Source organism: Pongo pygmaeus, chromosome 2 (assembly GCF_028885625.2).
Source record: "Pongo pygmaeus isolate AG05252 chromosome 2, NHGRI_mPonPyg2-v2.0_pri, whole genome shotgun sequence".
NCBI lineage: Eukaryota > Metazoa > Chordata > Mammalia > Primates > Hominidae > Pongo > Pongo pygmaeus.
Window position 1 is genome coordinate 205,830,318 of NC_085930.1, and position 118,422 is coordinate 205,948,739.

Consider the following 118,422-nt stretch of genomic DNA (forward strand, 5'->3'; position numbering starts at 1 on the left):
CAGAATATTAGCATTTTTGGTGTTCTTTTTATTTTACTCATACTATTTTTCTTTGGACTCAATCACAATAACAGAATTAAAGATCAAAGCGTAAAAGTTAAAGAGCAGTACAGATTCAATAATTATTCTTTTCTACATACTGTGTTTAAATGATATCCCTTTTTCTTTTTGTTCTTATAGCTCGAGCTGTAAAAGCCAAAGATCCGGTGATGATCCCATACCCTTTTTTCCAGTCTCACGTTGAAGATTTTTATGTAGAAGGCCTTCCCAAAGGAATTTTTTTTTTTTTTTTTTTTTTTTTTTTTTTTTGTTTGAGATGGAGTTTTCACTCTTAACGCCCAGGCTGGGGTGCAATGGCGCAACCTTGCTGGTCACTGCAACCTCTGCCTCCTGGGTTCAAGAAATTCTCCTGCCTTAGCCTCCCAAGTCGCTGGGATTACAGGTGCCCACCACCACACCAGGCTAATTTTTGTATTTTTAGTGGAGATGGAGTTTCACCATGTTGGCCAGGCCAGTCTCAAACTCCTGACATCAAGTGATCTTCCCGCCTCGGCCTCCCAGAGTGCTGAGATGACAGATGTGAACCCATGCCTGGCCAGGAATTTTGTTTTTTAGAAAGGCTTTCTACTAATGGAATTCCTGGCCTTGAGAGGATATTACTTTCGAAGGAAAGGATTTTTCTGTTATTTAAAGGTCAGATTCTTAGATTCTTATTGGACTATTATCTCTGTTATGAGTAATCCATCTTTAGTCATTCACCACTAGGGTTGTATTTAATTAAGTCTGAGTTATTTTATGGTGGTTTTGTTTTGTTTGTTTTGTTTTTACCGAATTTTGTTCTCATTGCCCTGGCTTGAGGGCAATGGCGTGATCTCAGGTCACCACATTCTCTGCCTTCCCGGTTCAAGCAATTCTCCTGCCTCAGCCTCCTGAGTAGCTGGATTTACAGGCATGCGCCACCATGCCTGGCTAAGTTTTTGTATTTTTAGTAGAGATGGTGTTTCACCATGTTGACCAGGCTGGTCTAGAACTCCTGACCTTGGGTGATCCACCCGCCTCGGCCTCCCAAAGTGCTGGGATTACAGGCATGAGCCACCACGCCCGGCCTGGGCCTGCTTCTTTCTCTTTTTCTTTTTTTTCATTAGCAGCTTAAAATTGGTGCCTTATTCAGACACAAGCAAAAGGACATTAGCCCAGCTTTGGAAATAGATGTGAGCCCATATATGATTTTCCTAGTTTCTCCTCCCCCTTTGCTTTTTGCTCTCTTGTTAGTATGTTAATTGTTTTCACTCTCTGAATCTTTTTTCCCCATTTCTTTGGCAGACATTTTTACTTGTCTTGGAAGAGTAGGTGAAGAGCTGTTTTTAGGACTCTTTGAAAGGGTACAGTATGGGTGACAGTCTTGGCTAATGGTAACATCCAGGGAGCTGGGGTCAGCGTGAGCTGGAATCAGTTCAAATTAGCAAAGCACTGGCACTCGGTGGCAGGAATACAAGTGACTGCAAAGTGTTAAACACATCTGGAAAGGGATACTGACATCATCCTCAGAATCTGTGGGGAGTTCACATAGCCAGTTAAGACCCATTCCTCTTTGGCCCTATAAAGATTCTTTAAAGAATAATACCCTTAGTGGTTTTCTAGCCAGCTTGCCTGCTCATTTATCTTTGAGGACGACATGCCTTGTGGAGCTCCACAGGCCCCAGAGGGGTATGGATTCTGCATTTGAAAGTGCTGGAGCTGAGAGACTGGGTCTTGGTGGACCACAAGAGGTCTGTTTCTCCTCTACTTATTGTTCCTTTTTTTCCCAGCAGCTGGCATTGCTGTTTAAATGGGTTGTTCTTTGCTGTTTTAAGTTGTTTCATAGTGTTGTGTCAGGATTTGGGTTTTCTGAATACTTTCCAAGCTGGTGACTTGAGTGGTGGTTAGGGAGGAGCTGTTTTAGGGCTGTTCCGGAGCTATAGAGGTCAGGTGTCTAGATACTCCCAGCTTGTCTGTTGAGGAAAATGCTGTTCTCATTGTGCTGTCTTTGGTGGTGCTGTGTGTGGCTCTTTAGATGTGGTTGGAGGTGAGCTGGGGGAGTTAATGAGATCTTTTTTAGGTGCTTTTGATAAAGTAGCCTGCACTACAGGATTCATTGTGCCTTTTTCCCTTAACCTGTGCATTTCTGTCTGCTAGCTTTCTCTGTCTTTCTCATGCCTTTGATTTTCCCAGCTCCTCTTGGTTGAATTAAGTGCTCTGCTATGGTTTAAATGTGTCCCCCAAAGTTTATGTGCTGGAAACTCAATCCTCAATGCAGCAGTTGGGGTGTGGGGCCTAATAAAATAGCCTTTATGAATGAGTTAATGTTGTTAATGTGGTAATAGATTAGTAATCACAGAGTGGGTGCATTATAAAACAGAATTCAGCCCCTTTTACCCTCTTGCTTTCTTGCACTCTCTTTTCCTTCTGCCTTCTGTAGTGGGATGGTGCAGCAAGAAGACCCTTACCAGATGCAGGCCCCTCAACCTTGGACTTCCTAACATCCAGAACTGTTAAGAAATAAAATTTATTCCTTTCCTTTCCTTTCCTTTTCTTCCTCCTTTCCCTTCTCCTCCCTTTTTTTCCCTTCCCCTCCCTCCCTCTCTCTCTCCCTCCCTCCTTCCCTCCCTTCCTCCTTCCCTCTTTCCCTCTTTCCCTTCCTTCCTTTCCTTCCTTCTCTTCCTTCCTTTCCTTCCCTCCTTCCCTCCTTCCTTCCTTTTTTCCTTTTTATAAATTATGCAGTCTGTGGTATTCTTTTATAGAAGCATGAAATGGACAAAGACAGACTCCATTTTCAAGAGCAAGCACTTTTGTAGTTTCTGAGCGAATTATGACTGCAAAGGAAGTTCTATAGATAGCCTCAGATCCACTACCTAGGAAGCATGCTACCAAGGAGACCTAGGATCTAGGATTTGATCAAGTGCTGGGCAACATGATACGGCTGCAATTTAGCACCTCTGTATATACCTCCAGTTGGCTCAGCCCATCAGGGCTAAAACTACCCCTCATATCCTAGTGTCTCTTGTAGGCAGAAGCCTTGCCTAAACCCTAAGCTGCTTGGCTCACATTCTATCATGTGCTTTTTTTGTAGGGGGTTCAAATACACACAAAAGAAATATGTTGAACCTCCATGCACCCAACCCGCAGATTAAGCAGTTACCTCCATTTTTCCAGATTTGTTTCATCTGCTTCAATCTCCCTAAAAATTTATGTTTGTACAGGAAAAACTGAATAAATGGCTAATTCTCCACCCTACCTCTCATCTTAAGTCACTTTTCAGAGTAGTGAGTTAGTGACCTAGTAACCTTCCCTCTAATGACCAGTAGTTTTTTTTCTGAATACCATTATAAACTCATAGATTATTGTTTGCATTTGATGTATTTCAGGCCATTGCAGTCTTTATTGTTTTGGATGCTTACATTGTCTCATCTAGGTTAATAATTATCTCTTCAAGTTGACTTTCATGTCTTTTTGATGTGATCCTGTTGGACTTTGATGGCTTCCTTGCTTTCTGGCAAAAAAGATGTTCCAGGATCAATATACTGCACCATACATGGAGTCAGCCATTTCTCTAGGGAACCTTGATTCCTTTTAGTAGAGAACACAGTTTGAGGTCTTGGACTGAATGACTTTTGTGAACCTCCTCTCCTGAGACTACAGCCTGCATCCCTGCATATAGCCCGTTTGGAGCTCTTGCTGGGCACCAACAGGTCTCCTAAAACTGCTATATAGTTCTGCCTCACTCTTACAAAGATTCATCTCTTGAGAGTTTTATGCTCTACCCCCAGATGTGGTCTTTCTGGTTCTGAAGCTTTTGCTTCAGTCACCCTGAATTTTGCCAGCCCTATGCATGCTATACCTTGGATTGCCAACTTGCCCTCACTGAAGCCAGTTTCTCTGGTTAGAATCGTTGCCCCAACCCATGCCTAATACTCTAGTAAACAAGGTTCTACCTGGGCTTAGGTTAACTTTTGCTCCTTTGGGCCCTGTGTTCTACCAGCATTCCATTTATCTGAAACTCTCCCTCACCTTAAGAACTTATCTGTTCTTTAATGATTTACTGCTGCTTCCTGGGTTCGAAAGAACCCAGTTCAGGAGTTTCTGTTTTAGTTTGAGATCTTATAGGCCTGTCTCATCAGGTTGGTGTCAGCCCAGCTAGGATTAGGCAGAATTGGGTGGGGGCTGTAGTGCATTTTTGGCACAGCATGTACCTATCTGACTAATTCTCCGTCTTTTCTTTCTTGTTGCAATTCATGGGTCTTAGCATCTTCTGAATGGTATTTAGTAGGTCATCCTGTTGATTTCCTGCTAGGGAGTAGCATACTCTGGCTCTGTACCATTGGCCAAGGGAGTTAAGGATAGATGAAGGGCTGCAGTTTTGTTAAATGGAACAACATGAAGTGATGGCATTGTAAAAAAAAAAAAAAAAAAAAAAAAAAGGCTTGGCAGCAGGGCCCATTTGAATGGTTGGTCCTTGGCTCCTGTGTTGATATAGGCAGATCCTTGATGGGAATTTGGAATGATCCCAAATATGGTATTGGTACATCAAGTCATCCTCAAGGTTGTGTGTGTAACAGTCTTGAATGATGTTTTGTCAGTCTTTGGAGATTCTCTGTATAGGGTTTAATCATTTAGTTATTTCAGTTGAGCCTGTTTAGTTTCTTTGCAAGGAGATAAGAAATGTGAAAGAGATGCAGACATTAAGGAAAAAAGTCAGGAGCCTTGTTTCCCCACCCTCTGCTTGGGTTCTGGAACTGGACTCATAGGTGAGTAGTGAAGAGCTGGGCCCAAGCACATTAATCCTAGATCTAGCTCTGCTTTGCGCTCGCTCCAGTTCTTGTATCAAATTCACTTCAAGCCACCCAGAGTAGTATGTAGAGGAGTCATTCAGGACCGTGCTTATACTTCATTGTATCAAATGGGAGATCCAGTAATTTATAGCCTATTATTTCTGGAGCCTGGAGATGGCTCTGCATAAGGTTTGCTGAAGCAAATTTTATTACATTAGAAGAGAACCTAGCTGGCTGCGTCCTACACTGGAAGCTTTTAGATGCTAATAAGGAGGTCATGTAAAGGTCACAGAATGACTCTGGAATCCATTCCCCGCCAAGAAAGAATAATGACAATTCTATGTTGGCCTCTTTTCATTTCCCTTTGATTTTGAGTAATAAATTCTCTCCTCACTTCCCAGCTGAACGGTTTGGGAGTCTGTATTCCCTTGAAAGACTTTGGTCACATACCCATCAGATTAAATCAGGTGAAAACTCTTTGGCCTTCATGAATGTTGAAGGATTTCAAAGGGCTAATGGAAATTCTTCTAGAAGTAACTGCAACCTCCGCCTTCCAGGGTCAAGCGATTTTCCTGCCTCAGCCTCCCGAGTAGCTGGGATTACAGGCGTCCACCACTATGCTCAACTAATTTTTGTATTTTTAGTAGAGATGGGGTTTCACCATGTCGGCCAGGCTGGTCTAGAACTTTTGACCTCAGGTGATCCGCCTGCCTCAGCCTCCCAAAGTGTTGGGATTACAGGTGTGATCCACCGTGCCCAGTTAAACTTCAGTTTTTCATGTTCCATGCATAGGGCAGGGTCTTAGGGAGTGATTCATTCTAGCAGAACTCCCTGGATTTTAAGGCAGGTGTTCCATTTATTAATTGACAAAGGAGGCATATTTCTCCCCTGGTAACCCAAAGATTTAGGTCGTTTTCCCAGAGACTCCATTTCCACTGTGAGGGTTCTTGGAAAACTAAGCAGAGGATGAGGAAAAGTCTGTGAACAAGCTTGCTGGTTTCTCCCTGTCCTACAAAAGAGCATACGTCTTCTGTAACCCAGAAGGCCCTTTTGATTAGTCAAGGCTGGGCAGACTGAGATTAGGGGGGTGTGTGTGTGTGTGTGTGTGTTTGTGTGTCTGTCTTGAGACAGGGTCTCACTCTGTCACCCAGGCTGGAGTGCAGTGGTGAGATCAGAGCTCACTGCAGCTTCCACTTCCTGGGCTCAAGCGATCCTCCTATTTCAGCCTCCAGAGTAGCTGGGACTATACGAATGTTTTACCGCACCCAGTTCATTTTCTAATTTTTTGTAGAGATGAGGTTTCACCGTGTTGCTCAGGCTGGTCTTGAACTCCTGGCCTCACGGGATCCTCCTGCCTTAGTCTCCCAGTGGGCTGGGATTATAGGTATGAGCCACCTCACCTGACCTGCAACGATTTTTCAACAATGTAATTTCTCTTTTACAGAACCACCTAAGCTGAAGATTCCCTTGAGAACAAGTACTGTCCTGTGGTTTCATGACCTTTCTTCCATTTGTGGTTCTTGTGAAGTGGAATTTAAATGACATCTTATCAAGATGGATAAACCCTAGTTTCCCAGTGCTGGAATATAGAAAATGATGGACAAGTAAATCCCACTCAGCACCCATAGTCCAGGCATGGGGACCTCAACACACCTGAGCCCCAGACATCACCTTTCATTGTGAGTAGCTCTGAAATGACACTTCTGCTGTTCCCAATTCCAGCATTAATTGAATTAGATAGTTATTTTATGAAGAATTTTCATATGCCACAATCCTGACCATATCTTCAAGTGAACAGAAAAATTCTATTAAAAAGTCAACCTTCTGTCTCACTCTGTTGCCCAGACTGGAGTGCGGTGGTGCAATTACGGCTCACTGCAGCCTCAACCTCCTGGGCTCAAGCAATCCTCCTGCCTCAGCCTCACAAGTAGCTGGGACTACAGGTGCTTGTCACCACACCTCACTAATTTTCCCATTTGTGTTATATGTGGATTCCACAGGACTGACTTCGAAAACTTGAGTATGCGTGGATTTTGGTATACACAGAAATGGGAGAGCTGGAACTAATCCCCCCATATACCAAGGGACTAATTGTATCTGTTTTTACAATTATACTGTAGGAGACATTATGTTCCATGACAATGGTAATTTTTAATGACAATTTTTAATTGAGTGAAATTACCATAAAAATAATAATAGCAGCTAATATTTACTGAGCTGTTACTAGGTGCCTATAAATAGCATAGATTTTTAAATTCTCCATAATTCTTCCTTATTTCACTTAACCACTCTATCTTAAATTACTCATGCTTGCCTCAGTAGCACACATACTTAAGTTGGAACAATAGAGAGATTGGCATGGCCTCTGTGAAAGAATGACATGCAAATTTGTGAAGCATTCCATATTTTTTAAAAAAAGAAAAAAATTACTCCCAGATTTTCACTGTGTTTGTGCATACGACCTTCTGTTTAAGTTGAATTATATCCAAAGATGAAATTTCCAGAAGTGAGATTAGTGTGAGTCACAGGGCATGAGCATTCTTATTACCCTTGATGTAAATTGCAAAGCTTTCAGGCATGGTGGCTGTCAGCCTGTAATTCCAGCACTTTGGGAGGCTGAGGTGGGAGGATTGCTTGAGGCCAGGAGTTGGAGGAGGCAGTATAATGAGTCACTGTCTGTATGATTTAAAAAAAATTTCCAAGCTTTATCCTGGAAGGCTTATATACATTTTAAACACCACTAATACTGCAAGAAAATGGCCATTTCACTGCACCTTCGCCCACACAGGTATTATAATTTAACAAGTTATTTTCTGTGTGATAAATGAAAGACCTCATATTATTACTTTTACTTTGTCACCCATTTTTTTTTTTTTTTTGAGACGCAGTCTCGCTCTGTCAACCAGGCTGGAGTGCAGTGGTGTGATCTCGGCTCACTGCAACCTCTGCCTCCCAGGTTCAAGTGATTCTCCTGCCTCAGCCTCCTGAGTAGCTGGGATTACAGGCACATGCCACCATGCCCAGCTAATTTTTGTATTTTTAGTAGAAACGGGGTTTCACCATGTTGATCAGGCTGGTCTCGAACTCCTGACCTCGTGATCTACCTGCCTCGGCCTCCCAAAGTGCTTGATTACAGCTGTGAGCCATGCGCCCAGCCTATTTGTCACATATTTTATCTTTCCTTATGTTAGCTTATTAGCTTTATTTCTTTATTGTCCTTTTTTTTTTGAGATGAAGTCTCGCTCTGTCTCCTAGGCCTGAGTGTAGTGGCACAGTCTCAACTCACTGCAGCCTTGACCTCCTAGGCTCAGGTGATCCTTCCACCTCAGTAGTTGGGACTATAGGTACATGCCACTATGCCTGGCCAATTATTTTTATTTTTTTATTTTTACTAGAGACGAGGTCTTGCTTTGTTTCTTAGGCTGGTCTGGAACTCCTGGCCTCAAGCAATCCCCCCACCACCCCCTCCCAAAGTACTGGTATTATAAGCATGAGCCACCATGCCTGGGGTATCTGTGTCTTTTCCATTTATTTATAGAGTTACTTTGTCTTTTACTAATTCAATGATCTGTTTAATCTTTTATTAAATTAGAAAAATAGTAAATACTTTTAAATAAGTGAAAAATTTCCTTCACTCTTTAGACCCATAATCTTATCTCAGGAAATAATTGCTATTGAGAAAATGGGCCATATCCTTCAAGATACGTACATGGTGATTGAACATCACTTCACATTTTCATATTTCGTGGACAGTTGTGCCAATAGCTATTGATCTATCTTAATCCTTTTCATGGTTGCATAATATTTTATTATATGGGTGTATCACAATTTACCAGTACCAGTCAACTGCTGGAGGCATTTAGGCTCCTTCTAATATTTGCTTTGAGCTCTTTATATAATTAAAAATTAACCCCCTCAGCCGGGTGTGGCAGCTCATACCTGTAATCCAAGCACTTTGGAAGGCTGAGGTGAGAGAACTGCCTGAGTGTGGGAGATCACCACCAACCTGGTCAACATAGCGACACTTTGTCTCTACTAAAAATTAAAAAAAAAAAAATGAGCTACACGTTGCAGTGCACACCTGTAGTCCCAGCTACTGGGGAGGCTAAGACTGGAGGATCACTTGAGTCTAGAAGGTTGAGGCTGCAGTAAGCTATGATCACACCATTGCACTTTAGCTTTGCTAAGAGCAAGACTGCATTTCTTAAACAAAATAAAAATTAGATGGGAATATTGCTCAAGCCCTGGAGGTTGAGGCTGCAGTTAACTGTGATTTCACCACTGCAGTCCAGCCTAGGTGATAGAGCAAGACCCTTTCTCTAAAAATAAAATAAAATAAAAATTAATCTTCTATCATATTTCCCAGTAACACCTTCCCTCCTACGTTTCTCCTAGAAGCCCTTAAATTTTGTTTTCCACATACCATTTAAAACTTCTAAGTGCTGATGTCTGTCTGTGTCATCCCTCTTTTTTTTTTTTTTTTTTAGAATGTCTTTTTGTCACTTCTAGCTGGACCTACCATGAAAGACTTCTGAATCCAGGAAGAGAGACTGACTGGGCAACATGTTATTCAGGTACAAAAAGACTTGGACTGTAACTCAAAAATGATCAAATAATAGTGCATGCATCAAGTGCAATGGGAAGCTCTTCTGGAGAGGGAGAGAAGCTTCCAGTTAAGGTGACATTGAAGCCAAGTCCTGTAAGATGAGGAAGAGTTGTATGAGAGTAGGGAGGGGAGGGAAGGGGGAGGTGGAGGGATGGGGATTGGGCTGGGATGGGATGGAGTGAGCTGCCCAGGCAGGGAAACCAGCACTATACAGACCTGAACAATGAAGATGGCACATTTTGTTCAGGGAATGGTGAATTAAGTGTGGCAGGAATGCTTTGGAGAGACGGTCATTTGCTTGTATGGAATTTTGCCCAAGAGACCTCATTACAGTTTCTAATTTTTTGATGTTATCATGCATCACTGCCCTTGTCAGATAGTATCATGATCACAATAACATCAAGCATAATATTTCATTGATTCTCACAAAAACAGGTGGGTGCCACAGTTATCCCCATTATGTGCACAAAATGATGAAGACTTGGGGTTAATGAGCGATTTGCCCAAGCTCACCTGAATATTAAGACTGAGTCAAATGTTAGTCTGGTCTGACTTTAATGCTTGCCTTGTTCATGAGCACCATCCATTGCCTCTCCTATGCAGTTAAGCAGGTAGACAGGTGAGAGAAGAGCCTGTGTGATATCGGGGGAAATTCACCCCTGATATTTCATGTAGGTTCTTTTCTATTTTCCCTGAGTGTCAGCCGGTCTGAGAAATAAAGGGAAAGAGTACAAAAGAGAGAAATTTTAAAGCTGGGTGTCCAGGGGAGACATCACATGTCGGCAGGTTCCGTCATGCCCCCCAAGCCGCAAAACCAACAAGTTTTTATTAGTGATTTTCAAAAGGGGAGGGAGTGTACGAATAGGGTTTGGGTCACAGAGATCACATGCTTCACAAGGTAATAAAATATCACAAGGCAAATGGAGGCAGGGCAAGATCACAGGACCACAGGACTGGGGCAAAATTAAAATTGCTAATCAAGTTTCGGGCACGCATTGTCATTGATAACATCTTATCAGGAGAAAGGGTTTGAGAGCAGACAACCCATCTGACCAAAATTTATTAGGTGGGAATTTCCTCGTCTTGATAAGTCTGGGAGCGCCACACGAGCCCGGGGCTTATTTCATCCCTTATCTATGACTGTAAAAGACAGCCGTCCCCAAAGCGGCCATTTCGGAGGCCTCCCCTTAGGGATGCATTCTCTTTCTCAGGGATGTTCTTTCCTGAGAAAAAGAATTCAGCAATATTTCTCCTATTTGCTTTTGAAAGAAGAGAAATATGGCTCTGTTCCACCCGGCCCACAGGCAGCCAGAGTTTAAGGTTATCTCCCTTGTTCCCTGAAATTGCTGTTATCCTGTTCTTTTTTCAAGGTGCCCAGGTTTCATATTGTTTAAACAACTTGTGCAGTTTATGCAATTATCACAGGGTCCTGCGGGGACATTCATCCTCAGCTTACGAAGATGACCGGATTAAGAGATTAAAGTAAAGACAGGCATAGGAAATCACAAGGGTATTGATTGGGGAAGTGATAAGTGTCCATGAAATCTTCACAATTTATCTTCAGAGATTGCAGTAAAGACAGGCGTAAGAAATTATAGAATTATTAATTTGGGGAACTAATAAATGTCCATGAAATCTTCACAATTTATGTTCTTCATCCGTGGCTTCAGCAGGTCCCTCCATTCGGGGTCCCTGACTTCCCACAACACGTTTCTCTCTACTCACAGACTTCTGACCAAATGTATGTGCAGAGTTTCTACACCGATTCTCCAACTCTCTGGATACCAACCGCATATCCCGCAATTGCATTCTGACACTACCTAGAGTTAGCGCAGAACCCACAGGTTAGGGGCTCAGTCCCACAAGACCACCCTCACTTCAGATGCCAGTTGCAAGTCCTAGGTTGTCACCTGTATTTTGACCAACCAGTTAGAAATCAGGGTTTCCCATGACCTTCTTCTTGAGTTTAATTATTTACTAGGACAACTCACAGAACTTAGAAAAACAGGTTTTTTTCTTTTCTTTTTAAGAGACAGGGCCTCGCTCTGTTGTCCAGGCTGGTGTGCAGTGGTGCAATCATAGCTCATTGAAGCCTCAACCTCCAGGGCTCAAGTGATTCTCCTGCTTCAGCCTCTCACATAGCTGGAATTATAGGGTTCCCACCACCACATCTGGCTAATTTCTTTTATTTTTTGTATAGATGGGGTCTTCTTATGTTGCCCAGGCTGGTCTCAAATGCCTAGGCTCAGGTGATTCCACCCACCTCTGCCTCCCAAAGTGCTGGGATTACAGGCATGAGCCAGCGCATCTGGCCACCTTATTTTCTATTACTGGCCCAATGTAATGGCTCCATCTCAGGAACAGCCAATGAAAGAGATGCACAGGACAAGGTAAGTGGGGAGGGGCACAGAGCTTCCATGCTCTCTGTTGGGCACACTACCCTCCCAGGACCTCCTTGTGTTTAGCAACACAGAAGCTCTCCAAACCCTGCTGTTTGGGTTTTTATGGAGGCATGTTTGATAAAATCGTTGGCCATTGGTAGTTAAGTCAATTTCCAGTTCCTTTTGCCTCCTGGAGTTCAGCAGGTGAGGCTGAAAGTTCCAAGCCTCAAAAAATGTGGTTGGGGTCAGGTGCGGTGGCTCACTCCTGTAATGCTAGCAGTTTGGAAGGCTGAGGCACATGGACCACTTGAGGTCAGGAGTTTGAGACCAGCCTGACCAACATGGTGAAACCCCGTTTCTACTAAAAATAACAACAATTAGCTAGAAGTTGTGGCACATCCCTATAATTCCAGCTACTCGGGAGGCCGAGGCAGGAGAATTGCTTGAACCCGGGAGGTGGAGGTTGCAGTGAGCTGAGATTGTGCCATTGCACTCCAGCTTGGGCTACAAGAGCCAAACTCCATTTAAAAAAAAATGCGGTTGCTTTCTCTGGCAGCTAGCCCTCCTCCTGAAGCAGTCTAGGAGCTTGCAGCCACCGTGTTAGCTCAACAGCATCCCACATGCATTCTTACCATGCTGCAGATCTGAAAGACCTTAGAGGCCCTTGTGTCAGGAACCTGGGACTAAGACTAAATATCAAAACAGAAAATGCTGCTATTACCTCTGTCACAAAGGGCTTTTTAAGAGCTTTGGAAGCTCTGTGCCAGGAACCAGGGGCAGAGACCAAATGTATATTTCTTTTCTTATATTTGAGACAGAGTCTCACTCTGCCACTGAGGCTGGAGTGCAGTGATGTGATCATAGCTCACTGCAGCCTTGACCTCCTAGGCTAAAGCAATCCTCCCACGTTAGCCTCTCCAGTAACTGGAACTACAGGCATGCATCACCATGTCCAGCTGATTTTAATTTTAATTTTGTAAAGACAGGGTCTTCCTATTTTCCCCAGGCTGATCTCTAACTTGGCCTCAAGCAATCCTTCCTCTTTGGCCTCCCAAAATGTTGGGATTACAGATGGGAGCCCCCATACCTACCAATCACAAGGATCTTTATAAGAGAAGGAGGTAGGAGAGTCAGAATTAGAGAAAGTGATGTGGTAATGGAAGAAGAGGTCAGAGAGGGAGATTTGAAGATGCTGTACTTCTGGCCTTGAATATGGAGTCACGAGGTAAGTCAAGGAATGGGGGTGGCTTCTAGAAGCTGGAAAAGGCAAAGGAGCACATTCTGTCTAGAGCCTCCCCCAGAAGGAATGCAGCCCCTCTGACACCTTGACTTTAGCCTTAATAGACCTAGTTGGACTTCTGGCCCCCAGAACTGTAAGATGGTAGATTTGTGGTGTTTGAAGCCACTAAATGTAGGGTACTTTGTTGTAGCAACAACCAAAAATGAACGTGAAGCTGGGACCTCATGTTACAGTTGCTGACGCCTGTAATCCCAGAATTTTAGGAGGCTGAGGTAGGAGGATCGCTTAAGCCCAGGAGCTTAAGACCAGCCTGGGCAACATAATGAGACCTCATGTCTAAAAAAAATTTTTTTAAAAGGCCAGGCTCAGTGGCTCACATTTGTAATCCCAGCACTTTGGGAGGCCGAGGAGGGTGGATCACAAGGTCAGAAGTTCAAGACCAGCCTAGCCAAGATGGTGAAACCCCATCTCTACTAAAAATACAAACATTAGCCAGGTGTGGTGGTGGGTGCCTGTAATCCCAGCTACTCAGGAAGCTGAGGCAGAGAATCACTTGAACCCAAAAGGCAGACATTGCAGTGAGCTGACATCGCACCCTTACACTTCAGCCTGGGCGACCAAAACTCCATCTCAAAAAAAAAAAAAAAAAAAGCCAGGTGTTGTGGCATGCAGCTGTAGTCTCAGTTCCTAGGGAGGCTGAGGCGGGAGGATTGTTTAAGCCTGGGAGGTTGAAGTTGCTGTGAGCTGTGATTGCACCAGTGTACTCCAGCCTGGGCAATAAAGCAAGACCTTGTTTCAAAAAGAAAGAAAGCAATGAGCATGGTGGGAATGGGGACAGATGACAATGTTAAGTAGAGTGGTCAGGGTCGGCCTCATAAGTGAATATTGAGCAAAAGTTTGAAGCAGGTGATGGAGCTGGCCAAGGTGCTGAGGGAAGAGCATTGTAGGCTGAGTCAACAGGATCTTTATCCTGTTGGATAAAGGAGGAAACTCTCTGGTGTGTCTGAGGCTCTGGAAGGAGGCCAGTGGAGCAAAGAGATAGAGGGAGCAAAGTCAGCAAGGAGGCCAGGGAGTTACTGGGCTGGGATTGGTTCAGATCGTGTAAGCCCTGGGATGCTATTGCTGGGGCTTTGGCTTTTACTCTGACTAAAATGGGAACCACCGAGGGCTTCTGAGCAGAGAGGCGACATGGTCTGTCTCCTGATTTAAAAGCACGACCTGGCTGCCAAGTTGAGAAAGACTATGGGAAGATTTGGGTAGAAGCGTGGGGGCCAAGCTGTGGCAGCATCCCGGTGGGAGATGATAGTGATCCTGACCGGGTTCACGGTGGTGGTGAGAGATGGTCAGAGCATGGATACATGTTGAAGTCAGTCAGTAGGATTTCCTGACAGACTGGATGTGAGCTGTGAGAGAAGGCAGTGGCCAAGGTTGAGTTTGATTCTAATTGAATTATTAAGTAATTTTAAAAAACACTACTGCCTTTCCCAATCCTACCAAGTAAAGGATGCTAGATAAAAGAAATCTCAAGTCAGGCCAGGTGCAGTGGCTCACACCTATAGTTCCAACAGTTTGAGAGGCAGAGATGGGAGTATGTTTGAAGGCCATGAGTTTGAGAGCAGCCTGGGCAACATAGCAAGACCTCCTCTCTAAAAAAACAACAAAAAAATAAATTTAAAAAAATAAATATAGCCAGACATGATGGTATGTACCTATGGCCCCAGTTACTCATGTGGCTGAGATGGGCAGATCTCTTGATTCTAGGAGTTTGAGGCCAGCTTGGGCAACATAGCAAGACTTCTCTCTCTACAAAAATGAAAAAAAATGCCTGACATGGTGGTACTTTCCTGTATTCCCAGGTATGGGGGCAGCTGAGGCAGGAGCATCTCTTGAGCCCAGTTGGTCAAGGTTGCAGTGAGCTATGATTATACAACTGCACTCCATCCTGGGTGACAGAGTGGGACCCTGTCTCAAAATACAAATACACATGAAATCTCAAGTCAGACCAGTCCCTTCTAGGCTATGTAGGCCTTGTAACCACATAGCTGTATGATCAGGTTTGTGTGGCTGTGGATGAGGAGACCCCTGTCCAATTGTCGGCTTTGTAATCAGTTTATTTTTCAATATAGTAATCAAATATATTTCATCATACTTGATGGTCTCAGATATGTGTGGATTTTGGAGTTCCCCTTGGAACAGGTTGTAACATCTTATTGGCTCCATAATTCCGTAATTTTTAAAATCTGATCAGTTTTTAATAAGATCAGAGTTGATATTAGACTACCTAATCAGTTTCGTTAATGAGAAAATGAAATTGTGTTGTTTGCATTTTATCCAAGTTGGCTGTCATATTGGCTACATCTCATCAATACTTGAACAAATGCAAAATTAGAGCTTATCATGAAACACAATGTAATTCTTGAAGAAGATGCCATTTCTTTTTTTTTTTTTTTTTTTTTTAAGATAGAGTCTTTCTCTTGTCACCCAGGCTGGAGTGCAATGGTACGATTTTGGCTCACTGCAACCTTCACCTTCTGGGTTCAAGCAATTCTCCTGCCTCAGCCTCCCGAGTAGCTGGGATTACAGGCGCCCGCCACCACACCCAGCTAATTTTTGTATTTTTAGTAGAGATGGGGTTTCACCATGTTGGCCAGGCTCGTCTGGAGCTCCTGACCTCAGGCAATCTGCCTGCCTCAGCCTCCCAAAATGCAAGGTGTACAGATGTGAGCAACCACGCCTGGCCTCCATTTCTTTTTTGTAGTCTTTAATAAACAGCTGCTATCATTGCAGACTTGCTATTTAGGCACTTAGGAATTTTTCACTAGAAGGCATGTAAAGAAGGACCATGGGCATTTGTAATGAATTTAGCATTTATTCTTTGACTACATGACTGTCCCCAGAGCCGTAACTTTATTAATGAATTTTTTAGAAGCCATTTAGCTAGCAACTGAGCCTAACCAGCCACTCACCCTCGTTATTCAGTGCTCTTTTACTATTGTCTATTTCTCCTCCAACTTGGCTACATTCACAAAGTGATAAAAACCTGCATTTGTTTTCTTTCCTTTTCAGAGACAGGGTCTTGCTCTGTTGCTCAGGCTACAGTACAGTGACATGATCATGGTTCACTGTAGCCTCAAACTCCTGGGCTCAAGCAGTTTTCTCACTTCAGTCTCCCAAGTAGCTGGGACTACAGACATGTGCCACCATGTCCAGCTAATGTTTTCATTTTTTATCATAGAGACGGGATCTTGCCAGGTTGCTCAGACTGGGCTCAAAACTCCTGACCTCAAGTGATCCTCCTGCCTCAGCCTCCCAAAGTGCTGGGATTACAGGCAGGCATGACCACCTGTGCCAAGCCCCCTATTATCATTATTTTAAATAATAGCTTTATTAAAATATGATTCACATACCATTCACTTTATTTATTGAAATCTGCAATTCAATAGGTTTTAGAATATTCACAGAGCTGTGCATCGATCACCACAGTCACTTTTAGAAGCTTTCATTACCCTGTAGAGAAATCCATACCCCTTAGCCACTACCTCCTACTCTCCCCACCTACCTTCGCCCCCAGCCTTAGGCAACCATTGATTAATTTTTTTGTCGCTATAGATTTGCCTAATCTGGACAAATGGAATTGTACAATGTGTGATCTTTTGTGGCTTTTTTTCCCTCTTAGCACAGTGTTTTCAAAGTTCCTTTATGTCATAGTGTGTATCAATATTTCATTCCTTCTATGGCAGTATTCCATGGTAGAGACACACTGCATTTTGTTTATCTGTTCATCAGTTGGTGGATATTTGGCTTGTTTCCATGTATTCCATGTATTGGTCATTATGAATAATGCTGCTATGAAGATTGTTGTACAAGTTTTTGTGTGGACGTATATTTTTATTTTTCTGGGATATATGCCTAAGAGTGAAATTGTTGCATTATAGGATGACTGTACATTTAGCCTTTTGAGAAACTGCCAGACTGTTTTCTAAAGTGGCTACACCAGTTGGGTGCAATGGCTCACACCTGTAATCCCAGCTACTCAGGAGGCTCAGCTAGGAGGATGGCTTGAGCCCATGAATTCAAGACCAGCCTGGGCAAGATAGTGAAACCCGGTCTTGATTTTTAAAAAATCCAATTAAAATGACAAGAAAAGAAATACCCAAACAAAATGGTTACACGATTTTATGTTCCCACCAGTAATATATGTGGGTTCCAATTCCTCCACATCTTCACTGACTTTTTTTTTTTTTTTCTAGATAGGGGCTTGCTCTGTCTCTCAGGCTGCAGTGCAATGATGCCATCACAGTTCACTGCAGCCTTGACCTCCCAGGCACAAGTGATTCTCTCATCTCAGCCTCCTGAGTAGCTGAAAATTGCAGGTGTACGCCACCATGCCTGGCTAATTTTTATATTTTTTTCTGTAGTGATGGGATTTTACCATGTTGCCCAGGCTGATCTCATACTCCTGGTCTCAAGTGATCTGCCCACCTCAGCCTCCCTAAGTTCTGGAATTACAGGCTGCCACCATGCCCGGCCTTCACCAACATTTGCCATTATCTGTGTTTTTTTTTTTTCCTTTATACCTTAAAGCAGTATGAGAACAAGTGTCTTCAATTATAGGAAACAGTATAATCCCAGGGCATTGGGAGGCTGACAGGAAGATGTCTTGATGCCAGGAGTTTTTGTTGTTGTTGTTGTTTTTGACAGAGTCTCGCTCTGTCACCCAGGGTGGAGTGCAGTGATGGGGTCCACTGCAACCTCCGCCTCCCAGGTTCAAGTGATTCTCCTGCCTCAGCCTCCCGAGTAGCTGAGACTACAGGTACACGCCACTACTGCCCAGCTAATTTTTGTATTTTTGATAGAGTCAGAGTTTCACCATGTTGGCCAGGCTGGTCTTGAACTCCAGACTTCAGGTGATTTGCCTGCCTCAGCCTCCCAAAGTGCTGGGATTACAAGCATGAGCCACCATGCCCAACCTGACGCCAGGAGTTTTAGACTAGCCTGGGCAACCTAGCAAGACCTTGTCTCTACAGAATATTTAAAAATTAGCCAAATGTGGTGGTGCCTGTGTATAGTCTCTCTCCCTCTCTCTTTTTTTTTTCTTTCTAACTTTTTGTGACATGGTCTGGCTCTGTCACCCAGGCTGAAGTGCAGTAGTGTGATCATGGCTCACTGCAGCCTGAAACTCCTGGGATCAAGTGATTGATCCTCCCTCCTCATCCTACCAAGTAGTAGGGACCACAGGTGTATGCCACCCAGGTCTTGCTATGTTGCCCAGACTGGTCTTGAGCTCCTGGCCTCAAGCAATCCTCTCACCTTGGCCCCCCACAGGGCAAAGATTACAGGTATGAGCCACCATGCCTGGCCCCTACCCTGCCTATTGAGAACCAAAAGAAGGATCCAAATTCTCCTTAGCTCAACTCGAGCCATTTCCTGATTGCTTCATCAGCAAGGAGCTTGTTATTGGGCTGTCCAGGCCTCCCAAGCAGCACAGAAATGAGGTGAAGGAGTTTTCCTGCTGCTCCACTCTGTAAGGAGTTGGAGGGTGATGTTTACTCGTTTGCAGAGAGAGATGCCTTGTAGGCACCTCAGGATGGAGAGGACCCTGATTCCAATGTCCTTTTTTTCTTTCGAAACAGGACCTTGCCCTGTCACTCAGGATGGAGTTCAGTGGTCCAATCATGGCTCATTTTAGCCTCAAACTCCCAGGCTCAAGCAGTCCTACCATGTCAGCCTTCCCAGTAGCTGGGACTACAGGCAAGCATCGTGACACTCAGTGAATTTCGTTTTTATTTTTTTGTAGAGATGGGGCCTCAGTATGTTGCCACGGCTGACCTTGAACTCCTACACTCAAGGGATTTTCCTGACCTGGCCTCCCAAAGTATTGGTATTACAGGCATGAGCCATTGTGCCCACCGTCTCTGGTTCTTAACCTTCTGCCTCCCTCGTCCAGTTTTAAAGAATGTGTGTAATTACATGGGCTCTCCTAGATACTCCAGGATAATCTTGTTTTAAGGTCAGCTGACGAGCAACATTAATTTTATCTGCACTCTTAATTCCACCTTTCTATGTAATTGTGCTGTGTAACATAGGACATGAGCAATTGGTGGGGGTGGGGGTTATTACTTTGGCCACCACAGTAACTATTTTATGCCAGGTACTCAGCTAAGCACTGGTGAATTAAGCATGAATAACACACACTCCCTAATCTCCATCCATTCTTGGGAGGAGCACCTCACCTGCCATGCTCCTGAGAATCTGGGGAGTCAAAGAAGTCTTCCATGAGGAGGTGATGCCAAAGCGGACAAGTGACAGAGGAGTCAAAGCTAGCTAGGAAGAGAGTAGAGGTTTAAGGGGAAACATATTATAAGCAGAGGATATCACCCACTTCAGAGACTCCCAGAGGAGAAAGAGTTTGCATTGAAGGGGCAGATGAGGCTCAGTTGGACTCCACAGCAGATGAAATGGAGAGGGGCAAGCAGTGAGGCTGCCTTGCAAGGCAGGGCAGAGCAGGGGCTGTTAAGGAGTTTGGACTTAATCCCTGAGGCAAGGAGAAGTGATGTAAATGGGGGAGTAACATGATGAGATTCATGGATTAGAGACATGGCTCAGGCTGCTGTAGAGAAGGCACCAGGGAGAGCGGATGGCTCAATGGGTGTGCAGGAGACCTCTCACTGAGTTTAGGGAGAGGTTTTTTAAACAGAAGAAGTTTGAGTAATTTAAATGATGATGGGAAGGAGCTAAAAGTGGGGGATAGGTTAAAGATACAGGAAAGTGGGAGGAAGAACTGACAAGTGAGGTTCCAGAGAGGGCAGGAGAAGAGGAGATTCTCACAGGGGGATTAACACTTTCTTTTCTTTTTTCTTTCTGAGACAGAGTCTCACTCTGTCACCCAGGCTGGAGTGCAGTGGCACAATCTTGGCTCATTGTAGTGCAGACTTCCCAGGCTTAAGGGGTTCTCCCACCCCAGACTCCCAAGTAGCTGGAACTACGGGTGTGCACCACCACCACACCTGGCTAATGTTTCTTTTTTTGGTAGACACAGAGTCTCACTATTTTGTGCTGATTGGTCTCCAACTCCTGGCCTCAAGTGATCCTCCTGCCTAGGCTTCCCAAATTGCTGGGATTACAGGCATGAGCCACAATGCCTGGCCTCTGATAGTTCTGTATTCTCTAGAGTTGTCTTTACTTTGTGCTAGTGTGTCCCTCATTGTGCTAATCCTCTGTAAAAATTAATACCTTTTCTTTTTTTCAAGATGGAGTTTCACTCTTGTTGCCCAGGCTGGAGTGCAATGGCGCTATCTTGGCTCAGCGCAACCTCCACCTGCCTGGTTCAAGCGATTCTCCTGCCTCGGCCTCCCGAGTAGTTGGGATTACAGGCATGTGCCACCATGCCCAGCTAATTTTGTATTTTTAGTAGAGATGGGGTTGCTCCATGCTGGTCAGGCTGGTCTCGAACTCCTGACCTCAGGTGATCTGTCTGCCTTGGCCTCCCACAGTGCTGGGATTACAGGCATGAACCATTGTGCCTGGCCAAAATTAATACTTTTTATATTAAATTTACATATATATACATTTTTTCTTTTTGATACCGGGTCTCGCACTGTCACCCAGGCTGGAGTACAGTGGCACAACCTCTGCTCACTGCAGCCTCCACCTGCCAGGCTCAAGCAATTCTCCTGCCTCAGCCTCCCGAGTAGCTGGGATTACAGGTAAGTGCCACCACACCCAGCTGATGTTTGTGTTTTTTGTAGAGACGAGGTTTCGCCATGTTTCCCAGACTGTTCTCAAACTCCTGAGCTCAAAGCAGTCCACCCATCTTGGCCTCCTAAAGTGCTGGGATTACAGGTGTGAGCCACCTTGCTCATTCTAGTTTAAACTTTTGAATGGTTTGTGTCTCCCGATTGGACTCCCTACAAGTACAGAGTCGATGCTAGGAAGGGTACCAGGAGATAGACACACACAGATGGGATTTGGGAGTAGGTTTGGTTATCCAAGGAGCAGTGCTGAGCTCCTTGCTTAATGGGATATGGGATGCTGGTGATTTCCAGGAAGTGACTTCACAATGACTCAAGCTACCATATACTGTTGATTGTGAAATGCCAGTTGAAGCATATGTCCTGTGAGCTTAGGGCTGCTACAGGTTGACCACTGCAGCAGTAAAGATGACTCTGAAGAATGGCATGGGATGGATCCTTTCGAATGCACTTGAGCAGCGGTCTCCAACCACAGGGCCACAGAGCTGGAGGTGAGCAGCAGGTGAGTGAAGGGAAACTTCATCTGTATTTCTAGCCCCTCCCATCGCTTGCATGACCACCTGAGCTCCATGTCCTGTCAGATCAGCAGCAGCATTAGATTCTCATAGGAACACAAACTCTGTTGTGAAGTGTGCATGCGAGGGATCTAGGTTGTGTACGCCTTAAGAGACTCTAATGCCTGATATTCTGTTACTGTCTCCCATCACCCCAGATGGACAGTCTAGTTGCAGGAAAACAAGCTCAGAGATCCCACTGAGTCTACGTTATAGTGAGTTGTAGAATCATTTCATTATATATTACTATGTAGTAATAATAGAAATAAAGTGCACAATATATGTAATGCACTTGAATCATCCTGAAATTATTCCCTCACTCCCAGTCTGTGGAAAAATTGTCTTCCACACATTCACTCTGTTTTATGGTAGAGGCAGGGTCTTAATATATTGCCCAGGCTGATCTCAAACTCCTGGCCTCAAGTAATAGACCTCTCTCAGCCTCCCAAAGTGCTGAGATTACAGGCATAAGCCACCACCCTCAACCAAGACTTTCTTAAACCAAATAAAAATTAAGTGAGATTACTTGAGCCCAGGTGGTCAAGGCTGCAGTGAGCCTGATTGCACCACTGCACTCCAGCCTAGGTGACGGAGTGAGACTGTCTCAAAAAATAAAATAAAATACAAATTAACCCTTTATGACGTTCCCAGTAACTTTCCCTCCTAAGTGTTCCCCACAAATCTTTGAATTCTGTTTAATTTTCACATAACATTTAAGACATTTAAGAACTTATGTCTGTCTGTGTCATCCCTTTATGTCAAAAGATGTCTTTTTGTCACTTCCAGCTGGATCTACCATGAACGACTTCTGAATCCAGGAAGAGAGACTGACTGGGCAACATGTTATTCAGGTACAAAAAGATTTGGACTGTAACTCAAAAATGATCAAATGATAGTGCATGCATCAAGTGCAATGGGAAGCTCTTCTGGAGAGTGAGAAAAGCTTCCAGTTAAGGTGACATTGAAGCCAAGTCCTGAAAGATGAGGAAGAGTTGTATGAGAGTGGGGAGGGAAGGGGGAGGTGGCAGGATGGGGAATGGGCTGGGATGGGATGGAGCAAACTGCCCAGGAAGGGAAACCAGCACTGTACAGACCTGAACAACGAAGATGGCATATTTTGTTCAGGGAATGGTGAATTAAGTGTGGCAGGAATGCTTTGTAGAGACAGTAATTTGCTTGTATGGAATTTTGCCTGAGAGACCTCATTGCAGTTTCTGATTTTTTGATGTCGTCATCCATCACTGTCCTTGTCAAATAGTTTGGAATGGGTATAATGATGACAATAACCCCAAGCGTAATATTTCTTTAATTCTCACAGAATCACAGGTAGGTGCCACAGTTATCCCTATTTGATGAATGGAGTGATGAAGCCTTGGGAATAATGAATGATTTGCCCAAGCTCACCTGGATATTAAGACTGAGTCAAATGTTGGGTCTGGTGTGACTTTAATGTTTGCTTTGTTCATGAGCACCACGTATTGCCTCTCCTATGCAGTTAAGCGGTAGACAGGTGACAGAAAAGCCCATGTTTGTCTCTACTCACACACTTGTGACTGAATGTATGTATGGAGTTTCTACACCAAATTCTTCAGTGCTCTGGATATTAACTGGGTGTCCCATGACTTTATTCTGACACTACCTGGAGTTAGCACAGACCCTACAAGTTAGGGCCTCAGTCCCACGAGACCATCCTGACTTCAGATGCCAATGGCAAGTCCTAAGTTGTCACCTGTACTTTTGACCAACCTGTTACAAATCGGGGGTTCCCATAACTGTTTTCTTGGGTTTAATAATTTGCTAGAACAGTTTATGGAACTCAGAAAAACAGTTTATTTTCTTTTTTTCTGAGAGAGAGGGTCTTATTTTGTTGCCCAGGCTGGTGTGCAATGGTGCAGTCATAGCTCATTGCAGCCTTGATTGTCTGGGCCCCAGTGGTTCTCCCATCTCAGCCTCCCTAGTAGCTGAGACTACATGCCTGCAACACCACATCTGGCTAGTTTCTTTTATTTTTTGTATAGATGGGGTCTTGTTGTGTTGGCCAGGCTGGCCACAAATTCCTGGTCTCAAGTGATCCTCCCACCTCAGCCTCTGAAAGTGCTGGGATTACAGATGTGAGCCACCACATCTGGCCAGTTCATTTCCTATTACTGGTTCATTGTGAAGGATACATCTCAGAAACAGTCAATGAAAGAGACGTGCATGCTGGATGCAGTGGTTCATGCCTGTAATCTCAGCACTTTGGGAGGACAAGGTGGGAGGATCGCTTAAACTCAGGAGTTTGAGACCAGCCTGGGCAACATGGTGAAAACCTGTCTCTATAAAAAATTTAAAAAAAAAAAAAAAAATAACCGGTGTGGTGTTGTGCACCTAGAGTTCCAACTTCTAGGGAAGCTGAGATGAGAGGATGCCTTGAGCTGCGGACTGGGGAGGCTTAGGTTACAGTAAGCTGAGATTGTGCCACTGCACTCTAGCTTGGACAAAAGAGCCTGATCCTGTCTCAAAAAAAAAGAAAGATACCCAGGGCAAGTTAAGTTCGGAGGAGCACAGAGCTCCCATGCCCTCTGTTGAACATGCGACCCTCCCAGCATCTCCTGTGTCCAGCAACCCTGAAAGCTCTGCAAACCCCATTCAGGGTGTTTATGGAGGCTTTATTATGCAAGCATGATTGATAAAATCTTTGGCTGTTGGTGATTAAGTCAGTCTCCAGCCCCTCTTCCTCCTGGAGTTCAGTGCATGAGGCTGAAAGTTCCAAGCCTCTTACCATGTGGTTGCATGGTAATCAGCCCTCCTCTTGAAGAAATGTAGGAGCTTGCAGTCACCCAGTCATCTCAACAACATCCCCAAATGCATTCTTACCATGCTGGAGATCCCAAAGTTCTTAGAGGCTCTTGTGTTAGAAACCTGGGACCAAGACCAAATATTAAAACAAAAGATGTTCTTGTCACATCTATCACTGAGGTCTTTCTAAGAGCTTTAGAAGCTCTGTGCCAGGAACCAGGGACAGAGATGAAATATATATTTCTTTTCTTTTTTTTTTTTGAGACAGAATCTCCCTGTGTCATCCAGGCTGGAGTGCAGTGATGTGATCATAGCTCACTATAGCTTTGGCCTTCTGAGATCAAGCGATCCTCCCATCTCAACCTCCCAAGTAGGTAGGACTACACATGCATGTCACCCATGCCCAGCTCATTTTTGTAGAGTCGGAGTTTCACCATGGTGGCCAGGTTGGCCGTGTTGGCCAGATGGGGTCTTCTTTTGTTGCCCAGGCTGGCCGCAAATTCCTGGGCTCAAGTGATCCTCCCACCTCTTCCTTGTAGAGATGCGATTTAGTTATGTCGTCCAGGCTGATCTCAAACTCCTGGGCTAAATCGATTGTCTCACTTCAGCCTCTCAAGTAGCTAGGACTACAGGCGCATACCACCATGTCGGGCTAATATTTGTTTTTATTTTTTTTCTAGAGGTGGGGGTCTCACTATGTTGTTCATGCTAGTTTCAAACTTCGGGCCTCAAGTGTTCCTCCTGCCTTGACCTCCCAAAATGTTGGGATTCTGGGTGGGAGCCATCATGCCCAGCAATCACAAGGGTCTTTATAAAAGAAAGAGAGTAGGAGATTCAGAATTGGAGCAGGAGATGTGGTGACGAAAGCAGAGGTGAGAGAGGGAGATTTGAAGATGCTTCACTTCTGGCTTTGAAGATGGAGTCAGGGGCCATGATCCAAGGAATGGGGGTGGCTTCTAGAAGCTGGAAAAGCCAAGGGAACACTTTAGAGTCTCCAGAAGGAATGCAGCCCTGCTGACACCTTGACTTTAGCCTTAATAGACCTAGTTTGGGTTTCTGGCCCCTAGAACCGTAAGATGGTAGTTTTGTGGTGTTTTAAGCCACTAAATGTAGGAAACTGCAAACTATGTTGCAGCGGCAAGAAGAAATGAACATGAAGCCAGGCATGATGGCTCATGCCGGTAATCCCAGCACTTTAGGAATTTAGGCAGGAGGATCACTGGAGGCCAGGAGTTCAAGACCAGTCTGGGCAACATAGTAAGACCTTGTCTCTACAAAAAATGAAAAAATTGGCCAGGCGTGGTGGCTCACGCCTGTAACTCCAGCACTTTGGGAGGCCGAAGCGGGCAGATTACCTGAGGTCAGGAGTTCGCGACCAGCCTGGCCAACATTGCGAAACCCCGGCTCTACTAAAAATACAAAAAGTAGCTGGGTGTGGTGGCACGCACCTGTAATCCCAGCTACTTGGAAGGCTGAGGCAGGAGAATCACTTGAATCTGGGAGGTGGAGGTTGTAGTGAGCCGGTATCAGACCATTACACTACAGCCTGGGCAAGAAGAGTGAAGCTCTGTCTCAAAATAAAATAAAATAAAATACTAAAAAATTTAGCCAGGCATGATGGCATGAACCTGGAGTCCCAGCTACTGGGGAGGCTGAGGTGGGAGGATCGCTTGAGCCTGGAAATTTGAGGTTGCAGTGAGCTGTGATTGTGCCACTGCACTCCAGCCTTGGTGACAGTGAGATCTTGAAAAAAAGAAGAAAGTAAAGATAGAAGAAATGAGCACAGTGGGCATGGGGACAGATGGCAATGTTAAATAGAATGGTCAGGGGTGGCCTCCTAAGTGAAAATTGAGTAAAGACTTGAAGGAGGGGAAGGAGCTGGCCAAGGTGCTGAGGGAAGAGAACTGTAGGCAGAAACAATAGAATAAAGTGTCTGAGGTGTGTCTGAGGCTCTGGAAGGAGGCCCATGGAGCAGACGGAGAGAGGGAGAGAATTAGGGGAGGGGGCCAGGGAGTTGCTGGGTGGGGATCAGTACAAATCACTTAAGCCCCGGGAGGTTATTGCTGGGGCTTTGGCTTTTACTCTGACTCAGATGGGAACTGCGGGAGGGTTCTGAGCAGAGCGACGACGTGGTCTGTCTCCTGATTTAAAAGCATTCTCTGGCTGCTGAGTTGAGAAAGACTATGGGAAGATGTGGGTAGAAGCATGGGGGCCAAGCTTTGGCAACATCCAGGCGGGAGATGATGGTGGTCCTGACCAGGGTCATGTGGTGTTGAGAGATGGTCAGAGGGGAGAGGTAGGGGAGGAGGCCAGGGAGTTGCTGGGTGGGGATCTTTAGTACATGTCGAAGACAGTCAACAGGATTTCCTGACAGACTGGATATGGGGTGTGAGAGAAGGCAGGGGTCAAGGTTGAGTTTGATTGTTACTGAAATTATGAAGTAATTTTAAAAAACACTACTGCCTTTCCCAATCCTACCAAGTATGGGATGCTAGATTAAAGACATCTCTTCAGGCTCATTGCGGTGGCTCATGCCTGTAGTCCCAGCTGTTTGGTAAGCAGAGGTGGGAGTATCTTTTAAGGGCAGGTGTTCAAGACCAGCCTGGACAACACAGCAAGATCTGCTCTTTACAAAAATATTTTTCAAAATTAAATTAATGTAGCTAGGCGTGGTGATGTGTACTTGTAGTTTCAGCTACTCAGGAGGCTGAAGTGGGCAGATCTCTTGAGGTCAGGAGTTTGAGGCCAGCTTGGGCAACATAGCAAGACCCCTCACTCTACAAAAAAATTAAAAAACTAACCAGGCATGGTGGCACTCAACTGTACTACCAGCTACTGGGGAGCTGAGGCAGGAAGATGGCTTGAGCCCAGGAGGTCGAGGCTGCAGTGAGCTGTAAGTGCACAGCTGCACTCCAGTCTGGGTGACAGAGCAGGACCTGTCTCACAATACAAATAAAAATACAAGTAAAATAATGAAATCTCAAGTCAGAGCCTTTTGGCTCTGCAGCCCTTGCAACCCCTCAGCCGTGCAGTGGGGTTTGCGTCACTGGGAATGAGGAGACCCCTGCCCGGTGTTGTTGCCTGACTAATCAGTGTTTTAAAACATATATTAATCGGGGTGGGCGCGGTGGCTCACACCTGTAATCCCAGCACTTAGGGAGACCCAGGCGGGTGGATCACCTGAGGTCAAGAGTTCAAGACCAGCCTTGCCAACATGGCGAAACTCCTTCTCTACTAAGAAAATACAATAATTAGCTGGACATGGTAGTGGGCCCCTGTAATCCCAGCTACTTGGGAGGCTGAGGTAGGAGAATCGCTTGAACCTGCGGGGCGGAGGTTGCAATGAGCTGAGACTGCACCACTTCACTCCAGCCTGGGCAAAAGAACAAGACTTTGTCTGAAAGAAAAAAAGAAAGTATTATATCAACATGTAATGGTTTTATTATTAATATGTAATGAATATTAAATATTTTTAAAATCTTGTATTATATTAACGTGTAATGGCTTTAATATGTGATGAATAATATTTAAGAACTTGTGTCTTATTTTCTAGTTTTAATATAATTATCTACAGAAAGAAATAGTCTTAGAGATCTTCAATAAAGTTAAAAAATGTAAAGGGATGTTAGATCCCAAAAGATTGAGAATTTCTAGTTTAGAAATATTCAGAGTAAGCCACATACTACTTGCTACTTGAACTATTTTTTTTCTTTGATTTTTATTTTAGGAGATGGGGTCTCACCCTGTCACCCAGGCTTGAGTACAGTAGTGCTATCAGCTCGCTGCAGCCTTGAACTCCTGGGCTAAGGATCCTCCTACCTGAGCCTCCTGAGTAGCTGGGACTGTAGGTATACATGACGATACTTGGCTAATTTTTAAATTGTTTTGTAGACGTGGGGTCTCACTTTGTTGGCCAGGCTGGTGTCAAACTCATGGCCTCAAGTGACCCTTCCACCCCTGCCTCCCATCCTAGAGGTGTGTGCCACCACAAGGAGCACTTGTTCAATGTTCTAAAAAACAAATTTCTAAAGTAAGGCTGTGGGATGATGGCAGGAAGATCAAAGAAAAACAGAAGAATAAGTTAAAATGACTTATTCACACATATTCTTTTGACAGCAAGAAGAACTTTTAGTATATACATTCCTTACAAACAAACAAAAGGCAGATAAACAATGTTGTATACGAACTTCAACACACACCGTACAATATTCCCATTTTGCTGACATAAGTTATGGAAATTTCGTTGTTTACTTGAGTGTCGCTACCAGTATTTTGCTTCTCTGATGATTTTTATCAACTTCCTCATCTGTTAACTTCTCTCCAAGGTATGTCATATCATGACATACTGCTGCTGCACGAACATGGCCAGTGTCTTCCTGTTAAACATGTAGAATGCTTTCCTAATTTCTCTTTTTACCCTCTGTCTTTGTGTTTTGCATTTTTCTTACTCTTATTGTCAGAAACTCCAGAAAGTCAGTCGTACTAATTTATCACCATTTGCTTTATTAATTTATACTTTGCTTATATGGAATTTTGCCCAACAGACCTCATTACAATTTCTAACCTGTTTTATTTTGTTTTTCTTCTGAGACAGAGTCTCCCTCTGTTGTCCAAGGCTGGAGTGTAGTAGTGCTATCCCAGCTGACTGCAGCCTCAACCTTCCAGGCTGAAGCGATCCTCCCATCTCAACCTCCCACGTGGCTGAGACTATAGGTGCTTGCCACTATGCCCAACTAATATTCGGAATTTTCCTATACGTGGATTCCAGAGGGGTGACAGTGAAACGTGAGTAAGCATGGATTTTGGTATATGCAGAGATGGGGGGCTGGAACTAATTCTGTATACTGAGGGACGACTGTATATGTTTTTACAATTATGCTGTAGGATACATACTGTTGCATAGCCTTGAAAATAATAATTTTTAATCGAGTGGAATAATAATAATATTGATAAAAGTAGCAGCTGGCCAGGTGTGGTGGCTCCCACTGGTAATCGCAACACTTTGGGAGGCTGAGGCAGGAGGATGGCTTGAGGCCAAGAGTTTGCGATAGGCCTTGGAAACAAAGGGAGTCACCATCCCTACAGAAAAATACATGAATTAGCCTAGTGTGGTGGCATGTTCCTGTAGTCCCAGCTCCTTGGTAGGCTGAGGTGGGAGGATCACTTGAGCCCAGGGAGGCTGAGACTGCAGTGAGTCATGATCAGGCCTCTGCACTCCAGCCTGGGTGACAGAGTGAGACCCTGTCTCAAAACGACAAAAAAGTAGCAGCTAACATCAACTGACCTTTTACCAGGTACCTATTAATACCATAGTTTAATTTCTTATAACTGTTTCTTATTTCACTTACCAACTCTGTCTTCAGTTACTCCCAGATTTTTACTGTGTTTGTACAGATGACCTTTTGTTTAGATTGAATTGTCTCCCCAGAAGTAAGATTACTGTGAGTCACGGTGAATGGACGTTCTCATTACCCTTGATGTAAATTGACAAGGTTTTGGGTGCCTCCCAGCTATAATCTTAGCACTTTGGGAGGCTAAGACAGGAGGATTGCTTGAGGCCAAGAGTTGGAGGAGGCAGTATGGCAGTATGGTGAGACCCTGTCTCTATTATTTTAAAAAATTGACAAGCTTTACCCTGGAAGGCTTATACACAATTTAAACACCCCTTATAGTATAAGAAAGTGCCCATTTCACTGCACCTTTGCCAGCACAGGGTATTATAATTTAGTAAGTCATTTTTTGTTTGATTATTTTAAATAGATAAAAGATCTCATATTACTTTACTTGTCACATTTCAACATCTTTCCTTAGCTTATTAGCTCTGTTTCTTTTCTGTCTGTAAATGGTTGTTGTTGTTTTGTTCTTTGAGACAGGGTCTTGCTCTGTCACCAGGCTGGACTGTAGTGGCATAATCATGCCTCACTGCAGCCTTGACCTGCCAGGCTGAAACTTCAGCATTCTGAGTAGCTGGGACTACAAGTGTGCACCACCACTCCCAGCTAATTTTTTTCTTTTTTTGGATAGAGACAGGGTCTCACTGTGTTGTCCAGACCAGTCTCTAGCTCCTGGCCTTAAGCAATCCTCCTGCATTAGCTTCTGAAATTGCTGGAATTTCAGGCATGAGCCACCATGCCTGGCCTGGGCTAGTTTTCTATTTTTAGTAGAGATGGGGTTGCTCCATGCTGGTCAGGCTGGTCTCGAACTCCTGACCTCAGGTGATCTGTGTGCCTTGGCCTCCCAAAGTGCTGGGATTACAGGCATGAGCCATTGTGCCTGGCCAAAATTAATACTTTTTATATTAAATTTACATATATATACATTTTTTCTTTTTGATACCGGGTCTCGCACTGTCACCCAGGCTGGAGTACAGTGGCACAACCTCTGCTCACTGCAGCCTCCACCTGCCAGGCTCAAGCAATTCTCCTGCCTCAGCCTCCCGAGTAGCTGGGATTACAGGTAAGTGCCACCACACCCAGCTGATGTTTGTGTTTTTTGTAGAGACGAGGTTTCGCCATGTTTCCCAGACTGTTCTCAAACTCCTGAGCTCAAAGCAGTCCACCCATCTTGGCCTCCTAAAGTGCTGGGATTACAGGTGTGAGCCACCTTGCTCATTCTAGTTTAAACTTTTGAATGGTTTGTGTCTCCCGATTGGACTCCTACAAGTACAGAGTCGATGCTAGGAAGGGTACCAGGAGATAGACACACACAGATGGGATTTGGGAGTAGGTTTGGTTATCCAAGGAGCAGTGCTGAGCTCCTTGCTAATGGGATATGGGATGCTGGTGATTTCCAGGAAGTGACTTCACAATGACTCAAGCTACCATATACTGTTGATTGTGAAATGCCAGTTGAAGCATATGTCCTGTGAGCTTAGGGCTGCTACAGGTTGACCACTGCAGCAGTAAAGATGACTCTGAAGAATGGCATGGGATGGATCCTTTCGAATGCACTTGAGCAGCGGTCTCCAACCACAGGGCCACAGAGCTGGAGGTGAGCAGCAGGTGAGTGAAGGGAAACTTCATCTGTATTTCTAGCCCCTCCCATCGCTTGCATGACCACCTGAGCTCCATGTCCTGTCAGATCAGCAGCAGCATTAGATTCTCATAGGAACACAAACTCTGTTGTGAAGTGTGCATGCGAGGGATCTAGGTTGTGTACGCCTTAAGAGACTCTAATGCCTGATATTCTGTTACTGTCTCCCATCACCCCAGATGGACAGTCTAGTTGCAGGAAAACAAGCTCAGAGATCCCACTGAGTCTACGTTATAGTGAGTTGTAGAATCATTTCATTATATATTACTATGTAGTAATAATAGAAATAAAGTGCACAATATATGTAATGCACTTGAATCATCCTGAAATTATTCCCTCACTCCCAGTCTGTGGAAAAATTGTCTTCCACACATTCACTCTGTTTTATGGTAGAGGCAGGGTCTTAATATATTGCCCAGGCTGATCTCAAACTCCTGGCCTCAAGTAATAGACCTCTCTCAGCCTCCCAAAGTGCTGAGATTACAGGCATAAGCCACCACCCTCAACCAAGACTTTCTTAAACCAAATAAAAATTAAGTGAGATTACTTGAGCCCAGGTGGTCAAGGCTGCAGTGAGCCTGATTGCACCACTGCACTCCAGCCTAGGTGACGGAGTGAGACTGTCTCAAAAAATAAAATAAAATACAAATTAACCCTTTATGACGTTCCCAGTAACTTTCCCTCCTAAGTGTTCCCCACAAATCTTTGAATTCTGTTTAATTTTCACATAACATTTAAGACATTTAAGAACTTATGTCTGTCTGTGTCATCCCTTTATGTCAAAAGATGTCTTTTTGTCACTTCCAGCTGGATCTACCATGAACGACTTCTGAATCCAGGAAGAGAGACTGACTGGGCAACATGTTATTCAGGTACAAAAAGATTTGGACTGTAACTCAAAAATGATCAAATGATAGTGCATGCATCAAGTGCAATGGGAAGCTCTTCTGGAGAGTGAGAAAAGCTTCCAGTTAAGGTGACATTGAAGCCAAGTCCTGAAAGATGAGGAAGAGTTGTATGAGAGTGGGGAGGAAAGGGGGAGGTGGCAGGATGGGGAATGGGCTGGGATGGGATGGAGCAAACTGCCCAGGAAGGGAAACCAGCACTGTACAGACCTGAACAACGAGGATGGCATATTTTGTTCAGGGAATGGTGAATTAAGTGTGGCAGGAATGCTTTGTAGAGACAGTAATTTGCTTGTATGGAATTTTGCCTGAGAGACCTCATTGCAGTTTCTGATTTTTTGATGTCATCATCCATCACTGTCCTTGTCAAATAGTTTGGAATGGGTATAATGATGACAATAACCCCAAGTATAATATTTCGTTAATTCTCACAGAATCACAGGTAGGTGCCACAGTTATCCCTATTTGATGAATGGAGTGATGAAGCCTTGGGAATAATGAATGATTTGCCCAAGCTCACCTGGATATTAAGACTGAGTCAAATGTTGGGTCTGGTGTGACTTTAATGTTTGCTTTGTTCATGAGCACCACGTATTGCCTCTCCTATGCAGTTAAGCGGTAGACAGGTGACAGAAAAGCCCATGTTTGTCTCTACTCACACACTTGTGACTGAATGTATGTATGGAGTTTCTACACCAAATTCTTCAGTGCTCTGGATATTAACTGGGTGTCCCATGACTTTATTCTGACACTACCTGGAGTTAGCACAGACCCTATAAGTTAGGGCCTCAGTCCCACGAGACCATCCTGACTTCAGATGCCAATGGCAAGTCCTAAGTTGTCACCTGTACTTTTGACCAACCTGTTACAAATTGGGGGTTCCCATAACTGTTTTCTTGGGTTTAATAATTTGCTAGAACAGTTTATGGAACTCAGAAAAACAGTTTATTTTCTTTTTTTCTGAGAGAGAGGGTCTTATTTTGTTGCCCAGGCTGGTGTGCAATGGTGCAGTCATAGCTCATTGCAGCCTTGATTGTCTGGGCCCCAGTGGTTCTCCCATCTCAGCCTCCCTAGTAGCTGAGACTACATGCCTGCAACACCACATCTGGCTAGTTCCTTTTATTTTTTGTATAGATGGGGTCTTGTTGTGTTGGCCAGGCTGGCCACAAATTCCTGGTCTCAAGTGATCCTCCCACCTCAGCCTCTGAAAGTGCTGGGATTACAGATGTGAGCCACCACATCTGGCCAGTTCATTTCCTATTACTGGTTCATTGTGAAGGATACATCTCAGAAACAGTCAATGAAAGAGACGTGCATGCTGGATGCAGTGGTTCATGCCTGTAATCTCAGCACTTTGGGAGGACAAGGTGGGAGGATCGCTTAAACTCAGGAGTTTGAGACCAGCCTGGGCAACATGGTGAAAACCTGTCTCTATAAAAAATTAAAAAAAAAAAAAAAAATAACCGGTGTGGTGTTGTGCACCTAGAGTTCCAACTTCTAGGGAAGCTGAGATGAGAGGATGCCTTGAGCTGGGGACTGGGGAGGCTTAGGTTACAGTAAGCTGAGATTGTGCCACTGCACTCTAGCTTGGACAAAAGAGCCTGATCCTGTCTCAAAAAAAAAGAAAGATACCCAGGGCAAGTTAAGTTCGGAGGAGCACAGAGCTCCCATGCCCTCTGTTGAACATGCGACCCTCCCAGCATCTCCTGTGTCCAGCAACCCTGAAAGCTCTGCAAACCCCATTCAGGGTGTTTATGGAGGCTTTATTATGCAAGCATGATTGATAAAATCTTTGGCTGTTGGTGATTAAGTCAGTCTCCAGCCCCTCTTCCTCCTGGAGTTCAGTGCATGAGGCTGAAAGTTCCAAGCCTCTTACCATGTGGTTGCATGGTAATCAGCCCTCCTCTTGAAGAAATGTAGGAGCTTGCAGTCACCCAATCATCTCAACAACATCCCTAAATGCATTCTTACCATGCTGGAGATCCCAAAGTTCTTAGAGGCTCTTGTGTTAGAAACCTGGGACCAAGACCAAATATTAAAACAAAAGATGTTCTTGTCACATCTATCACTGAGGTCTTTCTAAGAGCTTTAGAAGCTCTGTGCCAGGAACCAGGGACAGAGATGAAATATATATTTCTTTTCTTTTTTTTTTTTGAGACAGAATCTCCCTGTGTCATCCAGGCTGGAGTGCAGTGATGTGATCATAGCTCACTATAGCTTTGGCCTTCTGAGATCAAGCGATCCTCCCATCTCAACCTCCCAAGTAGGTAGGACTACACATGCATGTCACCCATGCCCAGCTCATTTTTGTAGAGTCGGAGTTTCACCATGGTGGCCAGGTTGGCCGTGTTGGCCAGATGGGGTCTTCTTTTGTTGCCCAGGCTGGCCGCAAATTCCTGGGCTCAAGTGATCCTCCCACCTCTTCCTTGTAGAGATGCGATTTAGTTATGTCGTCCAGGCTGATCTCAAACTCCTGGGCTAAATCGATTGTCTCACTTCAGCCTCTCAAGTAGCTAGGACTACAGGCGCATACCACCATGTCGGGCTAATATTTGTTTTTATTTTTTTTCTAGAGGTGGGGGTCTCACTATGTTGTTCATGCTAGTTTCAAACTTCGGGCCTCAAGTGTTCCTCCTGCCTTGACCTCCCAAAATGTTGGGATTCTGGGTGGGAGCCATCATGCCCAGCAATCACAAGGGTCTTTATAAAAGAAAGAGAGTAGGAGATTCAGAATTGGAGCAGGAGATGTGGTGACGAAAGCAGAGGTGAGAGAGGGAGATTTGAAGATGCTTCACTTCTGGCTTTGAAGATGGAATCAGGGGCCATGATCCAAGGAATGGGGGTGGCTTCTAGAAGCTGGAAAAGCCAAGGGAACACTTTAGAGTCTCCAGAAGGAATGCAGCCCTGCTGACACCTTGACTTTAGCCTTAATAGACCTAGTTTGGGTTTCTGGCCCCTAGAACCGTAAGATAGTAGTTTTGTGGTGTTTTAAGCCACTAAATGTAGGAAACTGCAAACTATGTTGCAGCGGCAAGAAGAAATGAACATGAAGCCAGGCATGATGGCTCATGCCGGTAATCCCAGCACTTTAGGAATTTAGGCAGGAGGATCACTTGAGGCCAGGAGTTCAAGACCAGTCTGGGCAACATAGTAAGACCTTGTCTCTACAAAAAATGAAAAAATTGGCCAGGCGTGGTGGCTCACGCCTGTAACTCCAGCACTTTGGGAGGCCGAAGCGGGCAGATTACCTGAGGTCAGGAGTTCGCGACCAGCCTGGCCAACATTGCGAAACCCCGGCTCTACTAAAAATACAAAAATTAGCTGGGTGTGGTGGCACGCCCCTGTAATCCCAGCTACTTGGAAGGCTGAGGCAGGAGAATCACTTGAATCTGGGAGGTGGAGGTTGTAGTGAGCCGGTATCAGACCATTACACTACAGCCTGGGCAAGAAGAGTGAAGCTCTGTCTCAAAATAAAATAAAATAAAATACTAAAAAATTTAGCCAGGCATGATGGCATGAACCTGGAGTCCCAGCTACTGGGGAGGCTGAGGTGGGAGGATCGCTTGAGCCTGGAAATTTGAGGTTGCAGTGAGCTGTGATTGTGCCACTGCACTCCAGCCTTGGTGACAGTGAGATCTTGAAAAAAAGAAGAAAGTAAAGATAGAAGAAATGAGCACGGTGGGCATGGGGACAGATGGCAATGTTAAATAGAATGGTCAGGGGTGGCCTCCTAAGTGAAAATTGAGTAAAGACTTGAAGGAGGGGAAGGAGCTGGCCAAGGTGCTGAGGGAAGAGAACTGTAGGCAGAAACAATAGAATAAAGTGTCTGAGGTGTGTCTGAGGCTCTGGAAGGAGGCCCATGGAGCAGACGGAGAGAGGGAGAGAATTAGGGGAGGGGGCCAGGGAGTTGCTGGGTGGGGATCAGTACAAATCACTTAAGCCCCGGGAGGTTATTGCTGGGGCTTTGGCTTTTACTCTGACTCAGATGGGAACTGCGGGAGGGTTCTGAGCAGAGCGACGACGTGGTCTGTCTCCTGATTTAAAAGCATTCTCTGGCTGCTGAGTTGAGAAAGACTATGGGAAGATGTGGGTAGAAGCATGGGGGCCAAGCTTTGGCAACATCCAGGCGGGAGATGATGGTGGTCCTGACCAGGGTCATGTGGTGTTGAGAGATGGTCAGAGGGGAGAGGTAGGGGAGGAGGCCAGGGAGTTGCTGGGTGGGGATCTTTAGTACATGCCGAAGACAGTCAACAGGATTTCCTGACAGACTGGATATGGGGTGTGAGAGAAGGCAGGGGTCAAGGTTGAGTTTGATTGTTACTGAAATTATGAAGTAATTTTAAAAAACACTACTGCCTTTCCCAATCCTACCAAGTATGGGATGCTAGATTAAAGACATCTCTTCAGGCTCATTGCGGTGGCTCATGCCTGTAGTCCCAGCTGTTTGGTAAGCAGAGGTGGGAGTATCTTTTAAGGGCAGGTGTTCAAGACCAGCCTGGACAACACAGCAAGATCTGCTCTTTACAAAAATATTTTTCAAAATTAAATTAATGTAGCTAGGCGTGGTGATGTGTACTTGTAGTTTCAGCTACTCAGGAGGCTGAAGTGGGCAGATCTCTTGAGGTCAGGAGTTTGAGGCCAGCTTGGGCAACATAGCAAGACCCCTCACTCTACAAAAAAATTAAAAAACTAACCAGGCATGGTGGCACTCAACTGTACTACCAGCTACTGGGGAGCTGAGGCAGGAAGATGGCTTGAGCCCAGGAGGTCGAGGCTGCAGTGAGCTGTAAGTGCACAGCTGCACTCCAGTCTGGGTGACAGAGCAGGACCTGTCTCACAATACAAATAAAAATACAAGTAAAATAATGAAATCTCAAGTCAGAGCCTTTTGGCTCTGCAGCCCTTGCAACCCCTCAGCCGTGCAGTGGGGTTTGCGTCACTGGGAATGAGGAGACCCCTGCCCGGTGTTGTTGCCTGACTAATCAGTGTTTTAAAACATATATTAATCGGGGTGGGCGCGGTGGCTCACACCTGTAATCCCAGCACTTAGGGAGACCCAGGCGGGTGGATCACCTGAGGTCAAGAGTTCAAGACCAGCCTTGCCAACATGGCAAAACTCCTTCTCTACTAAGAAAATACAATAATTAGCTGGACATGGTAGTGGGCCCCTGTAATCCCAGCTACTTGGGAGGCTGAGGTAGGAGAATCGCTTGAACCTGCGGGGCGGAGGTTGCAATGAGCTGAGACTGCACCACTTCACTCCAGCCTGGGCAAAAGAACAAGACTTTGTCTCAAAGAAAAAAAGAAAGTATTATGTAATGGTTTTATTTTTAATATGTAATGAATATTAAATATTTTTAAAATCTTGTATTATATTAACATGTAATGGCTTTAATATGTGATGAATAATATTTAAGAACTTGTGTCTTATTTTCTAGTTTTAATATAATTATCTACAGAAAGAAATAGTCTTAGAGATCTTCAATAAAGTTAAAAAATGTAAAGGGATGTTAGATCCCAAAAGATTGAGAATTTCTAGTTTAGAAATATTCAGAGTAAGCCACATACTACTTGCTACTTGAACTATTTTTTTTCTTTGATTTTTATTTTAGGAGATGGGGTCTCACCCTGTCACCCAGGCTTGAGTACAGTAGTGCTATCAGCTCGCTGCAGCCTTGAACTCCTGGGCTAAGGATCCTCCTACCTGAGCCTCCTGAGTAGCTGGGACTGTAGGTATACATGACGATACTTGGCTAATTTTTAAATTGTTTTGTAGACGTGGGGTCTCACTTTGTTGGCCAGGCTGGTGTCAAACTCATGGCCTCAAGTGACCCTTCCACCCCTGCCTCCCATCCTAGAGGTGTGTGCCACCACAAGGAGCACTTGTTCAATGTTCTAAAAAACAAATTTCTAAAGTAAGGCTGTGGGATGATGGCAGGAAGATCAAAGAAAAACAGAAGAATAAGTTAAAATGACTTATTCACACATATTCTTTTGACAGCAAGAAGAACTTTTAGTATATACATTCCTTACAAACAAACAAAAGGCAGATAAACAATGTTGTATACGAACTTCAACACACACCGTACAATATTCCCATTTTGCTGACATAAGTTATGGAAATTTCGTTGTTTACTTGAGTGTCGCTACCAGTATTTTGCTTCTCTGATGATTTTTATCAACTTCCTCATCTGTTAACTTCTCTCCAAGGTATGTCATATCATGACATACTGCTGCTGCACGAACATGGCCAGTGTCTTCCTGTTAAACATGTAGAATGCTTTCCTAATTTCTCTTTTTACCCTCTGTCTTTGTGTTTTGCATTTTTCTTACTCTTATTGTCAGAAACTCCAGAAAGTCAGTCGTACTAATTTATCACCATTTGCTTTATTAATTTATACTTTGCTTATATGGAATTTTGCCCAACAGACCTCATTACAATTTCTAACCTGTTTTATTTTGTTTTTCTTCTGAGACAGAGTCTCCCTCTGTTGTCCAAGGCTGGAGTGTAGTAGTGCTATCCCAGCTGACTGCAGCCTCAACCTTCCAGGCTGAAGCGATCCTCCCATCTCAACCTCCCACGTGGCTGAGACTATAGGTGCTTGCCACTATGCCCAACTAATATTCGGAATTTTCCTATACGTGGATTCCAGAGGGGTGACAGTGAAACGTGAGTAAGCATGGATTTTGGTATATGCAGAGATGGGGGGCTGGAACTAATTCTGTATACTGAGGGACGACTGTATATGTTTTTACAATTATGCTGTAGGATACATACTGTTGCATAGCCTTGAAAATAATAATTTTTAATCGAGTGGAATAATAATAATATTGATAAAAGTAGCAGCTGGCCAGGTGTGGTGGCTCCCACTGGTAATCGCAACACTTTGGGAGGCTGAGGCAGGAGGATGGCTTGAGGCCAAGAGTTTGCGATAGGCCTTGGAAACAAAGGGAGTCACCATCCCTACAGAAAAATACATGAATTAGCCTAGTGTGGTGGCATGTTCCTGTAGTCCCAGCTCCTTGGTAGGCTGAGGTGGGAGGATCACTTGAGCCCAGGGAGGCTGAGACTGCAGTGAGTCATGATCAGGCCTCTGCACTCCAGCCTGGGTGACAGAGTGAGACCCTGTCTCAAAACGACAAAAAAGTAGCAGCTAACATCAACTGACCTTTTACCAGGTACCTATTAATACCATAGTTTAATTTCTTATAACTGTTTCTTATTTCACTTACCAACTCTGTCTTCAGTTACTCCCAGATTTTTACTGTGTTTGTACAGATGACCTTTTGTTTAGATTGAATTGTCTCCCCAGAAGTAAGATTACTGTGAGTCACGGTGAATGGACGTTCTCATTACCCTTGATGTAAATTGACAAGGTTTTGGGTGCCTCCCAGCTATAATCTTAGCACTTTGGGAGGCTAAGACAGGAGGATTGCTTGAGGCCAAGAGTTGGAGGAGGCAGTATGGCAGTATGGTGAGACCCTGTCTCTATTATTTTAAAAAATTGACAAGCTTTACCCTGGAAGGCTTATACACAATTTAAACACCCCTTATAGTATAAGAAAGTGCCCATTTCACTGCACCTTTGCCAGCACAGGGTATTATAATTTAGTAAGTCATTTTTTGTTTGATTATTTTAAATAGATAAAAGATCTCATATTACTTTACTTGTCACATTTCAACATCTTTCCTTAGCTTATTAGCTCTGTTTCTTTTCTGTCTGTAAATGGTTGTTGTTGTTTTGTTCTTTGAGACAGGGTCTTGCTCTGTCACCAGGCTGGACTGTAGTGGCATAATCATGCCTCACTGCAGCCTTGACCTGCCAGGCTGAAACTTCAGCATTCTGAGTAGCTGGGACTACAAGTGTGCACCACCACTCCCAGCTAATTTTTTTCTTTTTTTGGATAGAGACAGGGTCTCACTGTGTTGTCCAGACCAGTCTCTAGCTCCTGGCCTTAAGCAATCCTCCTGCATTAGCTTCTGAAATTGCTGGAATTTCAGGCATGAGCCACCATGCCTGGCCTGGGCTAGTTTTCTATTTTTAGTAGAGATGGGGTTGCTCCATGCTGGTCAGGCTGGTCTCGAACTCCTGACCTCAGGTGATCTGTGTGCCTTGGCCTCCCAAAGTGCTGGGATTACAGGCATGAGCCATTGTGCCTGGCCAAAATTAATACTTTTTATATTAAATTTACATATATATACATTTTTTCTTTTTGATACCGGGTCTCGCACTGTCACCCAGGCTGGAGTACAGTGGCACAACCTCTGCTCACTGCAGCCTCCACCTGCCAGGCTCAAGCAATTCTCCTGCCTCAGCCTCCCGAGTAGCTGGGATTACAGGTAAGTGCCACCACACCCAGCTGATGTTTGTGTTTTTTGTAGAGACGAGGTTTCGCCATGTTTCCCAGACTGTTCTCAAACTCCTGAGCTCAAAGCAGTCCACCCATCTTGGCCTCCTAAAGTGCTGGGATTACAGGTGTGAGCCACCTTGCTCATTCTAGTTTAAACTTTTGAATGGTTTGTGTCTCCCGATTGGACTCCTACAAGTACAGAGTCGATGCTAGGAAGGGTACCAGGAGATAGACACACACAGATGGGATTTGGGAGTAGGTTTGGTTATCCAAGGAGCAGTGCTGAGCTCCTTGCTAATGGGATATGGGATGCTGGTGATTTCCAGGAAGTGACTTCACAATGACTCAAGCTACCATATACTGTTGATTGTGAAATGCCAGTTGAAGCATATGTCCTGTGAGCTTAGGGCTGCTACAGGTTGACCACTGCAGCAGTAAAGATGACTCTGAAGAATGGCATGGGATGGATCCTTTCGAATGCACTTGAGCAGCGGTCTCCAACCACAGGGCCACAGAGCTGGAGGTGAGCAGCAGGTGAGTGAAGGGAAACTTCATCTGTATTTCTAGCCCCTCCCATCGCTTGCATGACCACCTGAGCTCCATGTCCTGTCAGATCAGCAGCAGCATTAGATTCTCATAGGAACACAAACTCTGTTGTGAAGTGTGCATGCGAGGGATCTAGGTTGTGTACGCCTTAAGAGACTCTAATGCCTGATATTCTGTTACTGTCTCCCATCACCCCAGATGGACAGTCTAGTTGCAGGAAAACAAGCTCAGAGATCCCACTGAGTCTACGTTATAGTGAGTTGTAGAATCATTTCATTATATATTACTATGTAGTAATAATAGAAATAAAGTGCACAATATATGTAATGCACTTGAATCATCCTGAAATTATTCCCTCACTCCCAGTCTGTGGAAAAATTGTCTTCCACACATTCACTCTGTTTTATGGTAGAGGCAGGGTCTTAATATATTGCCCAGGCTGATCTCAAACTCCTGGCCTCAAGTAATAGACCTCTCTCAGCCTCCCAAAGTGCTGAGATTACAGGCATAAGCCACCACCCTCAACCAAGACTTTCTTAAACCAAATAAAAATTAAGTGAGATTACTTGAGCCCAGGTGGTCAAGGCTGCAGTGAGCCTGATTGCACCACTGCACTCCAGCCTAGGTGACGGAGTGAGACTGTCTCAAAAAATAAAATAAAATACAAATTAACCCTTTATGACGTTCCCAGTAACTTTCCCTCCTAAGTGTTCCCCACAAATCTTTGAATTCTGTTTAATTTTCACATAACATTTAAGACATTTAAGAACTTATGTCTGTCTGTGTCATCCCTTTATGTCAAAAGATGTCTTTTTGTCACTTCCAGCTGGATCTACCATGAACGACTTCTGAATCCAGGAAGAGAGACTGACTGGGCAACATGTTATTCAGGTACAAAAAGATTTGGACTGTAACTCAAAAATGATCAAATGATAGTGCATGCATCAAGTGCAATGGGAAGCTCTTCTGGAGAGTGAGAAAAGCTTCCAGTTAAGGTGACATTGAAGCCAAGTCCTGAAAGATGAGGAAGAGTTGTATGAGAGTGGGGAGGAAAGGGGGAGGTGGCAGGATGGGGAATGGGCTGGGATGGGATGGAGCAAACTGCCCAGGAAGGGAAACCAGCACTGTACAGACCTGAACAACGAGGATGGCATATTTTGTTCAGGGAATGGTGAATTAAGTGTGGCAGGAATGCTTTGTAGAGACAGTAATTTGCTTGTATGGAATTTTGCCTGAGAGACCTCATTGCAGTTTCTGATTTTTTGATGTCATCATCCATCACTGTCCTTGTCAAATAGTTTGGAATGGGTATAATGATGACAATAACCCCAAGTATAATATTTCGTTAATTCTCACAGAATCACAGGTAGGTGCCACAGTTATCCCTATTTGATGAATGGAGTGATGAAGCCTTGGGAATAATGAATGATTTGCCCAAGCTCACCTGGATATTAAGACTGAGTCAAATGTTGGGTCTGGTGTGACTTTAATGTTTGCTTTGTTCATGAGCACCACGTATTGCCTCTCCTATGCAGTTAAGCGGTAGACAGGTGACAGAAAAGCCCATGTTTGTCTCTACTCACACACTTGTGACTGAATGTATGTATGGAGTTTCTACACCAAATTCTTCAGTGCTCTGGATATTAACTGGGTGTCCCATGACTTTATTCTGACACTACCTGGAGTTAGCACAGACCCTATAAGTTAGGGCCTCAGTCCCACGAGACCATCCTGACTTCAGATGCCAATGGCAAGTCCTAAGTTGTCACCTGTACTTTTGACCAACCTGTTACAAATCGGGGGTTCCCATAACTGTTTTCTTGGGTTTAATAATTTGCTAGAACAGTTTATGGAACTCAGAAAAACAGTTTATTTTCTTTTTTTCTGAGAGAGAGGGTCTTATTTTGTTGCCCAGGCTGGTGTGCAATGGTGCAGTCATAGCTCATTGCAGCCTTGATTGTCTGGGCCCCAGTGGTTCTCCCATCTCAGCCTCCCTAGTAGCTGAGACTACATGCCTGCAACACCACATCTGGCTAGTTCCTTTTATTTTTTGTATAGATGGGGTCTTGTTGTGTTGGCCAGGCTGGCCACAAATTCCTGGTCTCAAGTGATCCTCCCACCTCAGCCTCTGAAAGTGCTGGGATTACAGATGTGAGCCACCACATCTGGCCAGTTCATTTCCTATTACTGGTTCATTGTGAAGGATACATCTCAGAAACAGTCAATGAAAGAGACGTGCATGCTGGATGCAGTGGTTCATGCCTGTAATCTCAGCACTTTGGGAGGACAAGGTGGGAGGATCGCTTAAACTCAGGAGTTTGAGACCAGCCTGGGCAACATGGTGAAAACCTGTCTCTATAAAAAATTAAAAAAAAAAAAATAAATAACCGGTGTGGTGTTGTGCACCTAGAGTTCCAACTTCTAGGGAAGCTGAGATGAGAGGATGCCTTGAGCTGGGGACTGGGGAGGCTTAGGTTACAGTAAGCTGAGATTGTGCCACTGCACTCTAGCTTGGACAAAAGAGCCTGATCCTGTCTCAAAAAAAAAGAAAGATACCCAGGGCAAGTTAAGTTCGGAGGAGCACAGAGCTCCCATGCCCTCTGTTGAACATGCGACCCTCCCAGCATCTCCTGTGTCCAGCAACCCTGAAAGCTCTGCAAACCCCATTCAGGGTGTTTATGGAGGCTTTATTATGCAAGCATGATTGATAAAATCTTTGGCTGTTGGTGATTAAGTCAGTCTCCAGCCCCTCTTCCTCCTGGAGTTCAGTGCATGAGGCTGAAAGTTCCAAGCCTCTTACCATGTGGTTGCATGGTAATCAGCCCTCCTCTTGAAGAAATGTAGGAGCTTGCAGTCACCCAATCATCTCAACAACATCCCTAAATGCATTCTTACCATGCTGGAGATCCCAAAGTTCTTAGAGGCTCTTGTGTTAGAAACCTGGGACCAAGACCAAATATTAAAACAAAAGATGTTCTTGTCACATCTATCACTGAGGTCTTTCTAAGAGCTTTAGAAGCTCTGTGCCAGGAACCAGGGACAGAGATGAAATATATATTTCTTTTCTTTTTTTTTTTTGAGACAGAATCTCCCTGTGTCATCCAGGCTGGAGTGCAGTGATGTGATCATAGCTCACTATAGCTTTGGCCTTCTGAGATCAAGCGATCCTCCCATCTCAACCTCCCAAGTAGGTAGGACTACACATGCATGTCACCCATGCCCAGCTCATTTTTGTAGAGTCGGAGTTTCACCATGGTGGCCAGGTTGGCCGTGTTGGCCAGATGGGGTCTTCTTTTGTTGCCCAGGCTGGCCGCAAATTCCTGGGCTCAAGTGATCCTCCCACCTCTTCCTTGTAGAGATGCGATTTAGTTATGTCGTCCAGGCTGATCTCAAACTCCTGGGCTAAATCGATTGTCTCACTTCAGCCTCTCAAGTAGCTAGGACTACAGGCGCATACCACCATGTCGGGCTAATATTTGTTTTTATTTTTTTTCTAGAGGTGGGGGTCTCACTATGTTGTTCATGCTAGTTTCAAACTTCGGGCCTCAAGTGTTCCTCCTGCCTTGACCTCCCAAAATGTTGGGATTCTGGGTGGGAGCCATCATGCCCAGCAATCACAAGGGTCTTTATAAAAGAAAGAGAGTAGGAGATTCAGAATTGGAGCAGGAGATGTGGTGACGAAAGCAGAGGTGAGAGAGGGAGATTTGAAGATGCTTCACTTCTGGCTTTGAAGATGGAATCAGGGGCCATGATCCAAGGAATGGGGGTGGCTTCTAGAAGCTGGAAAAGCCAAGGGAACACTTTAGAGTCTCCAGAAGGAATGCAGCCCTGCTGACACCTTGACTTTAGCCTTAATAGACCTAGTTTGGGTTTCTGGCCCCTAGAACCGTAAGATAGTAGTTTTGTGGTGTTTTAAGCCACTAAATGTAGGAAACTGCAAACTATGTTGCAGCGGCAAGAAGAAATGAACATGAAGCCAGGCATGATGGCTCATGCCGGTAATCCCAGCACTTTAGGAATTTAGGCAGGAGGATCACTTGAGGCCAGGAGTTCAAGACCAGTCTGGGCAACATAGTAAGACCTTGTCTCTACAAAAAATGAAAAAATTGGCCAGGCGTGGTGGCTCACGCCTGTAACTCCAGCACTTTGGGAGGCCGAAGCGGGCAGATTACCTGAGGTCAGGAGTTCGCGACCAGCCTGGCCAACATTGCGAAACCCCGGCTCTACTAAAAATACAAAAATTAGCTGGGTGTGGTGGCACGCCCCTGTAATCCCAGCTACTTGGAAGGCTGAGGCAGGAGAATCACTTGAATCTGGGAGGTGGAGGTTGTAGTGAGCCGGTATCAGACCATTACACTACAGCCTGGGCAAGAAGAGTGAAGCTCTGTCTCAAAATAAAATAAAATAAAATACTAAAAAATTTAGCCAGGCATGATGGCATGAACCTGGAGTCCCAGCTACTGGGGAGGCTGAGGTGGGAGGATCGCTTGAGCCTGGAAATTTGAGGTTGCAGTGAGCTGTGATTGTGCCACTGCACTCCAGCCTTGGTGACAGTGAGATCTTGAAAAAAAGAAGAAAGTAAAGATAGAAGAAATGAGCACGGTGGGCATGGGGACAGATGGCAATGTTAAATAGAATGGTCAGGGGTGGCCTCCTAAGTGAAAATTGAGTAAAGACTTGAAGGAGGGGAAGGAGCTGGCCAAGGTGCTGAGGGAAGAGAACTGTAGGCAGAAACAATAGAATAAAGTGTCTGAGGTGTGTCTGAGGCTCTGGAAGGAGGCCCATGGAGCAGACGGAGAGAGGGAGAGAATTAGGGGAGGGGGCCAGGGAGTTGCTGGGTGGGGATCAGTACAAATCACTTAAGCCCCGGGAGGTTATTGCTGGGGCTTTGGCTTTTACTCTGACTCAGATGGGAACTGCGGGAGGGTTCTGAGCAGAGCGACGACGTGGTCTGTCTCCTGATTTAAAAGCATTCTCTGGCTGCTGAGTTGAGAAAGACTATGGGAAGATGTGGGTAGAAGCATGGGGGCCAAGCTTTGGCAACATCCAGGCGGGAGATGATGGTGGTCCTGACCAGGGTCATGTGGTGTTGAGAGATGGTCAGAGGGGAGAGGTAGGGGAGGAGGCCAGGGAGTTGCTGGGTGGGGATCTTTAGTACATGCCGAAGACAGTCAACAGGATTTCCTGACAGACTGGATATGGGGTGTGAGAGAAGGCAGGGGTCAAGGTTGAGTTTGATTGTTACTGAAATTATGAAGTAATTTTAAAAAACACTACTGCCTTTCCCAATCCTACCAAGTATGGGATGCTAGATTAAAGACATCTCTTCAGGCTCATTGCGGTGGCTCATGCCTGTAGTCCCAGCTGTTTGGTAAGCAGAGGTGGGAGTATCTTTTAAGGGCAGGTGTTCAAGACCAGCCTGGACAACACAGCAAGATCTGCTCTTTACAAAAATATTTTTCAAAATTAAATTAATGTAGCTAGGCGTGGTGATGTGTACTTGTAGTTTCAGCTACTCAGGAGGCTGAAGTGGGCAGATCTCTTGAGGTCAGGAGTTTGAGGCCAGCTTGGGCAACATAGCAAGACCCCTCACTCTACAAAAAAATTAAAAAACTAACCAGGCATGGTGGCACTCAACTGTACTACCAGCTACTGGGGAGCTGAGGCAGGAAGATGGCTTGAGCCCAGGAGGTCGAGGCTGCAGTGAGCTGTAAGTGCACAGCTGCACTCCAGTCTGGGTGACAGAGCAGGACCTGTCTCACAATACAAATAAAAATACAAGTAAAATAATGAAATCTCAAGTCAGAGCCTTTTGGCTCTGCAGCCCTTGCAACCCCTCAGCCGTGCAGTGGGGTTTGCGTCACTGGGAATGAGGAGACCCCTGCCCGGTGTTGTTGCCTGACTAATCAGTGTTTTAAAACATATATTAATCGGGGTGGGCGCGGTGGCTCACACCTGTAATCCCAGCACTTAGGGAGACCCAGGCGGGTGGATCACCTGAGGTCAAGAGTTCAAGACCAGCCTTGCCAACATGGCAAAACTCCTTCTCTACTAAGAAAATACAATAATTAGCTGGACATGGTAGTGGGCCCCTGTAATCCCAGCTACTTGGGAGGCTGAGGTAGGAGAATCGCTTGAACCTGTGGGGCGGAGGTTGCAATGAGCTGAGACTGCACCACTTCACTCCAGCCTGGGCAAAAGAACAAGACTTTGTCTCAAAGAAAAAAAGAAAGTATTATGTAATGGTTTTATTTTTAATATGTAATGAATATTAAATATTTTTAAAATCTTGTATTATATTAACATGTAATGGCTTTAATATGTGATGAATAATATTTAAGAACTTGTGTCTTATTTTCTAGTTTTAATATAATTATCTACAGAAAGAAATAGTCTTAGAGATCTTCAATAAAGTTAAAAAATGTAAAGGGATGTTAGATCCCAAAAGATTGAGAATTTCTAGTTTAGAAATATTCAGAGTAAGCCACATACTACTTGCTACTTGAACTATTTTTTTTCTTTGATTTTTATTTTAGGAGATGGGGTCTCACCCTGTCACCCAGGCTTGAGTACAGTAGTGCTATCAGCTCGCTGCAGCCTTGAACTCCTGGGCTAAGGATCCTCCTACCTGAGCCTCCTGAGTAGCTGGGACTGTAGGTATACATGACGATACTTGGCTAATTTTTAAATTGTTTTGTAGACGTGGGGTCTCACTTTGTTGGCCAGGCTGGTGTCAAACTCATGGCCTCAAGTGACCCTTCCACCCCTGCCTCCCATCCTAGAGGTGTGTGCCACCACAAGGAGCACTTGTTCAATGTTCTAAAAAACAAATTTCTAAAGTAAGGCTGTGGGATGATGGCAGGAAGATCAAAGAAAAACAGAAGAATAAGTTAAAATGACTTATTCACACATATTCTTTTGACAGCAAGAAGAACTTTTAGTATATACATTCCTTACAAACAAACAAAAGGCAGATAAACAATGTTGTATACGAACTTCAACACACACCGTACAATATTCCCATTTTGCTGACATAAGTTATGGAAATTTCGTTGTTTACTTGAGTGTCGCTACCAGTATTTTGCTTCTCTGATGATTTTTATCAACTTCCTCATCTGTTAACTTCTCTCCAAGGTATGTCATATCATGACATACTGCTGCTGCACGAACATGGCCAGTGTCTTCCTGTTAAACATGTAGAATGCTTTCCTAATTTCTCTTTTTACCCTCTGTCTTTGTGTTTTGCATTTTTCTTACTCTTATTGTCAGAAACTCCAGAAAGTCAGTCGTACTAATTTATCACCATTTGCTTTATTAATTTATACTTTGCTTATATGGAATTTTGCCCAACAGACCTCATTACAATTTCTAACCTGTTTTATTTTGTTTTTCTTCTGAGACAGAGTCTCCCTCTGTTGTCCAAGGCTGGAGTGTAGTAGTGCTATCCCAGCTGACTGCAGCCTCAACCTTCCAGGCTGAAGCGATCCTCCCATCTCAACCTCCCACGTGGCTGAGACTATAGGTGCTTGCCACTATGCCCAACTAATATTCGGAATTTTCCTATACGTGGATTCCAGAGGGGTGACAGTGAAACGTGAGTAAGCATGGATTTTGGTATATGCAGAGATGGGGGGCTGGAACTAATTCTGTATACTGAGGGACGACTGTATATGTTTTTACAATTATGCTGTAGGATACATACTGTTGCATAGCCTTGAAAATAATAATTTTTAATCGAGTGGAATAATAATAATATTGATAAAAGTAGCAGCTGGCCAGGTGTGGTGGCTCCCACTGGTAATCGCAACACTTTGGGAGGCTGAGGCAGGAGGATGGCTTGAGGCCAAGAGTTTGCGATAGGCCTTGGAAACAAAGGGAGTCACCATCCCTACAGAAAAATACATGAATTAGCCTAGTGTGGTGGCATGTTCCTGTAGTCCCAGCTCCTTGGTAGGCTGAGGTGGGAGGATCACTTGAGCCCAGGGAGGCTGAGACTGCAGTGAGTCATGATCAGGCCTCTGCACTCCAGCCTGGGTGACAGAGTGAGACCCTGTCTCAAAACGACAAAAAAGTAGCAGCTAACATCAACTGACCTTTTACCAGGTACCTATTAATACCATAGTTTAATTTCTTATAACTGTTTCTTATTTCACTTACCAACTCTGTCTTCAGTTACTCCCAGATTTTTACTGTGTTTGTACAGATGACCTTTTGTTTAGATTGAATTGTCTCCCCAGAAGTAAGATTACTGTGAGTCACGGTGAATGGACGTTCTCATTACCCTTGATGTAAATTGACAAGGTTTTGGGTGCCTCCCAGCTATAATCTTAGCACTTTGGGAGGCTAAGACAGGAGGATTGCTTGAGGCCAAGAGTTGGAGGAGGCAGTATGGCAGTATGGTGAGACCCTGTCTCTATTATTTTAAAAAATTGACAAGCTTTACCCTGGAAGGCTTATACACAATTTAAACACCCCTTATAGTATAAGAAAGTGCCCATTTCACTGCACCTTTGCCAGCACAGGGTATTATAATTTAGTAAGTCATTTTTTGTTTGATTATTTTAAATAGATAAAAGATCTCATATTACTTTACTTGTCACATTTCAACATCTTTCCTTAGCTTATTAGCTCTGTTTCTTTTCTGTCTGTAAATGGTTGTTGTTGTTTTGTTCTTTGAGACAGGGTCTTGCTCTGTCACCAGGCTGGACTGTAGTGGCATAATCATGCCTCACTGCAGCCTTGACCTGCCAGGCTGAAACTTCAGCATTCTGAGTAGCTGGGACTACAAGTGTGCACCACCACTCCCAGCTAATTTTTTTCTTTTTTTGGATAGAGACAGGGTCTCACTGTGTTGTCCAGACCAGTCTCTAGCTCCTGGCCTTAAGCAATCCTCCTGCATTAGCTTCTGAAATTGCTGGAATTTCAGGCATGAGCCACCATGCCTGGCCTGGGCTAGTTTTCTATTTTTAGTAGAGATGGGGTTGCTCCATGCTGGTCAGGCTGGTCTCGAACTCCTGACCTCAGGTGATCTGTGTGCCTTGGCCTCCCAAAGTGCTGGGATTACAGGCATGAGCCATTGTGCCTGGCCAAAATTAATACTTTTTATATTAAATTTACATATATATACATTTTTTCTTTTTGATACCGGGTCTCGCACTGTCACCCAGGCTGGAGTACAGTGGCACAACCTCTGCTCACTGCAGCCTCCACCTGCCAGGCTCAAGCAATTCTCCTGCCTCAGCCTCCCGAGTAGCTGGGATTACAGGTAAGTGCCACCACACCCAGCTGATGTTTGTGTTTTTTGTAGAGACGAGGTTTCGCCATGTTTCCCAGACTGTTCTCAAACTCCTGAGCTCAAAGCAGTCCACCCATCTTGGCCTCCTAAAGTGCTGGGATTACAGGTGTGAGCCACCTTGCTCATTCTAGTTTAAACTTTTGAATGGTTTGTGTCTCCCGATTGGACTCCTACAAGTACAGAGTCGATGCTAGGAAGGGTACCAGGAGATAGACACACACAGATGGGATTTGGGAGTAGGTTTGGTTATCCAAGGAGCAGTGCTGAGCTCCTTGCTAATGGGATATGGGATGCTGGTGATTTCCAGGAAGTGACTTCACAATGACTCAAGCTACCATATACTGTTGATTGTGAAATGCCAGTTGAAGCATATGTCCTGTGAGCTTAGGGCTGCTACAGGTTGACCACTGCAGCAGTAAAGATGACTCTGAAGAATGGCATGGGATGGATCCTTTCGAATGCACTTGAGCAGCGGTCTCCAACCACAGGGCCACAGAGCTGGAGGTGAGCAGCAGGTGAGTGAAGGGAAACTTCATCTGTATTTCTAGCCCCTCCCATCGCTTGCATGACCACCTGAGCTCCATGTCCTGTCAGATCAGCAGCAGCATTAGATTCTCATAGGAACACAAACTCTGTTGTGAAGTGTGCATGCGAGGGATCTAGGTTGTGTACGCCTTAAGAGACTCTAATGCCTGATATTCTGTTACTGTCTCCCATCACCCCAGATGGACAGTCTAGTTGCAGGAAAACAAGCTCAGAGATCCCACTGAGTCTACGTTATAGTGAGTTGTAGAATCATTTCATTATATATTACTATGTAGTAATAATAGAAATAAAGTGCACAATATATGTAATGCACTTGAATCATCCTGAAATTATTCCCTCACTCCCAGTCTGTGGAAAAATTGTCTTCCACACATTCACTCTGTTTTATGGTAGAGGCAGGGTCTTAATATATTGCCCAGGCTGATCTCAAACTCCTGGCCTCAAGTAATAGACCTCTCTCAGCCTCCCAAAGTGCTGAGATTACAGGCATAAGCCACCACCCTCAACCAAGACTTTCTTAAACCAAATAAAAATTAAGTGAGATTACTTGAGCCCAGGTGGTCAAGGCTGCAGTGAGCCTGATTGCACCACTGCACTCCAGCCTAGGTGACGGAGTGAGACTGTCTCAAAAAATAAAATAAAATACAAATTAACCCTTTATGACGTTCCCAGTAACTTTCCCTCCTAAGTGTTCCCCACAAATCTTTGAATTCTGTTTAATTTTCACATAACATTTAAGACATTTAAGAACTTATGTCTGTCTGTGTCATCCCTTTATGTCAAAAGATGTCTTTTTGTCACTTCCAGCTGGATCTACCATGAACGACTTCTGAATCCAGGAAGAGAGACTGACTGGGCAACATGTTATTCAGGTACAAAAAGATTTGGACTGTAACTCAAAAATGATCAAATGATAGTGCATGCATCAAGTGCAATGGGAAGCTCTTCTGGAGAGTGAGAAAAGCTTCCAGTTAAGGTGACATTGAAGCCAAGTCCTGAAAGATGAGGAAGAGTTGTATGAGAGTGGGGAGGAAAGGGGGAGGTGGCAGGATGGGGAATGGGCTGGGATGGGATGGAGCAAACTGCCCAGGAAGGGAAACCAGCACTGTACAGACCTGAACAACGAGGATGGCATATTTTGTTCAGGGAATGGTGAATTAAGTGTGGCAGGAATGCTTTGTAGAGACAGTAATTTGCTTGTATGGAATTTTGCCTGAGAGACCTCATTGCAGTTTCTGATTTTTTGATGTCATCATCCATCACTGTCCTTGTCAAATAGTTTGGAATGGGTATAATGATGACAATAACCCCAAGTATAATATTTCGTTAATTCTCACAGAATCACAGGTAGGTGCCACAGTTATCCCTATTTGATGAATGGAGTGATGAAGCCTTGGGAATAATGAATGATTTGCCCAAGCTCACCTGGATATTAAGACTGAGTCAAATGTTGGGTCTGGTGTGACTTTAATGTTTGCTTTGTTCATGAGCACCACGTATTGCCTCTCCTATGCAGTTAAGCGGTAGACAGGTGACAGAAAAGCCCATGTTTGTCTCTACTCACACACTTGTGACTGAATGTATGTATGGAGTTTCTACACCAAATTCTTCAGTGCTCTGGATATTAACTGGGTGTCCCATGACTTTATTCTGACACTACCTGGAGTTAGCACAGACCCTATAAGTTAGGGCCTCAGTCCCACGAGACCATCCTGACTTCAGATGCCAATGGCAAGTCCTAAGTTGTCACCTGTACTTTTGACCAACCTGTTACAAATCGGGGGTTCCCATAACTGTTTTCTTGGGTTTAATAATTTGCTAGAACAGTTTATGGAACTCAGAAAAACAGTTTATTTTCTTTTTTTCTGAGAGAGAGGGTCTTATTTTGTTGCCCAGGCTGGTGTGCAATGGTGCAGTCATAGCTCATTGCAGCCTTGATTGTCTGGGCCCCAGTGGTTCTCCCATCTCAGCCTCCCTAGTAGCTGAGACTACATGCCTGCAACACCACATCTGGCTAGTTCCTTTTATTTTTTGTATAGATGGGGTCTTGTTGTGTTGGCCAGGCTGGCCACAAATTCCTGGTCTCAAGTGATCCTCCCACCTCAGCCTCTGAAAGTGCTGGGATTACAGATGTGAGCCACCACATCTGGCCAGTTCATTTCCTATTACTGGTTCATTGTGAAGGATACATCTCAGAAACAGTCAATGAAAGAGACGTGCATGCTGGATGCAGTGGTTCATGCCTGTAATCTCAGCACTTTGGGAGGACAAGGTGGGAGGATCGCTTAAACTCAGGAGTTTGAGACCAGCCTGGGCAACATGGTGAAAACCTGTCTCTATAAAAAATTAAAAAAAAAAAAAAAAAATAACCGGTGTGGTGTTGTGCACCTAGAGTTCCAACTTCTAGGGAAGCTGAGATGAGAGGATGCCTTGAGCTGGGGACTGGGGAGGCTTAGGTTACAGTAAGCTGAGATTGTGCCACTGCACTCTAGCTTGGACAAAAGAGCCTGATCCTGTCTCAAAAAAAAAGAAAGATACCCAGGGCAAGTTAAGTTCGGAGGAGCACAGAGCTCCCATGCCCTCTGTTGAACATGCGACCCTCCCAGCATCTCCTGTGTCCAGCAACCCTGAAAGCTCTGCAAACCCCATTCAGGGTGTTTATGGAGGCTTTATTATGCAAGCATGATTGATAAAATCTTTGGCTGTTGGTGATTAAGTCAGTCTCCAGCCCCTCTTCCTCCTGGAGTTCAGTGCATGAGGCTGAAAGTTCCAAGCCTCTTACCATGTGGTTGCATGGTAATCAGCCCTCCTCTTGAAGAAATGTAGGAGCTTGCAGTCACCCAATCATCTCAACAACATCCCTAAATGCATTCTTACCATGCTGGAGATCCCAAAGTTCTTAGAGGCTCTTGTGTTAGAAACCTGGGACCAAGACCAAATATTAAAACAAAAGATGTTCTTGTCACATCTATCACTGAGGTCTTTCTAAGAGCTTTAGAAGCTCTGTGCCAGGAACCAGGGACAGAGATGAAATATATATTTCTTTTCTTTTTTTTTTTTGAGACAGAATCTCCCTGTGTCATCCAGGCTGGAGTGCAGTGATGTGATCATAGCTCACTATAGCTTTGGCCTTCTGAGATCAAGCGATCCTCCCATCTCAACCTCCCAAGTAGGTAGGACTACACATGCATGTCACCCATGCCCAGCTCATTTTTGTAGAGTCGGAGTTTCACCATGGTGGCCAGGTTGGCCGTGTTGGCCAGATGGGGTCTTCTTTTGTTGCCCAGGCTGGCCGCAAATTCCTGGGCTCAAGTGATCCTCCCACCTCTTCCTTGTAGAGATGCGATTTAGTTATGTCGTCCAGGCTGATCTCAAACTCCTGGGCTAAATCGATTGTCTCACTTCAGCCTCTCAAGTAGCTAGGACTACAGGCGCATACCACCATGTCGGGCTAATATTTGTTTTTATTTTTTTTCTAGAGGTGGGGGTCTCACTATGTTGTTCATGCTAGTTTCAAACTTCGGGCCTCAAGTGTTCCTCCTGCCTTGACCTCCCAAAATGTTGGGATTCTGGGTGGGAGCCATCATGCCCAGCAATCACAAGGGTCTTTATAAAAGAAAGAGAGTAGGAGATTCAGAATTGGAGCAGGAGATGTGGTGACGAAAGCAGAGGTGAGAGAGGGAGATTTGAAGATGCTTCACTTCTGGCTTTGAAGATGGAATCAGGGGCCATGATCCAAGGAATGGGGGTGGCTTCTAGAAGCTGGAAAAGCCAAGGGAACACTTTAGAGTCTCCAGAAGGAATGCAGCCCTGCTGACACCTTGACTTTAGCCTTAATAGACCTAGTTTGGGTTTCTGGCCCCTAGAACCGTAAGATAGTAGTTTTGTGGTGTTTTAAGCCACTAAATGTAGGAAACTGCAAACTATGTTGCAGCGGCAAGAAGAAATGAACATGAAGCCAGGCATGATGGCTCATGCCGGTAATCCCAGCACTTTAGGAATTTAGGCAGGAGGATCACTTGAGGCCAGGAGTTCAAGACCAGTCTGGGCAACATAGTAAGACCTTGTCTCTACAAAAAATGAAAAAATTGGCCAGGCGTGGTGGCTCACGCCTGTAACTCCAGCACTTTGGGAGGCCGAAGCGGGCAGATTACCTGAGGTCAGGAGTTCGCGACCAGCCTGGCCAACATTGCGAAACCCCGGCTCTACTAAAAATACAAAAATTAGCTGGGTGTGGTGGCACGCCCCTGTAATCCCAGCTACTTGGAAGGCTGAGGCAGGAGAATCACTTGAATCTGGGAGGTGGAGGTTGTAGTGAGCCGGTATCAGACCATTACACTACAGCCTGGGCAAGAAGAGTGAAGCTCTGTCTCAAAATAAAATAAAATAAAATACTAAAAAATTTAGCCAGGCATGATGGCATGAACCTGGAGTCCCAGCTACTGGGGAGGCTGAGGTGGGAGGATCGCTTGAGCCTGGAAATTTGAGGTTGCAGTGAGCTGTGATTGTGCCACTGCACTCCAGCCTTGGTGACAGTGAGATCTTGAAAAAAAGAAGAAAGTAAAGATAGAAGAAATGAGCACGGTGGGCATGGGGACAGATGGCAATGTTAAATAGAATGGTCAGGGGTGGCCTCCTAAGTGAAAATTGAGTAAAGACTTGAAGGAGGGGAAGGAGCTGGCCAAGGTGCTGAGGGAAGAGAACTGTAGGCAGAAACAATAGAATAAAGTGTCTGAGGTGTGTCTGAGGCTCTGGAAGGAGGCCCATGGAGCAGACGGAGAGAGGGAGAGAATTAGGGGAGGGGGCCAGGGAGTTGCTGGGTGGGGATCAGTACAAATCACTTAAGCCCCGGGAGGTTATTGCTGGGGCTTTGGCTTTTACTCTGACTCAGATGGGAACTGCGGGAGGGTTCTGAGCAGAGCGACGACGTGGTCTGTCTCCTGATTTAAAAGCATTCTCTGGCTGCTGAGTTGAGAAAGACTATGGGAAGATGTGGGTAGAAGCATGGGGGCCAAGCTTTGGCAACATCCAGGCGGGAGATGATGGTGGTCCTGACCAGGGTCATGTGGTGTTGAGAGATGGTCAGAGGGGAGAGGTAGGGGAGGAGGCCAGGGAGTTGCTGGGTGGGGATCTTTAGTACATGCCGAAGACAGTCAACAGGATTTCCTGACAGACTGGATATGGGGTGTGAGAGAAGGCAGGGGTCAAGGTTGAGTTTGATTGTTACTGAAATTATGAAGTAATTTTAAAAAACACTACTGCCTTTCCCAATCCTACCAAGTATGGGATGCTAGATTAAAGACATCTCTTCAGGCTCATTGCGGTGGCTCATGCCTGTAGTCCCAGCTGTTTGGTAAGCAGAGGTGGGAGTATCTTTTAAGGGCAGGTGTTCAAGACCAGCCTGGACAACACAGCAAGATCTGCTCTTTACAAAAATATTTTTCAAAATTAAATTAATGTAGCTAGGCGTGGTGATGTGTACTTGTAGTTTCAGCTACTCAGGAGGCTGAAGTGGGCAGATCTCTTGAGGTCAGGAGTTTGAGGCCAGCTTGGGCAACATAGCAAGACCCCTCACTCTACAAAAAAATTAAAAAACTAACCAGGCATGGTGGCACTCAACTGTACTACCAGCTACTGGGGAGCTGAGGCAGGAAGATGGCTTGAGCCCAGGAGGTCGAGGCTGCAGTGAGCTGTAAGTGCACAGCTGCACTCCAGTCTGAGTGACAGAGCAGGACCTGTCTCACAATACAAATAAAAATACAAGTAAAATAATGAAATCTCAAGTCAGAGCCTTTTGGCTCTGCAGCCCTTGCAACCCCTCAGCCGTGCAGTGGGGTTTGCGTCACTGGGAATGAGGAGACCCCTGCCCGGTGTTGTTGCCTGACTAATCAGTGTTTTAAAACATATATTAATCGGGGTGGGCGCGGTGGCTCACACCTGTAATCCCAGCACTTAGGGAGACCCAGGCGGGTGGATCACCTGAGGTCAAGAGTTCAAGACCAGCCTTGCCAACATGGCAAAACTCCTTCTCTACTAAGAAAATACAATAATTAGCTGGACATGGTAGTGGGCCCCTGTAATCCCAGCTACTTGGGAGGCTGAGGTAGGAGAATCGCTTGAACCTGTGGGGCGGAGGTTGCAATGAGCTGAGACTGCACCACTTCACTCCAGCCTGGGCAAAAGAACAAGACTTTGTCTCAAAGAAAAAAAGAAAGTATTATGTAATGGTTTTATTTTTAATATGTAATGAATATTAAATATTTTTAAAATCTTGTATTATATTAACATGTAATGGCTTTAATATGTGATGAATAATATTTAAGAACTTGTGTCTTATTTTCTAGTTTTAATATAATTATCTACAGAAAGAAATAGTCTTAGAGATCTTCAATAAAGTTAAAAAATGTAAAGGGATGTTAGATCCCAAAAGATTGAGAATTTCTAGTTTAGAAATATTCAGAGTAAGCCACATACTACTTGCTACTTGAACTATTTTTTTTCTTTGATTTTTATTTTAGGAGATGGGGTCTCACCCTGTCACCCAGGCTTGAGTACAGTAGTGCTATCAGCTCGCTGCAGCCTTGAACTCCTGGGCTAAGGATCCTCCTACCTGAGCCTCCTGAGTAGCTGGGACTGTAGGTATACATGACGATACTTGGCTAATTTTTAAATTGTTTTGTAGACGTGGGGTCTCACTTTGTTGGCCAGGCTGGTGTCAAACTCATGGCCTCAAGTGACCCTTCCACCCCTGCCTCCCATCCTAGAGGTGTGTGCCACCACAAGGAGCACTTGTTCAATGTTCTAAAAAACAAATTTCTAAAGTAAGGCTGTGGGATGATGGCAGGAAGATCAAAGAAAAACAGAAGAATAAGTTAAAATGACTTATTCACACATATTCTTTTGACAGCAAGAAGAACTTTTAGTATATACATTCCTTACAAACAAACAAAAGGCAGATAAACAATGTTGTATACGAACTTCAACACACACCGTACAATATTCCCATTTTGCTGACATAAGTTATGGAAATTTCGTTGTTTACTTGAGTGTCGTTACCAGTATTTTGCTTCTCTGATGATTTTTATCAACTTCCTCATCTGTTAACTTCTCTCCAAGGTATGTCATATCATGACATACTGCTGCTGCACGAACATGGCCAGTGTCTTCCTGTTAAACATGTAGAATGCTTTCCTAATTTCTCTTTTTACCCTCTGTCTTTGTGTTTTGCATTTTTCTTACTTTTATTGTCAGAAACTCCAGAAAGTCAGTCGTACTAATTTATCACCATTTGCTTTATTAATTTGTACTTTGCTTATGTGGAATTTTGCCCAACAGACCTCATTACAATTTCTAACCTGTTTTATTTTGTTTTTCTTCTGAGACAGAGTCTCCCTCTGTTGTCCAAGGCTGGAGTGTAGTAGTGCTATCCCAGCTGACTGCAGCCTCAACCTTCCAGGCTGAAGCGATCCTCCCATCTCAACCTCCCACGTGGCTGAGACTATAGGTGCTTGCCACTATGCCCAACTAATATTCGGAATTTTCCTATACGTGGATTCCAGAGGGGTGACAGTGAAACGTGAGTAAGCATGGATTTTGGTATATGCAGAGATGGGGGGCTGGAACTAATTCTGTATACTGAGGGACGACTGTATATGTTTTTACAATTATGCTGTAGGATACATACTGTTGCATAGCCTTGAAAATAATAATTTTTAATCGAGTGGAATAATAATAATATTGATAAAAGTAGCAGCTGGCCAGGTGTGGTGGCTCCCACTGGTAATCGCAACACTTTGGGAGGCTGAGGCAGGAGGATGGCTTGAGGCCAAGAGTTTGCGATAGGCCTTGGAAACAAAGGGAGTCACCATCCCTACAGAAAAATACATGAATTAGCCTAGTGTGGTGGCATGTTCCTGTAGTCCCAGCTCCTTGGTAGGCTGAGGTGGGAGGATCACTTGAGCCCAGGGAGGCTGAGACTGCAGTGAGTCATGATCAGGCCTCTGCACTCCAGCCTGGGTGACAGAGTGAGACCCTGTCTCAAAACGACAAAAAAGTAGCAGCTAACATCAACTGACCTTTTACCAGGTACCTATTAATACCATAGTTTAATTTCTTATAACTGTTTCTTATTTCACTTACCAACTCTGTCTTCAGTTACTCCCAGATTTTTACTGTGTTTGTACAGATGACCTTTTGTTTAGATTGAATTGTCTCCCCAGAAGTAAGATTACTGTGAGTCACGGTGAATGGACGTTCTCATTACCCTTGATGTAAATTGACAAGGTTTTGGGTGCCTCCCAGCTATAATCTTAGCACTTTGGGAGGCTAAGACAGGAGGATTGCTTGAGGCCAAGAGTTGGAGGAGGCAGTATGGCAGTATGGTGAGACCCTGTCTCTATTATTTTAAAAAATTGACAAGCTTTACCCTGGAAGGCTTATACACAATTTAAACACCCCTTATAGTATAAGAAAGTGCCCATTTCACTGCACCTTTGCCAGCACAGGGTATTATAATTTAGTAAGTCATTTTTTGTTTGATTATTTTAAATAGATAAAAGATCTCATATTACTTTACTTGTCACATTTTAACATCTTTCCTTAGCTTATTAGCTCTATTTCTTTTCTGTCTGTAAATGGTTGTTGTTGTTTTGTTCTTTGAGACAGGGTCTTGCTCTGTCACCAGGCTGGACTGTAGTGGCATAATCATGCCTCACTGCAGCCTTGACCTGCCAGGCTCAAACTTCAGCATTCTGAGTAGCTGGGACTACAAGTGTGTACCACCACTCCCAGCTAATTTTTTTCTTTTTTTGGATAGAGACAGGGTCTCACTGTGTTGTCCAGACCAGTCTCTAGCTCCTGGCCTTAAGCAATCCTCCTGCATTAGCTTCTGAAATTGCTGGAATTTCAGGCATGAGCCACCATGCCTGGCCTGGGCTAGTCCTATATTCTCTAGAGTTCTCTTTACTTTGTGCTAGCCAATCTCTCATTATGCTGTTCACCTGTTATAATGAATAATTCTCTGTATTAAATTTTACCACTTTAAACTTTTGAGTGGTTTGTGCTTCCTGATTGGACTCTGACTAATATGCTAGGAAGGGTCCCAGGAGATAAACCCACACAGATGGGATTTGGACATAGGTTTGGTTTCCCAGGGGGCAGTGCTGAGCTCTTTGCCAGTGGGAAATGGGATGCTGGTGATTTCCAGGAAGTGACCTCACAATGACTCAAGCTACCACTTACTGTTGATTGTGACAAAATGGCAGCTGAGGCACATGCCTTGGGAGCTAAGTGGTTGCTGCACTTGACCACTATGAAGACTGGTGTGGGAAGGGTCGTTTTGGATGCACTTGAGCAGGGGTCCCCAACCCCTGAGCCGTGGAGCCGTAAGGAGCCACACAGCAGGAGGTGAGTGGTGCCAAGTGAGGGAGTGAGGGAAGCTTGGTCTGTATTTACAGCCACTCCCCTTTGCTCACATTCCTGCCTGAGCTCCACCTTCTCAGATCAGCAGCAGCATTAGATTCTCATAGGAGAACGCACCCTGTTGTGAGCCGTGCATGTGAGGGATCTAGGTTGCGCTGTCCTTATGAGAATCTAATACCTATTGATCTGTCACTTTCTCCCATCACGCTCAGGTGGGACCATCTAGTTGCAGGAAAACAAGCTTAACACGCCCACTGATTCTACATTATGGTGAGTTCTATAATTACTTTATTATATATTACAGTGTAATAATGGAAATAAAGTGCCTAATACATGTAATGTGCTTAAATCTCTTGGCCCAGCTCCTACCTCCCGGCAGCCTCTCCAGGCCCAGAACTTTCTCCAGTCAGCCTCTACAGACCAAGCTCATGACTCACAATGGCCTATTTAGGCCCATACCCTACCTCACAGCAGTCTCCGCAGATGAGGCTACTGCCTCACAACAGCCTCCACAGGCACAGCTCCATCGTTACAATGGCCTCTTTAGACCCAGTTCCTGCCTCCCAGGCTTCTCTCCAGGCCCTGAACTTTCTCAAGTCGACCTCACCAGGCCCAGCTCCTGCCACTCGTTGGCCTCCCAAGGGCCAGCTTTTGCCTCACGGCCACCTTCCAAGACCCAGCTCCTGTTGTACAGTGGCCTCTTGAGGCCCATCTTCTGACTCCGGGCAGCCTGTACAGGCCCAGCTCCTGCCTTACAATGGCCTCTTTAGTCCCAGCTCCTGCCTCTTTGCAGGAGGCCCAAATGTCCTCAAGTCCAGGCCACAAAATCCAGGGCCAAAATGTCCACAAGTCGGCCTCTCAAGGCCCAGCTCCTGCCTTTCGTTGGCATCTCCAGGCCCAGCTGCTGCCCCCAGATGGCCTCTACAGGCCGTGCTCTTTCTTCTGACTGTGTCTGGAGGTCCAACTCCTGCCTCAGAACAACCTCTTTTGGCTCAGCTCCTGCCCAGCTCCTAGTGGCCTTTGTAGGCCCAAAACTGCCTCAAGTCAAGCTTTCCGGGCCCACCTTTTGCCTCCCAATGGCCTGGACAGGCCCAGCTCCTGTGTGACAATGGCCTCTCCAGGCCCAGTTTTTGCCTCACAGAAGCCTTCCCCAAACAAGGTCCTACCTGCCTCCCAGCAGCCTCAACAGGCCCAGATCCTGCTTCACACTAATCTCATTAGGCCCAGCTCATACCTCACCGTGACCTGTCCAGGCCCAGCTCCTGCCCCTCGACAGGCTGTCCATGCCCGAAACTTCCTCAAGTCGGCCTCTCGAGGCACAGCTCCTGCCTAACATTGGCCTCTTTAGGCACAGCTCGTGCCTTGGTGGCCTCTCCAGGCCCAGCTCCTGCATCCCAGCACCTTCTCTAGACCGAGAACTTTCTCAAGTCTGCCATTCCAGACCCAACTCGTGCCTTCCGTCAGCATCTACAGGCTCAACCTCTGCCTCACAGCACATTTTCCCAGCCCAGCATGTGCCTCACCGCAACCCCCTAGGCCAAGCTCCTGCCTTTCAGCAGCCTCTACAGGCCCCACTCCTACCTCAATGGCCTCTCTAGGGCAAACTTATGCCTCACAGTGGCCATTCTGGCCCAGCTTTTGCCTTTTGGCAGCATCTCCAGAACCAGAACTTCCTCAAGTGGGCCTCTCCAGGCCCCGCTTTTCCTCCCAGTGGCCTCTGCAGGCCCAGACTGTTGTCAAGTCGGCCTATCCAGGGTCAGCTCCTGCTTCCCGGCGGCCTCTGCAGGCCCAGGTCGTCCTCAAGTCGGCCTCCCCAGGCCCAGCTCCAGCCTCTTGGCGGCCTCTCCGGGTGCAAAAGTTCCTCGAGTCAGCCTCTCCAGACCCAGCTCCTCCTGCCTCCCAGTGGCCTCTTTCAGCCCAGCCCAGCTCATGCCTCCTGGTGGCCTTCCCAGGCCCCACTTTTGACTTTTGGCGGCCTCTGCAGGCCCGAATTTGACCTCCAGTCAGCCTCTCCAGGCCCGGCCTCCTGCCTCTCGAAGGCCTACACAGGCCCAGCCTCTGCCTCACAGCAGACTATCCACGCCCATCTAGCCCTCGCCTCACTGCGGCCTCCCCAGTCCAAAGCTCCTGCCTCTCAGCCGCTTCGGCAGGCCCAGCTCCCGCCTGCCAGTGGCCTCTTCAGGCCCATGGGGCTCATTCCTCACAATGGCCTTTCCAGGCCCAGTTTTTCCCTTCCGGCGGCCTCTGCGGGCCCAGAACCTCCTCAAGTTGGCCTCTCCAGACCCACTTGCGGCCTCCTGGCGTCCTCTCTAGGCCCAGTTCTTCCTCCCGGCTGCGTCTCCAGGCCCGACTCCGGCCTCCCAACAACTCTTTGGACTCAGCTCCCGCCCAGCTCCCGGTGGCCCTGGTAGGCCCACAACTTCCTGAAGCCAAGCTCCCCAGGCCCAGCTCAGGCCTCACGGTGGCCTCTCCAGGCTCAGCTCCTGCCCTCCGACGGCGTCTCCAGGCTCCAAACGGCGTCCGGTCGGTGGGCTCCTCCTGGCCCAGCTTGGGCCTCCCGGCAACCTCTGCAGGCCCAGGTCGTCCTGAAGTCGGCCTCTCCAGGCCCAGCTCCGGCCTCCCAGCAAGCAAGCTCTTTTGGCTCAGCTCCTGCCCAGCTCCCGCTGGCCTTTGTAGGCCCTGAACTTTCTCCAGCCAAGCTCTTCAGGCCCACCTCCTGCCTCCCGGTGCCTGAACTGGCCCAGTTCTGGCAGAAGAACAGCCTCTGCAGGCCCCGCTCTTGCCTCCCAGGGGCCTCTCCAGGCCCGGCTCTCGACCCACGGCAGCCTCCCGGGGCCAACTCCCTGCCTGCCTCCCGGCAGCCTGCGAGCGGCCCAGCTCCTCCCTCATGGTGGCCTGTTGAGGCCCAACTCATGCCTTTGGCACCCTGCCCATAGGCGTGAGCCCCTGCCTCACACTGGCCTCTCTCACGCTGAGAGAGGTCCTCTCTCACGCTAGGACTTCTCTCAGCGTGAGAGAGGACCTGTGAGAGGACCTCTCTCAGGGTGAGAGGACCCCTCTCAGCGTGAGAGAGGACCCTCTCAGAGGACCTCTCTCACGCTGAGAGAGGACCTCTCTCACGCTGAGAGAGGACCTGTCTCACGCTGAGAGAGGACCCCTCTCAGAGGACCTCTCTCACACTGAGAGAGGTCCTATCTCACGCTGGCCTGTTGAGGCCCAATTCATGCCTCTGGCACCCTGCCTAGAGGCGTGAGCCCCTGCTTCACACTGGCCTCTCTGACGCTGAGGTTCTCTCTCATGCTAGGACTTCTCTCAGCGTGAGAGAGGACATGTTATAGGACCTCTCAGCGTGAGAGAGGACCTCTTTCAGCGTGAGAATGGACCTCTCTCAACGTGAGAGAGGACCCCTCTCAGAGGACCTCTCTCAGCGTGAGAGAGGACCCCTCTCAGAGGACCTCTCTCAGCGTGAGAGAGGACCCCTCTAAGAGGACCTCTCAGCGTGAGAGAGGACCCCTCTCAGAGGGCCTCTCTCACGCTGGCCTGTTGAGGCCCAATTCATGCCTCTGGCACCCTGCCCAGAGGCGTGAGCCCCTGCCTCACACTGGCCTCTCTTACAGTGAGAGAGGTCCTCTCTCACGCAAGGACTTCTCTCAGCGTGAGAGAGGACCTCAGCGTGAGAGAGGACCTCAGCGTGAGAGAGGACCTGTGAGAGGACCTCTCTCAGTGTGAGAGAGGACCCCTCTCAGAGGACCTCCCTCACGCTGGCCTGTTGAGGCCCAATTCATGCCTCTGGCACCCTGCCCAGAGGCGAGAGCCCCTGCCACACACTGGCCTCGCTCACGCTGAGGTCCTCTCTCACGCTAGGACTTCTCTCAGCGTGAGAGACTACCTCTCTCAGCGTGAGAGAGGACATGTTAGAGGACCTCTCAGCGTGAGAGAGGACCTCTTTCAGCGTGAGAAGGGACCTCTCTCAGTGTGAGAGAGGACCCCTCTCAGAGGACCTCTCTCAGCATGAGAGAGGACCCCTCTCAGAGGACCTCTCAGCGTGAGAGAGGACCCCTCTCAGAGGGCCTCTCTCACGCTGGCCTGTTGAGGCGCAACTCATGCCTCTGGCACCCTGCCCAGAGGCGTGAGCCCCTGCCTCACACTGGCATCTCTCACGCTGAGAGAGGTCCTCCCTCACGCTAGCTTGTTGAGGCCCAGCTCATGACTCTGGTGGCCTCTCCAGGCCCAGTCCCTGCCTGTTGGCTGGCGGCTTCTAGAGGCCCAGCCTCTACCTCAACAGTGGGCCCTCCAGGCCCATCTCTTGCCTCGCCGTGGCCTCCTTGGGCCAGGCTCCCGCCTCGGGACGGCCTCCGCAGGCCCAGCTCCTGCCTCGCGGAGGCCCTCCGGAGGCCAAGCTCATACGCCACGGCGGCCTCTCCCAGCCTGGCGTTTGCTCCTTTGCAAGTGCTCCAGGCCCTGCACTTCCTCCAGTCGGCCTCTCCAGGCCCAGCTCTTCCTCCCGGCAGCCTCTACAGGCCCAGACTGTCATCAAGTCGGCCTGTCCTGCCTCCTGGCAGCCTCTGCAGGCCCAGACTGTCATCAAGTCGGCCTGTGCTGCCTCCCGGCGGCCTCTGCAGGCCCGGGGTGGCCAACTTGAGGACGACTTGGGCCTGTAGAGGCGGCTGGGAGGAAGAGCTGGGCCGGGAGAGGCCGACTGGAGGAAGTGCAGGGTCTGGAGCGCATGCAAGGGAGCAAACACCAGGCCGGGAGAGGCCGCCGTGACGCATGAGCTTGGCCTCTGGAGGGCCTCGGCGAGGCAGGGGCTGGGCCTGGAGAGGCCACCAGAGTCATGAGCTGGGCCTCAACAGGCCAGCGTGATGGAGGACCTCTCTCAGCGTGAGAGAGGGCAGTGTGAGGCAGGGGCTCACGCCTCTAGGCAGGGTGCCAGAGGCATGAGTTGGGCCTGAACAGGCCACCGTGAGGGAGGAGCTGGGTTGCACGCGGGCTGCCAGGAGGCAGGCAGGGACTTGGTCCCGGGAGGCCGCCGTGGGGTGACAGCTGGGTCTGAAGAGGCCCCTGGGAGGCAACAGCGGGGCCTGCAGAGGCTCTTCTCCAGCCAGAGCTGGGCCTGTACAGGCCACCGGGAGGCAGGACGTGGGCCTGAAGAGCTTGGCTGCAGAAACTTCGGGGCCTACAAACGCCAGCAGGAGCTGAGCCAAAAGAGCTTGCTTGCCGGGAGTCAGGAGCTGGGCTGGGAGACGCAGCCAGGAGGAACAGCTGGGCCTGCAGAGGCCACCATGAGGGAGGCAGAGGCTGGGCCTCCTCAAGTCGGCCTCTCCAGACCCACTTGCAGCCTCCCGGCATCCTCTCTGGGCCCAGTTCTTCCTCCCGGCTGCGTCTCCAGGCCCAATTCCGGCCTCCCAACAACCTCTTTGGACTCAGCTCCCGCCCAGCTCCCGGCGGCCCTGGTAGGCCCACAACTTCCTGAAGCCAAGCTCCCCAGGCCCAGCTCAGGCCTCACGGTGGCCTCTCCAGGCTCAGCTCCTGCCCTCCGACGGCGTCTCCAGGCTCCAAACGGCGTCGGGTCGGTGGGCTCCTCCTGGCCCAGCTTGGGCCTCCCGGCAACCTCTGCAGGCCCAAGTCATCCTGAAGTCGGCCTCTCCAGGCCCAGCTCCGGCCTCCCAGCAAGCAAGCTCTTTTGGCTCAGCTCCTGCCCAGCTTCCGCTGGCCTTTGTAGGCCCCGAACTTTCTCCAGCCAAGCTCTTCAGGCCCACCTCCTGCCTCCTGGTGCCTGAACTGGCCCAATCCTGGCTGGAGAACAGCCTCTGCAGGCCCCGCTCTTGCCTCCCAGGGGCCTCTCCAGGCCTGGCTCTCGACCCACGGCGGCCTCCCGGGGCCAACTCCCTGCCTGCCTCCCGGCAGCCTGCGAGCGGCCCAGCTCCTCCCTCATGGTGGCCTGTTGAGGCCCAACTCATGCTTTTGGCACCCTGCCCAGAGGCGTGAGCCCCTGCCTCACACTGGCCTCTCTCACGCTAGGACTTCTCTCAGTGTGAGAGAGGATCTCAGCGTGAGAGAGGACCTGTGAGAGGACCTCTCTCAGCGTGAGAGAGGACCTGTGAGAGGACCTCTCTCAGCGTGAGAGAGTGCCCTCTCAGAGGACCTCTCACGCTGAGAGAGGACCCCTCTCAGAGGATGTCTCTCACGCTGAGAGAGGTCCTCCCTCACGCTGGCCTGTTGAGGCCCAATTCATGTCTCTGGCACCCTGCCCAGAGGCGTGGGCCCCTGCCTCACACTGGCCTCTCTCAGTGTGAGAGAGGATATGTTAGAGGACCTCTCAGTGTGAGAGAGGACCTCTTTCAGCGTGAGAAGGGACCTCTCTCAGCGTGAGAGAGGACCCCTCTCAGAGGACCTCTCTCAGCGTGAGAGAGGACCCCTCTCAGAGGACCTCTCTCAGCGTGAGAGAGGACCCCTCTAAGAGGACCTCTCAGTCTGAGAGAGGACCCCTCTCAGAGGGCCTCTCTCACGCTGGCCTGTTGAGGCCCAACTCATGCCTCTGGCACCCTGCCCAGAGGCATGAGCCCCTGCCTCACACTGGCCTCTCTCACGCTAGGACTTCTCTCAGTGTGAGAGAGGATCTCAGCGTGAGAGAGGACCTGTGAGAGGACCTCTCTCAGCGTGAGAGAGTGCCCTCTCAGAGGACCTCTCACGCTGAGAGAGGACCCCTCTCAGAGGATCTCTCTCACGCTGAGAGAGGTCCTCCCTCACGCTGGCCTGTTGAGGCCCAATTCATGTCTCTGGCACCCTGCCCAGAGGCATGAGCCCCTGCCTCACACTGGCCTCTCTCAGTGTGAGAGAGGATATGTTAGAGGACCTCTCAGTGTGAGAGAGGACCTCTTTCAGCGTGAGAAGGGACCTCTCTCAGCGTGAGAGAGGACCCCTCTCAGAGGACCTCTCTCAGCGTGAGAGAGGACCCCTCTCAGAGGACCTCTCTCAGCGTGAGAGAGGACCCCTCTAAGAGGACCTCTCAGTGTGAGAGAGGACCCCTCTCAGAGGGCCTCTCTCACGCTGGCCTGTTGAGGCCCAACTCATGCCTCTGGCACCCTGCCCAGAGGCGTGAGCCCCTGCCTCACACTGGCCTCTTTCACGCTGAGAGAGGTCCTCTCTCACGGTAGGACTTCTCAGTGTGAAAGAGGACCTCAGCGTGAGAGAGGACCTGTCAGAGGACCTCTCTCAGCGTGAGAGAGGACCTCTTTCAGCGTGAGAAAGGACCTCTCTCAGCGTGAGAGAGGACCCCTCTCAGAGGACCTCTCTCACGCTGACAGAGGTCCTCCCTCACGCTAGCTTGTTGAGGCCCAGCTCATGACTCTGGTGGCCTCTCCAGGCCCAGCCCCTGCCTGTTGGCTGGCGGCTTCTAGAGGCCCAGCCTCTACCTCAACAGTGGGCCCTCCAGGCCCATCTCTTGCCTCGCCGTGGCCTCCTTGGGCCAGGCTCCCGCCTCGGGACGGCCTCCGCAGGCCCAGCTCCTGCCTCGCGGAGGCCCTCCGGAGGCCAAGCTCATACGTCACGGCGGCCTCTCCCAGCCTGGCGTTTGCTCCTTTGCAAGTGCTCCAGGCCCTGCACTTCCTCCAGTCGGCCTCTCCAGGCCCAGCTCTTCCTCCCGGCAGCCTCTACAGGCCCAGACTGTCATCAAGTCGGCCTGTCCTGCCTCCTGGCAGCCTCTGCAGGCCCAGACTGTCATCAAGTCGGCCTGTGCTGCCTCCCGGCGGCCTCTGCAGGCCCGGGGTGGCCAACTTGAGGACGACTTGGGCCTGTAGAGGCGGCTGGGAGGAAGAGCTGGGCCTGGAGAGGCCGACTGGAGGAAGTGCAGGGTCTGGAGCGCATGCAAGGGAGCAAACACCAGGCCGGGAGAGGCCGCCGTGACGCATGAGCTTGGCCTCTGGAGGGCCTCGGCGAGGCAAGGGCTGGGCCTGGAGAGGCCACCAGAGTCATGAGCTGGGCCTCAACAGGCCAGCGTGATGGAGGACCTCTCTCAGCGTGAGAGAGGGCAGTGTGAGGCAGGGGCTCACGCCTCTAGGCAGGGTGCCAGAGGCATGAGTTGGGCCTGAACAGGCCACCATGAGGGAGGAGCTGGGTTGCACGCGGGCTGCCAGGAGGCAGGCAGGGACTTGGTCCCGGGAGGCCGCCGTGGGGCGACAGCTGGGTCTGAAGAGGCCCCTGGGAGGCAACAGCGGGGCCTGCAGAGGCTCTTCTCCAGCCAGAGCTGGGCCTGTACAGGCCACCGGGAGGCAGGACGTGGGCCTGAAGAGCTTGGCTGCAGAAACTTCGGGGCCTACAAACGCCAGCAGGAGCTGAGCCAAAAGAGCTTGCTTGCTGGGAGTCAGGAGCTGGGCTGGGAGACGCAGCCAGGAGGAACAGCTGGGCCTGCAGAGGCCACCATGAGGGAGGCAGAGGCTGGGCCTCCTCAAGTCGGCCTCTCCAGACCCACTTGCAGCCTCCCGGCATCCTCTCTGGGCCCAGTTCTTCCTCCCGGCTGCGTCTCCAGGCCCAATTCCGGCCTCCCAACAACCTCTTTGGACTCAGCTCCCGCCCAGCTCCCGGCGGCCCTGGTAGGCCCACAACTTCCTGAAGCCAAGCTCCCCAGGCCCAGCTCAGGCCTCACGGTGGCCTCTCCAGGCTCAGCTCCTGCCCTCCGACGGCGTCTCCAGGCTCCAAACGGCGTCGGGTCGGTGGGCTCCTCCTGGCCCAGCTTGGGCCTCCCGGCAACCTCTGCAGGCCCAAGTCATCCTGAAGTCGGCCTCTCCAGGCCCAGCTCCGGCCTCCCAGCAAGCAAGCTCTTTTGGCTCAGCTCCTGCCCAGCTTCCGCTGGCCTTTGTAGGCCCCGAACTTTCTCCAGCCAAGCTCTTCAGGCCCACCTCCTGCCTCCTGGTGCCTGAACTGGCCCAATCCTGGCTGGAGAACAGCCTCTGCAGGCCCCGCTCTTGCCTCCCAGGGGCCTCTCCAGGCCTGGCTCTCGACCCACGGCGGCCTCCCGGGGCCAACTCCCTGCCTGCCTCCCGGCAGCCTGCGAGCGGCCCAGCTCCTCCCTCATGGTGGCCTGTTGAGGCCCAACTCATGCTTTTGGCACCCTGCCCAGAGGCGTGAGCCCCTGCCTCACACTGGCCTCTCTCACGCTAGGACTTCTCTCAGTGTGAGAGAGGATCTCAGCGTGAGAGAGGACCTGTGAGAGGACCTCTCTCAGCGTGAGAGAGGACCTGTGAGAGGACCTCTCTCAGCGTGAGAGAGTGCCCTCTCAGAGGACCTCTCACGCTGAGAGAGGACCCCTCTCAGAGGATGTCTCTCACGCTGAGAGAGGTCCTCCCTCACGCTGGCCTGTTGAGGCCCAATTCATGTCTCTGGCACCCTGCCCAGAGGCGTGGGCCCCTGCCTCACACTGGCCTCTCTCAGTGTGAGAGAGGATATGTTAGAGGACCTCTCAGTGTGAGAGAGGACCTCTTTCAGCGTGAGAAGGGACCTCTCTCAGCGTGAGAGAGGACCCCTCTCAGAGGACCTCTCTCAGCGTGAGAGAGGACCCCTCTAAGAGGACCTCTCAGTCTGAGAGAGGACCCCTCTCAGAGGGCCTCTCTCACGCTGGCCTGTTGAGGCCCAACTCATGCCTCTGGCACCCTGCCCAGAGGCGTGAGCCCCTGCCTCACACTGGCCTCTCTCACGCTAGGACTTCTCTCAGTGTGAGAGAGGATCTCAGCGTGAGAGAGGACCTGTGAGAGGACCTCTCTCAGCGTGAGAGAGTGCCCTCTCAGAGGACCTCTCACGCTGAGAGAGGACCCCTCTCAGAGGATCTCTCTCACGCTGAGAGAGGTCCTCCCTCACGCTGGCCTGTTGAGGCCCAATTCATGTCTCTGGCACCCTGCCCAGAGGCATGAGCCCCTGCCTCACACTGGCCTCTCTCAGTGTGAGAGAGGATATGTTAGAGGACCTCTCAGTGTGAGAGAGGACCTCTTTCAGCGTGAGAAGGGACCTCTCTCAGCGTGAGAGAGGACCCCTCTCAGAGGACCTCTCTCAGCGTGAGAGAGGACCCCTCTCAGAGGACCTCTCTCAGCGTGAGAGAGGACCCCTCTAAGAGGACCTCTCAGTCTGAGAGAGGACCCCTCTCAGAGGGCCTCTCTCACGCTGGCCTGTTGAGGCCCAACTCATGCCTCTGGCACCCTGCCCAGAGGCGTGAGCCCCTGCCTCACACTGGCCTCTTTCACGCTGAGAGAGGTCCTCTCTCACGGTAGGACTTCTCAGTGTGAAAGAGGACCTCAGCGTGAGAGAGGACCTGTCAGAGGACCTCTCTCAGCGTGAGAGAGGACCTCTTTCAGCGTGAGAAAGGACCTCTCTCAGCGTGAGAGAGGACCCCTCTCAGAGGACCTCTCTCACGCTGACAGAGGTCCTCCCTCACGCTAGCTTGTTGAGGCCCAGCTCATGACTCTGGTGGCCTCTCCAGGCCCAGCCCCTGCCTGTTGGCTGGCGGCTTCTAGAGGCCCAGCCTCTACCTCAACAGTGGGCCCTCCAGGCCCATCTCTTGCCTCGCCGTGGCCTCCTTGGGCCAGGCTCCCGCCTCGGGACGGCCTCCGCAGGCCCAGCTCCTGCCTCGCGGAGGCCCTCCGGAGGCCAAGCTCATACGTCACGGCGGCCTCTCCCAGCCTGGCCTTTGCTCCTTTGCAAGTGCTCCAGGCCCTGCACTTCCTCCAGTCGGCCTCTCCAGGCCCAGCTCTTCCTCCCGGCAGCCTCTACAGGCCCAGACTGTCATCAAGTCGGCCTGTCCTGCCTCCTGGCAGCCTCTGCAGGCCCAGACTGTCATCAAGTCGGCCTGTCCTGCCTCCCGGCGGCCTCTGCAGGCCCGGGGTGGCCAACTTGAGGACGACTTGGGCCTGTAGAGGCGGCTGGGAGGAAGAGCTGGGCCTGGAGAGGCCGACTGGAGGAAGTGCAGGGTCTGGAGCGCATGCAAGGGAGCAAACACCAGGCCGGGAGAGGCCGCCGTGACGCATGAGCTTGGCCTCTGGAGGGCCTCGGCGAGGCAGGGGCTGGGCCTGGAGAGGCCACCAGAGTCATGAGCTGGGCCTCAACAGGCCAGCGTGATGGAGGACCTCTCTCAGCGTGAGAGAGGGCAGTGTGAGGCAGGGGCTCACGCCTCTAGGCAGGGTGCCAGAGGCATGAGTTGGGCCTGAACAGGCCACCGTGAGGGAGGAGCTGGGCTGCACGCGGGCCGCCAGGAGGCAGGCAGGGACTTGGTCCCGGGAGGCTGCCATGGGGCGACAGCTGGGTCTGAAGAGGCCCCTGGGAGGCAACAGCGGGGCCTGCAGAGGCTCTTCTCCAGCCAGAGCTGGGCCTGTACAGGCCACCGGGAGGCAGGACGTGGGCCTGAAGAGCTTGGCTGCAGAAACTTCGGGGCCTACAAACGCCAGCAGGAGCTGAGCCAAAAGAGCTTGCTTGCTGGGAGTCAGGAGCTGGGCTGGGAGACGCAGCCAGGAGGAACAGCTGGGCCTGCAGAGGCCACCATGAGGGAGGCAGAGGCTGGGCCTCCTCAAGTCGGCCTCTCCAGACCCACTTGCAGCCTCCCGGCATCCTCTCTGGGCCCAGTTCTTCCTCCCGGCTGCGTCTCCAGGCCCGATTCCGGCCTCCCAACAACCTCTTTGGACTCAGCTCCCGCCCAGCTCCCGGCGGCCCTGGTAGGCCCACAACTTCCTGAAGCCAAGCTCCCCAGGCCCAGCTCAGGCCTCACGGTGGCCTCGCCAGGCTCAGCTCCTGCCCTCCGAAACCGTCTCCAGGCCCCAAACGGCGTCCTGTTGGTGGGCTCCTCTAGGCCCAGCTTGGGCCTCCCAGCGGCCTCTGCAGGCCCAAATCGTCCTGAAGTCGGCCTCTCCAGGCCCAGCTCTGGCCTCCCGGCGGCCTCTCCAGGCGCAACGCGTCCTCAATGAGGGCCCCTCTGGTGCCAGCTCCTGCCTGCCGTTGGCCTCTACAGGCCCGGCCTCTACCTCACAGTGGGCCCTCCAGGCCCACCTGTTGCCTGGCGCCGTGGCCTCCTCGGGCCAGGCTCCCACCTTGGGGCGGCCTCAGCAGGCCCAGCTCCTACCTCCCGGACGCCAAGCTGGGACGTCACGGTGGCATTTCGCGGCCTAGCGTTTGCTCCTTTGCATCCGCTCCAGGCACTGGACTTCCTCCAGTCGGCCTCTCCAGGCCCAGCTCTTCCTCCTGGCGGCCTCTGCAGGCCCAGACTGCCCTTGAGTCGGTCTCTCCAGGGCCAGCTCCGGCCTCCCGGCAGCCTCTGCAGGCCCAAGTCATCCTCAAGTTGGCCTGGAAGTGGGCCTGGAAGAGCCGCAAGTCAGCCTGCCCGGGCCCAGCTCTGTCCTCTCGGCAGCCTCTCCAGGTGCAAAACTTCCTCAAGTCAAGGCCGGTCGTGGTGGCTCACGCCTGTAATCCCAGCACTTTGGGAGGTCGAGGCGGGCGTTTCATGAGGTCAGGAGATCGAGACCATCCCGGCTAAAATGGTGAAACCCCGTTTCTACTAAAAATACAAAAAATTAGCCGGGTGCGGTAGCGGGCGCCTGTAGTCCCAGCTACTAGGGAGGCTGAGGCAGGAGAATGGCGTGAACCCGGGAGGCGGAGCTTGCAGTGAGCCGAGATAGCGCCACTGCACTCCAGCCTGGGCAAAAGAGCGAGGCTCTTCCCCTAATTCATTTTATGAGGCCAGCATCATCCTGATACCAAAGCCTGGCAGAGACACAACAAAAAAAGAGAATTTTAGACCAATATCCTTGATGAACATTGATGCAAAAATCCTCAATAAAATACTGGCAAACAGAATCCAGCAGCACATCAAAAAGCTTATCCACCATGATCAAGTGGGCTTCATCCGTGGCATGCAAGGCTGGTTCAATATACGCAAATCAATAAATGTAATCCAGCATATAAACAGAACCGAAGTCAAAAACCACATGATTATCTCAATAGATGCAGAAAAGGCCTTTGACAAAATTCAACAACCCTTCATGCTAAAAACTCTCAATAAATTAGCTATTGATGGGTCGTATCTCAAAATAATAAGAGCTATTTATGACAAACCCACAGCCAATATCATACTGAATGGGCAAAAACTGGAAGCATTCCCTTTGAAAACTGGCACAAGACAGGGATGCCCTCTCTCACCACTTCTATTCAACATAGTTTTGGAAGTGCTGGCCAGGGCAATTAGGCAAGAGAAGGAAATCAAGGGTATTCAATTAGGAAAAGAGGAAGTCAAATTGTCCCTGTTTGCAGATGACATGATAATATATCTAGAAAACCCCATTGTCTCAGCCCAAAATCTCCTTAAGCTGATAAGCAACTTCAGCAAAGTCTCAGGATACAAAATCAATGTACAAAAATCACAAGCATTCTTATACATCAATAACAGACAAACAGAGAGCCAAATCATGAGTGAACTCCCATTCACAATTGCTTCAAAGAGAATAAAATACCTAGGAATCCAACTTACAAGGGACATGAAGGACCTCTTCAAGGAGAACTACAAACCACTGCTCAAGGAAATAAAAGAGGATACAAACAAATGGAAGAATATTCCATGCTTATGGGTAGGAAGAATCAATATCATGAAAATGGCCATCCTTCCCAAGGTAATTTACAGATTCAATGCCATCCCCATCAAGTTACCAATGACTTTCTTCACAGAATTGGAAACAACTACTTTATAGTTCATATGGAACCAAAAAAGAGCCCGCATCACCAAGTCAATCCTAAGCCAAAAGAACAAAGCTGGAGGCATCACGCTACCTGACTTCAAACTATACTACAAGGCTACAGTAACCAAAACAGCATGGTACTGGTACCAAAACAGAGATATAGATCAATGGAACAGAACAGAGCCGTCAGAAATAATGCCACATATCTACAACTATCTGATCTTTGACAAACCTGACAAAAACACGAAATGGGGAAAGGATTCCCTATTTAATAAATGGTGCTGGGAAAACTGGCTAGCCATATGTAGAAAGCTGAAACTGGATCCCTTCCTTACACCTTATACAAAAATCAATTCAAGATGGATTAAAGACTTAAATGTTAGACCTAAAACCATAAAAACCCTAGAAGAAAACCTAGGCAATACCATTCAGGACATAGGCATGGGCAAGGACTTCATGTCTAAAACACCAAAAGCAATGGCAACAAAAGCCAAAATTGACAAATGGGATCTAATTAAACTAAAGAGCTTCTGCACAGCAAAGGAAACTACCATCAGAGTGAACAGGCAACCTACAAAATGGGAGAAAATTTTCACAACCTACTCATCTGACAAAGGGCTAATATCCAGAATCTACCATGAACTCCAACAGATTTACCAGAAAAAAACAAACAACCCCATCAAAAAGTGGGCGAAGGACATGAACAGACACTTCTCAAAAGAAGACATTTATGCAGCCAAAAAACACATGAAAAAATGCTCACCATCACTGGCCATCAGAGAAATGCAAATCAAAACCACAATGAGATACCATCTCACACCAGTTAGAATGGCAATCATTAAAAAGTCAGGAAACAACAGGTGCTGGAGAGGATGTGGAGAAATGGGAACACTTTTACACTGTTGGTGGGACTGTAAACTAGTTCAACCCTTGTGGAAGTCAGTGTGGCGATTCCTCAGGGATCTAGAACTAGAAATTCCATTTGACCCAGCCATCCCATTACTGGGTATATACCCAAAGGACTATAAATCATGCTGCTATAAAGACACATGCACACGTATATTTATTGCGGCATTATTCACAATAGCAAAGACTTGGAAGCAACCCAAATGTCCAACAATGATAGACTGGATTAAGAAAATGCGGCACATATACACCATGGAATACTATGCAGCCATAAAAAATGATGAGTTCACGTCCTTTGTAGGGACATGGATGAAATTGGAAATCATCATTCTCAGTAAACTATCACAAGAACAAAAAACCAAACACCGCATATTCTCACTCATAGGTGGGAATTGAACAATGAGAACACATGGACACAGGAAGGGGAACATCACACTTTGGGGACTGTTGTGGAGTGGGGGGAGAGTGGATGGATAGCATTGGGAGATATACCTAAAGCTAGATGACGAGTTGGTGGGTGCAGCGCACCAGCATGGCACATGTATACATATGTAACTTACCTGCACGTTGCGCACATGTACCATAGAGCCTAAAGTATAATAATAAGAAGAAGAAGAAGAAGAAGAAGAAAAAAAAAGAATGTATATTCTGCAGTTGTATGAAGCATGCTATAAATGTCAATTAGGTCAAAAAAAATGGAATAAACGGTGGTTTTCAAGGGCCAGGGAAAGGGGAAATGGAAAGTTGCTGATCAATGGTTATAAAATCTCAGTTATGCAAATTGAAAAATTTCTAGGCATCTGCTACCCAACATTGTTCGTATAGTGAACAACACTGTATTTTACATTTAAATTTTTGTTGAGGGTAGACCTCATGCTAATTTTCTTGCCACTATAAAATAAAAATTTTTTAAAAAGAAAAAAAAACTTCCTCAAGTCAGTCTCTCCAGGCCCAGCTCCTCCTGCCTCCCAGTGGCCTCTTTCGGCCCAGCCCAGCTCATGGCTCTCGGCGGACTTCCCAGGCCCTGGTTTTGACTTTCAGCGGCCTCTTCAGGCCCAGAACTTGACCTCCAGTCGGCCTTTGCAGGCCCGGCCTCCTGCCTCCCAAAGGCCTGCACGGGCCCGCTCTTGGCCTCACGGCAGACTCTCCATGCCCAGCTAGCTCTCGCCTCACTGCGGCCTCCCCATTCCCAAGCTCCTGCTTTTCAGCCGCTTCGGCAGGCCCAGCTCCCGCCTGCCAGTGGCCTCTTTAGGCCCAGCTCATTCCTCACAACGGCCTTTCCAGGCCCCGTTTTTCCCTTCCGGCAGCCTCTTGGCCTCTAATTTTTTTATCTTTTGTGTATAAATCCCAAAATATGAAATTTTGGAATATTTCCACCATTATATAAATATTTTGGTAGGTAACTTATTTGGAGTGAGTTTCTGCCCCAAGCCCGAATTTTTTATTTTATTTTCCTTATTATTTGGTGTTAAACAGGTTTAATGACGGTCATGGCAACTTTTTGGCACAATAAGAAATATCGCCCGTGATCAACGTGTTCTGTTCTGGGGAAGGGGGCAAAGGCAGGGTGAATCACTTTCTTAAAAAGTACAACTCAAGTTGAGAGTGCAGAGGGAATGGGGAGAAAACCCTCCCGCTGCCTGTGTCAAAGTGCAGGAGCCCCCACCCCCATACTCACCTGAGTCCAGCCCCTCTGGGGAAAGAAGGGATGCATGAACTCCCCCTGTTCCACAGGTGCCTCCCTGTGGCCCAAGGCCCTCTTCACACTCCATCTTGTAGCCCCAGCAGGAGCTATTTTCCGAAAAGTGAAAAGCTCTGAAGGTCCCACACTTCATGGTATGTACAGGGGCTCAGAGGAGGGAAACTGCCCAGCTTTCCCCTGGCACAGCTGCAGGGGTGGGGGGTGTATATAAGAGGAGCAGGCCTTGGCCAGGCATGGTGGCTCACGCCTGTAATCCCAGCACTTTGGGAGGTGGAGACAGGCGGATCACGATGTCAGGAGATCAAAATCAGCCTGGCCAAGATGGTGAAGCCCTGTCTGTACTAAAAATACAAAAATTAGCCGGATGTGGTAGCGTGCACCTGTAATCCCAGCTACCCGGAAGGCTGAGGCAGGAGAGTGGCATGAACCTGGCAGGAAGAGGTTGCCGTGAGCCAAGATTGCACCACTGCACTCCCGCCTGGGCGACAGAGCAAGACTGTGTCTCCAAAAAAAAAAAAAAATTGAAGCAGGCCTTATTCCATCCCACCCAAACTGAAAGGATTAAATGGCTTTACCCGGCAGAAGATAACCATCCTGCCCTCCATTGCTACCCCCACATACTGTCCCTGTTCTCAGGGGGTACTGTGAGTCCTGGGATCTTCTTTGGGGTCACCCACCTGCCTGTGGTAGTTATGGAGGGACCCAGGTGTTGAGGCAGGGCTGGGGTGTCCCCTTCCAGCCAGGCTGTCCAGGCCCCAACTCTGGGGCAGAGGCAGTGGCAGGGCAGCCAGGGTTGCGCCAGAGCCTGAGCAGGGTGAGATGGGGTCAGGCAGGGCTGGGAGTCAGGGCAGGGGCAGCAGCAGTGGACCCGCTATGCACACATCTTCTTCCCCAAGGTTTGTGTGCAGAACATCCTGCCCATGCTGCCCCAGCAGCTTCAGTTGGCACCTGCCCTAGTCCAGCCTCTGGGACCCATGCAGTGGCTCCCAGCGGCCCTGCACCCACCACCAGCATCCATTTCATCTGCAGTTGAAGATCCGTGAGGTGCCCAGAAGATCATGTAGTCATCAATCCCACAGAGCAGCCCGCGAGGCTGAGGCTTCTCCCACTGGACCGTCCCCCAACTGGCACCACTGCTGCCCCTGCCCCTACTGTCAGCCTCACGTGACTCTCGGGCAGAGGCAGTGGTGGGGCAGCCAGGGCAGCGTCAAGAGTCTGAGCCAGGTGAGGTGGGGTCAGGACCCCCGCAGGGCTGGGAGTCAGGGCAGGGGCAGAACAAACCTTGGAGGGGAAGATGTGTGCATAGTGGGCCTGGAGGGCGGCTGTGGCCTAGTGGACCGGAAGAAGCAGTGGGCCTGGAAGAGCTGCATGATCAGGGCCGGCACTGGTCCAGGGCGTGTGCAGTGAAGAGGACAGCGCCTTCTCGGTCTCCGGTTCCCTGAGCCTGCCCTCAGCTTCTCCACCTGTACAGACAAAGGGGAAGCTGTCCCCATCACACATGGCACACTTGGGGGTGTTGGGCTTTGGGCTGCAGCTGGAGCATCTTCTCATTTTGCATTTGGGCGTGGTGGGGTCCTCCAGTGTGGGGTCCATGTCCGTGGTGTTCCCTCTGCCCTGACCCCCAAAGCCCAGTCAGTTTCTCCTCTTCAGGCTCTGCCCCCTGGGTGGCTCAGCCCAGCTCCTGCCTAGGAAAGCCTTAGTGTTGGGAGGGACCGCAATGACTGAGGGGCCTGGTAGCTCCAGGTCGCCCACACTTTCAGGTCTCTTGCACCAGAAGGTGGCAGGATCCATTGGGAGGAAACAGGTCGCCTTGGAAGGCGTCCCTGGGCCCCCATCCCCAGGGGTAGGGGCCGTAGGGGGCCCGCTCTGCTGCCCTGACCAGACTCCTGGGCTTGAGGGCTCCTGGGCCCAGTAAGAAGGAGGTGGGTGCCAGGGTTGAGGAGGAAGCATCCGAGTATGTGTAGGAGGAGGACGGGGTGGGACCATAGACTTTGCCAAAAACTGCAGGTGGATCGGGGGACCCTGGGGGCTCAGGATCCAGCAAGGGGCGGCAGGAGTAAAGGAGGAAAAAATGACAGGTGCAAATACCTTCCCACCAAAGCCCTTGTTGCCCTCTGGCTCCTCCCCAGAGCTGTCCCCACTCTCAGCCGGTCACCCACTCCTTGAACTTGAGATCAGTGTCAGTGGTGCTAAAGCCGTCATCAGCAATGACATCATCACCCCCTCCTCATGGATGACCATGTGTTCCTCGTCACTCGCTATGTCCTCACTGGCCATGTGCTGGGAATGAGCAGCTCAGGTGGGCAGCTGAGTTTCATGTCCTTACATTTTAGTTATACTCCTTATAAAAAGCAACTATATAGTTGAACTTTTTAAAAAATTGAATTCCACAAATCTCTGTCTTTATGAAGACATTTAGTCAATTTCCAATTATTAGGTTTATTATTTTTTTTCTCTGCTGAATTGGAAATTATAAACTCAATAGTTGTTGTATGGTTGGTTATCCCTGAATTAATTTTAAAAGTCTAGAATTAGTTAACATCTTTCTATCTATACTGAGAACCAGTGAGATGCCAGAACCCTTTAAATATAAATATCCTTCATCTGACCTACATGACATTATATCTAGTACTTAAGCACAGAAAAGAACATAAATTGGCATTGTTATTGTTTCATAAATATAACATTTGCTAAAATATATAACAGCCTCTTGGCTCATCATTTTTAGAAACTGCCTTAGCAAAATTTGATTTCGATAGATAAAACACTCTTATTTTTTACTCTAAACAAGCCTTGTAACTTACTCATTTAAAAAAAACTGCTCAGCACATAATTTAAGTATATTGTTTGAGGCTTTAAATATAATTAATACTTTAGTATGTTCTCTTTCTTTAATGAAGTACTTAATTAGCCTTAACCCATTCATCTCTCAGATAAAGTTATGATTTTTAACACTTAATCTTTCTTGAAACAAGCGTTTATACTAAATGAGTAGATAGTAAACATCAATAGCAGTGAAAATTTATGTGCATATGTGTTTGTGCATATATCGAAGATGATGTTCCCATGTGAATGCATTTTATTTAATTTTGTAACCAAGTATTTTAACTTTGAAATTCATTTTAAACCTTTTTTTTCCCTTTTTTTCCTCTCAAGTCTTAAGATGTAACCTTGAAACAGATTGTAGAAATATTTTTTCTTAGCCTTGAGATAAAGCCTTGAAATGTACTTCGAAACTCTGCTTCCCTGTTTCCCAGCAGACAGTCCCTTGCACCATACACACTTATCTAACTGCATGCTTGTTAAGAAATTCCAGGGTCTAATTTTATAACAAGCCAGGCAAGGAGGCCCAGCTGCGGAATTCTCCCCAACAAGGAGATTGCCTCAGGACAGATAATCTACAACCCAGCCACAACCGAGATGGTCCAGCCAGCACTCCAGGTGGACGGTGACTCAAGATAGCCTTTGGAACAAGATATTCAGACCTGCACCCTGCGTTTCTCCTGCTGGTTTCCATACCAAGTCTCTCCCTTTTAAACCCCTTCTCCCAAGACTAACATTTGAAATGGTCTTTTGGAGGCAAGAACCTGACCATTTCCCAACTGCTAGCATTTGAATGAAGTTGCTTTCCTTTCACTACACTTTGCTTCTTGTATTCTGGCCCTCGAGCAGTGAGCAGCTGGACTTGCATTCAGTTACAATTCTAAAAGGTTAATTTTGACAGCTTCTTTAATAAACACGTATATACACAGTCCCTGGGATTTTAAAATAACTGTTATATTTGCCTTTTTTAACCTTTCTAATTGGATATAATTATTTATATAATTATATATACAAATCTTAGATTCAGTGTGAAAGAATACATTACTTCATTTGCAAATCCTTCTTGTATTACTTTTGTAATCTATATGTTATGTGATGGTATATAATTCCTAATTCTGAAGTGCATGGCTTTTTCACTCTGGAATACTCCATCTTTCTTACAGGTATACAGCTCATTATTATTATTATTATTATTATTATTATTAGAGATGGAGTCTCACTCTGTTGCCGAGGCTGGAGTGCAGTGGCACGATCTCGGCTCACTGCCAGCTCTCCCTCTCAGGTTCACGCCATTCTCCTGCCTCAGCCTCCCGAGTAGCTGGGACTACAGGCGCCCACCACCACGCCTGGGTAATTGTTTATATTTTTCATAGAGATGGGGTTTCACCATGTTAGCCAGGATGGTCTCGATCTCCTGACCTCGTGACTGGCCTGCCTCGGCCTCCCAAAGTGCTGGGATTACAGGTGAGAGCCAGCTCATTATTTATTTCCAAACATACTGGCTTCTGAATGGTACTTTATAATAAATGTTTGTGAAGTGAAGGATAAATAAATACATAAATTAATATTTCAAAGTCATTAAAGTCTCCAAAATTAAGAATACAGTAACTACATGTGGTTTCTATTTGAGTGCTTATTTCTGTGGTTAATAACAATTACTTTTTTATGAAAAATTGACCATATATGGATTGATTGATTGTATATATATAAATTGATATAATGCCCTAAGATCCAAGGATCAGTGATTCAGTATATTGCAAACTGCACTACATAAACATTTAAAGAATTTAGGATTATTCTGTTTAACTTGATTGAATAACTGAGTTTTTAGTATTAAATGCCTTACCTGATTCTTACCATTTGCATGCCATTCTTTCTAAAAGTTAAATTTGCTTGCCTCCCATATGCAAGTGTAGGATAGTTCTAGCCTCCAGGAAAAAAATCTAACATTTTAGCAGAAGAAATTTAAGGAGCACCTCACCAATATTAGGCAATACCCTGACTACTAATGACTCCAACTTGTGCTCATCCTGGTTACCCATTTTGCTGCTGACATTTTGTTCCTACCTTGTATTCTCTTTTAATAACCATAACCTTATCTAAGAATTGGGTTTTGAATTATTCATTGCTTTTGATAAACTCAACTCCTCTACTAAGTCTGTAGAAGACTGTCCCTGTCCGTGAACTAGGCCTATGACTGTGACACTCTCCTTAAGATGTTTAACAGAATCCGTTCCTCCTGAAACACAGTGGGGTTTGGAGTCAGACACACCTGAGACAGAATTCTAATTTAGTTTCTTTCAAAGTAATTTCTAATTTACTTTCTTTCATTAATGCAGATCCATTTATTAAATTACTTGAACTCCAGTTTTGTATAAAAGAAAGCAGTGTAAAATATTGTTTCTACAATTGCTATTAATTATAACTATAGTAGTACTGCTTATAACATGCTAGGACCTATTTTAAGCATTTTACATGTTGATAATTGCATTCTCATGACAACATTTTGAAGCAGATATTCTTAGGAATTTTTCAATCACCAAATGAGATAACCTGTGTAACTTTGCTGGAATATAGTAAACATTCAACAGTTTAATAAATGTTATTCCCTCTTACTTAAACAAATGAACTATATTTGGCAAGCATGTAAGTGTGTACATTATCAGGCTTTGAACAATCAAAAATAAATAAAACATCCACTTAAAAAGCCAAGTATTTTCCCTCCTATTTTTTTCCATTTTAATCTCTAAATTTCCACCAGCATTTTTCTGACACACATGCTAATATTTCCTCATTAACAACAAAACACAAAAACTACATAAAGTAACTTTTCTTATGTTTGTTATCTTCTGTAACTCCCATCCTCACTGAATTCCCTTCTCTTTGACAGTAAAACTTCTAAAATAATTTGTATTTTATTCCAGCTGCTATCCTCTTCCATCAATTAGCTCAAGCCTTGAGTCATGACATTTCCCAGAGAGTCCACAAGAATTTCTCTCTGAAGTCATGGAAGAAACTTTAAAAGCAGTGGGTTTTTCGTTTCATTTTTCTTAATGCAAGTGTAGGATAGTTGAAGTCTCCAAATAGCGACCCTGCTTTCTTTCACTGCATGGGCTTCTATGACGCTACTCACTTTCCACCTTGTCTTGCTTCTCTGGCCGCACCTTTCCTTGGTCTTATTACTGCTTTCTCAGTGAAGCTATTCTCAAGGATTATCTTCACATTTTCTCTCTTTTCCTCCTACACTCTATCTTTCTCAGAGTTGTAACCATAATCTCTGTAATTTCTGAAACACTGTCTTCGTTTGTATGTCTCATGAGACTTTTTTCTGTTTTTAAATAAATGTTTCCCCACTCCTTTGGTTGACTGTATTTATTTATTTATCTATTTATGTATTTTGAGATAGATTCTTGTTCTGTCGCCAGGCTAGAGTGCAGTGGCGCGATCTCGGTTCACTGCAGCCTCTGCCTCCCGGGTTCAAGCAATCCTCCTGCCTCAGCCTCCTGAGTAGCTGGGATTACAGGCACCTGACACCACACCCGGCTAATTTTTGTAGTTTTAGTAGAGATGGAGTTTCACCATGTTGGCCAGGATGGACTTGATCTCCTGACCTCGTGATCTGGCCACCTTGGTCTCCCAGCATGCTGGGATTACGGGCATGAGCCACCTCGCCCGGCCTGGCTGACCCCTAAGAACCACTGCTTTCTGATTCTGACTAGATTATTCATCAGTCTCCAAAATCTCTGAACCTTTGGTTGCTTGTAATTTCTTTCTCCCATCTCTGGCCATGCAAGTAAGCCCACCTTTGGGGCACATAATTTGTGATTCACTCGGTATACATTCGCATCATTTTACCAGTCTCATCAGATTCACTGTCATGAACCTTAAGAGGTAAAACTTCTTTCCAGAGTCTCTTATAGGAAGGGATGATCATATGACACATTTCTGAAAAATGACAGAAAACTGGAAATGTGCCGGGCATAGGAGGGCAAATTTGCTCTACTAATACAGGTGTCAAACTTCCCATTTTCTTTTTCTCCCCTGCTGTCTAAATAATGTTGTAATGGCTGGAGCTTCAACATCCATCTGACAGTATGAAGAATAGAGAAAGGAAATTTAGCCCCAGCATCCTCAAGCTGGTGAACCAAAGCCAGGCACTATCTGGCTGTGAGCACTTTTCATAAGAGGAAAAATTTCAGCGAATCCCCCTATGTTTAGCTGAAATGTGTCACATGCAGATCAATGTGATCTCTAACGAGCATAGTACCCTTTAGTATCCAGCTTAAATTCTGATCATTTCCCTCCAGCCCAAAGTCATTGCTCCCTCTTAAGTTTCCTTCTTTTCGTGTAGGAAAAGATACACTGGCTTTGTCAACAGGGATCAGAATTAGGATTCTGCCACTTAGGTGCTAACCAGATTATGCAATTTATTCTCTGTTCTTCTGTACATGCTTTTAGAATGGAAAAGAAACATCTGGAAGGTTTAATGTTAAGGGATGAAGGAGAAAATGGAAAACTGCATGACATTTAAAGGAATCTTCCTAAGAAAGGCATGGAGTGAGCCATATAGACATGCTTTTCTTAGGTAACTCTGCCAGATACAAGCTGCTTAAGGGTAGGCAGCATTTCACATGTAAAGTGGGGGTAACAATAAAATTTTCTAATAATTTATATTAAGTTACTATTATTAATTGACAGTTGATTGTATGTCTAGCACTCTCCAAGTTAAAGATATAGGGGCCGGGCGTAGTGGTTCATGCCTGTAATCGGCACTTTTAGAGGCTGAGGTGGGCGGATCTCTTGAGGTCTGGAGTTTGAGACCAGACTGGTCAACAAGGTGAAATCCCATCTCTGCTAAAAATACAAAATTAGCCGGGCATGGTGGTGGGCACCTGTAATCCCAGCTACTCAGAAGGCTGAGGAAGGAGAATCACTTGAACCTGGGAGGTGAAGGTTACAGTGACCCATGATCATGCCAGTGCACTCCAGCCTGGGTAACAAGAGTGAAAATCCATCTAAAAAATTAATTTAAAAAATTTAAAAAAAAGATATAGCTTAATTCTGACAGCAATTTCATGCATTAGGAACTACTATCTTATTGTGAAGAAAAAATAAATGAGGACTCAAGATATATAATTTGTCCAAGGACACAAAGTCAGAGTGCACAGTGATAAAATTATGATCCCCGCCACTCATTTCATATGATAAAACTTATTAGGTAAATGCAAAGTATTGGGAAAGCATCATGTTTCTTGTGGCATTTTCTGCCTCCTAACTCTGAATCGCCATCCTTGTCAATCAGGCACCATGTACCGTATCTTCTTTGTTTAACAATTTATCTCTTTGAAGGCCAATGACTTCAAATTACCCTATTTTTGCATCCCCCAGGGCCTTGCACAAAAACATTCAGTAAATTTTCCTGACTAAATAAAATGCTACATTAAAAAGCCAGAAAATTGTGGTATCCTAAAAATTATAAATTTTGAAATGTTGACCATGATTTATTTCTCATATTTTTTCATTAGCATATATATGTGTGTGTATATACATATATAATTCATTAATAGATTTAAAATTTTCTTAGAAATTTAAAATTTCTTAAAAATTTCTTAGAAATTTAAAATTTTCTTAGAGACTCTTGTCACCAGTATATCCGTATTTAAAAGATATTTGTTCATGTCAAATCAATTGAACTATTTTCTATATTTTCTCAATGTTTCCTCTTGCTATAAAATATTTTTCTGGTGGTGCTATACTATATAACTGTATCATTTGACCCTTCAGAGTACAATAGCAACATTCTAATAAAAAATAAATGTAATAGAATTAAATGAATTTATTATACAGATAAGTCACAGTGATGTGGGGATGACATAAATTGATTTTTTAAGAATTTTTTTGGTTAATATTTAAAATTCTTATGTGTTTTGTTAAAGCTACTAAGTTTAATATATGCAACACAATATGGAGTAAAATGATTTTAGCCTTAAAGAGTGTGTTTTTGGCCGGGTGCGGTGGCTCACGCCTGTAATCCCAGCACTTTGGGAGGTCAAGGTGGGTGAATCACCTGAGATCGGGAGTTCAAGACCAGCCTGACCAACATGGAGAAACCCCATCTCTACTAAAAATACAAAATAAGCCAGGTGTGGTGGTGCATGCCTGTAATCCCAGCTACTTGGGAGGCTGAGGCAGGAGAATCACTTGAACCCGGGAGGTGGAGGTTGTGGTGAGCCGAGATTGCACCATTGCACTCCAGCCTGGGTAACAAGAGCGAAACTCCACCTTAAAAAAAAAAAAAAGAGAGAAAGCGTTTTTATGTATGACTATATGCTTTTATTTAAAGATGATGTAAAATCTTTTGTATGATGGCAACATCTTCAAATTTGAAGAGTGGCTTTCTTGGAATTTAGCCTGAATCTATAAATATTTGGTATATATAAAATAATTTAAGTAAACATGTGTTTACTCAAACAGACCTAACCTTATTTCTACACTTAGAATTTGATAATCTGCTTTATTTTAATATACCTGTAATATTTCTTAATTTTGGTCACACTTTTGAACTTTGACTTCTGGTCCCTTGGCCCTCCAGTTTCTCTCTGTTTAGAGTCCTACAGAAATTCAGAATTTAAAAACATCCTTCATAATTGAGAACTAGTTGAAACCTATCAGCTTGCACTGTGGACATTTTTCAAATCTCAATTATATAAACAAAAAAAGAGGGAGTTCTTCTACTACATCTTAGAGAAGCCTTATATAAAATCTGTCTCTTTTTCCTCTTTGTAATATATTCTGCTGCAGTACATTTTGTTTTTAAATTTCTTAGCAACCAAGATAAATATTTTTGTATCTGAATGGTTCAGTAAGTACTTCACCTGATTATCGTTCTGCTCAAAAAGGACTCAGAGATTTATAGTATAAGATAATTCAGCTCCAATAGGTGCCTACATTGTTTCCTCAGGCACAGGAAGGGAATTCAGTTCAATGCTTAAATGCCTTCTTAAAGGATTAGATGATATTAAACAAACAAACAAAAAACAAGAAAGCAAACAGAAGATACATTTGCCATGTAGACAGCGTATACATGAAATACATGTGATAGGATATTAAAAGATATGTCCCCTGTCATTTCAATTTGAACTGAGGCACAGAAATGGGAACAATTGGTGATAAATATCTTGATAATTTATTCAGGACTTGCTGAGGGATTGACCCAAGGTTGGTTCTTCAGATTTTATCCCATCATCTACCTAAAGCTTATCTACAAATACAGAAACATGTATAGACAGTATTTATTGGAAATAATTGTCGGAATGTTAAATATTTCTCCCTTACACCTCAAACTTCTTCAAATCAATTCGATCAACCACCTAGAGGTCTGCATGTAGTGAATTTGGTATGTGACTCTGACATCGACACTTTTAAAAGTAAAGCTGAGGAGAAAGATGAAAATGGCAGAGAATTAGAGACAGGAAGCAAGAAGCACTAATAAGAAGGGTAAGGAACAAGTGTGTTAGCTCTTTTCAGGGTCCAAGAGGACCCTGGTAAACAAAGAGAGATGAATTATCTTGAAGGTTACACTGATGAGATGAGTGTATAGACTCCATCAGGAGTCTTTTTGTGGTGTAACACCAGAAGCAGGAAGTGAGAAGAGAATACAGAAGGTACATTGACCTTTTCACAAAATATTGCAGTGAGAGCTTCCCACGTGGGGGAGTTTCAGAACAACCCACAGAATAGTCCATTGGGAGACAGACATATTTGGGCATCTATCCCAGCTAAGACACCAATGCCAGATGTCAGATACACTAGTCACTTTTGAGTTGGCTTTTATTTTTAGGGAAACTCCTCTCTGAATTTGAGTACAGGAGAAATATTAAAGGACAATTATTATTAAAGAGTTGGAAAGAAAAGACAAAAGAAAGTGACCATGTGCCCCTTCTTTATGTAGGTTTCTGAAACTGAATCATGATAAAGTTGGGGTAGGGAGAGAAGCATTGAACTGAATGAAAAACTCACATTTTCCTTTAAATAACAATGAATATTTTAATGCCCCCAAATTAGACCTCAATATCTAAAATAAGCACACTTGCCACAAGGTCTGCCACAAATATTGTCCAAGCAGAAAAGGGAGATCTACTATTTTATGTTTCAAAGACAGTGGCATGAGGAAAAACTAAGTTTCATGATTTTACTTGTAGCAACTCCACTCATTCAATAAACACATATATGAAAACATGGCACAAAATAAAATTAAAATACCCTAAATAATAGTTGTTTCTTTGTCTTATCAATTAAATGTCTGCTGGAGCCATCTGGATGGTCCAGATTTGCTAGTAATCTTGAGTTAGTTTATTTACACTCTGAGGGATAAGGCTATGTTCAGTCAGATGGTGTGAAATTTCTACAGCTGGTGCAACTTTCTATGCACAGTCATGCCTGTAAAGATGTTTCATCTGAGAACATCTCAGGCAATGGCTGTCAGCCACTGTGTAGATTCCCTACCCAAAAAACCCTGTGACTAGTACACAAGGAGATCCCTTACACTGCACTTTCAGCTGTGCCCAACAGATTCCATTCCTATTTTCTTCTATTTTCTCTCATGAGTAATCTCTATTAAATATTCTCCAAGGAAACTATTCTAAGCCAATTAAAGATGGTCAAAGAATTAAATTGCATATTCCTGGATATCATGAATAATCTTCTAAGATTTTTGATGCAACATTGTTATGGTCTCATGTGAAATTTATCAATAACTTAATCACAACAGTTGTCTGTAATAGCCCTAAGAATATTTGTGTCCAATAATCACAGTGCATAACAACCACTTGGCATAGTATTACATTCATGAAGTTGAATAAATGTCCTAAGAAAAATACAAATTGGGTTGAGGAAGCACTTATAAATAATATCCAGTTCATTTTTGTTTTGACCCATGATATAGTTTGGCTGTGCTCCCACCCAAATATCATCTTGAATTGTAGTTCCCATAATCCCCATGTATGGTGGGAGGGACAAAATAGGAGGTAATTCAGTCATGGGGGTGGTTTCCCCCATGCTATTCTTGTGATAGTGAGTAAGTACTCAGGAGATCTGATGGTTTTATAAGGGGCGTCCCCCTTCACTTGGCTCTCAATTCTCACCTTCCTGGCACAATGTGAAGAACATGTTCATCCCCAGGTCTGCCATGATTGTAAGTTTCCTAAGGCTTTCCCAGACATGCAGAACTGTAAGTCAATTAAACCTCTTTCCTTTATAAATTACCCAGCCTTGGGGATGTCTTTATTAGTAGTGTGAGAACAGACTAATACAATGCACATAAATCAATTGCTTTTTACTTCAGTGAGATTCATATTCAACATTTTCCAAAGAAAACAAAAAGGAATTTTCTCAAGGGCTTAGAAAATTTACTATTTTTAAATCACTGAAATATATCACACCTATCATCTACTTCTGTGTTTTCAAATATTTGACATATTTCAGAAAAAGAAAATGGTGGTAATAAAATTCTGGTGCTATAAGCAAAATTCAACAGTGGCAAGGAAATTAGTCTCTAAGAATAAATTCAGGACACCCTTTTTCATGGTGTCCTTTGACTCAAAGTCTGTACCCTTGTGGAAACCTGTTGTTTCATCTATTTCTGGGCTACATATCCCTCTTATAGATGATGTGCAGGAATATATAAGAAGTGTGGCACTGTTTTAAGGACCACCTGGAAACAGGGGTCAAGTCTTTACCAAAAACGTGGGATGTCAACGTCTTGGTTAAAAAAAATTTCTTCTATCCACAAACTGGGGAAAAAACTTGAAAAATGAAAACTATGAGACCTTGTCATTTGAGCATTTTTACTTCTATGCTAGACAATGATTTAGCTAAAGCAAAAGTGCATAAACATCTGAAATTTATTGTTTCATCTTACAGACAGAGCTTTGAATGTACTTAAAAGGAAACAGAATCACAGGGCAGTTTGTTTCTGAAGATGTGTCTAAATTGGTTTTAATTACAATATAAGAAAATAGCTAAAATTTATCAAATGCTCACTGTGGTGGTTAATACTGAGTGTCAACTTGATTAGATTGAGGGATACAAAGTATTAATCCTGGGTGTGGCTGTGTGGGTGTTGAGCAAAAGAGATTAACATTTGAGTCAGTGGCCTGGGGAAGGCAGATCCACCCTTAATCTGATGGGCACAATCTAATCAGCTTCCAGTGAATATAAAGCAATCAGAAAGACATGAAAAGATGAGATGGGTCTAGCCTCCCAGCCTACATCATCCTCCTGTGCTGGATGCTTCCTAATACTATGTGCCACGGATACTTCTCAACATTTATAAAGCAGGTTTAAGTGGTCATGTAATTGCCTGACTTTAGGTTTTCCTCTGCCTTCCTTTCTGAAATATTTACTTGATATATGGTATAATTTCCAAGACAATACTGCCACAGTTCTTAATTATATTAGGAGAAAGATATCCATAAAAATACCTAGATCTTAAGGCATATTCTAGTAAACATCTATTAAGCTATAGTAAATGTAAAGCAGAGAAGAAAAAAGTCCTGTCTAAATGCATTAAGGGAGCTACATACAGACACTTGTATCTGGGTCTGAAAAGCTGAATAGGATGTGGATTTAGACCCATGTGTACAAAATGTTTTTAGACAGAAAGATCTGATGTAAAACTGACAAGAGACAAGAAAATGCCATGCACATATAAGCAAAGGTGAATTTCCATGTGAGATATAATTGTGCACAAGGAAATCACTATGTGTTTCTGAGAAATATTGAGAGTTAAGGTGAGAAAAGTACTCTAGAGTCAGGGCTTGGTGGGCCTTAATGTCACAGTGTGCAAGTAGGACTTTAGGTTGCTTTATTTAGGGCTACTGGAGGTAACTGAGATGTTCTTAGGAAAGGTGAGTATAGCAGTGACATACCAAATGCACTGTGCTAAAGATTGTCTCATAATGGATTTTATTATACCACACATAGGACAAAAGCTACCTGGCTCTGGAAATGTTAAGAAAGGATCAAATGCTCTGTTAATTAGTGCTTACACATTTGTTAATTTTTTTAATATGCCTTGCATGATTAGGAATAAAATTATTACTTCTGTTCTAAAATCTAGATTCTCTTCACCATTTTTAAATAAATAAAACCAATAGTATAAAATCCCATATATACTTGGAAAATATATCATCTTAAATTCATTCTTCTCTTCCATCTCTATGCAATATACAGTTAGTATTTTCATCAAGCATGTATTTATATTCTCATAAACCAGAAAAGCTGTGTAGTACACTTGAATGTATTGAAATATTTTAAAGGTGACATATTTTAAGACATGTGAATAACTTTCTTGAACAATTTTAGTAACAATCTGTGTAGTTGTAGTATCCTATTAAATGACCAGTCTGTTAAAGTCTTTCTTTAAATGACACCTTGTATATGACATTTTTGTCCTATGATTTCTTAAAGATTATAGAATCTGAATGAATAATGAAAGACTATTTTTATAGATCTTTGAGAGTGAAAAACTATTTTTAAGTCTACTGACTTGCACATGTATAGGAGGCAAGAAAATATAGACAGGATTTCCCATTACCAAAGCATATAATGTGGGAAGATTTCCTATTTGTCAGATGTAAGATTCCTGTTGCTTCACTTATATCTAGAGTCCATCCAATAGCATTTACAAATGTTTAATAGCAGGAAGTACATAATTAAGGAGAATTGGCACAATGGAAATATAATTTTTTCTGGGAAGATAATATATCATGCTGAGTAAAAGTGAATGTTAATTTATCAATTAGATTGCAATCTGACAAACCAGTTGAGAGATGATTATTTGCTCTTAGGAGAAAGCCCAGAAGGTATTTGAACTTATCAGAAGGACCCAGAAGTAGGATGGATTCTTTGTGTAGGAAAACTGAAGATTGGAAAAAAAAAAAATCAGCTATCTCAACTTTTGACTGAAGTCATCTGTTAAAAAAAAAAAAAATGAACAAAAAAACAAAACAGTCTACAGCCTTGCCAAAGTAGCGAAACCCCATCTCTACTAAAAATACAAAAATTAGCCAGGCATGGTGGCGGGCACCTGTCATGCCAGCTACTTGGGAGGCTGAGGAAGGAGAATTGCTTGAACTTGGGGGGTGGAGGTTGCAGTAAGCCAAGACCACACTACTGCACTGTAGCCTGGGTGAGAAAAGTGAAACTCCATCTCAAAAACAAAACAAAACAAGTCTAAAATATCTAAAACCTTAAACCTTAAACAAAGATAAACTTTACAATGAACAATATGTTCCTTTTGAAAAAAAAATGCTGCTATGGGAGATACAATGTCACAAACACTATTATTTTTTCTATAAAATTGGATAGTTTTATAAATTATTAAAAATTCTTAATTTTATAAAAATATATCTACAAAAAATTAAAATTACAAGTATAAGGTTATTATACATTACCAAAGTGTAACTGAAGCTTCTCAAAGTTCCTGAAAGTAAGCTTGAACTTACCTTTTTTTCACTTTAAGTCTATTCTATACAAGTGTTAAGTATAATCATCTATTACATAATCATCTATTACAATAGTTAAATTAAATGTCAAATGCACTGATAACCAAACAGCTGAAAACTTTTCTAATGTTTTGAACGTCTATTGGCCTTGTACACAACTGCCTTTTGACAATTTTGGAGTTATCCACAGTGAAGGTTTAATAAAGAGTGTTGTGTACTATGAAAAAGTTGATTTTGTGCAGAAGAAGAAATATTCCCACATTATAGAATGCATTAGGTAGCCATGTAACCAAAAACCATCTATACCTCCCAAAATGATTGAAATTTTACAAAAAAGAATGCATCGGGGACAGAAGCATTTTGGTCTTGTCTAGTCATTTTTTATAGTTATTTCTCTTAATACTGTATCACGTTCAAACATTACTTCTTCAGAAGTTATAGTCATTGTAAGTTTTTACTATGGCTGTATCATGTATATATCCCCATCACACATATGTTTTCTGCTCTTCTAGGTAACTTTAATCCTTGTATAAACTTTGGGCATATAGAACATGTCTAATTGGGATTTTGGCTCCACAATTTCCTAGAATGGTTCCTCTATGGTTACTAAAATAAAGCTCCAGTGCTGACTTCCGTGAAGTCTTTCATATTAAAGTTGAAGCGATAATACAAAGTGGGGAGTAATATTGAATCTTTCATCTTCCTAGTAGATTAGATTGAAATTAGAATAGACATCCAAAAACATTGAATTTTTAGCTCTATAGATTTTGTTTTAACATAGTTTGCTCTGCGTAACATAAACCTTTTCTTGAATGCACGCTCACCTCTCTTGGATGGCTTTATTATGTTTTATCTTTCTTCCAGACTTTGTCAATATATTTAGTTTTTGACAAAGCAAAACATCTCAAAGAGGCCTTTGCTAAAATCTGGAAAGCTGCCAGAATATGTAAGGGATGAAGTAACAAAAAACTATATTATCATTCTCACAAAGTGGCTTTAAAAACACTAGTGTCATATATAAACTGACCTGGAATCCTAGTGTTCAAATATAACATATGTTTTCAGCTTTTGATATTAGGGTTGTGAACTTCATATTTGTTTTTCTCATAATGGTACTTATAAATTATGTTCATATGATATTGAAATGCTTATATTAAAAATAAATTATGCTCTATGGATTATTTTATTTTTAGGTTTCTTACCCCTTGAATAAAGTAATGTATGTTGAACTAGCAACCTTATAATTTAACTACACTGTAACTCAGTTAACTGCATGACCCCACCACCACAACCAAATTAAGATAAACTAAATTATACTGCTTTAGGCTTACATGATTTAGAAATCTGGGGCAACAGATGCTCTCGGGGTGTCTTTGCAAATGTCCATCCCGTTACTCTTCACTTGATTGCATATTATTAGGCCTCCACTAATGCCAATAAAGTTTTAGAAATTCTATTTATCCCCTTTATATTGTTTGGAGGCCAATGAAGATAGATTAGCTTAAAAATCACAAATTGAGCCATCTCTGAGACTTTCAGAACTAACATAGGCATGTGGCTTTCTCCATTCATCTAATTATGGGAGAGTGAACTCAAATAATCATTATATGCACTTATATGTGTTATATTTGAACCAGAATGAAATAACTTGAATAGATCCTTAACCTTTTACAATATATGTATTTAGCATGTACAAATGATTTTTTTAAATTAAAAGACTGTTTAAGTTCTTACTGTTAGAATCACCTGTGTTCTAATATATGAAAATTCATAATTTTAAGTTACTAAAAGTGTTCATGATTAGTAGTAATCCTATGCTGGAGCACAACTAGAGCATTTTACTGTTGTTGGTGGTGTTGATACTGCTTATAGCCCCAGATGTAATTTGCCTAGTTTAAAATTGTATATTTAACTGCCTTTCAAATGTATGCTATAATTAGTCTACTTCTATGCAAATAGGGTTTCCTCCTCTGTGGATCCCAAACAAGTTCCAGAAAGGAGTGTAGAGGAAATCTGGAGTTATACTCACCTATAAAAATGAACCCGTAAAATTACATGTCAGGGGCTAGGGAGTGGCACTTCATCAATGCCTTCAGCGCTTCCCAGGAGTTCTGAGTAATGACAAATGTGCTGCTTCGAGCGTCTGGGAGTGTGTGATCTGACTTCTTCAGTCATTGCTTGCAGACAAATCAATCTGCTAGTCGGATTCTTAATAGTTGAGTTTAACCGATTATATTTATTGTGAATTGCAAATACTTTTATAAACTGATTTTAGGTTTTCTTTTTACACTTTTCCTCCCCTTCTTTGTTTGTTCTCTCCTGTTTCTTGGTTCCTACATCACTCTGCAGTGTTTAGGCTCACCTCTTGACAAAGGCTTTGCAAAGTTTACCCTGCTACTAAATTGAAGACCCAGATTACAATTTTATCTTGAGTTTTAGATTCATCTTTTTATCACAAAAATTAGTTAATACTTTGTCAAAGTGTAATTATATTTACCAATACCTTTTTATTAATTATTATTATTATTTTTTTTTTTGAGATGGAGTCTCACTCTGTCACCCAGGCTGGAGTGCAGTGGTGAGATCTCAGCTCACCGCAACCTCCACCTCCCAGCTTCCAGCGATTCTCCTGCCTCTTCCTCCCAAGTAGCTGGGACTACAGGTGCCCGCCACCACACCCGGCTCATTTTTGTATTTTTAGTAGAGACGGGATTTCACTGTGTTGGCCAGGTTGGTCTCGATTTCCTGACCTCGTGATCCACCCGCCTCAGCCTCCCAAAGTGCTGGGATGACAGGTGTGAGCCGCCACCGTGCCCGACCTTTTTCCATCCATTTTTATAGATACCTCTGTTTCTTGGTTACCATGCCATTCATGGCTTCAATATCCTCTTCGTTAAGTCAAAATATTGAACAGGTCTTTCAGAAAAGGTCTTTATTGGTTTAGTCCCCTAAAGCTGCTCTGAAAATATCTTTATTTTTGGTATAATTCTGAAATATGTTAGTAGAGAACACATTTTATGTGAGTATTTTCCTTCCGTTCTATGTATATACTATATACTCTGAGATCATTTTACTGCTGAGAAATCCATTGCAATCTATTTTCATCTGTTTATGGGTAATCTTTGTTTCCTCAGAGCCTTGAAAAGCTCTTAATTTTTGATTATCTGCATTTCACACCACTGTGCCCAAGCGGACACTAAATTTCATTTAACATTCAATGTGAGGACTTAGTTATTTCCTCAAATGTTAGAAAACAAAACAAAACAAAACTCTCAGCTACTATTCCTTCAAATATTCTTTCTCTACTATTGGTTTTATTTTTGTATTCAGATAATTTTATTATTTTACTTACTATGGAATATTTCAATATATACTTTTTCTAATTGAATTTCTTCTATCTACCTATTCTTGTTTTCTGTCATTTGCTTATATTCTATAAATTCCTTTCATAAAAGATGTTTATTCTTCATTTATCACTTTGGGACTATAAACATTTTAAAATACTTTTCAGGTTGTTAAGATATTTTATTTAATTTTCTGATTATGGATGCATTTGGCTTTCATCATATTAGCTATCTTCTTGTTATGAAATGATACTTTACAGAAACATTTTAAATAATCCCCCCCTTTGTCACTCTTTTTCTAATTTATGACCACTTGTCTCCATGGTCCCTTAGTGTAGTAGTTACACAATGAATTCTTCCTAGCTACCCAAGTTCAGAATGCAAAACCAGGTCTCATATTAGCAGTTTGGTGTCCCTGCATTAGCTAACACTGGGAAATATTGGGTAATATTAGGGAAATATTGAAAAATCCAAATACCCATCCATTTACCATAGCACTTAACTACAAGCTTGGGCCAGTATTTTCCCATCTTCTATTAGCTGCATCCCCAATTAATAGCTTTCTTATTTATGTCTCCAGTCACATGTGAAAGATCGCTATACCAATCCCTCGGTTCAGATCATAAACCTTACTTCATTCCTCCAACTAACGAAGAACAATTTAGAAATTTATGTGAGCCAAATTCCCAGTCACATAATGTTGACTGCTTCAAAACCCCAGGACCCAGTAGGCCGAGGGCTTTGGCAAGGCTCATCTTACTTTTTCTGTTTGTCTTCTGTGACATATCTTGCTTATCACTTTTTATAACTTATCTATCCATGCCATGGTTTTGGAATTTGGATAGGGGAGGTTGCTCAAGGTATGACCAAAAGTAGTATGATCTTTAAAAACAGACCCAGAATTAACTCTTTTTCATATTTAAGAAATGTTGATTCATAAGGTATTCATATTTTTCCAATTTATATAACATTGTAAGCATCTAATAGCATATTTTAGTTTCTTATATGCTTCATTATGTTGCAATAGAACATAATCCTTGATTATGTTGTATGGAAATTTCAACTGATTACACTTCTTTGCAACCTTTTCAGTATAGGTCACACACATTTATTTTTGCAATTGCTAATTGCAAGGTCACTATCTGTGGTTCCCCAAAATCCCAGGAAATATCTTAGATTCTTTATTTACATATACAAACATACACATACATATGCAAACACCCTTTAGTGTTGACATCTTTTAAAATACATAATTTTCTCATCTGAAATGTTGTCATGCTTTTAACTTATTCAGATTATCTTATATTTATTTATTTTTTACATGGAGAACATCAAAATCACATAGATGGATGAATGGATGTATAGAGAAATTTGTTTCTTGAGTTACTTCAAAGTGATTAATGTAAATTATTTAGCTTTAAGCTTTTTAAATATTATGTCATTTAAGAAAAGAATGACATAATTAAATATTATGTCATTTAATAAAATATGTAATTTTATATATATTTTGTATCAGCACTAATAATATGTATTATTAACTTCCTTAATTTTTTGATTTTGAGTTTCTAAGTCACTAACGATATTAGCTGCCAAAATGATGATTTAATCTCCTTTCTAATTGCTTCAAATTTTAGTGCAGTTTTCTTGCTCTATTTTATTTGCTCCTTTCAGAAAGAAATACAATAAAAGTTGTGAGAGCAAAGGTTGTTTCTGTCAGGCCTCTGAGCCCAAGCGAAGCCATCGCATCCCCTGTGACGTGCACATATACGCCCAGATGGCCTGAGGTAACTGAAGAATCACAAAAGAAGTGAATATGCCCTGCCCCACTTTAACTGATGACATTCCACCACAAAAGAAGTGTAAATGGCCGGTCCTTGCCTTAAGTGATGACATTACCTTGTGAAAGTCCGTTTCCTGGCTCATCCTGGCTCAAAAAGCACCCCCACTGAGCACCTTGTGGCCCCCACTCCTGCCCGCCAGAGAACAAACCCCCTTTGAATGTTTTAAAAGCATTTTGGAAAGAGATCCCGTATAATGATAACTCTGCAATTGAAATACATCCTTCCATTAAAGTATTAATGTTTTACAAATTAAAAAAAAAAATTTAACCCAGGGCCTGTACAGGTCTTCTTGAATTTGTATCTACACTTTTTATGTTTTTAGCTGCAGTTTTTAATTATTAGATATCCTTATATTTTCAAAAATTTTGGCATCATAAATACTATCAATAATTTGTTTTGTAAACATCTAATGTGCTGAATGCTAATTGTTTCTGAACATATTTTGGTCACTTCAGGTTTTTAAAAATAAATAATAATATTGTATTCTTATTTCCAATTTTTATACCTCTGAATTCTTTTTATTTTCTAATTCGTTTGCCTAATAATTCAATAAAAATAAAGTTTTTATTAAAAATAGACATTAAAGTTAACTAAATGCCTTTTTTTTAAGATGGATTCTCACTCTGTTGCCAACCTAGAGTGCAGTGGCACGATCTCGGCTCACTACACTCTCCACCTCCCGGGTTCAAGTGATTCTCCTGCCTCAGCCTCCCAAGTAGCTAGGACTACAGGCACTTGCCACTACCCCCGGCTAATTTTTGTATTTTTAATAGAGATGGGGTGTCACTATGTTGACCAGGCTGGTCTTGAACTCCTGACCTCGTGAACCTCCCACGTGGGCCTCCCAAAGTGCTGGAATTACAGGCGTGAGTCACCATGCTGGCCACTGAACGCCTTTTTCAATAATCATATAGATTTTTCCAATTTTAGTGTCATTGATCATATTGACTTATAAAATTAATTAGGATAATTTTCTTCTCTTTTTCTAACCTCCAGCACTTAAAATGGCGTAGGCTTCTTGAGTATAGAAGAAATTCAAGAATAAAATTTTCTAGCCATAGTACTTTTTATTTTTAGGATAGCTCAAAAGCTATCTTCCTACTGGAAAACTTACAGATTTAACCACTTACTGAGACAATTCTTCTAATTTATAGCCCCCTGAAATATTATTAATTGGATGCATATTTTCTTGCTGTCCTTTCTATTTGTTTTCATAATTTTTGATCAAGCAAGCATTCTGTGTTTTATTTATTGACTTCAAGGAACAGGTTTCTGAATTTATTTTCAAATTCTGCTTTCCCTCCTAGTTCATTAATTTATGTTTTTATATGTACTAAATCATTCATTCTAATTGCATAAATTTTGTTGTGTTGATATTTTTCAGATGTTTAAGTAATTCATTTATTTTATTTTTATTTAGTTCCTTTATATTATGGTTTTGTATACAATCATAGATTCCATATGTAGCATATTTTTACTGCTATTTTCTAACTAATCTGGAATTATAGTTTTAGTTTCTTCTTTTTGCTTATGTTATTTCTCAATTTGTTACATTATTTTTATACCAGAGACTAGTCTATCATTAGAAATTTGTCATAATTTACTAAGTTTCTGTGTTGAGTGTGTGTTTCTGTGTTTCACTAAGCATATGATAACATAAACAGTATATATGATATATTGTCAAGTTTGCTTGTCAATACACTTTGCTTCTTTGCTTGTATAGTACAGAGCTTGCTCACCTCTTGAATGATATTTATTAGTTATATCAGTACAATCATTCTTGCCACAATTTAATTCTTGTGTATTCGTTTTTCATAAATTAAATAAATTAGCTAAACTCAACTATTCTTCGTGTTTCTCTCACTTTTTTGCTGTATATTTATCAATTTTGTTACATATTTTAATTGTATATAATAAATTAAGATGACATTAGATAGAGACTGATATTTTTTGTTGAGGTTTTATAGGGAGAATTTCAGAGTATCGTCAAAAACTCTTCTCCCCCATTTCCACTTACTTTCCAAGAAATATATAAAATTTTGTGTTTGCATCCAAATAAAATCTACACCTATGAAAATAGTTAAAATAAAGTCATTAAAAATTCAGCAAAAGAGCAACGAATATTTTAAACCATAAATCACATATCGGGAAGTGTGAGATGTGTCTTGAATTAATGTGCACTTTTTATCATAACGGTATCCTTGAAATCTGCATCATGGAGTGATAATCAAGTCAGAGTATATCAAATTGAGTTTCTCATACTTTAGTATTTAAACTGTAAAAATGGGAGTCTAAGAAATAATTTATATTCAATTTTCTTTTTTACAGTGCTATGATTTCAAAGTTTACATGACTAATGTTAGTTTCCAACATTGTTCTGCAAAGAATAAAAGCTTTGTGCTAACTAAAGAATATTTAAAATTCACTAAACTCAAGATATACATACCAGTTTCTGGTCCCCACCCACCCACCCAATTTAAATAACTGCATCTATTGAGAAAGAATGAGACAAGAATGAAAATAAAGAGAGCACCATTTTCATATGCCAGAAACTGTGCCAGAGTTGCCCTGTTCTATATAAGAGCCAATAAGAGGTTATTTAAATTTAAGTTAATTAAAATTAAATACATTCCAAGTGGAAACTATGTGGCTAGTGGCTACTGTTTTGAATAGCATAGGTGGAGGACAATCCCAGAATCACAGAAAGTTCTTTTGGACAGCACTGAGGGCAGTTATTTTTCTTCCCAAGAATAATGAAAAATAATTTCTTTTTATTCATCATTTCAGATGGGACAACTGAAGTTCAGAAGAAAAAATAAACAGCATATTCAAGTTTAGAATATTAGTAACTGGTGAACCAACGACTTTATGTCAGTTCAGTTTGGTTTCTGAGCCTCTGCTTTTTCCACTTAATATGTAGAACTGACTGACGGAAAGAAATCCTTAACATTAGGAATAGCTCATGGAAGGCCCCTCCCTGAGCTGAACACAGCCTCAAAAATCTCACCAGAGGTAGCACTGGCACAACTTGTCCCTGGAATATTTATCCTTGTCCTTTCTATATTCCTTGTCTTACACTAGATTCTCTGAATTGTGCTGAGTTCTTACTAGTGTGTACATTTTTGAATTAAATTAACATTGCAACTCAGGTTTCTCCATTACCTCTTACCTCTAGCAAAAATTTAGCAACTGTGCCAAATAGTATATTTATATTTTATACTACCTACTGAGACAACTTCTCCAGGTGACACAGTCTAAACATCATGTCCAAACTTAACCCTTTAAGTTCTACCAACATTGTCCTTTTCCACATTTGTGGACTGAATAACATCTCCCAAAAAGATATGCCTAAACCCTACCCTCCAGTACTTACGAATGTGAATTTATTGTTAAGAAATAATTTTTGCAGATAATTAAGGATTCTGGGATGAGATCATCTTGGATTGAAGGTGAGCAGTAAATCCAATGACCTATGTCCTGACAAGTATAAGGAGAGGGAGGTTTGAAGCACACAGGCAACGATCAGAAAATACAGAAGTGAAGGTAAAATGGAGATGGAGGCAGAGGTTGGAGTGATGTGAGTACAGCCCAGGAACAGGAAGGATTCAGGACCACTACGAGAAGCTAGGAGGGAGGGACGGAACAGAATGTCTCTCAGAGCTTCCGGGAAGAACCAAACTGCCAGCACCTTGATTTTGGACTTCTGGCTTCCAGAACCGTGAGACGATACATTTCTGGTTTTGTAAGCCACCCAGTTAGTGTAATTTGTTTCGGCAGCTGGAGGGAACTCACAAAGCCACCATCCCTCTCAGTACAACTTCTTTTCAGTGCTTTGATCTCTTCAAAGCAGTTACTGTTTCTTCCACATCTCCCACAGATATTATCAAGAATTTCTTGTGATTAAATTCCCAATTAACACAAACAACTAAATGCAATCTGGGTGAACACCTGAAGAAAAATGTCAAAAATACGTAAATGTTAGGTTATGGGAAAATGATTTTGCCTGTTAAAACTCGGCTGATTGGCTGGGTCTAGACTCACACTACTTCCTTTTTTAAAGTTCTGAACAGGCGCTGAGGCACTAGAAGCCTAAGGAGACTGAATGACATAAGATGTATGAAAGTGTACTGTTGATCAATGCTACAGGAGGAAAATAGCTTCATCTAACTGACAAACAAAGGAGGGTTCCATTTAATGCGACATATAGGTAATGGTATGTGAATTAATTATTACCGTGCATGGTGATAAGAAAAAAAGAATATAAAAATTTACATTTAATTATTTTATATGGCCAAACCAAATTATTTTAGATGATCTTACCTTATATTTCTCTGGCATCTGCAAAACCAAAGTTTACCAATTTTCCATATCCTAAATCTTTTAATGGTTCTTGCATACAGAAACTATTTAGAAAGACTCTCACAAAGTCAAACATTGTGTTTTAAATTGCCCCAAATTCCCTAATTCTATAAAAGGTAGCTGTTTTCCTCCTAAGGTCTAGTGCTGGTAAATAGAGTTATTTACACAGGTCATATTCACCTAGGTGCTCACTAAAAATAAAAATGTGGATTGATCACCTTAAGGTCAGAATGCTGTAGGTGCAAGGCCAGGATGGAAGTGAAATCTCGACCAGGGGAAGTAAGAGGAGCAACCTCAGTAATTAATGGTAAGGGTGATCAAAGGAAGAGAAAGGGAGGACTTGACCTTTCTTCTGGTAGAGTACAGACGGTATGGGCCAGCCAGGTGTTGGCTTCAGAGCCAAGGGAGCTCCTGACCCAGACACAAGACATCTCCCTAGTAAAAGACTTTAAGACTTAAATAAAGAAAAGAACATATTGCCCAAAACTCATCTGCAAATAATTGTAATAAATAGTAGCACATCATTTCCTCGTGGGGATTGGGATAAGGGATCAAAACATATTCAGTCCCAGAAAATGAAGCAGGGGGTTTAAAAAACATAATTGTAATTTGAAAGAGCAAGCTTCTTCAGGTTTGCTAGGAAGAAAACAGTATCTTCACCCATAGAGAGGAAAATGATCAGAAGGCCTGACAGGCCTTGACCATTTAATTTACAAACTAACCTGTTATCATTTTTTTGTTTATTTTTCTTGAGATGTGGTCATCAATAACAGGTAGTAGATGCAAAGGGAACCACTTAAAATCACTTTAGCCTAATTAAAATTTATGCTAGCCCCCAGTCTCTAGGTTTCTCCAGTTAAGAAAGGTCATGTTTTCAGGGGGAAAAAAAAATACTGGAAAAAAAGAAAAAGAGAGAAAGAACAGAAAAAAGGACTAAAGTTTAACATCAAATGACATATGTGCCTAAGACTCTCCATAGTATACCGATCCATTCTTACTGAGACTTCTATTATATACATTAGAGACTTTTCACTGTTTGCTGACAAGAGAATACAGACGATCAGAATTATCACACCTTGACTGATAGGAAATTTGCTGCCGAAGGTTTGCAGCTAATTTTCTAGTCTACATTGAAAGTTTTTATTCTACCAATTTAAGCCCACAATTAAAAAACATTATTTTAAAAGCAAAAACTTCTAGAAAGAGCATTTTTTAAAGACCTGGAGAGAGTGTGGCACTGAAAGAGGAACGGTTATCTTTGATAATCTAGCCCGGGATAACCAGATTCAGGTAGGGGCCAAAATAACTGGATTTAAAACAACAAACAAGGAAAAATCTAATTCATAAGGTAATTCAATAGGGATGTGTTAAGTACCTGTAAACTTTATTTAGAGAAACAACCAAACTGGCCAGGAATGGTGGTTCACGCCTGGTAATCCCAGCACTTTGGGAGGCCGAGGCGGGTGGATCACCTGAGGTCAGGAGTTTGAGACCAGCCTGGCCAACATGGTGAAACCCCGTCTCTACTAAAATTACAAAAATTAGCTGGGTATGGTGGCAAACACCTGTAATCCCAGCTACTCGGGAGGCTGAGGCAGAAGAATAGCTTGAACCCAGGAGGCGGAGGTTGCGGTGAGCTGAAACTGCACCACTGCACTCCAGCCTGGGTGACAGAGTGAGACTTGTCTCAAAAACAAAACAAAACAAAAAAAAGCAACCAAACAAAAAGAAAATTTTCTTTTGTTTGTTTGTTTCCTGGAAACTAAAGTGATTGGAAAGAAATATTTTTAAAACTAAGTGAGAAAACAGTGACACACATTTGAATATATTTAAACATACCTAAGATATGTATTGAAGTATTGGCCTATAGTATACATTAATAAAATTTGTGTAAGTTTGTGCAAGAATTAATATACATGAATGTACATACACATGCATGTATCTATTATTTCTGCAGTGGAAATAATAGAGAAATAACTGCAGATATGTGTGACACTATCTATTTGCCTATATTTTAAAATATTATGCAGAGAGCAATGAAGTTCTTTAACTGAAGAAAGCTAAAACTTGGTTAGAATTTGAACATCAGTCCAAATAACTGGTGTTTTATTACGTCTATCTGCAAGAAAATTGATCTAAGAAAATCTTGCAACTTTACAATTAATTGGCAGCAAGTGAGTTAATGCTGATAAATCACGAAAATCTACAAACATGTTTTTATTCCTATACACTACTTTATTTTCTTCTAAAATCAGAAGTAGAGTTATAATGATAAAACATCAGCGTTGGTAATATTCTCTAAGTATTATTACAAATTCGTTGGTTTGTAAGTGAGGAAATTGGAGCTAAGAGATATGCAATAACCCACCCAAGATCACACAGCTTTTAATGAAAGCCAAATCTCAGATTAGGCAGCATTCAGTGTTATATCTATAATACTAGAATATCAGAAATAATTTTTTCAAGCAATGATTCCCCAAGAGTGAACCACAACAGTATGGAGGGTCCAATTATTCAAGAAAATGCTTACGAAAGCTGTTATCTCAATCATATTAAAAATAAAAAATATCCAAGCATACACTAATGTAATTTAACTTTTTAAAATTTTTCCTAAATAAATATTTTGGGATGTCAACAAAGATACAAACAATAGTAAAATTGTTCATTTAGCTTTCTTTCTAATGTGCACAATTTAAACAACTGAAATATCCAACCATAACAAATTGTTAAATTTAACTTTTGCTAGATCCATAGAATGAAATAACATGTGACTATGAAAATGATGTTGTAGTGAAAGGTTTAATGGCTTCAGAATTTTAATTTTAAAAAATGTTATGCAAAATGTTATGATAAATATAGCATAATCGACATACATAAAAAATATATATAATATACCACAATATCACTCACATTTATCTTATAGAATTGTTTTGTATTGTATTTTGCATTTGTAGTTTGTATTTTAATGCATTATTACACTTAAGAACTATTTCAGAAGTCAGAAAAGAAATGCTGAAATTGTGATTTCATCATAATCATATAATGGAATACTGAACAATGGTTATAATGAATGAACTAGTTCTAAATGTATGAACAAAGAAAAAATTTTAAAATCATGAAGAGCAGAAAAGCAAACTGTAAAACGATACACAGAGTGAATGTATAATGAATGGTAAAATGTGACTTCTCTTCTAAATTGATCTTTAAAATTTCATTTAATAAATATTGTAAAGACTATAGTTTTAATATTGAATATTGGTTCTGTGGGGGCAAATAATTAAAAGCCCTAATAAATACTACAATACAAATATTTTTGAGCATCTTTCTTCTGACCATGTTACTTATCCCAAATTTTTATTCCTTTTTTGTTCCCTCAACTAATTTTCTTTTTAATTTTCATGTTATTTTAATAAAAAGTATTAAACCAAAAGAGTAAGTATTCCTGTACTCCATGTTTTGTCTTTGTAGTCTTCAAAATAAACGTTCTCAGTAGTGACATGAAGGATTCTCTCAGAGGTCGCTGATGAACAGGTTTCAGGTTTGGCACTATTTTGGTGACCTTGGTCTTACAGGTTTGGTTTACAGTATGTGTCAGTGTTGCAGATCTAATTAAATTTGAGGATGATGACTCGCACTAACATTCACAAGGAAATGAAATATATAACCTATTATGCCGATTTACTAATTTGTAATCAAAATCAAATAGGAGCCTGGAGCTCTTGCCTGCTGCCTGCAGAAGCACCCTGAACACCTTACTTCACTAAAGAAAATGGGCAAGAGGAAACAGATTATCTGAAGGTGGCTTGGTGGCATGAATTAGAATACATTATTCTATTTATATGATACACTCCTAATGCCATCAGACCATGCAGGCCTGCAGCATCAAGTATTCAGAAAGCTAGCAACTACTTTCTTTCCCGGCGGGCACCCATGTGAGTATTACCAAACATTGCCCTTCAGATTCTGGTTCCGTTTGCATGTTTTCCATACACAATTAGAAACATTTATCTCATAGACATTGTTAAGACTGTCAGTATGATTGGAGCTGCTGCCTTGGGAATATATTCTATCCTTTTTGATAGAGATTCTTTTTCTCACAGATCTATAGATTTGGTCTCATAGTACGCATGGGGGTCTTCTTATCCATTATTTCTTGACCAGTTTTTGAAATTTGAAGAGATTTCTGAGGTGACTTGCTTATTCTTTTGCCTAGAGGCGTATGTTTTTCTTAATTGTATATAAAAACATTATTTACTAAAATGTTTTGCATATTATTCACATTTTAAACTCTTCTGCATTACAAAATGGAAAACATTTTACAAAAAAAATCTGTCAATATATACTTATTTAGAACATCAGAAATAATTTTTGAATTGATATGTCAGTTGTAATTTTATAAATGATATTACATAATGAGCGAAACCACTGTCCCTTATTGTTATGGTTGTTGGTCTTCTCAAACAATTTAAAAATTAATTTTCTATAATTTCTTTGGGGTTATGAAAAGCTGATCCACACAAATAGGAACTGTTGCAAATCCTTTTCAATTTAATTCTAATCACACACTGATTCGAAATAGTAACTCACTAAAATAAAATGACCAAGCTCCAGAAACAGGAAAATGCAAAGAATCTTACCATACAATAATATTTTTAATCGAGATTTTTCCCAAATCACATTATCTGATATTTAAAAATTAAAGAGAACATTAAGCAGATAATTTTATTCATGTGCAATTCATGCTAAAGCAGATTCGAGTGTGAATTCTGTTTCAAAGGTACTTGTAACTTCAAATTTCTCTCTGTTTTTGTTATCTCAAAAGCAGCATCATTATGATAATTGTTTCATTTGTACTGTTGGTACGTGCACTCTTTTATTTAAATATATCAACAACAAAATTTTTAAGTGCTATAAGGTTTACATTTTAAAATAGACTAAACTGGAACTACCAATATTGTATAAAACAATAGTGGCTGAAATAAGACTTTCTTAAAAAATAAATTTATAAATCATTCTATGTAAATATTACTAGCATAACAATTTGGACATAAACTTTCCCAAACTCCGTAATAAGGACCTGAACACTTAAGACGACTGTTAACATTTCTTATACTTTACTATTTTGAGGTTAGTTTTCCCTCAAAATCTCTGAAAACAAATACTGAGATTTCTATGTTTTATAATTTGTTATTATCACAAAGTTTTCATTTCTTGAAATTTAATTTAATATATGTATGATAACCATTAAATTTTTGCTTTCTTTGTTCAAATTCCTCACTGTGAATGTTTCAAAAGCAAAATTTTAGAAAGCATAAGGTTCACAAGTAATAAACACCATTTTGTTGAAAATGTTATTAGATTTCTTGAAGTAAACAAATTGTAAGCATTAAAAAAATCACTGACCTTTAATTATATGAAAATTAACCTTTTTTATTTTGATCCCGCAGTTACAAGTAAAATTTTGAAGAAATCACTAACAAATTTGACTCACACAAATAATTTTAGAAAAATATTTATTATGAGTGTTAATACTTTATGTGAGTTTAACACATTTTAAGTCAAAATAAAATAAAGTTGGCAATAACTGCAATATTGTCAACTCTGCTCTGAATATAAAAAGCAAAATAATTAAGTTGTATGGAAAAGTATTAATGTGAAAAGTAGGAATAAAAAACTTCACAATGATAACACAAGAGGACCTGTATTTGGGAAAAAACCTACAATAAAAATAATGACACATGCAAAATATAAATTTAATACTTTTGAAATTCAAATCTATAGGCAACACACTTAAGAACTGAAGACACTTTAGTGTATTTAATTTTATCAAAAAAACATTTATTTTGCATAAGGAATTGTTATATGCTATATGAAATTAAAATAAATCTGTAAGAAAATGAGAAAAAGAAATTATGAACATCCCATCACAAAACAAATATTTTCTGGTTGTTAACCTCTTAGACTATCTTGCACCTATTTGTTATTAAAAGAAAGATATCAGTGTACTGATTTTTATTTGATAATAAGAAGAGATCAAAGATAGATGGATCCTAATATTTATTGAGCACTTAATTTGACATTTATGTTTTAAAAATTTTTATCAATATTATAGATGCTGTTTAAATTTAGGTAAATATACTTTAAGAAAAAGGCTTAGAGATGGAAAGTAAATTGGCATGCTTATTTTTCAATAATAACTGCTTCACCTTTAAATCTATGTTCAACAAGATACTATTATCTTCTCAGAATATTATATTCTACTGATAGTACATACTAATTGATACAGAAAATTAAAACACACACACACACATATACACAAGAAAGCCAATTTATCATTTCTAGTTGACATTTTGGCTGAAATATGGGATTATTTATTCTTGCTGCTGTTAATTTTATATACAATCAAAACTTAAACCTATAAATATTTATCTTCTAAATAACAAAATTAAATCCTAAAAAGTGCATCAGCAACTTATTCTTACTTTTTATTTTATTATTTTTATATTATTTTTATTTTATTTTTATTATTTTTATTTTATTTTTAATAGACAACTATTAAAAATCAGTCTATGTAACTGCTGAAGTATTTTTAAAAAGGTAATGTGAATAAATCTTTCTGCTTAATGAATGATAGATTGAGCTATAAGATGAAAAAATATAAAGTACTGATGCAGTCCATTAATACACTGATATTTGTGACTGTGATTGGTTCTCATTGAAAGTGTCCGGGTTTAAAAAATGTTAAAATAAAGTTTATTTAGAAAACTGGTGGTATAAACTGGAGGGAAGACATTCATGGAAAGGTGTCTCCTCACTTTTCTCCCTCTGTCATATAGTTGAAGCTGACATATGGACACTTTTTGTTCTCACATGCCCATGGGCACTAATTTAGTAAATTCTATAGACCCAGAGTAGAGATTGTTTTATTGTCTGTTTTGCATAATAACGTCCTAAATCTAATGTTACCAGTAAAGTTCTCTGTCACACAATAATTATCAATATTTATTACTAAAGCAAGTTCTTGAACATACTGTAATTTAAGCATGGAAAGTTGAATAAGAATCTAATATAATTTATATTCATAATAAAAGTACTAGCAAAGTGGTAATAATACTGATTTGGGGGTATATAGGAAGTAACATCAATTTAAACTTTTTGCAACACCAGTATTCAGCCTCTCAGTTTGCCAACAGTATTCTATCTGCTAGCTGCCTTTAGTTTAGGCACAAAGTTCTGATAATCATAATCAATCATATATTTCAAAACCTTTAAGATATTCATATTGGAAAACACAGTATAATTCTATTTGTTAAGGGTGCTGTGAAATAATCAAAATCATGAAACATATTCCTATCAGAATGAAAATGCTAGTTAGACAACTGTTTTATTCTAATAATATCAGGTACGTTTAGTTATGCCTCTCCAATCTCCTACCTTTGGAAAATAATAATTAGAAAGGTATGCTTATTATAATACTTAGTAAGTGTGATTCTGGTAAATAATTTTTCACACACTTGATATCCACTTTTGATCCATCCACCTTTTTCCATAATAAGTTCTAAATATAAGTCCTTTAAAGCATGAAAGATAGTTTTTGACCACTATAAAGAATGACTATGTTTGTCTTGTCCCATGGTTTTAATCCCTTGGTAACAATATAAACAGTTTATATAACATATTGTATTTAGAAGTTATCACAAGTTTCATGGTAATTACGTGAATAGTAGGGCAGCTTACCCAATTATATTTCTATGACTAAATATCTCTAAAGCTATATGGCAGAACTGTCCTATACAGTAACATATAGAAAATTATCTGAGGACTCTGGGGCTTCAAAAAAAATTTGGGATAATCAGTGATAAAATCTATCCCTGAATATTGTATGAGCAAAACTGTACTCATGTTAAAAATATGTTTTATGAGATATATATCATATAACATATGCCAGAAAACAATCATATTATACATATATAATTAAGCTATATTCTTGGTAGACTTTTATACAAAGAAGTGGTAATTAAAGAGAGTTAAAGGTAAAGGTGTTTGTACCCAATACAGCATTAATATATAAAAATTAAATTACAGTAATACTCAAAGTTGGAAATATGATTTGGGATAAATCTTGCATCCTCATCATTTCTGCTAAAATTTATATCCCAAGATACATTTTTCACTGCTGTACTCATCTAGAATAATTTTTTTATATTATGATTTTTTCCTTATATATAGTGCTAAAAACTTTTTCTTCTTATTAAAAACTAATGGTGCCTCCCAATAAAACACCCAAGTTTCAAACATATATGCCTCTTCTATAAATTATAAGTGAAAGTCATGCTCAGTCATACTTGACACTAAGAGAAACCAAACAGGCAGGTGACAAGACAGAAACTAAAGAATAAAAGGTTTCATCTTTTGCTTGATCGTCACTGACTGATAAACCCATGTTAACTCCCAGAAGATAACTTAATGGAGAAAAAACCGAAATCTCTGTTTCTTCATAATCTCTCAATCCCTCTATATGAGTTTCAAAAACTTAATTCAGTTGAAATATTAGGTTGGTGCAAATGTAATTGCGGTTTTATATTTAAGTCTAAACTCAGTGGCTACATTTTATGGTGCTGGAAGAAAACTACCTAATAGAGCTATATTATAGCTCTATTAGAACAATGTCCTAAGGAGATGGAATGAAAATACAAATAATGCAGAAAGTGCATTAAAATTACTGTAATAACAAGTGCAAACACTTGGTGAATGCCAAGCTTCAACTATTACCATGAGGCTTAGGTTAAATACAGATCCTCTACTTAACAGATATCTATTTTTGATCACGTTTTTAAAATGAGAATTTAAAGTTGATGATTAGACTATTTTCCAAAATTCTTCAATAGGCACATTGCCACTCCCATTACCAAGATTCCCAGTGAAAACTGATGACCCATGTGTGTATGTATATATGTATGTATGTATGTATGTATGTATGTATCCAATATTTCCCTCCACAAACTTGAACTCAACTTCAGTAGCATATTACAGGATTGTATCAGTCCAATAAACTTAACTGAAAACGCTCAGTACTGTACAAAGAGTATTTAGTGATTATATTTTTAAAGTCTCAAAATATGTAGAAATATATATGTCAAAGTTATATCAAAATTATGTCAATCTTATCAGCATTTCATTTATATTGAGTTTACAGAAAAACTTACAAGGCACCCGGTTTTCTCTGAAGATATATATCACATGAGCAATGACCATAATATACTTACGTTTAACCTATTTTACTACATTAACATTGCTTTGACCAGCTGATTTGTAAACTATCAATAAGAGTTGTATTGGAGGAATTTAACACATTTAATAGAGATGATACATTAGTAAATGTCTGGTACTCATATTTTTAAACATTTAAATATGGCATAAAACTTTCAGCATCTTACACTGAAACCCGTTTGTTCTTGCCTGTGTAAAGGGGCATAAATTTAGGATGGAATAAATTTAGAAAAATCTATAATCATTTAATCTGTGTGGCAACAGGCGGGATAAAAGTGGTTCTTTCAGAAAGGTAGTTATACTATTTTATAACACTGGGAGTTCCAAGCCTTCTTGGATATTATGCGAATGTGAAAGAAATATACTTTCAGAATGCATAAGTAAATACTTTGCTACAGACGTTATCTGAAGATTTAGAAAACAGTCACATATATTTTATAAACATGTGCCCTCAGTGTAAAGCATGTTTAATTCAAATGATTGCCAGTGCTACATTTTTCAATGGCATCGTGTCTGTCTCTAAATTCATTAAAATGTTTGCTGTATGGCTGTAACTTTTAAATTGCTAAATAATGACATTAAAGTAAGACCTAATAGGATTTTTTTCAGAGTAGTTAAGCTCAGTTCTCTGCCACGGTAAAATCTATGACAAAACACAATGAAAGGAGCAAGAGATGGGAGATGAGCAGATTAGAGTGAACAACCAGTTCTTTCCTGAAACGGTGCAACAAAGCAGGTGCCTAAGTCTTTGCCGTTCTGCCTGTGAAATGGGCAGCCCATTTGTCTCTGTTCACTTTAAAGCGATTTTTTCAGATGCATGACTGATTGCAAAGTTTTAAAATTTTTGTAGGAAGGCAGATTCTCTCCTGATGTTATTGTTAGCATAATATATCAATGTAAGGATTTTTTTAAGTGGCTTTTGAAGAATTTCATCTTTGTCTCTGAAGGTAAAATGAATGTGACCAGATCACACCAGATCTAAATTTCATGAAATTTTGGGGAAGAAGGAACATCAATTCACAAGAATGACTAAAATGTTTTATTAACTTTTTCCTTCAATTTAAGCTGCAGTAAATTATTTGAAGAAATAAGTGTATTTAGCTATCTTAACTTTGCAAAACACAAATTCAGTTGCATTTAGAATGCTAAAAAGTATTCAAAATGATGTTTGCTTACTTTCAAATGCAAGTTTTTATACTTTTAAGCTATAACGCAATAATTAGACTTTTATTATGGCAGAAGGCATTGTTTTTCACGGTGTTGTGAGTCACCACAATATATAACCAAAGGACCAGTTGACATTTCTGACATGAATGAATCATCCTATACTCTAATATGCACAAAAACTATTTTCAAATGCTTTATGAATGAAAAAGAAGCCTAAAGAATTGAAGTTTCTACAGATATATTCCAATCATATTTCAGTAGACACAAAATTTTTTCCAAATATGACAGTAAAACCAGTGTCTCCCCTAAAGTGAGCTCCATACACATTTATTTGGCCTCTTTGTGATTACATTGGGATAAATGAGTGTTATGCAGGTTCCACTGCTGGATATGTCTACATCTCCTGCACCAAAGTGGTAACCTCTGAAAAGTAACATGAACTAATTCAGCAGGTGGCTTCAAAAGGCTCAAGCACGTTGCTTGGAAACTTACTATGACTTCTAAATTTTCGTTTCACTAAAAACTTCCTACTTCACCGTAAGACAAAAAAAAAAATAATGAACCTATAACTATTACTAAAATAGTATGGCACGGAAGATACGTTTCCCAGTAGGTGATACATTACAAACAAGAAGGCACTGGGCAATTCATTGCAGGTTTGCACACCGCTCAGATCTTACTGATTTTGGCATTTATCTAAGAGGTTTCAGAGTCGTTCACCTAATCTAGAAATGGACATCGTATGCATAAAAGTTTTAAAGAGATTTTTAAGCGTGTCTGTTATTAAGCACATAAATATCACAAAAGGAAATCATGCCTCTCCAAACACGATTTACCAAGGATCTGGGAGCCCTTAGCATTTTCCCCCACAGCGTCTTTGCAGGCAGCTCCCGAGTTGCGCTCTCCGACGAGGCAGCCCCACTTTTTCTCCTTCTCCCAGACACAGAGGGGACAACGTGCAGCTGCCGCCACCGGCCAGGCCGCTGTCACCGCTGCCGTCACCGCCGCTGCTTCAAAACCATAGCTACTACTGCAAAGAAAGGGTTACTCCTCTCTTGGAGTCAAGTGGCTGCAAACTTCACCTGCTTTTCATGTACCTTCTCCTGCAAACTTGTACGTCCTTCCGTGCAGAAGGAGCAAGGAAAACCATTACCAGCATCACAGGGAACATCATAATGAAGGACACCCCCGGAAGGTAAGACCTGCGAGTTATTCCGAAATACGATCTTAATCCAGATGGGAACCACCGCTGCCAGCAGATCCTCCCCCCCACCCTCCTCTCGGTTCCCATCAGCGAGCGGAGCCCACGCTGCCAGGGAGGGCGGCTGCAGCAGCCGCTGGCATGTGCGAGGTGGAGGTAAAGTTTGACAAATGATGACCACTCTGGGAAGGGGAAGAATCTAGGCAGCCAAAAATCCGCGCGGGGTGTGCTAGGGAAGAAGGCGCGCCGGAAAGCGCCACGTACCTTGCTGGGGTGCCAGGCGTGGAGGCTGAGGAGAGAGTCGGTGGAGGTGGCGGGGCGAGAGTCCAGCCCTGGCCGCGGGCTCCCTCCCGGGGCGAGCGGAGCCGCCGCCGCAGTGCCCGGGCGCAGGGCCGAGCGGCCGCCGCCTCGCCAAAGGCGCTGGCAACGCCACTCACTTGGCCGGGGGAAGTTGGGCAGCCTCCGCCGCGGCCTCGGCACCCGGCGAGAGCAACACGTTTAGTTTGGACTTTCCAGCTCCCGTCCAGGCAAATCCACACTCACGCACACGCGCGCGCGCGGACAGCCTCTCAGAGGCGCGCGAGCCGGCCCCGGTGGCTCTCTGGTCGCGTCTTGCTCTCTCCCTCGCTCTTATTGGCGCGGAGGTTATTGTTTTATTTATTTATTTCCTCCTCCCGGCTCCATCCCCCCTCCCCGCGCCTCCTTCTCCGGCTTCCCCTCCTCCTCCTCCCCCCCCCCCCCCCCGTCTGCGGGACCGGCCGCGGCGGTAGCTCCAGCTGCAGCGTGGCGGAGCTGAGCGGCGGGACCCGGCGGGGGCGCACCGGGTGGGGGCGCGGGGCCGGGCGGGCGGGGGCGGGGTCGCGGGCGCGGGGCCGGGCGGGCGGGGGCGGGGGCGGGGCGGGGTCGCGGGGCCGGGCGGGCGGGGACGGGGGCGGGGCCGGGCGGGCGGGGGCGGGGGCGGGCGGGGACGGGGTCGCGGGGCCGGGCGGGGGCGGGCGGGGGCGGGGCGGGGTCGCGGGGCCGGGCGGGCGGGGGCGGGGGCGGGGCGGGGGCGCGGGGCCGGGCGGGCGGGGGCGGGGGCGGGGCGGTGGCGCGGGGCCGGGCGGGCGGGGGCGGGGGCGGGGGCGGGGGCGCGGGGCCGGGCGGGCGGGGGCGGGGGCGGGGCGGGGGTGGGGCGGGGTCGCGGGGCCGGGCGGGCGGGGACGGGGTCGCGGGGCCGGGCGGGCGGGGGCGGGGGCGGGGGCGGGGCGGGGTCGCGGGGCCGGGCGGACGGGGGCGGGGCGGGGTCGCGGGGCCGGGCGGGCGGGGACGGGGGCGGGGCCGGGCGGGCGGGGGCGGGGGCGGGCGGGGACGGGGTCGCGGGGCCGGGCGGGGGCGGGCGGGGGCGGGGCGGGGTCGCGGGGCCGGGCGGGCGGGGGCGGGGTCGGGGCGGGGGCGCGGGGCCGGGCGGGCGGGGGCGGGGGCGGGGGCGGGGGCGCGGGGCCGGGCGGGGGCGGGGGCGGGAGCGGGGTCGCGGGGCCGGGGGGGGCGGGGGCGGGGTCGCGGGGCCGGGCGGGCGGGGCTGGGGCGGGGCGGGGGTGGGGCGGGGTCGCGGGGCCGGGCGGGCGGGGACGGGGGCGCGGGGCCGGGCGGGCGGGGGCGCCGGGGCTGCCTCCTTGGCTGAGGTGAGGGAATGTGGGGGAGGCGAGGGGAGGACGCTGCCGCCTGCCGCACTGTGCTGTGCCGGGGGCACCCAGCCGGGTGCTGCCGGGGAGAAGCGGGGCGAACCCCGCGCCGCAGCCGAGGAACTGCGCGAGGGGCGGCTGGCTCGGCGCGCCCGGACCCGGCTCCCTCTTCCGCCGGCCAGGCGAGAAGGCTCAGTCGCCTCCTAGCCACCGCCACCCCGCTTCCTTTCCCGCTGTCCCCGGGGCTCCCCACAGCCCCTCGGGGACGCTCGGACGCGCGCCGCCACCGTTTATCCACGGAAGACAGGGGTTTGCATTTGTGAATGGTGGTTTCAGCGCTACGCGGTTAGGCTGCCTCCACTTTCCAGCCGCCGCTGCCCCGACTCTGGGGAAAGGCGCAGCCACCGCCGGGTGGGGCGGGCTCAGGCCTCCGGGGCAATGAAGTGGGAGTCTGCGGACCACGGCCCCCGGCGCGAGTTGGGGTGCCTACGTGACCCTCCAGACCCACCTACAAGAGCCAGGGCGGCAGTGGCTCTGCTGCTACCATTCGCCCCCAAAATGAGCTCTAAAAGGGCAATTGACCGCTGTTGCCACGGTCTTTCAGTCACGGCCTACCGGGCTCCCAAACCTGCGGGAGACGCGACCTGAAAGCCGGCCGCCGTCCCCCACCCCAGTTACCCAAAGGCCGGGCTGGGAAGAGCCCGGGGCAGAGACCCGGAGACCGGTGGGCGGCTCTCTGCTGCCTGCCCCGCTTCCCAGCGGCTTCTCCAACGCCAGCCCTTCCAGGCTTCCCGTTAGGTAAACCTGTTTTGGCTTTTTTTTTTTTTTTTTTTGTCCTTTGGTTTGCTATTTATTTATTTTTAGGAATTCATGATTTCAGTCACGAAAAGGGGAAAACTTAAAAGGAAGTAAGTCTACAATATCTGCATAAATACAGCCGGTTAACTAAGCAGCATCACAAAGGCTGCAATGTAAATCTCATGCCTTGGATTTGGAGGCAGGTTGGTTTCCTCAGCGTTTTGCCCGCCGAAGTCCTCACAGCCTTGGACTGCATTGTACAAGGTGTATAGATACAGGAGGATGGTGACACTGGAGTGCTTGCCCTGATCCGTCACAGTATGCTTATGTATGTAAACGGTGCTTTCCTTTCTATCCAAACCTTCCAATTTCCCTGAAATTTATTCATTAGATATGCATTTCTTAGTCTTCTGGATCTTTTCTCAGAAATCCACCGTTAGGGGTACAAATCCTACTTAAGGAGCCGGTTTTACATACTTGACATTTTCCTTGACATCCCGAGTAAGCCCCCCAGAGGTCAGACGGGGAACAGGTGAGGCCAGAAAATGGGAGAAGGTGGGAAAAAAAATGTTTATCTTTTAGGTGGAAAAACAATGTTTATCTTTTCAGCATGTTGTAGTTCTCTTGCCCCAGCATAATAATGTGTACTAGCCATTTTCAAAGAAGGGAAACAGGAAATGCCCATTGCTGGACCTGTAACTACTCCCGTACTCATGAAACACCGGCTTATTACTGAGAAAAATGGCCACTCATAATTCAAGACCTTTATTGAATGGAGGAATCTAGAGATAATATCCAAAAGGCAGTAAAGTGCCTTACTGGTCAGCTGAGTGGCGGACATGAAGATGTGCCCGTCTCTGATGACATCTGTGCCAGTGAGATAGTAAGAGTTTCACTCAAAATCTGAAAGAACCACGTGCACTTTTAAAGCCAAAGCTTTGGAAGCACATGTATTTCTCCAGAATTATTGTCCCCTGCTTCAGAGGTAGGCAGCCTCTAACATAGGGAAGTACCTATCTGATAATGATAGCTTCGATTGTGTTTTACATAGAACGTTTTCTGTATACACACACACATATACACGCACACACACACATATATGTGAATCTAACACGCATGCACACATATGCATGCACACATATATACATATGTATCTAACACACATACATACATACACACATATACAGGCACACACACATATATACATATGTGTCTAACATATATACGTACATGTATATATACACACACACACACACACACACACACACGTATTCCCCACCCCACCACCATAGTTTGAACAACTCTTAAAACAGCATACTTTTTCTAATTTTCTCTTAGGGAATGCAGCTGTTCTCCTTGTCCCTCCTCCCCATTTCCCCACAGACTTGCACCCAATATGCTTCTCTTCTCCAGTGTCCAGAGGTAGCAGTGTTCACTGAGTTTTGCAATCCACATTATGATGGCTGTATTCACTCTTACTAGAGAAACACACATTTGATGCTGGGAATGATATTGACTCTAGATGCAGCAAACATCATTGTCACAGTTATTAGATGGAGAAAAGATGAAACCAGGAATTGATTTCATCATCATAGTAAAGAACTGACTATTGTATAATGTCTGTTTTCTGGAAACATCATCTGTTTCAATGATTGTGTTTATGTTTGTACCTGATTCATAGAAATTTAAAAATCTGTGTAGGGTGAATTAAAATTCGAATACATAAACAGGGTGGATAGCCTGTGTCTTTGTTACGGTCACTGGATCAGAAGGAAAATGACATTAAACACAGGTAGTAAGGGATAACTGAATGTTTTCAGAGGTTATAGTCAGAAATACCAAAAATATACTATCTTTATGTAGAATATACAAATGTATAACTGCATTGAATTGATTAAATTTATTTAAAAATATGATTTCATTTCTTAGTAAAGGGATGGAAAATAAAAGGACATAGAAAGGTTCTGAAGGGGACAGAGGGATGAAAGTTGTGACTGTAAGGGAAGGAAGCTGCAATGGTGGTAGAGGAGAGGCACGATAAGAAGATAAGAAACATGGAGAGAAAGAAAAGTATGAGAATCCCTTGATTTCTGGCCGAGAACATCAGCAGTCATCAGAAAATCCCTCTTAAACCCTGCTTAATATCCTGAATTTGTGAAAATTTGCCTAAACAGTTAAGTTGCTTGTGTTACCACTGATAGAGCTACGTCATACAGGAGAGTGAAACCAAACCAATAATTCTCACTTCCACAGTCAAGAACTTCACTTTTCCCACTTTTTCATAAAAGGCACACTGAGTCATGAATGTATATGGTACAATAATTTTAGTTCAATTTTTTAAAATTTATGAATGCACGTTGGCAAGTCACATAACTCCATCTTGTACAGAGTCCCTACTTGTAATTTGCAACCGGTGATCTATTTATTTGTGTTTGTGTGTACATATGTATGTGTATGCAGACATATTATCAACATCTAACCGAAGGCACTGCAGTGTGTACATCTAGGTTACACATATGGAAACTGAAGTTCAAAAATAAAAATAAAAAATCTGTATTATTTGTCCCTGCTGGTAAAAAATATGTAAGCATTGCAATTTTGAATACCTAAGGTTAATACTAAACCATTTGCATGTTAGAAAATGACTACCAAAAAAAAAATCATTTAAAAAGGTGTTCTTGGCTGGGCATGGTGGCTCAAGCCTGTAATCCCAGCACTTTGGGAGGCTGAGGAGGGCGAATCACGAGATCAGGAGATTGAGATCATTCTGGCTAACACAGTGAAACCCTGTCTCTACTAAAAATACAAAAAAAATTAGCTGGTCCTGGTGGCCGGCGCCTGTAGTCCCAGTTACTTGGGTTGCAGTGAGCCGAGATCACGCCACTGCAGTCCAGCCTGGGGGACAGAGTGAGACTCCATCTCAA

General features: G+C 44.2%; 1 protein-coding gene, 1 long non-coding RNA gene, 1 other non-coding gene and 2 pseudogenes across 3 annotated transcripts; 4 read left to right on the forward strand and 1 right to left on the reverse strand.

The window, feature by feature from the left end:
• Positions 1-307: 307 nt before the first annotated feature.
• Positions 308-62,897, forward strand: LOC134737575 (putative uncharacterized protein FLJ44672; annotated as a pseudogene).
• On the forward strand, positions 7,115-7,218 carry LOC129034352 (U6 spliceosomal RNA). Its single transcript, XR_008501852.1, has one exon. It is a non-coding gene; the product is annotated as a U6 spliceosomal RNA (small nuclear RNA).
• A 694-nt stretch (positions 62,898-63,591) lies between the features above and the next one.
• LOC129032993 (putative uncharacterized protein FLJ46235) lies at positions 63,592-66,202 on the forward strand (annotated as a pseudogene).
• A 1,920-nt stretch (positions 66,203-68,122) lies between these two features.
• On the forward strand, positions 68,123-69,132 carry LOC129032994 (putative uncharacterized protein FLJ44672). The gene is made up of 2 exons (XM_054480885.2): positions 68,123-68,153; positions 68,309-69,132. Exons 1-2 carry the CDS (start codon positions 68,123-68,125, stop codon positions 69,130-69,132), a joined length of 855 nt encoding a protein of 284 aa, XP_054336860.1.
• A 34,738-nt stretch (positions 69,133-103,870) lies between these two features.
• On the reverse strand, positions 103,871-113,712 carry LOC134739111 (uncharacterized). The gene is made up of 2 exons (XR_010125621.1): positions 113,301-113,712; positions 103,871-113,037 (listed from the first exon to the last, which is right to left on the reverse strand). It is a non-coding gene; the product is annotated as an uncharacterized LOC134739111 (long non-coding RNA).
• Between the last annotated feature and the right edge of the window lie 4,710 nt (positions 113,713-118,422).

What these genes read in the sequence shown, in the direction of transcription:
- LOC129032994 (XM_054480885.2), top strand. Translation starts at nt 68,123, where the DNA reads ATGAGCTTGGCCTCTGGAGGGCCTCGGCGAG. An exon ending in CTCTGGAGGGCCTCGGCGAG is followed by an intron (nt 68,154 to 68,308) that starts GCAAGGGCTGGG and finishes GGGCCTGAACAG; the next exon opens with GCCACCATGAGGGAGGAGCT.